Source organism: Acinonyx jubatus, chromosome B3 (genome assembly GCF_027475565.1).
Source record: "Acinonyx jubatus isolate Ajub_Pintada_27869175 chromosome B3, VMU_Ajub_asm_v1.0, whole genome shotgun sequence".
NCBI lineage: Eukaryota > Metazoa > Chordata > Mammalia > Carnivora > Felidae > Acinonyx > Acinonyx jubatus.
The window spans coordinates 77,083,465-77,227,643 of NC_069386.1; the positions used below are offsets into that span (position 1 = coordinate 77,083,465).

Genomic DNA, 144,179 nt, shown 5'->3' on the forward strand with positions numbered 1-144,179 from the left:
CCTTTTGCATTGTGTTATTCATGGTAACTCGTCTAAAAGAAATAGTAAATTCTAGTAATTTAAATAGTAATTCTAGTAAATTGAAGAAAAATGTCCATCAACAGATAACAAAATGTTAAAACAGGCATTTTGACCAAAATGATAAGACACTAGATATCCAACACCAAAATGAGGTGTTCCATCAGGATGCAAACATTCAAAGAAGAAAAGGAGACTCCACAGAGCTGCACAGCCTCTTTCCTGAAATAGTGGAGGAGAGCGAATATATAAGTTAGAATTCTCTCAAGAAACAGAACCACTAGGACATGATATGTATTCATACAGAGAGAAAGAGAAACATTTAATATACAGAATTGGCTGGCACTATTACAAAGACTGAGAGATCCCACCATCTGCCATCTGCAAGCTGAAGGCTCAGGAAAGCCAGTGGTACAGTTTCAGTTCAAGCCTGAAGGCCAAAGAGCCAGGGGAGCCAACAGTTCAAGTTCCCATCCAAGCCCGGAAAAGACCCTCGTCCCAGCTTAGTCAGGCATAGAGACTCAATGTTCCCTCCTCCCACTTTTCTGTTCTACTCAAATGCTCATAGCATTAGATGATGCCCACCCTCACTGGAAGGGGCAATGTGCTTTACTCAGTCTGATTCAAATGCTAATCTTACCAGAAACACCCTCAGATACACCCAGAAATAACATTTAGCCAAATATCTGGACACCTGTGATCTGGTCAAGTGAACACATAAAGTTAACTATCGTGTATATTTCGTAAGTCATTTTTTTTATTTTAGAAAGATATTACAGTATATATATCACGCCCTCAGTGGATATTATATATATCAATATTTCTGCAGTCAAATGTTAAGCATATTCCAAGTGGGATTTTTTTAAAGGTTATAAAGATTATAGCCTCATGCTAATTTAACTCAGGCATTGCTGCCAAATAAATATGCAAGATATACGCACGTGTATAAAGAGATAGAGATATGTTCATGTTTTTCTTTATTAAGAACTTCTTAGACTTCACTATTGTATTATAGATAAGGATTATAGTCCAAAGACACGTATATTGTACTATGTCTTTTATCGTGCATGGTCAAGAAAGACAACTGGAAGAGGACTTCTGTGGAGAGTAACTGGGAGGCTGGTGTCCAGCTCCTGTTTGGGAGATACAAGTGGAGAGAGACAGATCATCTGGACTACGTATGCACAAATAGTTCTCATGGGGCACACGTGGCCATGTGATTGTTCTAGAGCCTAACCAGCGAAATCGCCTAGAGTCATACAACAGCGATCCATTTCTGTGTAATCTCCACAAACTGGGGCTTAAAACCATTTCTTATTTCTTCCCAGTTGTGTGGATTGACAGAGCTGGTTCACTCAGTCGGCCTGCAGCTTAAATGAAGCAGGATTGAGTAAGATGGCCCCACTCCTACTTCAGGCGCCTCCACTCCTGGTGAGTGATGAGAAGAATTGGGATGGTGGAGCTGGCCTCGCTCTCTAACCAACTTGTCGTTTTCATCTCAAGCATCTTCACATGACTGCAGAAGTATTCCAAGGGGATGAGGCCAAACTCAGAAGTCACAATGTCATTTCCATAACATTCTATTTTATCAAAGCTGGCCACCCATCCACAGAATTGGGAGGTGGATTCTGCTTTATGATAGGGAAGCAGCAAAGAATTCAAGGTCATATTTAGTATACCACCAGAGGCAAAGGACTTCAGCTGTCAGAACCTGCGAGCACATCACAAATTACCCATAGGGCAAAAAAAAAAACCATGAACTCTAAGAGCATTCATTCACCCAAATCAAGAAAATGGATGAGCATCCCCACCAATGGCTGAGCATTCCAAGAAGCAATCTAAACACCCAGAGAATCATCAGCTAAACCCAGTGTCCAAAAACATCCCTGCTGCCCTCTTCCAAAACCTTTCCTTCCCCTGCTTCAACAAAGTTAGGAAATGGAGCAAAATGGGAGAGGAAGGATAGAAACAACAGGTTGGGAAAGAAGAAAGGAGCAAGCCTCTGTTTTAAATTTTCTATTTGCAAAAGGTCTCAGATGGGGAAAATTTTAACATTATATCAGATTCAAAGTTTGATTATAACATGGTACTAGACACTTTTTTTTTTTTTTGATGTTTCTTTATTTTTGAGAGAGAGACAGAGTGCAACGGATGGGGGCGGGCGTGCAGAAAGAGGAAAACACAAATCTGAAGCAGGCTCCAGGCTCGAGCTGTCAGCACGGAGTCCAACATGGGGCTCAAACTCACAAACCGCAAGATCCTGACCTCAGCGGAAGTCGGACGCTTAACCAACTGAGCCACCTAGGCACCCCATTCATTATAATAGTTATCCTTGACACTTAAAATGACCACAGTTTTTTTGTTGTTGTTTTTTGTTTTTGTTTTTTTATCTGAAGAGAGAACTGAAAATACATGGACTTGCCTGAATTTTCAATCACGAGTGGGAATTACCATTACTGCATAAGGGGAGATGACAGACAAAAATAATGACACTCTCTGGGTAGCTGCTATTATTACTGATCTTGAAATTGGAGTTTTAACATGTGTATTTGGGAGTGAGAAGTATAATAAATATCCTGTGAGATCTGTTGGTTCAATGTATTAGTTTTTCTCGAAGAAATGGTTAACGAGAGTACTGTATTAAATAAAACAGCAAAATATCCTAAAGATTAGCTTGATACTTGTCCTTTCCAAGAGCTTCATATGTCATGGCAGATCTCCCCTGCCTTACTAAACATGATAGCCCATGTGTCTCTTTTCCTCACTCTCCTGTTCCTGAAATTAGTATCTTCTTTTCTTCCAGCAATGGCTCCTTGCCAAGCACGCACGCGCACATAAACACACACACACACACACACACACACACACACACACACACACACACACCTGATTTATAAATGGAGAGTCTCCAAATGAGAATAAAAATTTCTCCCATATCAAATTTTGAAATACAGTTCCGTAAGTAATGAAAGAAATATAGTGAATATGTTAAGAAGGTTAATCTTACCATGTACAATGGTTTTTAATCTGACCATGTACAATGGTTTTTAAAGGGACCAGCAGAGGGTTGTGTGGGCAGCTCATTAGGTTGAGCATCCAACTTTTGATTTCAGCTCAGGTCATGATCCCAGGATCGTGGGATTGAGTCCCATGTTGGGCTCCAAGCTAAGCATGGAGCCAGCTTGGTATTCTCCCTCTCTCCCTCTACCCCTCTAGTGCACTCTCTCTGTCTCTAAGTTTAAAAAAATAAAAACCAAACAACAACAACAACAAAAATTTAAAGAGAGAATTGAAAGTAACCTAAGCAGAATAGGAGTGATACTCAGTTATATGCAAATGACAGTAACCTTGACAATGAGAACCATGCTTCCTGGATGAGAAAAGGTAAATGACTCATTACAGCTAGAGAGAAAAGGGTCTACTTTTAGAACATTGTAATATTCGTAGGTAAATATAATTTGATGACTTTGAATTTGCATTAACCAAAATATTAGAAATTAAGGCTTTCTCAAATCTCAGTATAGTTTGACAGGTTAGGAAAAGATGATGACACTGTAATCTGAAGATGCCGTTTGAGATCCACATTAACAAACTATTTTAAATAATTATCAAAACACTCCAGATGGGCAAAAACAAGATTCTAATGTACCAAATCATCAATGATCAAGATTTGCCATTTATTGAAAATGTTCCAAAGTTGATCATGGTAACTGAGGCACAAATCTGAATACCTTACAAACCACTGAATTGTGTAATTTTACACGTGTGAATTATATAGTAAGTGGATTGAACCTCAATAAAGCTGTTACCAAAAAAAAAATACTAATAATAATTGCCACTTACACTAAGAATAATTACATTTACATGATACAAGTCAAACACTTTATTTAATTTAGGTTAGGTATCCTACCCATTCAAAATTGCTCCAGTTTATAGAATAATATCATATAAATCATTCAGTACTCATTACCAACTATTAATAGAACATCTAGTATGTAATAGGAGCTCTATTGAGCTCTACAGAAATAGGACTTGCCTTGATACATTGTAATTTAGGATTCTGAAAGATCAATAGAAAATATGAAGTTCTATGACATGTAATACCATAAGGGAAATACCAGATATGGGGTTGGGGGAAGGGTGCACAAGAGAAGAATTTAATTCATATTTGAGGGAACGGTGGCAGTCAGGGAAGTTTCCAGGAGAAAATGGCATTTAAATAAAAACTTTAAGACTCAAAATTAAGCAATAATGATACAAATAAAAAGCAAATCACAATACACATCAGATGGGATGCAGAGGCAAATATCTGAAGACTAAGAAATGTAGTGCATTTGAAGTATTGAGTCAGTGTGAAAAGTACAGGGACATGTGGCAAGAGACAATGCTAGATAAGTGAGAGAGAGAGAGAGAGCTACACGTGAAGTCTGACTCGGTGGCCACTGGGAGGCAGTAAGCAAAGATGAGACAATATTTGATGTGCAGTTTTCAAAGGTGACTCTGGTTTCAATGTTGAGGACAAAATTAAAGGTGAGAGCCTAGAGAGGAAATCGGGGTCCTAAGGGCCTGGGGGATGATTAGAAGTGGGTGGACAGGACTCTTCCCAGATTACTTCTGTTTTTCCTGAGAAGAAGAGGAAGCTTACCTGGGGAGGGGGGAGGGAGCAGGAGGGAGGAGTTTCCAGAGCTGGGTTTGAGGAGAAGCAGTAACTATTTGGTAGTATCACCAAGGAGAGTGTGGTCTATGCCTCACCAAGAAAATACAAAAAGGTTACTGGGTAACAATGATTGCTTGACTGTGTGTTGAGACTAGAATTCAGAGTGGAACCATTAAAGTAACTAATTGTTACCCTATACTCGGCTTTTTTTATCCCCAAAATGTTCCTCTTTCCTTAGTGATCCCTTCTCTTAATGAATGCTGTGAGCACACAGGCAGCTGTCTAGAAACATGGGCTGTTCATCCAGGACTCAGATCCTTACTTTCTCTCTCTCCCCTAGTTCTCAAATTCACCTACTTCCCCACAATTTCATGGTCTCTACCTTGTTGCAGGTCACCTCTAGCCTGACCTGCATTCCTGGAGCAGCTTCCTCCGTGACTTTGCCTTCGGCATCCTTCTCTCTAGTGCCAAGTCCTAATGGGATCCTTTGCTGTCAGCACAGGAAGCTGCTTAAGACTATTATTGCTACTCCGTACGTGACTGTTGTAGTTCAAAGAGGCAAAGAGTGCCTCGTTAGAGAGGCTTTGAGACCCCTTTCTCCCTCTAACACTTCCTATGCCTGATCTCCCTCCCTTAGCCATTAGCTGTCCATTTTGTGGCCTAAGAACAGGAAGAACTGCAATAGAACGAGACAACAAGAGCTGGACATAGAGTCATTACTGAGAGTGAGTGAGGGAGATGCTTCTTCATTTTTGCTATCTTCCTGGAGCCACAGGCAGAATGACTACAAGAGTACTCAATATTGGGTCCACTGGGTAGGCAGTCCCAAAAAAGGGATGCTAGGACACCAGAGAGACCGGAGGACAGCACCTACCATAGTTGTAGGGTTTCAAAGTGGGCAGCTATGCCAAGGTTTGCTGTAACCCAATTCTATTATACCTGCTCAGTATCTGGCAGCTTTTTGATGAGTATTTATCCATCTATCTCCTCAAGTACATTCTATGTACCAAAGTATTTTACCATGCGAATTCTCATATGAGTAAGACCCTGTTCCTGCCCCCACAGTCTTGAGAGAGATATAGCTGCAAACAGACAATACAAGCAGGTCCTGCAAAACTATTTCAATAGACAGTGCAAGCTTCCAAGAGACCAAAGGAAAAGGAACCCAGGAGTGGACTTTACACATATTCTCTAGATAATATAATGTCCAAATTGAAGCCTAAATGACTGGCAAGTATTAGTAGCTTTTTATTGTGTACGCCATGAAAAAGTATGCAATTATAAATTACATATACACACTACTGTCAACAGTTAATAGTTAATGAAGCACAAATGACACATAGAGTGGGGCTTATTGTTAAAGATATTATATGTAATATCCTATGTTTTTTCTGAAGAATTTCAACAATGGGGGTAATACCTACTAATTGTCTTTGTATGTCATGACTGAGAGAAAAACTCACGCAAAAGGCAACGTTCTTTCTTCTTTTCTTGTCATATGCTTGTGCTTGCAATAGTTTTAAGTATTTAAAGTAGTTTTAAGTTTAGAGATACTGATATTAAGTTTAAGTATTAGTTATTCGTGTTAGTTATTACTTACTAATATTTAAGTATTAGTTATTAGTATAAATTATAATTACACCCCATTTACTCCCTGTCTTTAAGAGCTCTTGAATCTTCTCTATACCCTATCCCAGCATTTTCCCCCATTGATGTATTTCCTACTTCTCCAGTGTCCACTGATCAAAAGTGCTTTTTTTACTTCACTTTGCTGCCAAGTAGGGATCTGACAATGGCTAGCGAGTAAGCTTGAAATAAGTAATGGTGAGAAATCAGTCACACCACTTTGGCCACACATTTAAGCCATGTCTTCCAACCCATGTCTGACTTTTGGATACATCTCTCTGTTGGTTCTACAGCACGGAGGGAAAAAGGATGTTATATATTGGTGTGCCAAAATCACACAATGTACACAAAGCGAAATGTCCTAAGAGTCGTTTATGTTTTGAGAAGGTGTCAAAATAGTAATTTAACATTAGAAATATATAAATAATATAATTAGTGCTTTATGAAATGCATTTGTTCAACAACTACCTCCTGAGTCCCCACGACATGTTGGGCACCAAGGATACAAGTAAGAAAAAAAAACAGACACAATCCCTATAGTTACAGAGCTTGGAGTTTAGTGGAAGAAACAGATACTAATCAAGTTATCAAAAATATGAAACTACAGTGGTGATACTCATTAAAAAGTAATGCTGTTACATGATGTTTGGCAAGTACCTTATAAAGCACTCAAGCTAGTCAGAAAGGTCAGGAAGGCTTCCCTAAAGGAAATGGAAACTGGGCTTAGGTGTGAAGAAACATCTTTCCAGTTGAGGGGATTAATATGGATTCAGTACCCACAGGGCAGGTCCCAATTATATCATTTCAAATCTCTGATTTTCCCCTTCTGAATGAGTTTGTTAGAAAGAAAAAACAAAAGCAGATATGTATATATAGGTCACATGAGACTTAAGAAGCTCCTTCCCAATATAGCTAGCAGGACAGAATACCTAATCCTGAAGCTAGCTAAGAAAACCTTGCTCAAAATATCACTACCAATGGGCCAAAAATCCAATGTCAGTATGTGTCATCAGCCTGGAAATGTAGGAGTTAAAGAATGAGTATTAGGAAAGCAGTTAGTATACTGTAGCTAGCGACAGGAGTAAAAAAAACATTGGAAAGATAAACTAATCTCAACCTTTCTGACACGTATGGGTTTTTCAGAATTCCAGTGAGTCCTCGTGGTTGGGCATAGCCTTAAAGAATGTTTTCATTAACTTCTACAGACTTACCTTGGCACCTAAATGCTAAACTATGGTTATTTCCTGGGATGAAACTGTTTCTGCATCTGCACATGCAGCTGTATCCAGCAAATCACTGAACCCTAAAGCAAACTGAAAAAAAGCCATGACCTACGCAAAACAAAACCGGAAACTTTTTCCAACAAATGCATGCTTACAAAAACAATTTCTAAAGTAGGTATTATATATGCCAGAGTGTTACCATGGTTTAATTGTGGTATTTATTTGTTCCTTTAAGGTATTATTAATTTTCCTATTTTTAAAGTCCCTATACAGTTGTAGAATACAAGATTATTTTGATTATGTAATAACTTGTAAATGCAATAAAATGTTATTTTGAAAGCATCATGCCCCCCTGCATGTTACTGCTCCCCAAAGGACCTAAATAATTTTTATCAATAGCATGTCCTCCAATTGCCACTTACCAAGTGAGAAACTTAACCTAAAAAAAGAACTTTAATAAAGTCAAATCTAAAATCACTGTGCTAAAAAAATTAAAATAAAATAAAATCGCTGTGCTTCATTCAATGCAAACATGACATTTAAATTAATAGCATCTATCTCTATCCCTTAGGACATGAAAGTTTTACAACTACAGATGGTATATATTTATTTCTGCCTTTCTTGTTCTGATGTAGACACACTGTTAATGGGAATTTTTAACTAGTGACCTTGCTACTGTTTACTTCATCACCACCATGTTGAATTTAAAAATTAGTATGGGCTTAGTAAAGCCCATTACATCATTAAGGAAGTATCAAGAAAATCAATAGTGATACAGAAGCTTTACTCTGTGAATAATACCCATGATGCCTTTCTTTCCTAAACCAGTTCTAATCATGAAAAGGGAAACGTATGTAAAATGTTTTTCACCTGTGTCAAAAAGTATCTCAGCTTCCGGGATATTTTGTAAGCTTTATAAGCATGAGAAATATCGCATATAAATGATATCACACCCTACATTTTAGCTAGTTATGCCTAAATCCTTTGTTGATTATAGGCCATATAACTTCAGGCAGACAAAAGAAAAATAATCCCTATCATGTTGAATGCCAGTCTGTGGTGTTTATGAGTACCGCCTGCTGTGTTAAATGACTCAAACATCTGTCAGGTGTGCTACATTATAGCCACAGGAAAATCTCAGTACAGGTTGTGTGCCAGGCAAAATGCTTTGTCTAAGACCTTGTCAATCCTGCTGATGGATGAGTTCAGTATTCTAATGAGTAAGAATCTAAATATGTTTCTACTTTGCCAGATCTCCAGATCACATCAGGAGGCACCAATCTCAGACAATTGGAAAGAATAAGATCATTTTTAAAGGACAGTACTTCTCCTGACACGTACAAATGTGTGGGTTTTAAGCTATCCTGGTGAGATGGTCTCTTACCCCTTTGTAATCCCTGTCTTAAAAGCTTCATTTAACAGACTAATTTCCGTTTACTCAAAACAAATTAATTCCAAACAATTTGAAAAGGCTACCATACTTTTGAAGAGCATTAGTTACTGTTAGCTTTACATTTTTCATACTACAATGTCTACGATCGATGAGTTTGAAGACATATTATTTAGTGAATTCTATTTTAAGCTATGCCAAGCCACTAAATTAGAAGAAATTGTTTTGGTAGGATACTATATATATGTTCTATGTGGATAACTTGTAAGTAATAAATCCAACCACTTTTCTCATGGCCTTTCATATTCTGATATAAAAACAGAGCTTTTGTTTTTTATCTGACTTGGTGAAGAGCATTATAGTAAACATATTGCCTATTATATTGCAACTATTTGCTTAAAAATTGTATGATATTCCTGTAATAGTCTACATAAAGATTTGAATCCTGTCCTTAATAATAATGTAAAGGAGGTTCATATTTTGTACAACTGACATTCAAAATTCACTATATTTAAACTCTACATAACATCTAGCATGAATCCTTGTAAATTCTATTCCAGATGAGACAAAAACATATCTATAAGAGATATAGTGAGATGAACAAAGATAATAAAAACAATGAGCCACCAGTTAGCAATTACAAGTCAATCTTTCTCTATTCAAAATGTTATACTACTTAACATAATATATGGAAAAACTCACTAAGAATATTATTTCTTTCCAAGGAGACAACTATAATTTCAAGTAATGCCCTCAAAATAACCTATATATTAGCCTTTAAAATTAGACCAACAGAGTTTTGAGGCCAGTGATTTAGCAGCACATCAAAAATGAAATTTTAATAGCATTTATAGGTAGTAAATATGGAAATTATTAATCACACAAAAGGAGATTTCTCTGGGTCATTTACTGATTCACCCATTCATTGATTTATTCCTATTCTCACTGAAACTACAGAAAGAATACTGAAAGTTCTAAATCTCTGGCTAGATTTTACCATTTTGCCAGTTGGGTCAATTTATAAATTAAAGTTATGTTGTAATCATCAGAAATGCTTATGTCATGGTAAGACTTAATTTTTAGTTTCCCAACCTTTTGATTGATTAAAGTTGTACATATATAGATATTTACTATAGAACATTTGGGAAAAAAAATTTGATAAAGATGGGGGTGTACCTGGGTGGCTCAGCATCCAACTTTTGATTTTGGCTCAGGTCACAACTTCATGGTCCTGAGATCAAGCCCCCATGGGGCTCCACAATGGGCCTGGAGTCTGCTTAAGATTCTGTCTCTCCCTCCACCTCTGCCCCTCCTCTTCTCATGCTTTCACTCTTTCTGAAAAAATAAAAATAAAAAAATAAATGAAAAGTCTACAATTTCCTTTATTTTTTAAGTTTATTTCTTTTGAGAGAGAGAGAGAGAGCGAGCGAGAGAGTGAGAGCACTATAGCCCAAGTCAGGGAGGGGCAGAGAGAGAAGGATAGAGAATGCCAAACAGGCTCCATGCTGTCATCACAAAGCCTGACATGGACTTGAACCCACTAATGTGAGATCATGACCTGAACCAAAACCAAGAGTCTGAGGCTTAACCAACTAAGCCACCCAGTCACGCCCACACATTAATTAAAAAAACATGGGAATTAAAATAAAGTGATCAACAATTTTACCGCCCACATTTAAAAAAAACCACCCCCACTACTACAGTGCAGATTCGTCCATCAGTTGACATATATACATAGTCCATATCTGATCTTTGTGCTCTGCACCAATGAAATATAAACAAAATACCCATTGTAGAAATATGAGTAAAAGACTTGATTAGGCAACTAAAAAAGAGGCTAACCAAACAGCCAACATGAAAAAGGTGGCAAACTTCATTAGTCATGAGGGGAATAAAAATTAAAACAATAGTCTCTAGAGTGGCTACATGAAAAAGGAAAGAAAACTCCAAGTGATAGAAACAATAAGGAGAAACTAAAACTTGCTTACAATACTAGAAGGAATGTGCATTGGTCTAATGACTCTGAAAATTGTTAGACAGGGTCTCCTAAAACTAATTACATGCATAGTTTTTGATTCAACAATTAATCTCATAGATGTACATATACTCAATAGAAGCAAAATATGTATGTTCACCAAACTCATGTACAAGAATATATAGCTCTATTCACATTAGAGCCAAACCAGAAACATCCCAAATATTCAATAGCGGTAGAATTAATAGCAATGTATAGATAAATAATATTCTCTTCAGCAGTAAGAATGAACAAACTATATCCAAAACAACATGGAAGTTTTTCAAACATACTGATGAGTCAAACAAGACAAATACCAAAGTTGAAAACAAGTACGTGGAGAAAAAGAAAAAGCATGATGCACCATCCAGATTCTGCCCCACTGATTACCCTTATAGAATAAAAGTCATAAACTGCTGGGAGAAGGGCAGCAAACCCTTTGCCCTTTAAAGTACTATTAAAAAGGTCTCCTTATGACATTGGTATATCTGAAGGAGGAAACAATAGTCCCTCTACCCATGTGGGAGGAGAAAACTAAATTCTGAGCTGAAGAGTGAAAGATCACTGAAAAAGTCCCCTCATCCCCAAAAGAATCTAGGGGTATAGTGCCAACCTAATATCAATGCCAAAGCAGAAGAAAGGAGAAAGTCTTCCTCTTCCTGCCCCTACCACCAAACTACCAGAACATCAAGTAACAGAAGTACTCTGCTGCTAAGAAAGATTCAAGAAGATCAAGACCCTCTCTGGTACACAAGTTCAAAGACCTAAAGCTGATGAGAAAGCAAATATTGAGAAAAACCCTCTGGCAAACCAGCCCCCACCTTAAACACAAGGTAATGCTAAAGGAGTTTGAAGCAGGCAGTCCACAGAGGTTGACCATAGCAACAAAAGAGACCAACTTCGGTTCAATTTCTGACAAATTGGTCCAACCCTCCACCGAGAGGCCTAGCAAAAGAAGATATGGACCCATATTTCTTTTCACCTACTCATCTTAGTTTCCATTAGTCTACATAAAATACCAGTTGTCAACAAAAAATTAAAAGCATAAAAGGAATAAAAAAAATTTCCTTTCAAGAGATAAGACAATCAACAAGACGTCTTAAATATGAGAATTGTAACACAGAAAATGTAAAGTAACTCGACATGCTTGCATAGAAACATACACGCAGAAGGTCTGACAGGTCTATCAGTAGACTCAACTCAGCACTGGAAACAATTAGTGAACTTGAAAACAGATCAACAGAGATAACTCAAACGGAAACATTAACAGGAAAGAGTAGAAAAGAAAAAAATTAGAGCTCTGAGACAGTATCAACAGACTGATGTGTAGGCTATTGGAATGATAAAAGGAGATAGAAAGGAAACTGAGAAAAGTAACCATTTGAAGAAATAATGGCTGACAATTTTCCAAAACACTTATCCAAGAACTCAATGAACATTAAGCATAAATTAGGATAAATACAACACACACACACACACACACACACACACACACACACACACACACACATCATATTCAAACCCTTCAAAAGCAAAGAGAGTATCTTTTAAAAAGCCCAAGATTAAAGGTACATAACATAGATAAGGCACAAAGGTGAGAATTACAGCAAACATCACCAGAAACAATACAAGCCACGTAAAAATATAGTGACACCTTTCAAGTGCTGAAAGAAAAAAAAAGAAACTTAACTACAAATTCTATACTCTTAAAATATATTCTGAAAATAAAAGTGAAAATAAAAACTTTATCTGAGAAAAAAAAACTTGGAAAATCTATTGCCAGCTGATCTATATTATGACAAGTGTTAAAGGAAATGTTCCAGGCAGAAGAAATGATATCAGAGAAAACCTTAAATCTACATCAAGAAATAAAGAAAACTCACTGGCACAAATGAAAGTAAAGGTAAAACTCATTTGTCTTGTTTCTAATTGTCTTAAAAGATGAATTTCTAACCAAACAAAAACAGGAATTCTTTATTGTACATCCATAGCATAGGTACAAGCTTAAATTTCTAAATTAATAGTGCAAAAGAAGAGAGGAAAAAATTTAGCCTATCCCCCTTTGTGGTCCTTAAACTACATATGGAGTGGTTTAATATTATTTGAAGATAGATGCTGACCAATTAAAGATACATATTGTAAATTCTAACGCAACCCCTGAGGGGGAAAAAAAAAAGTAAGAGATATGAATAAGACAGTAACAGAATAAAGGGGAGTTATAAAAATTACTCAATCCAAAAGAAGCTATAAAAGAGAAAAAAATATAATTATCAGATGACACTAAAACAAAACTGTTAGGAGGATGGCAGATTTTAATCCAACCACATCAGTACACATTGAGGCAAAAATATTGGAAAAGATAGGTCATGTAAAAACTCATTAAAATAAAGATGAAATAGTTATATTTATAAAGTTATACAATTATATTTTATAGTTATATAGTTATATTTATAAAGTCAATATCCAAGAAGAATTCATAATCTTAAATGTGTATAGAACTACAGAGCTTCACAACCCATGAAGCAAAACTTATAGAACAGAAAGGACAAAGAGAAAACCCACGGTTAACAGTTGGAGATTTTGACACTTCTCTCTCGTAACCGAGAGAAAAAGTAGACAGAAGTTCAGTAACTACAGAGAAGATCTGAACAATGCCATTAATCATCTTGACGTATTTGCCATTTAGAGAACATTCCACTAAGTAATAGCAGAATATACATTATTTTCAAAGGTATGTGAAACACTTTCCAAAACACCAAATAAAACCAAACCTCAACAAAATTAAAGAATTGATTTACACAATGATGTTTTCTAACAATCATAGATTAAAATGAGGAATCAGGGAGCCTGGGTGGCTCAATCGGTTAAGCGTCCGACTCTTGATTTCGACTCACATCGTGATCTCAGGGTTTGTGAGATTCAGCCCCACATGCACTGTACCATCAGTGCAGAGCATGTTTGGGATTTTCTCTCACCCTCACTCTGCACCCCTCCCCCCCACCTAGCACATGTGTGTGCTTGGTCTATCTCTGTCTCAAAATAAACAAACATTTAAAAAATAAAATTAGGAACAGCAAAAAAAAAAAATCTGGAAAATCCCTCCAATATTTGAAAATGAACACAATTCTAATGGGTCATGAGGGTCAAAAATAACCTAACAGAGTTAAATATATTTTGCACTGAATGAAAGTAAGAATGTGGTAGGTGATGCTGGAAGCTAAAGCAGTGCTTGGGGAAAATGTATACATCAAATGCTTGCCTTAGATGAGCTAAAAATATCTTAAATCAATATTCCATAGTTTCCACTGTAAGAAACTTAAGAATAAAAGAGAAAATTGTCTCAAGCAAGTAGAAGAAAGAAATTAAGTACAAGCAGAAATCAATGAAAATGGTAACAATAGAAAAAAACACACAAAATACTTGTTCTGTGGTGGGACGGAGTGTTGGGAGGGGGGACGATCAGTAAAACTGATAAGCCTCTAGCCAGGCAAACCAAAAGAGACAGAAAGAGAGAAAGAGAGAGAGAAAGAGAGACATAAAGAGAAAGAAAACATACACATTAAAATGTCAGAAATCCAAGAGACAATATCATGACAGGTTAATAAGAACACTACAAACAACTCGACACCCATAAAATCAACCACTTAGATGAAGTATTAAAGTCATTAAAAAAATCCAAACTCCAAAATCTCACTCAAGAGTTAGATGAATTGATTATTTCTAAATCTATTAAAGAAACTGAAATTATACTTTAAAACTATCCAACAAACCAAGCTGCAGGCAGATGGTTTTGTTAATGAATTTTCATCAACTGATCAATATAGAACCTTGTTTTAGTGTGTTTCTGTTTTATGATACCTCATTTACTTTTTTTTTCCTCTTCTTGATTCACCATCTCTTTATAGGAGTTTTATTTTCTTTTTTATTTAAATTCCAGTTAGTTAACACAGAGTGCAATACTGGTTTCATGAGTAGAATTCAGTGATTCATCACCTACATCCAACACCCAGTGTTCATCATAACAAGTGCCCTCCTTAATACCCATTATCCATCTACCCCATCCCCCATCTACTTCCTTCCACCAACCCTCATTTTGTTCTCTATCTTTAAGAGTCTCTTGTGGTTTCATTCAGCGCAATCCCAATTAAAATAGCACCAGCATTCTTCACAGAGCTTGAACAAACAATACTAAAACAGGTATGGAACCCCGCATAGCCAAAGTAATGTTGTAAAAGAAAACCAAAGCTGAAAGCATCATAATGCCAGATGTTAGCCTGTATTACAAAACTGTAACCATCACGACAGTATGGTATTGGCACAAAAACAGACACACAGACCAATAGAAGAGAGAACCCAGAAATAGACCCACAAAGATATGGCCAACTAATCTTCAATAAAGCAGGAAATAATATTTGAAAAAAAAAAACAATCTCTTAAGCAAATAGTGCTGGGAAAACTGGACAACAACATGCAGAAGAATGAACCTGGACCACTTTCTTGCACCATACGCCAAAATAAATTCAAAATGGATGAAAGACCTCAATGTAAGACAGAAGCTATCAAAATCCTCGAGGAGAAAGCAGGCAACAGCCTCTTTGACCTCGGTCGCAGCAATTTCTTATTCAACACGTCTCCGGAGGCAAGGGAAACAAAAGCAAAAATAAACTATTAGGACCTCATCATGATAAAAAGCTTCTTCACAGCAGAAGGAAACAATCAAAGCTAAAAGACAACTGACAGAATGGGAGAAGATATTTGCAAATGGCCCATCAGTTAAAGGGTTAATATCAAAAGTCTATAAAGAATTTACCAAACTCAACACAACAAAAAACGAATAATCCAGTGAATGGGCAGAAGACATGAATAGACATTTTTCCAAAAAAGACATCCAGATGGCCAACAGACACATGAAAAGATGCTCAATATTGATCATCATCATGGAAATACAATCAAAACCACATTGAGATACCACCTCACACCCACCAGAGTGGCTAAAATAAACGACTCAGGAAACGACAGATGTTGGTGAGGATCCAGAGAAAGAGGGTCTATTTTGCACTGCTGGTGGGAATGCAAACTGGTGCAACCACTCTGGAAAAAAGTATGGAGGTTCCTCAAAAAATTAAAAATAAGACTACCCCATGACCCACCAATTGCACTACTAGGTATTTATCCAAGGGATACAGGTATGCTGTTTCAAAGGGGCACATGCACCCCAACGTTTACAGCAACACTATCAACAATAGCCCAAGTATGGAAAGAACCCAAATGTCCATCAACAGATGAACGGGTAAAGAAGATGTGGTATATACACACAAGGGAATACTACTCAGGGATGAAAAAGAATGAAATCATGCCATTTGCAACAATGTGAACGAAACTGGAGGGTATTATTCTAAGCAAAGTCAGTCAGTCAGAGAAAGAGATCATAGGATTTCCCTCATGTGTGGAATTTGAGAAACTTAACTGAAGATGTGGGGTCTTTCAAACAGGGAAGCAAACCATAAAAGACTTTTAAATAGAACAATCTGAGGGTTGATGGCAGTGGGGGTTAAGGGAGTGGAGAATGTCTGTGATGGGCATTGAGGAGGGCACTCATTGGGATGGGCACTGGGTATTGTATCTAAGTGATGAATCACGGGAATCTACTCCTCAAGCCAAGACTCTGCTGTATGTTAACTTGACCAAAAAAAAAAAGTCTCTTATGGTTTGTTTCCCTCTTTTTTTCTCTTCCTATATGTTCATCTGTTTTGTTTCTTAAATTCCAGAAATGAGTGAAATTGCATGGTATTTGTCTTTCTCTGCTTGACTTGCTTAGTTTAGCTTAATACTCTCTAGCTCTATCCATGTCATTGTAAATGGCAAGATTTCATTCTCTTTGATGGCTAATATTCCATCACATACATACGTGCTTTATCCATTCATCAGTTGATGGACATTCAGACTCTTTCCATAGTTTGTCTATTTTTGATAATGCTTCTATAAACATTAGGGTGCATGTACCCCTTTGGATCTGTATTTTTGCATTCTTTGGTTAAATGCCTAGTAGTACACTTGCTGGATCATAGGGTAGTTCTATTTTTAACTTTTTGGGAAAACTCCATAGTGTTCTCCAGAGTGGCTGCACCAATTTTCATTCCCACCAACAGTGTAAGAGGGTTCCCCTTTTTCTATATCCTCACCAACATCTGTTGTTTCCTGTGTTAATTTTAGCCATTCTGACAGTTGTGGGGTAGTATCTCATCGTGGTTTGATTTGTATTTCCTTGATGATGAGTGATGTTGAGCATCTTTTCATCTTCCTGTTAGCTATCTTTATGTCTTCTTTGGAAAAATGTTATGACACCTTATTTAATATATATTGTTCATCCATTAACACTGGACCCACTGACCAAAAGCAGTATCCTTCTACCCTGAACAAAGCTTGATGTTTCACATCTGTTTCTTCTGTGAGTCCTATGACTCAGGAACACAAGACAGTATTTCAGCAGTATGCTTAAGGGACATTTTAAACAGTAAAATCACCAACAAAAAGTACAAAAATGTGAATAACATGAAAATAAACAGACCATGAAAATGATGCTTGTTTATAATTTGAGAGCCTGAAGAGGAAGGTGAAACATCACCTCATTTGACCTCAGCTGGGACCTTTTACACTGGCTGAGCTAAATTTTTTGCTGTTCTGTGCATGTCTGAAAATGTTGCAAAAGCACCACAAATTTTGATTTGGGGGTTAGAGATAAATTTTAGCAAGTAGGCAAATTCACAAACATGGAATCTACAAATAATGAGGACTGACTATAATTCACCATATCCACAGAACAAGATGAAAAACCCTGTTATTATCTCAATAGATGCAGAAAAAGCTTTTGACAAATTCAACACCCCTTCATGATAAAACCTTCAGTAAACCGGTAATAGAAAGGAACATTCTCAAGTTGACCAAGGGCACCCACCAAAAAAATTACAGCTAAAATGATCCTTAATAGTAAAAGACTAAATGCTTCCTTTCCCTCTGGGAACAACACAGAGATTTCTGCTTTTACCACTCCTAGTAAGCATTGCATTGGCTATCCTACTCAGCACATTAAGTAAGACAAAAAGAGACACACAGATTAAAAAAAATAATAAATACAATTGTCGCTATTCTTAGAAAATGAGACTGTCTACCTAGAAAACTCCAAAGAATCTTAAAAAAAAAGTAACTAGCACTTTTTTAAAAAGCAAGTTTATCAAGGTTGAGCCTTATGAGGACAACATGAACAGAACAATTTTGTTCTATATAGTGGCAGTGAATGATTGGAAATTGAGACAAATTAAAATTTAAAGTGGCACCAAATAGTTTATAACATAGGTATAAATCTTACAGAGTATATGCAAATCCTTATGCTAAAATTATAAAGCGCTAATTTACAGAAATCAAAACCTGAACTGGTAGAGCAATATCATGCTCCTGGATTTAAAGACTCAACAGCAGGGGCACGTGAGTGGCTCAGTCGGTTAAGCATCTGACTTCAGCTCAGGTCATGGTCTCACAATTCGTGGGTTTGAGCCCTGCATCAGGCTCTGTGCTGACAGCTCAGAGCCTGGAGCCTGCTTCAGATTCTGTCTCTCTCTCTCTGCCCCTCCCCACTCATACTCTGTCTCTCGAAAATGAATAAATGTTAAAAAAATTTTTTAAAAGACTCAATAGCGTTAATATGTCCATTCTCCCCAAACTCATGTACAATATAATTTCAATCAAAATTTCAACATTTTTTTTAATTGACAGGCTGTTTCTAAAGTCTTTATATGAAAGCAAAGGAACTAGAGTCGGCAAAAACATTCTGAAAAAGAACAAATTTGGAGTACTTACACAACCTGATTTCCATTCTTACCATAAAATGTGGTGTGTGGTTTGAGGGGCGTGGGGAAGGACATCATTAAAAAGTCCAGTAATAAATCCACCCATATACAGGCAATTTCCAGAAAGATGCAAAGTAAATTCAATACAGAAAAGATTTTCTGTTTAACATGTGGTTCCAGCGTATGCAAAAGATTGAGTTTCCCTTCATACCTCATATTCAACACAAAAAAATTTACCCCAAATGGACCAAAGACCTAAATTAAAAACCCAAAACCATAAAAATTTATGGTACCTGATATAATCAGTTGTTAAATAATCTACATCCTTGCTGATTCTTTGTTGTGAAATGGTGCTCTCAATACCTGAGACCGACGTGTTTCTAAAAATCACAAGGGGGCACCTGGGTAGCTCAGTCAGTTGTGTTGACTTTGGTTCAGGTCATGATCTCATGGGTTCAAGCCCCACCTTGGGCTCTGTGCTTACAGCTCTGAGCCTGGAGCCTGCTTCAGATTCTGTTTCTCTCTCTCTCTCTGCCTCTCCCCCACTTGCTCTCTCTCTGTCTCTCACTCTGGCTCTCACTCTCAAAAATAAACATTTAAAAAATTTAAAAACCACCAATAATTTTGCCTTTGTCTATTTCTCAATTAAGTCTGTCAGTGGTGTTTTGGGCCTAAATTGATTATCATTAGGAAAAAAGCCTTTTTGTCTCTTGTAACCCTTCTTGTCTTTTTTTTTTTTTTTTTTTTTTCTGAGAGAGAGCATGCACACAAGTGAAGGAGGGGCAGAGGGAGAGAGAGAATCCTAAGCAGGCTCCATACCCAGGGCAGAGCCCAACACGGGACTCAGTCTCATGCTGATAAGATCGGACCTAGGCCCAAATCAAGTCAGATGCTTCACTGAGCCACCCAGACTTCCCGAAGTCTTTTTATTTCTTCATTTTAAAATTTTATTTATTTAGAGACAGAGGGAGAGAGAGAGAGAGAGAGAGCACAAACAGGGGAGGGGCAGAGAGAAGGAGAGACAGAATCCCAAGCAGACTCCAAGCCTTTACCACAGAGCCCCATGCAGGGTTCCAACTCACAAACTGGGAGAGCATGACCTGAATGGAGATCAAGAGTCAGTGACTTCAGTGATAGCAATGCCCCCTGTGCCCTTTTTCTTACATTAATATAGCCATTCAAGCTTTCCTAGTCTTAACTATTTGCATAGTACATACTTTGTCTACCTTGTAGATTCACCCTACCTGTGTCTTTGTGCCCAACTGTATCTCTTGCAGAAAGCCTCCAGCTGCTTCTGGTTCTTGTTTTCTTGCACACTCTGAAAAAGTCTTTTCCCCATACCCCATAACCATCAGTTTGTTCTCTGTATTTATAGGCCTGTGTCTGCTTTTTTGTTGTTTTGTTTTTAGGTTCCACATATAAGTAAAATCCTATCGTAGTTGTCTTTCTCTGATTTATTTCACTTAGCACAATACCCTCTAGGTCCATCCATGTTGTCCCAAATGGGGAGATCTGGCTGAGTCATACTCCATCGTAGATGAACAACAGTCTTTTGACTGGAGTGTTTTGCCCATTTTACCTGAAGGAGTTATCAATACAGTTGTTCTTAGGTCTGGCATTTTGTTCTTTTTTAATTTAATATCTATTATTTTTATCTGCTCTTTATTCCTTTTCTGCCATATTTCATGTTACATTATTTTGAGTGTTCCATTTTCTCTCTTGGCCTACTAGCTTTAACTCTTTGCATTTAATTTTAGTGTTTGCCAGGCATAACAACACCCATCTTTAATTTAGCACAAGCTTCTGACAGCTAATGTTTAATTATTTAAGTTAAATACTGGAAACTTGGAATAATATTTCCAAGTTCTCCCCCAATCATTATTATCATATATATCTATATATAAACCCTATATTCAGTTGTAACTTCAACTCTGAGCCACCATATGCCTTTTAAAACACTTGACATAGCAAAAGAAAAATGTAACCTTTGATACTTACCAACATATTATTTCTTGGGTATTTCACTTCTCATAAATCTAAACTTACCATCTGTGTCCCTTCTCTTCAGTCTAAAGCACTTCCTTTAGAAATTTTAAAGCAGGTATGCTAGATTCAATGGATATAAAATTCTTAACAGACAATTTTGGCAATGTGAACATGTCTTTCCAATACAATATGGACTCTTGTTATTGACAGGAAGTCAATCGTGAATCGTACTGTTGTCTTGCATGTAATTTGTTAAACTTTTCTGGCTGCTTTCAATATTTTTCTCCATCATTGACTTTGAGTGATTGGACTAAAATATGAGTAGGTGGGATTTTCTGTTGTCATCTTGAGTTTTATTAATAATTCTTGAATCTTCATGTTTACACTTTCCCCCACCAAACTGGGGAAGATTTTGGCCCTTATAATTTCAAATATTTTTCCTGAGACTCTCTCCCTCCTTCCCTCCTAGGACATAAATTGCACGTATGTTGGACTGTTGGATTTTGTTCCATAGCTCTCTAAAACTCTGCTTATTTTTTTTAAAGTAAACTTCCCTCTGTTACTCACACTAGGTAATTTTTAATTAATATAATTTCAAATTAACTAATATTTTTCCTACCACCTACAAATGTTGAACATATCCATCAACTTTTCTTAATTATTGTGCTTTATACATCTCGAGTATCTTTTTATAATTGTTTCTGTCTCTCTGTTGATAACTTCCCTAACTGCTCAGAGTACCAATTTTTCCTTTATTATTTGAGTATATTTGCCATTAATTTTTTGAGAACATTTATAAAAGCTGTTTTGATATCTTCATTTGCTAAATCCAGTTTCTGGACCCACTCAAAGTCAACTTCTACTGATTGCTTTTTTTTTTACCCCAAAGTGTAGGTCACACTTTCCTGGGTTTCTGGCAGGTCTAGTGATTTTTTGTTAAAAACAACATTTTAGGGGTGGCTGGGTGTCTCAGTCAGTTAAGCGTCTGACGTCAGCTCAGGTCATGATCTCACCATTCGTGTGAGCTCTGCATCGGGCCCTGTGCTGACAGCTCAGAGCCTGGAGCCTGCTTCAGATGCTGGGTCTCCCTCTTTCTCGGCCCCTCACCTGCTCACACTCTGTTTCTCTCTCTCAAAAATAAATAAACATTAAAAAAATTAGAAAACAACATTTTAGATATTGCAATCTGTTGTCTTCTTCTGAGGATTGTTTTCGGCTGTTGCGTCCTTTGTGTTCTGTAGTTTATTGTTGTTCTAATATACAACTATCTATTCCAGATTCAAAGTGTAAACTCTACACTGCATTTTGCAATAAGTGACATCTCTGCTTGATTTTTACAAATTCCCGAAGCTACATTTTTTCAGCCTGGAACCCTGAGAGTGTCCCCTGCATCTGCCAGTTGCGCAGTTAGGCAAGCCAAGTGTCTGAGCAGAGTATAGAAACGGATTTGAGGACCGACAATCTCTAGGACCACATGGGTGAAGTGATTCCCTCAAGTGTCAGCCACTCTTCCAGTTTCAGTTACTGTCCTCTGAGGCTTCAAGCCTCTAATGCTTCAGCTGCCTGCCACCAAACTGTGCATAGTTTGAGAAATCTACTCCGTTAAAATCACAGCAAACACTCATCTCATCCAGGGCAGCTCTGTCTTGCAAGGCTTAGTTTCCTCTCCTATCTCTGCTTGCTTGGGGACTGTCCCTGTAGCTTCCTCCCTGCACATGTGTAGTTTAGTACCAGAGATATAGGCAGTCTTCACTGGATTTCGAGTCACGCATTCTGTAACTTTCATAGGATTCCCCTCTTCAATTCACAGCAATCCTTTCTAGCCCTGAACTGGTTTTTATGTCATTTTGCTTCATTTTGGTTTTTTGTCACCTCAACCTGTAAATATATAGTTTTCTGTTGCCACTGATGTAGTGGTTGAGAAGAACATAAAGAAAAATTAACTGCAAACTCCTGATTTTTTACCCTATAGAGTTACAATTTTTCAACAGTAAAATCTTCTCCAATTTTTATCTAATTTAAAATGTTTTCCAGTGCTTTTACGATTTTTGGTACATATTTTACAACTGCTACCTCCAAAATGCGTTAACAGTTAATTCTATTGCCAATACTCTAAAGAGTATTTAAAGAGTTGTTTTGTTTTATATTTGCAGAAATAGAGCATGTTTATTCTAGTAAATTTAAAAAATGTAGGTATATGAAGAGAAAAAAATAAAAATTACTTGTTATTCAACTATCTACAGGTATCTACTCATGATATTATGTAGTCTATCATTTCTGCGATGAGATTACTGCCTGAGATTACAGATTTTCACCATAAACATTCCTGAAAGGTGTGAATAAGTCATTTGTGAGAATGACTTTTATGTTATAAGATATGAAACTTAGATATACTAAAAGAACAATAGAGACATATTATAAGAAACTTTATGCCCAAAAGAGTGGCAGCCTCAACAAAATGGCCAAATATCTTGAAACAAATAACCAAACTTTGAAAATCGATCGAGAACAGGTAATCAGTTTTAGACATTTAGGCAATTGGCTATCCGTCGTAAAGATAATGAAGCAAATCAGGCCTGCTTTAATAGATTTTGGAGTTATCAGTAGCTCAATAAATTGGATAGAGATCATATTCTATTGGCCCTTACAGAACATGTGAAAGAATTTTGTCTTTATTCTAAAAGCAATAGAAGCCACTGACTGGTTTTCTGCAAGGAGTTGACAGAAGGTTTGCCTTTAGAAAAGTTCAGTAACTGTACTACAAAGAACTTACTGGAGGAGATATAAAGAGTATGCCAGGAAATAAAATTAATGACTATGTCAGTAGGTCAGATGAAAATGATGGACTTATAGTGATTTTGATGAAAGAAGTAGGAAGATTTTTAAGATATTAAGAAGATAAAATCAAAAGGGTTTTTTTTAATGTATATTTTTGAGAGAGAGAGGAGTCCAAGTGTGAGGTGGGGGGGGGGGGGCAGATAGAGAGGGAGACAGAATCTAAAGAAGCCTCAGCTAGGTCAGCACAAAGCCTGACATGGGCTCAAACCCATGAACCATGAGATCTTGACCTGAGCCGAAGTCAGACATTCAACTGATTGAGCCCCCGACGTGTGCCCTCCAAAGGGTTTTTTGATGGGGGCACCTGGGTGTCTCAGTTAGCTGGGCATCCAACTCTTGAGTTCAGCTCAGGTCATGATCACCCCCCCACCCCTCCTTTCTCTCTCTCAAAATAAATACATAGGGGTTCCTGGGTGGCTCAGGCAGTTGAACATCCGACTCTTATCTTTGGCTCAGGTCATGATCCCAGGGTCATGGGAATCAAGCCCCATACACAGTGTGGAAACTGCTTGAGATTCATATTCTCTCTCTCTCTCTCTCTCTCTCCCCCCTACCCCTTCCCCACTCATGCTTTATCTCTAAAAAACAAAAAGAATTCAATATAAGAAATAAAATTAAATAAATAACCTTTTTCTTTTGTTAAAGGATTTGTTGATGGACTTGATGTTTACAATGAAAAGCAGTTTCTTCTCGCTGGTTTAACCACACATGACAGTGCCATTCACTGAACTAAGCAAACTGCATAGCACACATTCATTGTGTATTTGTATCTATTTGGAAAGTATACAAACCTTAATACAAATTTTTCTTATATATATAAAACACTTGATCTCAAAATTAACATAAATATAGAGGGAACATATCTCAACATAATAAAGGCTGTATATAACAAACCCTCAGCTAACATCATACTCAACAATGAAAAGCTAAAAGCTTTTCCTCTAAGATTAGGATCAAGGCAAGATGTCTACTCTCACTGCTTTTTCTTCATGTTTATTTATTTTGATAGAGCAGGGGAGAGGCAGAAAGAGAGGGAGAGAGAGGGAGATAGGGAGAGAGAGGACTGACTGTCAGTCCCAAACAGGCTGACACAGGGCTTGAACCCACGAACTGTGAGATCATGAGCTGAAGAGTCAGATGCTAACTGACTGAGCCATCCGGATGCCCATACTCTCACTACTTTTATTCAACTTCGTGTTGGAAGTCCTAACCACAGCAATCAGCCAAGAAAAAGAAATAAGAAGCACCCAAATTGGTAAAGAACAAGTATAATTGTCACTATTTGCAGAAGACATAATACCATATATAGAAAACCCTAATAACGTAACCAAAAAACTATTAGAAGTAATAGATGAATTCAGTCAAGTTGCAGGATACCAAACCAATATGCAGCAATCGTTTTGTTCCCATATAGTAATAACAGACTAGCAAAAGGAGAAAATAAGCAAATAATCCCATTTACAATTGTGTATTGCAAGAATAAAGTATCTAGGAATAAATGTAACCAAGGAGGTAAAAGACCTGTCCAAAAACTCTAAGATGTTGATGAAAGAAATTGAAGATGGCACAAATAAATGCAAAGATACTCCACGCTCATGGATTGGTAGAACAAATATTATTAATAGGTCTATACTACCCAAAGGAATCCACAGGTTTAATATAATCCCTACCAAAATACCAAGAGCAGTTTTCACACAACTCAAACAAATCCTAAAATTTTCATGGAAATACAAAAGACACCGAATAGCTCCAGTAGTCCTTTTTGATAAAGAGCAAAGCTGGAGGAGGAGGAGGTATTACAATATCTAACTTCAAGATATACCACCAAGTTATAGTAATTAAAACAGATACTGGCACCAAAATAGACACATAGTTCAATAAATACAGTCATTTCATGTACCAAAGAGAAGGCAAGAATATACTCTGGGGGAAAGATTATCTTCAGTAAATTGTGTTAGGAAAATCAAACAGCCAAATGCAAAAGAATGAAACTGGAACACTATTTTATAATATACACAAAATAAACTCAAAATAAATTAATGACCTAAATTTAAGACCTAAAACCCCTGAAAAAAAATAGGCAGTAAACCCTTGGATATGGACCTTAGCAACATATTTGTGAATAGGTCTCCCCAGGCAAGGGAAACCAAAGTAAAAATTAAAATTGAGACTACATCAAACAAAAATGTTTTTGCAAAGTCAAAATAAAATCATCGAACAAATGAAAAGGCAACCTATTAAATGGGAGAAGATACTTGCAAATGATATATCTGATAAGGACTTAATGTCCTAAATACATAAAGAACTCCTATAACTCAACATGAAAAAAAACAAATAATCTACTGTAAAAATGGGCTGAGGACCTGAATATACATTTTTTCAAAGAAGACATACAGATGGCCAACAGGTACATGAAAAGAAATTCAAAATTACTAATATTCAGAGAAATGCAAATCAAAATCGCAGTGAGATACCACCTCACACCTGTCAGAATGGTTGGTATCAAAGATACAAGAAATACTAAGTGTTGGAGAGGATTTGGAGTAAAAATAACCCTTGTATACTGTTGGTGGGAATGTATGTTGGTGCAGCCACTGTGAAAAATAGTATAAAGGAAGATAGGTGAAAATAGATTGTGTGTGTGTGTGTGTGTGTGTGTGTGTGTGTGTGTGTGTCTGCCCCTCCCCCACTTGCGCACACACACTCTTTCTCTCTCAAAAATAAACATTAAAAACATAATAATAAAGGAGAAATGTCTAAATCTGGCTATGCTCCAAATATCTTTTCACTTGAACTTTGTGTTCAGCTCTATCCTCATCAACCTACAGAACAGCACTGCATATAATGATTGAGTCTCTAGGCTTTAGAGAGAAAAGAGTGACAAGAGTGACTATCTGATTGGCCTTCTGAGAGAGGATGGCAGCATGAAATGCACATGTTAAATGTTTATCTCTTCCTTTCATGTATGAAAAGGATCAGGATTGTTCCGTCCCTTCCTTACCCAGCATATGCCAAGAGTTTGACCATGATCTCTATAGTCTATTACCCGGTGGGACACATGCATTGCTTGATTTATTTTTAAGAACTGAATCCTCTGCATAGGAAGCAACATGTCATTGATACACATCATATACAACAGCCTGAAAATTTTTTTTACTTTGTTGTAAACCAAGTTTCTATGAGTGGAAGAGACTAAGGGAAAATCACCATTTGTTGACCATGAAAGGAGAGCAGAAGTTGAGAAACTAATCGCAGAGAGGGGAGCACAGGCTTTTCTACCAAGAGTAGGACATATGACTCATTGGAGACTAGAAGAACCAGAGAGCAGGAGAGAGATGTGCTCTGGGAAGAACTGAAAGGAGAGAGATACCCAAAAAGGCTATTTACTGAAAACAAAATTGAGTTCACTTGAAAGGAACTGCATTTGAAGCCACTAATTGACTTACATGGATAAATTGACTTCTTTCACACACATTCACATATTTTGCCCCACTCCAGAGAGAAAGGAAATAACACATACACTGAGTTGTCAAATCAGACACACTAATCACAGATCATACCCAGTAGCATGCTTTACTAAGTAATTACAAGTGTACATGAAATCAGGATATTCAGGTAAAGCAAACAGAAGTCTGAATAATCAAAGGAAGCTCCCCAGGTCTTTCCTTCCCATCTAGAACAAAATGAAGGAGATTCAGGAAGTTTTTCACACGGCAAAAAGTGTTTAGATTCTAAAACATGTCCATTTTACACTCCAGAGTGGTGAAAAGCCTTTGTGAAGTTCTCCAGGAAGCCAAGCCTTAGCCTCTGGGTTCTACTTACTCTAGCTAATCCTCACCTAGGTGCATTCCCCGAAGGGATTGCAGAGATAAAAATGTATTAGTGTATTTATTCAGAAGTCTATTTGAGAATAGACTGGGTCACCTGATTCTCTTCCCTTCCCCACAAGATCTCCCTCTCCACACCCATGCAGGATTGCAGGTCAGCTGCTCTAACTTTCAGTGCAGTAAGTGGAAATGCTCTACAAGAGTAAATGAAGAGTAAACAATGCTATATTGCTGAACCTATGTGTCACTGATTCCTCTTTCATGTGCTCTATTGAACTAACATGGTTTAATTTTGACCATGATCTGTCTTCTAGTTTAAATGCTACTTTACCATTTCATAAGACAGTAGGCTCCCCTACACTAGTCTTGTTTCCACAAAAATCCTAGCTATTGCCTATCACTTTGAGTTCCTATTTCAGAAATCTCAATAAGGTCCTTCTATTTGCAAGGAATATTTAAACTGACTTCACGATACAAAAAGCATATTTAAGCACTTAAGACTTCAGGAACTTCTCAGGTTAAAAACAATCTCAAATAGGTTCTATTAAGAATAGAAGTCACCCGAAAATGTCTTATGAGAACATTGTCAATGCATTATATAAAGTGGGCAGTTCCTACAGTCTACATACATAGGATGCATTTAAGACTATAAATGTGGTAAAAATGCTCTAAGTTAGAGTCTTGCTAAAATTAGATAATACATGTTTATGAGCAAATAGGTGTATGATCCAAAAGTAGATGCTAAAATAAAGACTAAACACAATTCAAAGTCTCCTTAGTTAATATTTACCAAAGGTAGTGCATTTTTTTCCATCAATAGTTGGAAAAGGTATTTTTTGCCCTCAAAGAGTTTGTTGTTTCTTTGCTTGTGTCCCTTAAACAATTCCACATTGTAATATGATGAAACTTCAGTACTGCCTACTTGATTATTTCCTTCATTTCAAATGAAACTCCTGGTTCTATACTGTTTTTTATTTAACCAATTTTTTTAAATTTTTTTCATTGTTTTTTATGGGTTCAAGTGACTAATAATTAATAAACGCAACTTTTTTTTTTGTTTTAGTTTCAACCCCATTTGGAAATACATTAGAATTCACTGTATTTTACCTGAATGAAGACTTGGACTCAGATAAAGTAGTATGATGTAGATATTTTCTTCAAAATAACATGGAATGATAACATAATCCCAGTAAGATGTGAAATGTGTTCATAACTATTGAAGCTGGTTTATGAATGCTTGAAGCTCATTATATTATTCCTCTACTTGAAAATTTTATGCTTCACTTTTTTTTATATCTTTTATTTTTTTAATTTACATCCAAGTTAGCATATAGTGCAACGATTTCTTATAGGAGTAGATTCCTATAAGAAAAGTATCTTTTATTTATTTTCAGAGAGAGAGAGTGCAAGTGGGGAAAGGGCAGAGAGAGAGAGACAGAATCCCATGCAGTCTCTGCTGTCAGCTTGGAACCCGAAGCGGAACTTGAGCCAAAATCCATGGCCTGAGCCAAAATCAAGAGTTGGATGCTTAACCCACTGAGCCACCCAGACACCCCGTAACAAAGTTTTTAAATATTTAAATGGACTATGAAATTCTTATCAGCTACTCCTTTAGTCACTGGGAGAAATGACTTCATCATTTATTGCTAAGAATTTTCTTTTTTAGCCCTGATTTCACACTGTAACTAGAAAGTATTTGGTGAGCTATTAATCTTGTTATTTGTGATGATTTCAATTTCTCTGCCATCCCTCTGAGTCTCTCAATGCTGTCTTAAAAAGTTAATTCCCAGAAATCATCAGGAGAGAGTTTCAGATATTCCAATTTCGTTATTATTTTAGGAGAAAAGAGGCTTAAATACTTGTTCAAGGTCACAAGAATTTGCTGTAAAAATCAGCCCAGGAAACCAAAGCTACATGGGCCTGGAAATAAGTTCTAATTATTGGAGCTTGCCTGGATTGAGACTACAATTTGAATTGTTGCTTTGATTGAGACTAAATTATAGACAGGCCTGTAGTTTTCCGAGCTAGTGTTCTTTTCTCTGAGAGTCACTGGTAGTTATGCACTAATTCAAATGAATCATCTCCAAATTTAAATAAAAAACGTGTTTGGCAATAACTACAGGCTTTGGGGATCCATGAAGAAACTTTCTGGCAGTGTTCTTCATCAGTCATAGGTTTATAACTCATACAAGTCATCATGAATAACACCTGTCAGTGTCACCATCCTAGACCCTGGCTGAATAATCAGTGTTATTCACCCTAGTGAGGTAAGTTACAGTAGTTAATGAGATTGATGTTGTCATATCCATGAAAATAGTGAAGTTCTTACAATTATTTTTAGAGCAGATAGGGAGAGCAGTTCCTGTTCTGATAGCTATAATCCTTCTCTAATAAACAACCAAATATTTTGAGTCAATACATTAAGGTTTGACTGAAATATACTTGTCAGAATTGGTACCAAGGTTATTTCATTGAAATAGATTTCCCAGGAAACAAAATGCCAATGTACTGCCCTGAAGAAAATGTTGAGATACAAAATGTGTTGATATTTCCTTATTTGTCCTTCATTAGTGAACTATAACGTAGAACATTTTAATTTAGTATTTCATGAAGGCCCATAAATATCATGAAATTATTTCATGCATGGCCTTGAAAAAGGGAAATTAAACGATAATTATTTCCAGGTAAATGATCCGTTAGGAATTAATTGGCACCTAACAAATCATCACAAACTTAGTGATTTAGGACAGCCCCCATTTATTAACTTACAGTTCTGTAGATCAGAAGTCCAGCATATCATGTCTAGGTCCTCTGCTCACAATATCACAACGCTGAATTCAAGGTACAAGCAGAGCTGAGCTGTAGTTTGGAGGACCTGGAAAAAGCCACTTCCATGCTCAGAATAAGTAGAGTCCACCTTCTCGCCAAGGCAGGCCTTGAGCTCTTGTTTCCTTGCTTGCTATCAGCCAGAATGATCACGCTTAGCTTCTGAAGACTGCCACATTTCTTGCGACGCACCTTCTTCATCCTCAACTTGGAAATAACATGTTAAATCTTTCTCAAACTTTGCGTCTCCAACTTCCGTGACCGGCCCGTGACCTGGCTTTTAAAGAGCTCATTAGATTACATGTGTCCCACCTGGATAATCTCCAGATCCCAGGGTCAACTGATTTGGGACCTTAACCGCATCTGTAAACCTCTTAACAGCAGTACCTAGATTACGGTTTGATTAAATAAGTGGGAAAAGATGTGTGTGCACCTAGGGCCAGAATCTTAAGGGGACCACCCTAGACTTCTGCCTATCACAAACAGCATTATATAAAATGAAATTTTACTATATCTTCTGCATCCTAGGATTTATATCAAATGATCCAAATAGCAGTCTTCAAATTCCCTTATGTATCTTGTATCTTAGTCCATTCAGACTGCTATAAAAGAATACAAGAGACTGGACAGCTTATGTATGATACTTATTTCTCACGGTACTAGAGGATGGGATGTCCAAAATCAAGACAGATTTGGTATCTGGAGAGACCCTCCACCTGGCTCATAGACAGCTGTTTTCTTGCTTTATTTGTACATGGTGGAAGGGGCAAGGGAGCTCTAGGAGGTCTTTTTTATGTAGGCATTAATCCCATTCATGAGGGCTCCGCCCTGATGAAGGGTCCCACCTGAAAATACCATCATATTGGGTGTTAGGGTTTAACATATGAATTTTGGGAGACATGATATTCTCTTTACAGCACCTGTTAATACAGATACACCTTACAACTTTTGTACATCAGAATTTTTATTTGTTTTATTCCTATTTATTCTGTTTGATTCTTGTTTACTTCTTTTTATTGAAGTATAGTTAACATGCAACATTAATTTTAGGTATATAACACAGTGATTCAACAATTCTATACATTATGCTGTGCTCATCGTAAGTGTAGTTAAAATCTGTCACCATACAACATTATTACAAGATTATTACAATATTATTGACTATATTTCCTCAGCTGTACTTTTCATCCATGTGACTTATTTATTTTACAACTGGAAGTTTGTACCTCTTAATCATCTTCACTTATTTCACCCATCCCCCCCCAAATGCTTTCCGTGTGGCAACCACCAGTTGGTTCTCTATTTATAATTGTTTCTGAATTTTGTTTGTGCATTTATTTGTTTTGTTTTTTAGATTCCTCATACAAGAGACATTATATAGTATTTGTCTTTCTCTGACTTCTTTCTTTTTTTTAAGCTTTTATTTATTTATTTTGAGAGACAGAGAGCACATTTGCCAGTAGGGGAGGGGCAGAGAGAGAAAGAGAGGGGAAGAGAGTGGGGGGGAGAGAGAGAGAATACCAAGCAGCCTCCGTGCTGTCAGTGCACAGCTCAATGTGGGGCTCCATCCCATGAACTGTGAGATCATGACCTGAACTGAAATCAAGAGTTGGACACTTAACCAACTAAGCCCCCCAAGCAACCCCTGACTTATTTCACTTAGCGTAATACCTGCTAGGGTCATCCATGTTGTCACAAATAGCAAGATCTCATTTTCTTGCTGCTAAGTTCATGTTCCTTGTGTGTGTGTGTGTGTGTGTGTGTGTGTGTGTGCGTACATTTTCTTTATCCATTAATCTATCAATGGACACTTAGGTTGCTTCCATATCTTTGCTATTGCAAATAATACTGCGATAAACATAGGGGTGAATTAGTGTTTTTGTTTCCTTTGGGTAAATACCCAGTAGTGCAATTACTGAATTGTATGGCGAGTCTACTTTTAACTTTTGAGCACACGCCATACTGTTTTCCACAGTGGCTGTACTAATTTACATGTCTACCAACAGTGCACAAAGTTTCCCTTTTCTTCACCTCTTTGCCAACACTTATTTCTTGTCTTTTTGATACTAGCCATTCTGACAAGTGTGAGGTGATATCTTACTGTGGTTTTGTTTTGCATTCCATATTGATTAGTGATGTTGTGCCTCTTTTCATGTGTCTGGTGGCCATCTGTATGTCTTCTTTGGAAAAATGTCTATTTAGGTTCTCTGCCCATTTTTAATCAGATTGTGTTTGGTATTGAGTTATTTGAGTTTTTTAATATATTTTGGACTATACAGTACTTTTGGATTACTGTAAAACCTTGGATTGCGAGTAAGTTGTGAGCGTTCTGTAAAATGAGCAAACATTTCTAATAAATTTTAACTTGATAAATGAGTGATGTCTTGCAATACGAGTAGTACATGATACTGAATGTCACATCATCACAACTGAGTCAATGGTTCTTGAAATTCACTTTGATATACAAATGCTTTGGATGACAAGCATGTTTCCAGAACAAATTATGCTCACAAACCAAGTTTTTACTGTATATAGTTTGCAAATATCTTATCCCATTAGTAAATTGCCCTTTTGTTTTGTTGATGCTTCCCTTCACTGTACAAACCTTTTTATTTTGGTGCAGTACTAAAACTTTATTTTTGTTTTTGTTTCCCTTGCCTGAGGAGACATAGCTAGAAAAGTTGCAAAGGCCTATGTCAAAGAGATTACTGCCTATGTTTTCTTTTAGAAGTTTTATGGTTTCAGGTCTGGTTTTTTTTTAATTATCTGTTTATTTTCAGATGGTCGTATATAGTAATTTCCACATTTGTAATATAGACCCAAACTGAGCAATGCATTATTTTATCCAGGTAGTGTAATACTAGGCTAAAGTATGCACATTTATTTGCCAGCCCATGGCCTTCTAATCAATTTTGCAGATTGTTGGTATAACTGCTTATGACAAACAGTACTGTAGATAGATGCAGAACAGAACAAATCTAATTTGACTACTATACTAGTCTATTAAATACTATCTGTAGATAAAGGCAGTGGTAATGATCCTCCAGATCTCTATCATATTACCACTTTGTTTTTTATAGAAATTTATGGCCTCCTTCTGAAATGGAATAAAAGCCAAGCATCATCTGACCGGTCTATCAGGCAAAGCACTATCAGTCTTCCCACTAATTCTGATAAGAATTCACTTTTTTTTTTTTCTGAAAAAATATCAGGTCATCTCAAGTTTTATCATGATTCAATGATGAGTAATCATTATTATGGCATATTGACTATTGACAAGTATGGTCTTATATGTAGTAATACCAAAGGTGAAATATTATACTGTCATAAAACTCATTGCTTCTAAGAAATAATTTAGTTTCCAGCAACAAGTTTTGTTTTGTTCTGTTTTAACCAGGTCCAGTGGAACTAAGCCTTCTAAAAAAATTATATTGCTATTTCATAACACTGTGCATATTAGCATGTGATCACAAGCAGTGGTAGGCAGAACCCATTGAGGAGCTAGGCCAGAAAAAAGTAAACTGTGTGATGTTCAGACGAGAAATTAAAATCAAATACAGTGTTGACTGATGGAATGAGTTTGGAATTCAGGTCTCTATCCAAGATAGAACAATCAAGATCCCAAAATCATTGACTCAGAATCTGTCCAACAATAAAGTCTGAGCAAATGCCCGGTCAGAAACAAAGTTTGCATACCAGCAAAGCTTTAGAATCAAGGGATCTTGAGGCACTTGGGTGGCTCAGTCAGGTGACCAACCTACCCTTGATTTCGGCTCAGGTTATGATCCCAGGATTGTGGGATCAAGCCCCACACCAGTTTCCATGCTGAGAATGGAACCCGTTTAAGATTTTCTCTCTCTCTCTCTCTCTCCCCCCCCCTCCCCACCTCATGTGCTCTCTCTCTCTCTAAAATAATAATTTAAAGAAGAATCAGGGGATCTTGATTGGATATAAAAAGAGTAGTATTACAAAAACATGAACCAGATTATTCATGTCTTCAGTGTGTCCCCATTGTACTTAGTATTCTAAATCCAAATTTATTACTGTATCTATTAGGCTTTGGTTATAAGAACAGGAATTCAGTCTATGAATTCCTCCTGGGAGGGTTGAATTTAGGAATTAGGGATTTTGTACAACCACTATAAGAGCTTGAGCAACAAGGGTCAAGGGAACTGCCATTGAAGGCTGGGGGGCTGACTCCAAAGGATGGCAAAATAATGTTCTCAAAAATCTCTGTTTATTGCTATGAATATAAAGCACTTCATTTTTAACATTGATCTTGCATCCTGAGACCTTGCTAAACACATGATTTTGTTGTAGTTATTTTTGGGATTTTCCATATATAGCAACATATCTGACAATAAAGACAGTTTCATTTCTTCCTTTCCAACATAAATGCCATTAGCCACCTGCCACCCAATGTTTTTTGTCTTGTGAGTCAGCCAACATTTTCTACAAAGAGGCAGGTAGTAAATATTTTAGGTTTAGCCAGTCACACATTCTCTATCACAACTACTCAACTCTGTTGTACCCAGAAAGCAGCTATCAACAAAAGGGAACAAGTGAGATACACAAAAAACAAAAAAAACAAAAAAAAAACCTTCACTCCCTTTCACTGGAAGTTTGCTGAGAGTTTTTACGTTGATGGTAGCTGGGTTTTGTCAAACACTTTTTCTGTGTCTCATGAGATGACAATATAATTTTTCACCTTTATTCTATTAATAAGTTGAATGAATTATAATCTAAAGTTTGTGTAAAACTGGTGTTTTTTATTTATACATTTGATATTATACACTAGTGAAGCTATCGGGCCTGGGATTTTTATTTGTAGGAACATTTTTAACTACTAAGTCAATTTCTACTTCTTATGTGTCTATTCACATTTTTTATTTCTTCTTGATTTAGTTTTATTAATTTCTATTTTTTATAATGTTTTAGTGAGTCACCAAATTCTGTGACAGATTTTTGGTCAAGTTGTTTCCATCAGTAAGTACTGATTTTAAAACCTTTAAAACTGCCACACACGCATACACACACATGCACACACAGACAACAAATGGCTGACAACACATTTTCCTTTCCTTCTGAAGGTTTTACAATGCCTCCTCTTTGATTCTTGATTTTGTCAGTTCATGTGTTTACCCATTTATTTTCTTGGCCACTCTAGTTAAAGTTTCCTAGTTTTGTTTTTCTTGCATTACCAATTTTGACTTTATTGATTATCTCTATTGTTTTTCAGTGTTCTACTTAATTGTTCTATTACATGTTAGTCCGTACTATTTCATTCCTTCTGCCTGCTTTGGGTTAAATTGATCTTTATCTAGTTTGTTAAGATACAAGTTTAGATTGTTGATTTTAGCATTTTTTTCTTTTTTAATATAGGTGTCTCAAGCTCTAAATTTTCCTCTAAACATTGATTTAAATGCACCCACAAAATTTTATTATGTTGTATTTCACTTTTGTTCAGATAAAAATATTGGCAATTTATCTGGTGATTAAATCGTTGACATCTAAGTTCTTACAAATGTGTGTAATTTTGAAATATTTGGCAATTTCTCCAATTTTTTCTTTTGTTGATTTATAATTTAACTACAATATGCTCATTTGATTTAATGCTTTTTAATTTATTGAAATTTTTTAAGGTCTAATATGGGGCCTATTTTTTAAAATGTCCCATATGTATTTTAAATGAATGTTTATTTTCCTGTCACGATGTGGAATGATTATTTGAATTTGAGTTAGGTAAATTTCATTCAGACTTGGTCAGATCTATGATATCCCTTCCAATTTTCTGCTCAATTGTTCTATTAATTTTTCAGATATAAGAATTAACTTCTCCAATGATTTGGTGAATTGTCTATTTCTCCTTTCAATTTTTTTCTGGTTTTGCTCTACTTATTTTATATCTATGTTAACTGTGTACACATTTATAATTACTATATATATTTATAATGTATTAATCTTCTTATATTAGGTAAAATCCCTCTGTCACATGTAATATTCTTGGCTTAATGTCTATTTTGTCTGACATGAAAATAACTACTCTAGGTCTCTTATGGTTATTTTTATGCAGTATTTTTTTCCATCCTTTTATTTTCTACCTATTTTTGTCGTGAATCTAAACTGTCTCTTATAGAGAGCAGATAGTTGGATCTTGATTTATTTATACAATCTGACAAGCTCTGCCTTTTGATAACAGCCCCTTTAGGAAAATTTTTTTTAACTTCTTTTTAATGTTTATTTATTTTTGAGAGAGACAGAGACAGAATGTGAGTGGGTTAGGGGCAGAGAGAGAGGGAGACACAGAATCTGAAGCAGGCTCCAGGCTCTGAGCTGTCAGCACAGAGCCTGATGCGGGGCTTGAACTCACGAGCTGTGAGATGGTGACCTGATCCAAAATCGGATGCTCAACCGACTGAGCCACCCAGGCGCCCCAGGAAAATTTTTAGCTATTATATTCTTCAAATCCAGAATTTCCATGTGGTTTCTCTTTTTATAGTTTTTAATCTCTTTATCAAGATCTCTATTTACTCAGCAAGTGTCATCATGCTGCTTTTTAATTCTTTAAACTTGTTTCCCTTAATTCTTTGAACATAATTATCATAGCTCCTTAGAAATCTTTATTTTCTACATTACAACATCTCGGCTAACTCACAGACAATCTCTAGTTGCTTCTTTTTCCTGATTAGGGTTACACTTCCTTGTTTCTTTTCCTTTCTTATAAACTTTTATTTAAACTAGCATTTTAGATACTGTTTTATATATTGTAAACGGTCCAGATTCTGATATTTCCTTCCTAGGGGTTGTAGTTGTTGCTGTTCATTTGTTTGTGTCACAAACATGCTATGAAGGCACACACATGAATTGTGTCGCTCCACAATGTCAGCTTTATTCTATCATAAAGTAATGTTAATATAAAATAACTATAAAGCAGTTTCAGGGCTCCAAACGCAATGATATTTCACTACATGTTTAACTTGGCTCCTTACACATGGCACAAAGCACAATAGCACAGTACAAGGTCACACAACAGGATACAAGGGGTAGGAAGTTAATGAACCAAATGCGAAGTCAGTCTGCAAGCCTACAAATGAGATGAGGCCTAGGTGCCCTCAAGGTCAGTTCTCACGCTGCTTATTATGTTCAAGCAGTGAGGAATCTCTGCTATGTCAGAGATCAACTGGGCAGATCCTTTGGTGGCAGTTGACATTCTGATGTGGTCAGACATGAAAGGGTCAGCGTCTGGAAAGGCTAACAGTTTGCCACAAAAATCCTCCCTTTTTAATAGGAATTTAGTCAATCTTGGGACTTGGCGGCTCTTCTCTGGTTCTGTTGGTTATCACTTCGGTTGTCAGGCCTGTGCTGGTTTCAGCAATATCTGGTCTTGGCTGCAATGCCCTGGGCTGCTTGTATCACTGCTTGACATAAGTCACTGCTTGAATTGAGTGACTCCATCTTGCTCTCTACAGTCTGTTTGATTATTTAGCAATCTGCCTGGATCAAATCTGTGGAATATATCTCACTTGCAGGATGTCACTGCTGATGTCTATACTCAGGGAGCTTTTTAAATTCTCATGTTAGTTTTTAAGATTGGCTTCCTAGGGACTGGTTCTATACCTGCATAGATTATGGCCATAGGTTGCACACACCTTCATCCAAGAAAGGTTTCCACCCTCTGCCCAAGGATCTGGGTACAGGTCGGGGAGGACATTAAAAGTTCAGCATTGTTCACGTATGCTCCAGGTTTCACTTTCCATCAGGCTCTCTTATGTACGATCTGTGTATGAACACACTCTCCCAGACCACCTGTGATTTGTGAAAAGTCTGTTGTCAATCTCCCATGAACATTTACATGGACTTCCGGTTACCCAGGGATGTGTAAAAAGCTAATCAAGCCCTCCTCTGGTTACCTCATTTCCTGGACGTCCTTGTTAAATTTTTGTCTAGGTCATTGTCTGCTGCTTGCTGTAGCCAGAATGACAACTTCAGACTAGCTGAGCTATTGGCCTTTCCTGGTGACTTGCCATGGAGATCACTGCTTTTATTGACAACACTGCTGAGCAGGGGTTTTCACCTTCCACTCCAAATCAAGAGAGACTCCTCCAAAAGTAAAGTTTCCGGTGCGTTGTGTCTAGTCTTCCTTCCCCATGTAGAATAAAATGCAGCATCCAAACTATGAGGCCAGGGGAAGAGCCCTAGGCAAGAATGCCACAGACTCCCACTGATCTCAACTGAAGTTCAGTAAATTTTTATGAATTAACACTTCTGACTTTGTTGCATGGCTTTGATAGATTTCCAGAACTCTAAAATGGCTGTTTTTTTTTTTTTAATATGAAATGTATTGTCAAATCAGTTTCCATACAACACCCAGTGCTCATCCAAAAGGTGCCCTCCTCGATACCCCTCGCCCACCCTCCCCTCCCTCCCACCCCCCATGAACCCTCAGTTTGTTCGCAGTTTTTAAGAGTCTCTGACAGTTTGCCTCCTTCCCTCTCTGTAACTTTTTTTCCCCCTTCCCCTCCCCCATGGTCTTCTGTTAAGTTTCTCAGGATCCACGTAAGAGTGAAAACCTATGGTATCGCTCTTTCTCTGTATGACTTATTTCCCTGTTTTTGACAGTATGTCCATTTTATAGTTGCTTTTTTGAGAATTTTCTGACCTCTTTATCTTGCCATACCAAAAGTTTCACCTCAGGCATGACTTTTTGCTCTAAGGTCAAAAGCTCTCTTATCTCCATATTACTTTTAAGCAAAGTACTGCTATGTTTATGGTTTTTCTACATTTAAATGGAGATACTGAGAGGAGCAATTTTCGCTTTCATTACCCAATTGAATGAGAACAACTCAGTGGCAAAAACAAGTACCAATTAGCTAAATGAAAAGTTCAAGCTGTGAATTTATCTTCAGGGCAAACTGCAATGATTTGAAGGGCAGCAGTGGGAGGCAAAATACACAAGCAAGACAAAATAGATACTCTGGAGGTGGGACCTGCCTTTGTTGCTCATTATAAATTACACATAGATTAACTGATTTTATATCCACATTTACAATATACAGTCATATAATTTATTTAGACTATAGTTTGGACTGAATGCAGGTCATTGAATTCATTTGAATAAGCTAATCTAAATGGATACTCATGGAATAGTTATCGAGTTTAATCCTTTTACTTAAGAGTATAACATGTTTAAGAAAAGTTTTTTTTAAATCTATCTGACATCCATTTAACATAATGAAAATGCTGCCTGGTAAAAAGCAAACCGAATTACATGCTTGTCAAGAAAATTAAAGATATACAATAATTCAGTTTTAAAAACTGACAATAATTAAAAGTTGAAGGGAAAGAAATTTTTACAACCTATTACTACCACATATTGTCAAAGGTGTAGAAACTCATGGGAACTCTCCCCATGCTGGTGGGAGAATAAATTACTACAGCCACTTTGGAGAACAATTCCATGTTACCTAATAAAGTCTTTAAAAGCACAATTATACAACCCAGTAATTCCACTTCTTCCAGGGAGATATAAACAAGAAAAGTCAATTAAAATAAATGCACTATATCTAAATGTATCAAAACAGGTTTAAAGTATAACAATTAGAAATAAACAAGTTGTAGAAAGATATTTAATATGATACTCTTATTTTGTTAGTGTATTTGTTTATGTATAGGAAGTTAATTTTAATATGATAAAGCAGACGAACTTATTACAAATTCATAGCGTAGGGTGACTCTGGGGAGGGCATGAGGAGTATATGGTACAGGGAAGGAGGAGAAAAAAGACTTCATAGCTCCCAGTAAAGATTTCTGAGTTTTAAAAAGATACGAAAATTTTGACCCTATTAATCATCACTAATAGTGCATGGTGTAACTAATATTTTTCTCTGTATTTCTAGCTTTTAATATATGTAGCTTTAAAAATATATATATGGTAAGATAATATCAAGAACAAATGGTGCTATCACACATAACTATTTGTTGTACCCATCTAAATTACCAGCTAATAGTAACAACTAATATGTTTCCAAAGCATTGCTTTGAGGAATATAGGTGAGTTATGGAATTTTCAATAAGTTCATCTTTACCAACTCCTCTATAGCACTTATTTAAAAAAATACTTTTTAATGTTTATTTATTGAGAGAAAGAGAGAGACACAGAGACAGAGCACGAGTGGGGGAAGAGCAGAGAGAGAGGGACACACAGAATCCAAAGCAGGTTCCAGGTTCTGAGATGTCAGCACAGAGCCCAATGCAGGGCTAGAACTCACGAACTGCAAGATCATGACCTGAGCTGAAGTCAGACACTTAACTGACTCAGCCACCTAAGCACCCAAGCCACCCAAGCACTTATAGTAATGCATTATTTACATTCAGCACGTAATTATTTGGGGGTACTCAACATGGTACAAAAGCATTTTCAGAGAGAATCCAATCAAAGTAAAAGTTGACATATGATTTCATCTTTAAAAAAATATGTCTTAACAAGAGTCTAGATGAATTATAGATTTCTCTTACTCCTCTAATATTTCAAAATGAAAAGCTGTACCACAGCCAGCATCCTTTTGGCTGACAATACAATTTGCCTTTAGTGCTCACACCTCATGAAATCCTACTGCATTGCCCTATCTAATCCCTGTTTCATAGCAGTACTATAATCCCCAAAACAAAATTTTTTGTGTCCAAAGAATTTAGAAGGCAATTTAAACATTTTGACATATTAAATAATAACTGTTTTGCTCTAAAGCATGATTCTTTTCACCTGGTCTGGAAGTCAGGAGACCTATGTCATAGCTCTGGATTTCTGTTTTGGAAATCTGAACAAATCTGGACCTTATCAACTAGGGAGCAAATAGGGGTGTGAGGCAGACTAGTAACTTTAATTCCCTTCCCAATATACAATATTTGCATCAACTTAGTTGAGCAAATCACTTAACATGGCTGCACTTTCAAGTTCCTTATCTTTAAAATACTAACTAGCCTACCAAGAAGAATTAGGATAAAGTTTAAAAAGATTATATATATAATATTATATATATATTTATATTTATGCAAATATTTAATATATAAATACTTATATATTTATATATAATATACATTATATATATTATATATAGATTTCTATATATACTGTTCCAAGTATACTATATATACATAGTATATGTATGTGTACATGTATATACGTATGTGTACATATATATGTATATGTACATATATATATATGTATACACACACACACACACACACACATATATATATAGTATACTTGAAACAGTGTCTGGTTTGTAACATATGCTGAGGTAAGTGTTTGCCATCATTATCATCATGACTATTTTTATTAGTGTCAGTAATAGTTTTAATAACCCAAAAACCTAGTTTTAATAAAAGTCATGAGAAACATTCACTATCTTTCAACAAATTCATGTAACTACTTTAAGCTGTCTATCTTTTTATGTAGATCAATGATACACAACCGAGGAACAAGATATTTAAGATAGCGATTATAATTACAGCACCTCAATTTCTCTGTGGAAGAAATATGCAAGACAAAAATATACAAATGCATTGAGTATGAAATTATAGTATGTTTCTAACAGAGGAAAGTATCTAAAGTTATAAGTAAATACACAAAGAGATTTATAAAACTGACATTCAACTTAAGTAATTAGTTTTATATTCCTTAACCACTTATTCCACTTCCAATACTAGAACCCTTCTCCTGTTACCTCTTATATAAGAACAAATTCCTTTCCCAAATTCGCAAATAATCTTTCTTCTTTCCTCTCAAATCACAGCCAGATGAAGGGATGACATTCTTATTCTTGTAAGAAAACTCAGTCTGACCAAATGCAGGAGGCAGAATCTTTCAACACAAGTAGCAAAGTACTATAATCCATTCCCATACTTTACAGTGTAGGCTGATTATAATCTGTATCAACAATTGTTTCCTTTAGACTCATTTAGTTATGTGACAGAGGCATTTCCTACACACTGTCTATCCATGTGCTCACCCATATTTCAGAACCCTCCTACAGTCTAGCCTTGTGTCATAGACCTAGTTCTGACCAACAGACTGTGCACAGAAATACTATGTATCCATTCCAGACTGAAGCATGTTTAAGCCAATATATAAACCTTTTGCTCTCCCTTTACCTTCTGTGGCAACAGAGGAATTCATTTATTGAGCTGAGAAAGCCACAAGGTTAAAACAGCCTAGATTTCTAAGTCTACCCTTAGAAGGGAGCATAACTGCAGACTTTATGTGAGAGAGAAATTAACTTGTATATGTTAAGACACAAAAATATCAGCTTGTTTTCTTAGCAGAACATAATCACTTGGAAGTGCTGTAAGTTGCCCATCTCCATGAGCTACTGGCAACTGTCATATAACAAGTTCACAGGTACATGGATGTCACGAACAAGTAGTGTTCTTTAAACAAAATATTTGGTCATGTTAAGATTATAGTAGCACAATGCTAAGGAAAAAGAGAAGGAGAAATTGGCAATTTCAGAAAGAAAATATTTATCCCAAGGTAATGACCACTCACTTCATATAAATCCTGTTTCCCTGCACAAATTTATATAAAATGTAAATATAAAAAAATATCTTGTATTTTTTTAAATGTTTAATTATATTTGAGAGAGAGAGAGGGAGCACAAGCAGGGGAGGGGCAGAGAGAGAGAGAGAGAGAGACACGGAGACAGAATCTGAAGCAGGCTCCAGGCTCTGAGCTGTCAGCACAGAGCCCGATGCGGGGCTCGAACCCACGAGCTGTGAGCTCATGACCTGAGCCAAAGCTGGATGCTTAACCGACTGAGCCACCCAGGTGCCCCCAAAATATCTCGTATTTGTAATGAAGATATCTATTCTTCTAAATATCAGTCTTCTTTCTAAGATCTCCAGATGAAAATTTAAAGATTTCAAAATTTACTTCAAGAAATACACTTTCCCATATACCCCTCTTCCACATTTACACTTGGATTGGGAATCAGTGGTATAAATGTGATTTAGAGGTAAGTGAGGAAAATAAATGGAAGAAAACAAATTAGATTACATAACTATGAGTTTTTCTTACTTATTGTTTTTCCCACCAAACTACAAAAGGATTTGTAGGTGTTTTAATGTTTCCTACAGAGAACTTCAGCACCAGATTAAAAGCAAGTGTGTGTTGGGGTCAGCAATCAATTATTCTATCCTAAAATAGCTTTTTAACAATTATCCTTTATAACAGTTTTCTGTTTTAAGTCCTAGTGATGAATTTTTTCATGATGTATCAAATGTGTAAGAACAAGAAACACTTTCCTTTAGATTTGCCGAAGGATATCTGTTATGATCTTTCTGTTACATATCATTCTTCACTCAGATCAAAATTTTCCAAGTAGAATCACAGTGATATTGTTTTTTTTTAATTTGCAAATTTAATATAGTTTGGAAAGGAAGAAAAAAAAAACAGAGAGGATAAGTTCCCAAACTCCTATCACTGTCATTTACTAAGAGGCTCTATATTATGATAAAAGCAATGTTCTATAAATTTACAAATAAGTTGTATGTAGGTCAATCAAATGACCAAGATGATGTTTTCTACCAACTTTGGCCATTCTACATGGTGACTTTAAGTTTTTAATGTTTATTTTTTATTTTAGAGAGAGAGAGCAGGGGAGGGGCAGAGAAAAGGGGAGACACGGAATCCAAAGCAGGCCCCAGGCTCCAAGCTGTCAGCACAAAACCTACTGCGAGGCTCAAACTCACTAACCATGAGATCATGACCTGAGCCAAAGTCAGATGCTTAACCAACTGAGCCACCCAGGTGCCCCTACAGGATGACTTTTAATGTATTTTATTTAATTTGATGTTATGAACATTTGGGGCATTGAAATTTCAAGTGTTTAGGGAAAAGGCATTTTTTTCATGATTTAAAAAAACAAAAAAAAACTTCTAAAGACTTCATTTCTACTAGTCCATTTTCAAAAGTATATAACATCAAAAGATTTTTGCTTCCAATAGACATCGAGTTTTCTGACAAGATCAATTCTACAATCTGCAAGTGACAATTTTCTCCTTATTTAAAGAAAGCAGTGCAAAATCATAATTTGTCTAATTAACATCCTTCCCTAGTTTGGCTGTCAATGCTGCTGCTATTAACTAGTACTTTGCTACCTCACCAACTCTTACCATCCCAGCAGGCTCTAGTGATGCTGAGCCACTTCCTAATTCTACTGCTCTTTTCAGGACCCTGTTCCAATATGGCTGCCCCCGCGCCCCACCCCCCCCCACCCCGCCCCACCACAGTAGTGCCACAATTGCTCTGATTTCTCAAAGATATTTCTTCTTAAGTAGAAGGGTTATTACAACCTCTTTATTTGGCACCAACAATAATAGCTTATCCTTTCAGAGTCATATGCCCCTTAGATAATGAGGTTTCATCATAGTCATGGTGTACTGGACAAAGAATAATTTGTGAGCCACTATTCTGTCACATGCCATGCTTTTCTCAACAACAATACCCAGAAGCAATCTCCAATCCCACTTTTCCAAAAGCTCTCTTGTTAAATGATGGAAGAACAAACTTGCATCTTGTCTTCATGTTCAAGCAACTAGGTCTAACCCAAATTTCCTTCAAAAAACTCCATGCGGTCAGGTGGCCCGCCATAGTTATAAGCAAGTCTTTACTATGCCTTCATTATGTATTCAATAAAATTTCAAATATAAGATATTTATGAATTATCTCAAATTCGGTCTATTTGCCAATGTTATTATAATTTTCCAAATATGGAAGATATATGTAACTATTTTGGGATTGCTATTGTGTGTCCTGTGAGTTTTGTGAGGATGGCATGAGGTAGTACATATAAAGAAATGTGCATTAAACATATAATAAACACTAAACACTAGTTTTCATTAATTATCAGTAGTTATTATTATCCAAATTCCACATATTATACTTTATATTGAAATAAATATCTAATTCCCCTCATTTACTCAAGTTTGAATAAGCCAAAAATGTATTCTTGTAAATTTCATTTTAGGCTTTATTTTAAATATCAAACCTTAAAAGAGCTAAGAAAGTGATTTATAAAGTATTTCTCAAATGCATGATATTATTATCTAAATTATCCTTAAAATTTCATTAAGTTATAGTATTTCTCCGTTGTACTGGTTGATTGGTAATTTCACAAAAGATAGATCACCTGAAATCTATGAATGTGACCTCATTTGGAAAAAACATCTCCCAGAATTAATTAAATTGAAGGCTTTGAGATTATCTGGATTAGGGTAGGTCCTAAATTCAATGACAAGTGTCCTTAAAAGAAAAGGGAGAGTATATGCAGGTATGAAAACAGAGGTAGAGATTTTAGTCATAAATCTACAAGCTGAGAAACACCAAGGATTGCCAGCAGCCAGACAGAGAGAGACACAGAGGGATTTTCCTTCAGAATGTGAAGAATCAATCCTACCAACATCTTGGCTTTAAACTTCAAGGCTCCAAAATTGTGCAAGAATACAATTATGTTGTTCTAAGCCACCAAGTTTGTAATAATTTGATACAACAGCCCTAGTAAACTAATAAAAAGTTTAGTTATTATAAATATCTTCATTATTATTATTATAGCTACCATTTATATAGAATCAATAGAATAAAGATATTCTATATCATACTTTATTCCACCAATCCCCCAAACTAACATAAAATGTATATAATATTATCCACATTTTACAGAGTGGAGAACAGATTCAGAAGGATAAAATAACTTACCCAAGCTTACCCAATAGTAGGCTACAAAATCAAGTTTCATACACAGGTACATCTGCCCCCCAAATCTCAATCCCACAAGATTTGCTCTTTTATTAAATGGGAGATGTCTTAATAAAGACCATAAGACAAGCCAACAGCTAACATCATGCTCAGTGATGAAGACCTAAAAGCTTTTCCTCTAAGCTCAGGAACACAAAGAAGCCCACTGTTGCCACTTTTATTCAACATAGTATTGGAAGAGCAAGTCAGAAAAAATTAGGCAAGAAAAAGAAATAAAAGGCATCCAAACTGGAAAATAACAAGTAAAATTTTACTATTTGCAGATGAAATGATATTTAGAGTTATTGAGCAAACCATAAAGACTCTACCAAGAAATTATTAAAACTAATAAACAAATTCAGTAAAGTTGCAGGCTACAAAATCAATATACAAATATCTGCTGCATTTCTGTAAACTAATAAGGAACTATCAGAGAAATTAAGAAAACAATCTCATTTAAAATTGCATTAAAACAAAATATCTAGGAATAAATTTAACCAAGGAAGTGAAAGATCTATATATCAAAAACTTTAAGACATTAAGAAAAGAAATTTAAAAAGACACAAACATGGGGCGCCTGGGTGGCTCAGTCAGTTGAGCGTCCGACTTTGGCTCAGGTCATGATCTCACGGTCTGTGAGTTGGAGCCCCGTGTCGGGCTCTGTGCTGACAGCTTGGAGCCTGGAGGCTGGAGCCTGCTTCAGATTCTGTGTCTCCCTCTCTCTCTGACCCTCCCCCATTCATGCTCTCTCTCTGTCTCAAAAATAAATAAACATTAAAAAAAAGACACAAACAAATGGAAAGATATTCTGTCTTCATGGACTGAAAGAATTAATATTGTTAAAAAGTCCATACGACCCAATGCAATCTATAGATTCAATGCAGTCCCTATCAAAATTACAATGCTATTTTTCACAATAATAGAATAAATAACCCTAAAATAAATATAGAACCACAAAAGACCTTAAATAGCCAAAGCAACCCTGAGAAAGAAGAACAAAGCTGGAGGCATCAGGCACCCTGATTTCAAACTACGTTGCAATGTTACTGTAATCAAAACATTATGGTATTGACACAAAAACAGACACATAGACCAACGGAACAGAATAGACATGCATGGTCAATTAATTTACACCAAAGGAACCAATAAACAAGTAGAGAAGGACAGTGGACAGTCTTTCCAATAAAGGGTATTCAGGCAAAAGAATTAAACTGGACCACTATCTTGTAACATATATATAAAATTAAAACAAGATAGATTAAATACTTAAACTTAAGACTTGACACTATAATACTCCTAGAAGAAAATATAGCCAGCATGCTCCCTGATATGTCTGGACAATGATTTTTTTTTTGGATCTGGTACCAAAAACAAAGGCAACAAAAGTAAAAATAAACAGTGGGACTGCATCAAACTGAAAAGATTCTGAACAGCAAAGCAAAAGTATCAACAGAATGAAAAGGCAACCTACCAAATGGGAGGGAAAAAAATGCAAGTTATATCTGACAAGAGGTTAATATCCAAAAATATAAAAGAAACTCATACAACCCATTTCAAAAATAATCTAATTTAAATGGACAGAGGATCTGAATAGGCATTTTACCAAAGGAGACATAAAGATGTCCAACACCCATGAAAAGGTGTTCAGCATCATTACTCATCAAAGAAATGCAAAACAAAACCACAATGAGATATCACCTCACACTTGTCAGAACGCTATTACTAAAAAGACAAGAAATAACAAGAGTTGGCTAGGATGTGGAAAAAGGAGAAAGAACCCTTGTGACTATTGGTGGGAATGTAAATTAGTGCTGCCATTATGACAAACTTTATGGAGGTTTCTCAAAATATTAAAAATAGAAATACCATACCATCCAGCAATTCCAATTATGGGTATGTGCCTGAGTGGTGACTATAGTTAATAATACTGTATTACAAAATTGAGAGTAGCTAAGAGAGCGGATCTTGAAAGTTCTCATCACAAGAAAACAAATTTTTATAATTATATAGGGTGACAGATGTTAATTGGACTATTGTGTTAATTATTTTGTAATCATATATACAAATATCAAATCGTTATATTGATACCTAAAATTAACATAATGCTGTATGTCAATTATATGTCAATAACATAATAATTAAAAACAATATAAATTAATGTTAGGTAATTTACAACTCCAAGATAATGAATGTTCAACCTGCGAATTACTTGTGAATGTAAACAGTAAGTCACACACTGCTTTCCCCCCCATACCCCTACCCAGTTTTTTCAGCTCATTTCATTTTTGTTCCATTCACACAGCAACCTACCTACAAAAGGACACTGATTCACAAATCCCTCTAACATCACTTAATTCCCTGGTAAAGACTTCCCTAGGGGTGCCTGGGTGGCTCAGTCGGTTGAGCATCCGACTTCAGCTCAGGTCACGATCTTGCAGTCCGTAAGTTCAAGCCCCGCGTCAGGCTCTGGGCTGATGGCCCAGAGCCTGGAGCCTGCTTCCGATTCTGTGTCTCCCTCTCTCTCTGCCCCTCCCCCGTTGATGCTCTCTCTCTGTCTCAAAAATAAATAAACGTTAAAAAAAATTAAAAAAAAAAGACTTCCCTAGACTCAGTTAATTTTGCACATGCACACATCTTATTTCCCAATATTTTTCCATTCTTACCAACTAACTTAAAAAATATTCTCCTCATGGCTCTCCCACCTCCATTTTTTTCCTCAATTGCTTATTCTCCATTCTTTAACAGTGATTTGATTAGGACTAAAAGAATTCTACCAATCCAAATTAGCCATAATCATATTACGGCTATACAATGGGTTGAATTGTGTCCCCCCACAACCTCCCAAATTCATACGTTGAAGCCCTAAACCCACTACCTTGGATGTGATTATATTTGTAAGTAGGGACTTTAAAGAGGTTATTGAGTTAAAATGAGGCTCTTTAAAATGAGGTGTCTAGGGAAACCTGGGTGGCTCAGTCAGTTAAGCCATTGACCCTTGGTTTCAGCTCAGGTTATGATCTCACAGTTCGTGAGTTCAAGGTCCGCATCGGGCTCTGCACTGACACTTATGGAGCCTGCTTGGGATTCTGTCTCCGTCTCTCTGTTCCCCTTCCCTGGTCTCTCTCTCTCTCTCTCTCTCTCTCTCTCTCTCTCTCTCTCAAAAATAAATAAATTTTAAAAATAAATAATAAAAAACATGTAAAATCTATAAAAATGCCCAGAAGTTCCTTTCAAAAACTTTACAGATTTCTCCAATTAATCTATAAACAAGTTCATTCTCCTTGAGCACATTTAAAATGCAAAGTAAATAAGAAATGATTATTTACTTAAGCTTAGTTTTCAGTTTTAATTCACACTTCTATAACTGAATTGTTTTCATCTATTTTCTATTTGACAAGATTTAAGCTAGATTATGGACTAAATTATTTTCTGAATTAGGTGGAAGACAAAAGGTCAATTATAACATTGTTGATTTGAAAAATATATTGTAAGTTTCAAATAACCATTTTACATCAAATTTTCAGAATATAACCAAATGTCATTTAGGAACTATCTTTTACCTTAGTGTGCATACATCTTGATACAAACTTACTAAATACCCTAGCATGCCTTAAAAGTATGCCAATTGTGCATAACATTTGACTAAATCTTTTATTACAAGGATCCTAGATGATTTTTTTATTGACATTCCTCTTAAGTCAGTACTGTTAAGAGGTACCTGGGTGGCTCAGTCAGTTAAGGGTCTGACTTCAGCTCAGGTCATGATCTCAAGGTTTGTGGGTTCAAGCCCTGCCTTGGGATTTCCGCTGACTGCTCAGAGCCTGAAGCCCACTTAGGATTCTGTGTCTCCCTCTCTCTGCCCCTCCCCTGCTTGCAATCTCTCTCTCTCTCTCTCTCTCTCCCAAGAATAAACAACATTTAAAACTAAAAAAAAAAAAAAAAATCAGTACTGTTAAGGATACAATTCAGTTAGAAGCTGTTTGGACAAATTGTACTCTGCTGTTAGTTTTTACTATTATCCTTTGTCTTATAGTAACTGAATTGTTCTCTGACCCTTTTTTCCTCACTCTTTTATCATGTACTACAGCCTTTGAAAGCACCATGGGCATTTGTTGGTAAGATATCTACTGACATCATCTAAGCTCCTCAAAATTGAGGGCCGAGTTTACTTCTTCCTATTTAATACCTAGATATATGTTTTCTTTCATGGTTTATCTATGGCATCATTAAATACCTTAATTGTCCTCATAAGGAAGTTGTTATCACTGGCACTAGTTATTGAGTAGTAAATTAACCTAGATGACATGTGAGCATATCACTACAGTTGCTCAAAAGTTTACAAAGTAAAGCTAAGTCAATTTCAAGTAATAGAGGAAAAGCTCTCTATATTTTCTTAAAGCCTGTCCTATTTACTCATTTTGACAAAAGCCTCCTCCTTACTGGTGTTATTAATCCCAAGAAACCAAAGGACAGAACATCAGGCAATCAAAATGTGGAAAGGATATGTTCTTATTCCTCTACCTGTGATTGATATTTTAATAGACACCTACTACTTTTGTGTCTTTCCGAGAATGCACTCAGATGTCACTTCTCAGCTGTCACCATGGTGTTTTGAAAAGCCACATATTGATTTAATTTCCATGCACTATAGTTTTCAGTAGTAGTGGAACTTCATTTTTCCTCCATGTTTTACATGAGTACATTTACATCCTCAGACAATGGAACTGCAGCTATGGTAATGATACCTGTCTCCGCACCATCTCAAAAACAAACTTGTGTAACTAAGAACAGGAGAAAATTTATGTTCAGATTATTGACATGTAAGTATATAGAATGCAAGACTACCATTAGTTACAAGTGGTTTATTACTTTCTTTTCTGAATAAATGTAAAGATGGTTAATTATATACTGAAAATATGGAACAATTTTTTATACCTTTTGAATGCTACTTTTTTCACATAATTACCTTTAAGTAAGACCAGCATCTTTATACTTCATTTGCTATAATAAATGTATACTCTCTGACATATTTTATATACCCTAAATACATTAAGTATTAAAACTTTGTCATTCATTTTCCTATTCTAAGATTTATGCAAGTGTAGAGGTTCAAAAGTGGTAAATTTTCACTATAATTCTTTTTTCAGACTATACCTCAAATCCAACACAGTCATTAAGCGCCCACAATATGCAAGGCACTATTCTAAGTCTCTAAAGGAATTAGAAATAATTAAGATATTGTTCCTATTCTCTGTGGCAGTAAAGCTGACATTACCTCACTGCTACTATGAAATAAATCTTATATGATATGGTATACCAATACTTGAAAATAGATGTTTTTAAGAAAATATTTAAGTGACTAAAATATCAAAAGGAAAATTACATAAAAGTAATTGAAGAATTTGTAAAATATATAGTCCCTAAAATTAACCAGTTTCAGGTAGTTTTACAGGTGAATTGCATGAGTTCATCAAAAAAAGAAATGCATGGGGCGCCTGGGTGGTTCAATCAGTTAAGCATCTGACTTCAGCCTGGGTCATGACCTCACAGTTCGTGGGTTCAAGTCCCGCATCAGGCTCTGTGCTGACAGCTCAGAGCCTGGAGCCTGCTTTGGATTCTGTGTCTCCCTCTCTCTCTGCCTCTCCCCTACTAGCATTTTGTCCCTTTCTCTCTCAAAAATAAATAATAAACGTTAAAAAAAAATTTTAAAGAAATGCATTACATGAAGAGATAAGGGGAGAAAAGCTATACAGTTAGTTATGGACATCGATGCTAAAAATATATTTTATAAACACGAATAGGTAGTCTTAATTTTTAAATGTCTTTAATAAATTAGGATAGAATGAAAATTCCTTAATATTTTTAAGTATATAAAAATAAAGAATAAACATTTGTCTTAATAAAACACACAAGGATTTCTGTCTAAAGTCAGTATCAACGTCAGTATCAATAGCCTCTATCATCAATATACTGAACAGTTTTCTTGAGGACTTAGGTGATGTAAAAATAAAGCAAAATAAAAAATATTTTTATAGTATAGGGAAAAAGTTTCACAATAATCATTATTTGTGGATTTTTTTAGAGTCTCTACCAAAAATTCCAGAATCAAGCTAGAAGTTAAAATAGCCATTTATAAGAGAAGATAAATAACTACCTTTAGTATATGTTATAGTCAGCCACGGTCCAGGAGCCCCTAGAGAACAATGACTTAGATAATCACTCATGGATGAGAGAGCCTCTGTGGAAGTCCAGTTTCCAGAGAAGTTACAGCACTCCAATGGAACAACAAAAACAAAAATTGTGTGTATGTTTATATATATTATATATATTATATATATATATATATTATATATATTATATATATTATATATATATATTATTATATAATATATATATATATGAGTTTGGATACCCTGGGGTGGGTAAGAGGAAGAATTTGACTTTATATTACTCTTGCCCTAAGATGGCATAGCTTAGGGCCAAGAAAGTTTTTCCTGGGCCCATGATTTTTCCCAGGGGAAAAGGGAGAGTGTGTGAGTGAGCACCCAGCTTCCCCAGATGTGTGGGACACTGCCAAAGAGGCTCATTTCACTCTCTAGCCATTAAGAGTAGCAAATCACAACTTATATGAGGTGGGGAAAGTGACAGATAGAACTCTCAGAGAACATCAAAGGGATGTCGATGCTAACTGTATCACTCATTCCATCAAGAAGGGCTTCTATGAGCTGCTGGGAATATCTCAGATCGCCCAAATGGCCCACAGGCACCCATAGTGCTCCACAGTGTGATGGAGCTGTGGCCAGCTCCCTGTGTATGCTTCCAACAGCAGTATGAGTGAGCTTTGTCAAACTAGGGAGCAAGAATAGTAAGTCAGCTGAATCTTCAGGCCAGAAGAAACCACAGACTTGAGCCTTAACCACACCTTTGGGGAAACAAAAAGGGTGGTCAGCACTGAGCCTTGTATATTGCTGTTCCAGAGAAGGCATATAAGCTTAAGAATTCTGCCACAAGATGAAGCAAGAAGCATGAAGCAGGTGTACCCACAGAATTTCCAGATAACCTCAGAATCTCAGCAAGGTTAACAGAATGTATCTCTTTCTCGAGACAGTAAAAACTAGAGAAGGTAACTGCTACTTCAAATGTGAAGAAAACAATGCAAAACCTCAAAGAACACAAAAAATCAAAGAATACTACCAAAGAATCACAATCTTCTGGTCACTGACAAGAGACTTCTGCAATTTACCAAAGATTTCAAAATAGCTATTTTGAGGAAGCTCCATGAGCTACAAAAAGACACAGGCAGACAATCCAATGACATCAAGAAAACAATACAGGAGGAAAAATGGGAAGTTTAACATAGAGATCAAAGAAATCATAAAAAAGAATCACACAAATTTTGGAGCTTAAGAACACAATGAATGAAATGAAAAATGCAGTAGTAAAGCAGTACCATCAATTGTGTTTCCCAAATTCCACACGAATGAAATCATATGATATTTGCCTTTCTCTGACTGATTTATTTTGCTTAGCATAATACAGTCTAGTTCCATCCACATTGTTCTAAATGGCAAGATTTCATTCTTTTTGATCACCGAGTAGTATTTCATTGTATGTGTATGTGTATATATGTATATATGTATATATATGTATATATGTGTATATATATGTATGTATGTATATATATGTATATATGTGTATATATGTGTGTGTGTGTGCATCTTCTTTATCCATTCATCAGTTGATGGACATTTGAGCTCTTTCCACACTTTGGATATTGTTGATGGTGACCATCAGACTTCATTTAGCAGAGGAAACAATCTATGAGATTGAAGACCAGACTTTGAAATTATCCACTCAGAGGGAAACAATGAAAAAAGAATGAAAAGGAGAGAAGAAAGCCTACTTGATCTATGAAACTTATAAGAAGGACAAATTTAGGAATTATTAGAGTCCCAGAAGGAGAAAAGACAAAAAAGGGAAAAAGAAAACTTATTTAAAGAAATAATGGCTGAGAACTTCCCAAATTGGGGGAGAACTTGGATATCCAAGTTCATGAAGCTTGTACACGATCAAACAAAATCAACTAAAAGAGACCTTGTCAAAGACACATTACAATCAAATGTGAACAAAGACAAAGAAAGAATCTTAAAAGCAACAGGAGAAAAAAGTTTATAACTTACAAGGGAACCTCCATAAGGCTATTAGCAGATTTTTCAGTAGAAATCTTACAGGATGGAAAAAAGTATGATATACTCAAAGTACTAAGAGGAAAAAAGAAAGAAAGAAAGAAAAAAAAACCTGCCAACCAAGAATACTTTACCAGGGTGTCTTTAAAAGAGTCCCTCAAGCTATAATGAAAGGATGTTAACAAGTAACATGAAAACATATGAGAACATACAACCCTTTGATAGTGGTAAGTAGATAATCAAATTTATAATACCTCAATACTGTGCTCTGGTATAACATGGTGGCATATTCACCACTTGAGTATAAAGTTTAAATGCTAAAAGTATTGAAAATAACTATAACTACAATAATTTGTTAATGAATAAACAACATAAAAATAGTTAAATTGTGACATTAAGAACATAAAAGGGGGAGTAAAGGGGTAGAGTTATATACGTATTGACGTTAATTTGCTAGCAGCATAAAATGGACTGTTATAAAGTGTCTAATATGAGCCTCATGGTAACTAAACAGGAAAAGCCTACATTAGAGTCACAAAAAATAAAGCAAACAGCATTAAGGCATACCACTACAGAAAATCATTTCACAAAGGATGGCAGCAAGAGGAAGAAAGGAACAAGGGACAGCAAAAAAGCCGTCAAACAATTAATAAAATGGCATTCATTGCAGGATACAAAATCAACATACAGAAATCAGTTGTGTTTCTATATACTAAAGACAAAACATCTGAAAAAAAATTAACTATGCCATTCACAATAATATCAAAACAATAAAATGCTTAGGAATAAACTTAGCTGAAAGTAAAAGATCTGTATAATAAACACTGCAAAATTTTAAGAAAAGAAACTGAAGAAAATGCAAATAAATGAAAAGATATCCCATGATCACAACTGGAACAATTAATGTTGTTAAAATGTCCTTACTACCCAAAGAAATCTACAGATTCAATGAAATCCCTATCACAATACCAATGGCATTTTTCACACAACTAGAACAAATAAGCATAAGCTTCAACCCTGAATAACCAAAGCAATCTTGAAAGAACAAAGCTGGAGATATCGTGCTCCCAGATTTCAAACTACAAAACTGTAGTTCAAAACAGTCTGGTACTGGGACAAAAGCAGGTACATTGAACAAATAGAGTCCAGAAATAACCGCACACATATAGGATACATTAATCTACAGAAAAGGAAGCAAGAATACACAACAGAAAATACAGTCTTTTAAATAGCATTGGGAAAACTGGACAGCCACATGCAAAACAATGAAACTGGACCACTATCTTACACTCTATACAAATTTCAGTCAAAATGGATTAAAGACTTGAATGTAAAATCTAAACTGTAAAATTTCTAGAAGAAAACATAGGTGATAAGCAACTTATTATTGGTCTTAGTGACTTTTATTTTTTGAACCTGACTCCCTCAGCAAGTGTGAAAAAAAGCAAAAATGAACTAAACTATTGGGACTAAAAGGCTTTTGCATAGCAAAGGAAGCCATCAACAAAATGAAAAGGCAACCTACTGAATGGGAGAAAATATTTTCACATGCTATATCTGATAAAGATCTAATATCCAAAATATATAAAGAACTCATACAACTCAATAGCAAAAGGAAAGAAAAACAGTCCAATTAAAAAATAGGCAGGAGATCTGAAAAGATATTTTTCCAAAGAAGACATAGAGATGGCCAAAAGACACATGAAAAGATGCTCTACATCACTAATCCTCAGGGAAATACAAAACAAAATCTCAACGAAACATCACCTCACACCTGTGAGAATAGCTAAAATAAAAAAGATAAAAAGTAAATGTTACCAAGAAATTGCAGAAAAAAGAACACTTATGCACTGTTGGTGGGAATGTAAATTGGTGCAGCCACTATGGAAAACAATATGAAGATTCCTCAAAAATTAAAAATGGAACTACCACATGATCCAGTAATTCCACTCATGGGTATTCATCTCAAGAAAATGAAAACACTAACTCAAAAAATATACACACCCCTATGTTCATTGAAGTATTATTTACAATAGCTAAGATATGGAAGCACCCTAAGTAACCAGCGATAGACGAATGGATAAAGAAGATGTGGTATGTATGTACAATGAAATATTAGCCAGACATAAAAAAAAGAATGAAATCTTACCATTTGCAGTAATATGGATGGATCTTGAGGGTTTTATACTAGGGGAAATAACTCAGAGAAAAACAAATATAATTTCACTCATGTGAAATCTAATAAACAAAATCAACAAAACAAAGCCAGACTCATAGATACAGAGAACAGACTAATGGTTGCCAGAGGAGAAGAGGCTGGGGGGAAGGGGGGAGAAATGAATGAAAAGGTAAAAACTCCCAATTATAAAACAAATAAATCCTGGGGGTGTAGGGTACATCATGGAGAATATAGTCAACAATATTGTGCTAACTTTGTATGGTGACAACCAGTAACTAGATTTATTATGGTAATCATTTCATATTATATATAACCTTCAAATCACTGTGTAGTACACATGAAACTTATGGGATACTCTATTCCAATTATACTTCCTTTAAAAAAGTTATTTATATTGTTCTTGCCATATATTCATACATTTGGAATTGTCACAAAATAAAATGTAACTTCGGCATTTAAAAAGGAGAAAATAGCTAAATATTTCTCAAGTTAATGCTGACAATATTGTACAGATGGCAGTTAAAATATAAGGGGGACATGAACTGAAAAAAAAACCTCCAAAAACAAGTATTTTTCCTGTAAATTATTCATATAAAATAATATTAACAATAGTCTAGCTTTTAAATAGAATGTTACATTCTTGCTATTTTTTACTGTTATGGTTAATAATGTGGTTTTATATTACATAGACTATTTTGTATGTACAAAATATCACACTGAAAAACTCTCTGATATCTCCCCCTAAAGTATACACTGAATGATGTAAATATAAAAATGCGGAATCCCCAACAAAATTGATGAACAGAATCTTCCCAAAAAACACAATTGCTGAGGGAGGGGCCAAGATGGCAGAGCAGCATGGGAATTCTCTGCCTCTCTCACCTTTGAAATACAGCTAGATCAGCACCAAACCATTTTGCACACCTCGAAAATTGATCTGAGGATTAACACAACAATCTGCATAATCTGAGGCACAGAACTCAGCAGGTACACAATGCAGAGAGGTGAACTGGGGAAGAGAGAAGCTGTGGAGGGAAGGGAGCTGTCTTTGCAGAGAGAGGACAGAGAAATGGGGGAGAATACAGGAAAAGCACACCCCCAAAAAATAGCTGGAGAGAAAGAGAAAGAGTGGAAACACCCACAAGTGACTGAACAAGAAAGGGAGAAAGGATAAAGGAGTCCAATACCATTAGGACTCTATAAACAGGAGAGCACAGAGTCAGAAATTCTGGAATTTAATACCTGGCAGTGCTCTAGTGGGAAAGGCAAATTCCCAGGAGCAGACAGTGAGGTCCGAGGGATCTGTGCTCCACAGGAGGAGAAGCAGTTCCCCTGCTAGGAGGCCATTTGGTAGAGGCCTTACGGCCACCCCATAGGCAAAGGTCCCAGCGGACCCCAGAGAACTGCCACGTTTGCTGGTGTTGGAACAAAGACACTAGGGTGCAGTGAAACCTGGTACCAGTTGTGTGTTGTGATTTACTATAATCCTGAACTGCTGCTGCTGTGTGATCGCGCAAACTTTTTCTGGGGCAAGCAGGCACCTGGCTACAATCTCTGAGCCTCAACAGCAGCGCAATTGCCTGAATGTTCCCAGATGCAAGCCAGCACCTGGCCATTGTTCTGCAAGACCCTCCCCCAGAGGTTCAGACTGGATCCAAGCTGCAGAGCCCTCAAAAGTAAGGGGTTTGGAAACACCATCTGAGATAAAATTTGGGAAGGAGGTGCTGCCTGGAAGGCTGACGGCTTGGACACAGACAGTGTAGAAGCAGGGACTGGACAGAAGCCAGAGACAAAGGAGGGGTGCTTGATTGCCAGTCAGTGAGAGCGCAGAACTCTGGTGCTAGAGACTGGGAAGCTAGGTGACGTCATTTTCACCTCTCCCATGCATGCACATGCTTGCACACGTGAACCACACCTATCAGCCCCAGTAAGCTAAGCAGCGCTAACTAGTGGAGCACAGAGCCATTACACCAAGCCCCTTCCAACTGCACCAACCAAGCACTCCCCGCTTGCTTAGTGTACAGACTAGGAAGTGCTTCATAGTTTGACTTCTAGGGGAAACTGGATGTAATTTCATTCACATTTCATTCTGTTCACTGGTCCATCTATTTTCTTTTCTTTTCTTTTCTTTTCTTATTCTTGGATACAGAAGGAGAAAACATTTATTTTTATTTTCTGTTTTTATAAAAATTTTAAAATTTTTATTATTTATTATTTCTTAAATTTTTATTTACTTTAAACAATAAATTAATAATATTTTATTATTATTAATGATATTAATATTATTAATTATTAATTAATAATAATGACTCGTTATTAATTAATTATTGATATTATTGATAATATATTAAAATATTATTGATAATTTATTATGATAATAAATTAATATTTATTATATTATTATATATTATATTATATATTACATATAATGTATATTATATTTATTATATATATTTATCATATATATTATATATTATATATATTTATATATATATTATATATATTTATTATATATATTTATATATTTATTATATATATTATATATTATTATATATATTATTAATATTATATTATATATTCATATATATATTTATTATATATACATTATATATAATTTATACATAATATATTATATTATATTATTACATATATTATATATTATATAATTCAATAATAAATATAAATAATAATAATAAATTAATAAAATTAAATTTTATTACTTATTTTTTAAACTTTTTATTATATTTTACTTTCTTCATTTCATTTTATTCTATTTTCTTATATATATTTTTAACTTTTAAATGTTTTCTTACTTTTTTCTTTTTTTTTCTGTTCTTTCTATTTTTTCTCTATTCCACCAAGCTTATTTCAACAACCAGACCAAAACACGCCTAAGATTGAGCCTCCTTTATTTGATTTTTGTGTTGTTTTAAATTTTTTAACTTTATTTATAATTTTATTATTTTTTTTTCTTCCTCCAAATTTTACTTCCTTAATATATAATAAATATTTTATTATAATAATGAGAAGAAAGCATAGTATCCCTTTCTGCAGAGATAAAAGAAGTAAAATCTAGTCAGGATGAAATTAAAAATGCTGTAATTGAGATGCAATCTCGAATTGATCCCATGGGGGCAAGAATAGATGAAGCAGAGCAGCAAAATAGCGATATAGAAGAAAAATTTATGGAGAACAATACAGCAGAACAAAAGAGGGAAACTAAGGTAAAAGATCACAATATAAGACTTAGAGAACTCAGTGACTCATTAAAAAGGGATGACATCCAAATTATGGAAGTCCCAGAAGATGAAGAGACAGAAAACGGGTAGAAGTTTTAAGTGAGCAAATCATAGTGGAAAACTTCCTAACGTGGGTAAAGACACAGACATCAAAATCCAGGAAGCACAGAGAACTCCCATTAGATTCAACAAAAACAACCATCAACAAGGCATATCATAGCCAAGTTCACAAAATACCCAGACAAGAAAAGAATTATGAAAGCAGCAAGAGAAAAAAAGTCCTTAACCTACAGGAGAATACAGATCAGGTTCACAGCAGACCTATCCACAGAAACTTGGCAGGCCAGAAAGGAGTGGCAGGATATATTCAACGTGCTGAATTGGAAAAATATGCAGCCAAGAATTCTTTATCCAGCAAGGCTGTTATTCAAAATAGAAGGAGAGATAAAGAGTTTCCCAGAAAAACAAAAACTAAAAGAGTTTGTGACCACTAAATCAGCCCTGCAAGAAATTTTAAGGGGGACTCTCTGAGGGCAGAAAAGATGAAACAAAACAAAAAAGACCAAAAGCAAATACTAGAAAGGACCAGAGAGCACCACCAGAAACTCCAACCGTACAGGCAACACAATAGCACTAAACTCAGATCTTTCAGAACTCACTCTAAATGTCAGTGGACTCAATGCTCCAATCAAAATACAGAGGATAACAGAATGGTTAAGAGAACAAGATCCATCTATGTGCTATTTACAAGAAACTCATTTCAGACCTAAAGTCACCTTCAGAATGAAAGTAAGGGGATGGAGAGCCATTTGTCATGCTAAAGGTTGCCAAAGTAAGCCAGAGTAGCCATACTTATATCAGACAATCTAGATTTTAAAATAAATATAACAAGAGATGAAGAAGGGCATGATATTATAATTAAGGGGTCTATCCACCATGATTCAACAATTGTAAACATTTATGCCCCCAACATGTATACATCCAAATATATTAATCTGTTAATCACAAACATAAAGACACTCATTGATAATAATACCATAATAGTAGGGGACTTCAACACCCCACTTAAAGCAATGGACAGATCATTTAAGCGAAAATCAACAAGGAAACAATGGCTTTGAATGACACACTGGACCGGATGGACTTAACAGATCTATTCAGAACATTTCATTCTAAAGCAGCAGAATACACATTCTCCTCAAATGCACATGGAACATTCTCCAGAATAGATCATATACTGGGACACAAATCAGCCCTCAACAAGCACAAAAAGACTGAGATCATACCGTGCATATTTTTAGAACACAATGCTATGAAAATCAAAATCAACCACAAGAAAAAATTTAGAAAGACAACGAATACTTGGAGATTAATGAACATCTTACCAAAGAATGAATTGGTTAACCAAAAGTTAAAGAAGAAATTAAAAAGTACATGGAAGCCAATGGAAATGATAACACCATAGCCCAAAACCTCTGGGATGCAGCAAAGGCGGCCATAAGAGAGAAGTAGATAGCAAACTAGGCCTTCCTAAAGAAGGAAGAAAGGTCTCAGGTATACCAGCTAACATTACACCTTAAAGAGCTAGGAAAAGAACAGCAAATAAAACCAAAACTAGCAGAAGATAGGAAATAATAAAGATTAGTGCAGTAATCAATGCTGTCGAAATGAAAAACAAAACAACACAGTAGAACAGACCAATGAAACCAGGAGCTGGTTCTTTGAAAGAATTAACAAAATTGATAAACCCCTAGCCAATCTGAGCAAAAAGGAAAAGGAAAGGACCCAAATAAATAAAATCACGAATGAGAAAGAATGAAATCTTGCCATTTGCAACAGCATGGATGGAACTGGAGGGTATTATGCTAAGTGAAATAAGTCAGTCAGAGAAAGACAGATAACATATGTTTTCACTCATATGTGGAATTTGAGAAACTTAACAGAAGATCATAGGGAAAGGGAAGGGGAAAAATAGTTTCAAACAGGGAGGCAAACCATAAGAGACTCTTAAATACAGAAAACAAACTAAGTGTTGATGGGGGGTGTGGAGAGGGGAAAATAGGCATCGGGCATTGAGGAGGGCACTTGTTGGGATGAGCACTGGGTATTGTATATAAGTGATGAATGATGGGAAACTACTCAAGAAGCCAAGAGCATACTTTATACACTGTATTTTAGCTAACTTGACAATAAATTATATTAAAAGAAGAAAAGAAAAGAAAAGAAAAGAAAAGAAAAGAAAAGAAAAGAAAAGAAAAGAAAAGAAAAAGGAAAGGATCCAAATAAATAAAATCAAGAATGAAAGAAGAGAGATCACAACCAACACTGCAGGAATACAAACAATAATCAGAGAATATTATGAGCAATTATATGCCAACAAATTGGGCAATCTGGAAGAAATAAATAAATTCCCAGAAATATATAAACTACCAAAATTGAAACAGAATGAAATAGAAAATTTTAACAGACCCATAACCAGTAAAGAAATTGAATTAGTAATCAAAAATCTCCCAAAAAACAAGAGTCCAGGGCCTGATGGCTTTCTGGGGGAATTCTACCAAACATTTAAAGAAGAGTTAACACCTATTCTTTTGAAACTGTTCCAGAGAATAGAAATGGAAGGAAAGCTTCCAAACTCATTCATGAGGCCAGCATTATCTTCATTCCAAAACCAGACAAAGACCCCACTAAAAAGGAGAACTACAGACCAATTTCCCTAACATGGATGCAAAAATCAGCCAAACAGATCCAACAATACATTAAAGGAATTATTCACCACGATCAAGTGGGACTTATTCCTGGGATGCAGGGCTGGTTCAATATTCACAAATCAATCAATGTGATACAACACATTAATAAAAGAAAGAATAGGAACCACATGATCCTCTCAATAGATACAGAGATAGAAATTGACAAAATACAGCATCCATTTTTGATAAAAACCCTCAATAAAATAGGGATAGAAGGATCATACCTCAAGATCATAAAAGCCATCTACAAAGGACCCACCACTAATATCATCCTCAGTGGGGAAAAACTAAGAACTTTCCCCCTAAGGTCAGGAACACGACAAGGATGTCCACTCTCACCACTGTTATTCAACATAATGTTGGAAGTGCTAGCCTCAGCAATCAGACAACACAAAGAAATAAAATGTAACCAAACTGGCAAGGAGGAAGTCAAACTTTGACTCTTTGCAGATGACATGATACTCTACGTGGAAAATCCAAAAGATTCCACCAAAAAACTGATAGAACTGATTCATGAGTTAAGCAAAGTCACAGGATATAAAATCAATGCACAGAAATTTGTTGTATTTCTATACACCAATGATGAAGCAGCAGAAAGAGAATTCAAGGAATCAATGCCATTTACACTTGTACCAAACCCGTAAAATACCTAGGAATAAATCTAACCAAAGAGGTGAAAAACCTATACACTGAAAATTATAGAAAGCTTATGAAAGAAATTGAAGAAGATGCAAAAAAATGGAAAAATGTTCCATGCTCATGGATTGGAGAAACAAATATTGTTAAAATGTCTATACTACCCAAATCTACATATTCAATGCAATCCTTATCAAAATAGCACCAGCATTCTTCACAGAGCTAGAACAAACAATCCTAAAATTTGTATGGAACCACAAAAGACCCCAAATAGCCAAAGCAATCCTGAAAAAGAAAACCAAAGCTGGAGGCATCACAATTCCAGACTCCAAGATGTATTACAAAGCTGTAATCATCAAGACAGTATGGTACTGGCACAAAAACAGACACTTAGATCAATGGAACAGAATAGATCACCCAGAAATAGACCCACAAACGTATGGCGAACTAATATTTGACAAAGCAGCAAAGAATATCCAATGGAACAAAGACAGTCTTTTTCAGCAAATGGTATTGGGAAAATTGGACAGCGACGTGCAGAAGAATGAATCGGACCACTTTCCTCCACCATACACAAAAATAAACTCAAAATGGATGAAAGGCCTAAATGTAAGACAGGAGGCTATCAAAATCCTAGAAGACAAAGCAGGCAAAAACCTCTTTGACCTCAGCTGCAGCAACTTCTTACTCAACATGTCTCTGGAGAGAACTATTAGGACCTTATCAAAACTAAAAGGCAACTGATGGAATGGGAGAAGATATTTTCAAGTGACATATCAGATAAATGGTTCGTATCTAAAATCTATAAAGAACTTATCAAATTTAACACCCAGAAAACAATTAACCCAGTGAAGAAATGGGTGAAAGACGTGAATGGACAATTTTCCAAAGAAGACATTCAGATGGCCAACAGACTCATGAAAAAATGCTCTACATCACTCATCCTCGGGGAACAAATCAAAACGACAATGAGATACCACCTCACACCTGACAGAATGGCTAAAATTAACAACTCAGGCAACAACAGACGTTGGCGAGGATGTGGGGAAAGAGGAACCCTTTTGCACTGCTAGTGGGAATGCACACTGGTGCAGCCACTCTGGAAAACAATATGGAGGTTCCTCAAAAATAACAATAGAACCACCCTACTACCCAGCAATTGTACTAGTAGGTATTTACCCAAGGGTTACAAGAGTGACGTTTTGGGGCGCCTGGGTGGGGCAGTCGGTTAAGCGTCCGACTTCAGCCAGGTCACGATCTTGCGGTCCGTGAGTTCGAGCCCCGCGTCAGGCTCTGGGCTGATGGCTCAGAGCCTGGAGCCTGTTTCCGATTCTGTGTCTCCCTCTCTCTCTGCCCCTCCCCCGTTCATGTTCTGTCTCTCTCTGTCCCAAAAATAAATAAACGTTGAAAAAAAAATTTAAAAAAAAAAAAGAGCGACATTTCAAAAGGGCACATGCACTACTGACAATAGCAGTGCTGCTGACAATAGCCAAAGTATGGAAAGAGCCCAAATGTCCATTGACAGATGAATGGATAAGGACATTACACACACACACACACACACACACACACACACACACACACACTGGAGTATTACTCAGCAATCAAAAAGAATGAAATCTTGCCACTTACAACTATGTGGATGGAACTAGAGGGTATCACACTAAACGAAATTAGTCAGAGAGAGAAAAATATCATATGACTTCACTCATGTGGAATTTAAGATACAAAACAGATGAATATAAGGGAAGGGAAGCAAAAATAATATAAAAACAGGTAGGGTCACAAAACATAAGCGACTCTTAAAAATAGAGAACAAAATGAGGGTTGGTAGAGGAGTTGTGGGTGGGGGCATGGACCACATGGGCAAGGTGCATTAAGGAAAACACTTGGGATGAGTTGAGCAGTGGGTGTTATATGTAGGGGATAAATCACTGAATTCTATTCCTGAAATCATTATTGCACTATATGCTAAGTAACTTGGGTATAAATAGAAAAACAAAACAAAACAAAACAAAACCAAAAACCCACAACTGGTTATTTCGACTTTTAAAATCACTTCAAGTTTCTCTAGTTTTTTATATGGTCATTTTGGATCTTTTATAAAATGCAATTCCATCCAAAGGGAAAGACAAAAAGATTAGATGAAGAGTTTTTAATAACTACTTTAAAAATAACTAATTATCAACGATTTCTGAAAAATGACAAAACAGTCAGCAAATAATGGTATCAGTGTATAATAGGCAATATGAAATTTATTATATGCACAAAAAACACCATTTATAAGGAACTTTATATTTCCCAAAGAATCATAATAGGTTTCATCAAAAAATACAACTATGTTGAATTGCCCCATACTTGTTTTATGATATAGTATTGATTTTAATCACCAGAATACAAACATAATAAGAACAAGTAATATTATTTTACTGTCTGTCTCCAGTACCTAGAACAATACCTGAGCAGATGTTCAAAATCAGTTTTGAATGAATAGATGAATTGTATCTGGAGATGATGCACTATAATCTTTTTAATGTTTGGGATACCTAAATGGTTGTAAGTCAGCTCCAGTTACCAAAATACACCGTGCTATATTTCAAATAACAATAAAAAAGAATTTGAAGTTTCTCCTTTTCATTCACAAAATTAATGGAGTTATGTAGGCGAAAAATAATTCTGTTTTTCATGGCCACTGTTCAATAATATTTCCATCTTTGTTCTTTTTAAAATTAAGTATTAGCCCATATAGAAGCAGAAGCCAGAAAGACATAAATTTGATATGTTCATTCTTGTTATGGATCAGAGCATGAGTGCCTTTGAGGAAAAGAAATTAAGTTACAAGGTGGTGTAGTAGTGGATTGTGGGAAGAGTGGAGAAGGACAAAGAGGCAGATTTTTAATCATAGGCTTTAATTTAAATCAGAAATTTCTGCTGAGAATTCCTTTGATAATTGCTTCTAATTTCTCTATCATTTGTCTTCTATGTTTTTAGCTATGTTCATTATGGGGAAGATTTTAAATTTAAAATAATTGTGCATACTGAATTCTCTATTGCCTCAATTTCCATTTCATTACATTCCTTTAATATTATAATGAACAATGTATTCTCATGCATCCAGTTATTAAGGAACATTTGACTAGTCAAATACAACTTTAGAAACCTTACATTCTATTATTTTGGTATTCTATTTTAATGCATTCTTATAGCTTTTATTGTTTTTATTATACCAGTTTTCAGATCTAATTAATTCTGCCAGCACAATACCTTGTTAAAATGCTTTGAGACAGTAAACAGTGGAGATGTATGCTGTGTGTGTGTGTGTGTGTGTGTGTGTGTGTGTGTGTGTATACTCAAACGGTTTGATTATTTTAAGTGAAGTGATTGGATGTTGATACCTTAAAATGAGTAAATTCATTCAAAACAGTTAAATCTGCTGTGTGCATTAAAAAAACTACAAGATCAAAATAAAAATATCGGGAGCTCCATACAACACTACTTTTTCCTAATAATATTCAAAAACAAGAAGTACATTTTATTTTGTACTCAGGAAGATTGTAATCCAGCTTCTAGTTACAAGGAATCACCCCTTATTTCTAGATAGTATGTTAATATTGGCTATCTATTGTATTAATATGTAAGTTCAGCCTAGATTAAAACTAGCTTACAAGGCAGACGTAAGTATCTAGGCTGATACATTAGATCTTCTCTTTAAAGTGACCAGCTGTCTAGGTTCCTTCTTTCTTGTGTTTACCACCCATCAAATATTATACTTTCCCTTTAAAGTGTAAACTGGAAGTTGCACACATGACTTCCACTCACATCCAAGTCAAAGACCTTTACCAATGACTATATCTAGCTGCAAAGGAGTCTGTTAAGGAGTGTTTATTCTAAGCAACTCTGGCCCATTGAAAACTTGAGAGAAGAAGAAGCAATCTCTGCCATAAGAGGTGAATACAATAAAAGCTCACAAATTCATAAAATTAGTTTACATTTAAAACTTCTGGGGGGGGGTGTGCCTGGGTGGCTCAGTTAGTAAAGTGTACAACTCTTGATATCCACTCAGGTGGTGATCTCATGGTTGTGAGATCAAGCCCCATGTCAGACTCTGAGCTGAGCACAGAGCCTGCTTGGGATTCTCTCTCTCCCTCTGTCACTGTCCTTACCCTGATGGCTCTCTCTCTCTCTCTCTCTCTCTCTCTCTCTCTCATTCTCTAAATAAATAAATAAATAAATAAATATTTTAAAAAAGAATTCTAGGGTCCCTAGGTGGCTCAGTTAAGCATCGGACTCTTGATTTCAGCTCAGGTCATGATTGATCCCTGGGTCATGGGATCAAGACCCACAATGGCTTTATGCTGAGCGTGGAGCCTATTTAAGATTCTCTGTCCCTCTCTCTGCCCCTTCCCCACTTTCACACATGCTTATGTACTAAATAAATAAATAAATAAATATTCCAGTTTGCAGCTGTATAATTCAGAATCTAGAGTCTCCATGTTAAGTGATCATAACTGAATTTCAAGAAGGAAGTAAGAATTAGGAAACGGGAACTTTTTTCAACACGGTTTTAAATCTTGCTCGAAGTAATATTAATTTAGTGGAGTCAGACTTTATTAAAATGTGCTATCCAAAAATATTTATCATTATGTTACATTGCTTTCCTGTGTTGGACACGGATGATCACCCAGCATCCTCTCTTCCTTTCTCCTCTTTCCTCAATTATCCCAGTTTAATTCACGTATTCACAGAGAAATCCTCTCTGTGTGTGTGTCACATACACGCACACATGACAAGAACAAAACACATAGCAGTTACCTCACAATCATAAAGAAAATCAACCTGTGTGTAAAGCTGATGTTGTAGGCAGCAGAGTGGAGAAGCTCAAAGAACTTGGATCCTTGATGAGAAGACTGAGCTGTTGAAGCAATCCACCTCGATGCCATCCCTGACAAAAAATAAATTTTCTTATTTTAAACCAGCTTAAGCCAATTTTTCAATCACTTGCTCCACAAAGCATCCTAACCGATTTATATTCCTAAACAATGCTCTTCACTACTTACAAAAGCAATGAGCAATATGATTTCTAGAATAAACACAATTCAGAAAGACAAAATTTTAACCCAAAATTGTCAAACTTACATGGAACAGTTTCATCTATATTCTGAGTGAATTTGGATAAGACTAAAATGATACAACTTAAGTTTTAGGTGATCAAGTCAAAATATTGCAATTTTGCAAAGCATTTGATTTTAATAAGAATTCACTAGAATCTGTATAATTTCTGATCTAACCATGTATCAATGTGACCCTGTGAAATTCAGTTGAGTACAGAAACACAGCCGTTAAATCAAACACACATACCTATTTGTCCAGCACCAAAAAATTGTTTTCCTGCTAAGATATGTCTACCAATGTATTTTTTTAATGCGTTTTTTGGTTTTGGTTTTTGTTTTTTCATGTGACTTATCTTTCCACAAAAAGAATCCCGGAAGCTTATCTATTTTCACAGGCTGGAAGTGCTGCATTATTTAAACGGAACTACAAATGTTCTCACTTTGCAACAGGAATTGTTCTTAAAGGGTCTTATAATAGTTAGATTCTATTGCAAACAAGCATTTATTTCCCTGACTAAAGGAAGGAACTATTGCACACTATCTGACTGGGATTTTTTCTCAGCCTTCTTTCTTTTCTGTGACTACTATTCGTGACTTATTTACAATTTATGCTTTCTATCACAAGATACATCATTATAATTGTCAGTCCCATTTAAGGTTTTGAAAGAGAGTGAAAGAGATAGATGTTTGAGACCTCTGAATAAGAAGTGAAGTAATATTAACATGGGATTGATTGAATGTCGGCTGCTTGACTAAAACAGATGATCGATGATTTCTAGGGGGAACACACTCTGGGCTGAGATGATGTTAACATAACTAAATAAGGCCTCCTAAAGAATAAAAAGAGACATATATGGGCTACTTACAACTTCACAGAGAACATAGTTCTCAGTTCAGCAATTCATCAGAAATTGGTTCCCTACCTATTAAAAGCAAGAGACAAAAAAAAAAAGCATTGATATATCCTAGCATCCTATATATGCTAGCAAATCATATAACCCAATGATGGTCTCATATTAAAACAAAAGAAAAAGTTGATAGTACAGCTTCTTAGTTTTACAAAGGATAAAAAAACAGAAATTGTAAATGTGGATAAAGGAGAAAACGATGCACTTTTTTGAACACATGGAAAGGTCACATGTGTTCCCTGTAAATAAATAAATGATGTAATGCATTTCACATGATTTAGTAATTCTTTCAGAAATTATCATGACAAAAAACCAATATTACAGTTGGTTAAGAGCATAAAACCAGAATACTGGGGTTTAAATCTTGGCCCTACCACTTATGATTGTGTGCCTTTAGACAAATTAATGAACATCTCTGATCCTCAATTTCCTCACCTGCAAGATGGGGATAATGATAATAATTGTAAAGACCTTATAGGGTTGTTAAAAGGATTAAAGAGCAAATATAGGTAATTATTTAGAGCAGTACATGTATTAAAAATGTAAACTATTATTAGCAATTCATACACATGAAAGTTGTCAATTCATTCTATACATGTAAGACACGTTAACTAAAAGCATACTTTTCTGTTTTTCTATTTCAAATTTTAATGGTCATACAAATACATGACACGTGATTCTATTAGATAGTCTTATTGACAGAAAAATTTAAACCTGCAGTCTGTTTTCTTATGTAAATATTGATTTCGTCCAGTATATATTTTTAAATAATGAATATACTGGTTGTATTCACAAAGTATAAACACCTCAGATATCTTAAACATTTTCTTTTAAATATATTCATTACATTTAACATATTCCAACCACTTATTTGGCACCTTATCAAAGATAAAAATAAATGTTATTTAACATATTTACATTTAACATATTCCAACCACTAGTTGAAAAATATTTTAAACTAGTATACTGAGTATTTTATTTTCCCTTAGTTTACATTATTTTAAAAAAACAACTATTTCTCTTTGACCTAAGTAAACAAAGAATTCATACATTTTAATCGCATTGCTCCCAAACTAATCTGCTCCCAAAATAATATGTATTGAAGACACCATGGTATTTCCATATAGCATGTGTTTCTCCACATACATAAGTCAAACATAATGACTTATGTATATTATGATGTTCATAAACATCAAATATTTATTACATACTAGCCAGATTGAGGGCATCACTTGGACTCCAGGTAATTTGCCAAAGAACTTTAGAACTGAAAGGACCTCAGAATATGTTGGACAGCACCCTCTTTTCACTGATGAAGAAACTGATTCCCATAAAATGACTCAAGAACAGAGAGAAGCCAAAGGCCACTGGCTTTGGGCAGGCAGAAATTTCAGATTCCTGTTCACTACATTCCACTGTTTAATATTTGCAGGGTCCCTGTCCTCAGGTTATGGCCAAGTTACTAAAAAACTTGCTTTTCTGTAGAACAGCAAGTGGATTTGATTCGAAAGGCATTGTTATTGAGACCTACAGAAGGTCCTGTCTTCAATTCTACTAAAGATACAATGCTATTAATAGACCAGAAAAAAAAAATTGGTGATATCCATAGTTCTATCTAAAGTTTGTGATAGAATCATTATGTTATCCTGATTAAAGAAATTGCTCTCCTTTGGTCAATCTGCCCCAGCTATTATCTGAGAACATGTAATCAAAAAGTGCTGGATAACATGTTCTAACAAGAAAAGATGTAGTTGTGCGTTATTAGAAGATGGTGGCTGAAAAAAAACAGTCAGAAAAAAATAAACTGCAATAAGATATTCTTGAATCCTCACGTATTTCTTGGAAGACTCACAATTTTAATCTTTTGGTCAATCAGAATATTTGTATTATCTATCTTCATTTTACTTCACATACAGTGACAATTAGAGAACAATCTTTTCTGAAGAGTAAAGAAAAGGGTTCAGCATCTACCTAATCAATCTTTTCTGTATAAAGACCAAACTGTAGAATTCGGTAGGAAATTTCACTTATTTTTCAACTGCTATTTTTAAGCTGAGCATTCTGATTAATTGCCTTAATATCCAATTATCTTTGTTAATATAAATTCAACCACAGAAAGGCCAATAATTAAAGAACACTTAAAATGGGGAGAATTTCCATACTTCCTTGACTCCAACTTGACAAAATGGTTTTTTGCTATTTTTAAGACCCATTTATATCTCTGTAATTATTCAAAGTAATATGCACACTTATATACAAATTTGGCAGAATATGAATGTTTCAATAATTTTAATATGCACAACTCTTTTGTTACTCTCCTCCTTCTTTGCCATACTAGACATACTGCCCCTTTCTTCATGGAATGTTTTAAACATTATGCCTTTGGTTCAAGGAAAAATAGGTGATATAGTTGTTGGTAATGATTCAGATTCTAGTTTTAATGGTAATCAATGTCAAATATGAAAAAATATAGGGAAAGTAGAGCTTACGCGAGGAAGTGGATTGGAGATTCCTCTAAATGTGAAATAGGAGAAGTCTGGGGATCCAGAGCAGGGAGGAGACTCACCTGTTAACCCTGGAAAAAATCTTGAGAGGGAGAGTAAGAGACCCAAGAGAGGAATGGCTATGTGGTCCATCTAAGAAGTTTGTACCAAAGGCACAAATCAGTCAACTGAACTGATGCTAGATTGACCAATGTTCTGTGACCTAAGCAAAATATAGAAGTAGCAAATAGCTGATAGACCAGCTATTTGCCAGACTATCCATTCTTAATGGTAATCAGTACTAATGGATGAATAATAATTGTAATTCCCTTCCTACCTCCAAACCATAGCACAATCCTTATTGAAGCTTGAGATGGAAAACCTTTGTTTCACCATCCACTGGGTGGTCAGGCTGTGCTTGATAGAGTATAACACGAGTGCAGCCAAGCTTAAAAGGCAAATAAATGACACCCAGGGAAGACACTAGTGCAATATTAAAGGTTGCTGAGAACAGATAATACACACACCAGTCCAAGTGGTACCGTATTTATTTGTAGCAAGAAAAGGAAGAAAGTGCACACAAATTCCAATCCTTTGCAATGCACTAGCTCCCCTCGGCCAACAAATCTATTCCATAGCTATCACAGGCAGCGTGACTGCACGCATCCCAATTTTTGCTGCAGTATAAGGACCCCAATCTTTCCCCTAGAGGATATGAAATACAGAAAATTCGAGGTGTGCCTGAGGGTCATTGAAGCGTGTCTTTCAGCAGAACAAAGGAGTGCATTGAGTTTGACACAGGGAAAGATATTCCCACACAAAGTCCAGCAAGGTAGTGTGGGTTCCCTATCTCTTGGTAAGGGATGTACTCCAGGCCAGAGGCCCATTCTTCTGGGCCAAGCTGGGACTGAAAGACTGCATGCAAGAGACTGTCTTTCTTAACAAGTTTCAACAAGTATAGCTAGATCATGACATCATCAATTTAAGTGCTTTTTAAATAAATACACATGACGTCTCCTGCTGAAAATAAACCTTCTGAACACACATTCAGAGACAGCTAACAACACCAACAACAAAATGGTTCCCTCCTCCGTCTTCTGTATTTGCTCTTACTCCTTTTTCTCTATCACCACGGTTTCCCCAGTTACAATTTAAAAAGCCATCCTAGTCTCCTACGCTTCATCAATCTTCTATCCAGTGTTTGTTCAACGTACATGGCTAAACTCTATTACAATGTGATGACCACTGAGCTCAAGCCCTTCACTGGGTGAGCTTGAGCCCCCACTTCAGGTAGGCCCCGCTCTCTCTCTCTTTCCCTCTCTCTCTCTCTCTGCCCCTCATGGGATTCTCTCTCTCTCCCTCTCTCTCTGCCCCTCGCTCACTTGAACTCCCTATCTCTCAAAATAAGTAATAATGATAAAAAATAAATAAAACACTGATTAGCTTTAAACAAATAAATATAAATATACTGTGATGACCATCTACCTGTATCTTACTTTTCTCATCATCCTTAACATCCTCACTTCTTCTCATTACTTCTACTTCTCACTACTTCTAGTCACTTCCTCTCACTAAATTCTCATTACTTCTTGACATCTTACAGTCTGCTTCAGTGGATAAGTGGATACTGAAAAACAATAACTAAAAATTACAAGTTAAAAAAAACAAAAAAACAAAAAAAAATTACAAGTTTCCCCCACTCTCTGAAAGTAGAGTGCTCCTATGAAACCTGTCATAAGCTGAAATGGCATAAAACGAAGAAGCAGTCACCATTGCATAAAAGTGAAAATTCTCTCTGGCTTTCTTTTGGGTTAGTGAAAGCAGATATTAATGTAGGTCTTTCACAGACGCGAACTCTAGGAAAGCAAGGGAAACCTGTACTTGTGTTTGTGCAAAAATTCCATTGATTATGTATGTCCCCATATTCTAATAATGTTTTACTTAATATCAGTGACTCTTTTGGATCGTCTCTTTTTCTTATTCTTTCTTCTTCATCCTGTTCTAATTTTCTAACTTTCCAAACGTACCCACACACACAGAGCTGTGTACCTACCCAAACATACGTGCACACAAACACATACATACACAAACACACAGAACTGGTTCATCCACTCTGACTTAGTGATTTACAACGACTATTTTTATGCACAAAAAAATAAGACTATTATAAATAATAATAGTGTCTTTAAATACATGATATAGGTTCACCATTTTACATAATTATATAGCCAGACAGGACAGATTGCTTAGTTGACTAAATTCAGAAAATAAATGGTTAAAATGCTGGTAGTTTAAAAATAGTTGTTTGCTATTTTATTGTGGGCTATTATAATTATTTGGAGAAACTACTCAAGCTGGTGGCAGTTACTAGTTATCAATAATTAATCCCCTCTGGGCTCTAAGGGATTAACCACTTCTTAACTTCCTCTTAACGGTTTATCTTGAGCTCTTTCGTTCTACATTTCCTTCACACACATGAGTCCTCTTTCTATCAAAGAGCAATATTAATCATACAAGAATAGAAAATATTCTCATTAAAGCCCTGAAGCTCATTAGGGAAGTTTAAGTTATTCTAACACTTCCCTGATATTGTTGGATCCATGTAGTGAAGAGTGCGGACTCTCCTGCCAGTTAATTGTCTTACATGAGCTGACCTAAAGACTGAAATGCATTTTCTGTGCTGAGTAGAAGATGGAGAGTTGTAGCTATTTTTACTAAAACAACTAATTAAAATTTTCTCTGCCAAAACACTATTTTTCCTTTAGTGCTATTACATTAGCACATGCTTGTAAGCATATTATAGATATGCTTCATTTTATACAACTGATGCATTTCTGAAAAGTCAAGGATATTTGGTACCTGTCTGAGGTGCAGAGAAGATTTCAGGCTAAAGGAAGCCTATGCAAAATAATTTGTTAAATAAAATATTCTGAGCTATACAGCTATCCTCAATGGATAAATTTTCTTCTAAAGTCATTGTGGGACACAAAAATAATATTCTGTAGAGCCTTGGCAAGACAAAGACTGCATTGTAAAAAAAAGGTAAGGAAAAAGGCAAAGAGTCAAAAGAAATACGACAGATTTGGCAATGTATGAATGCGGGCAGTGAAAGGAGAAAGTCTCACCTTCAGAATCAACTCACCTAACACTGATTGTCAAGGAATTTCAGAAGTCATCTGAAGTAATAGTGAACAATTAGGGAAGCTGTTTAAGAAAGAGAAAAAAGACGCTTATGTAGTCTACCCAAGTGGAAAGTATACCCATAAAAGATTCCCTCTCTCACTGAGTCAATGCAGTAGAAAAGGCATTCATGAAATTAACTAAAGTGAATATCAATTTTAAAGTTCTAAGTCTTTCAAACTAAAGAATAAATAGCATGATAAATGTGAACTTTTTTTAAGTTGCAGGGCAACCACTGGATTAAACACGCTAAACAAGTATAAATTTCCTCAAGCCTTTACTCCTCAGAATATAAGTATTTTAGAATATATAGTAAATCTTCAACAGAAAGGGTTTTTTCCAAATTTAAGTCACAGAAATTTCTGCTGAAAGGTTTTCTGGGATTAAAGATTAGAGCACCATAAATTACCATAAAGTTGTACTAAGATACAAATAAAAATTATATTAAAAATGACATTAGCAAAGTTCTGGTTGGTGTGCCAACCAAAAAGAAAAAAGAACAATTAGCTTTACTAATGCTAAAGCATTAAAAATTTAAAGCATTAAAAAATGTATGGATAGTGTCTTCTTCCTGACTGGCCTTGGTGCATTCTGTGTCAGCTGCTGATGACAAGATATCTTCAGGAAAGGCCAAAATTGGGCATCCTGCCTCCAACTTCAAAGCCATGGCTGTTATGCCAGATGGCCAGTTTAAAGACATCAGGGAAGGGGCGCCTGGGTGGCGCAGTCGGTTAAGCGTCCGACTTCAGCCAGGTCACGATCTCGCGGTCCGTGAGTTCGAGCCCCGCGTCGGGCTCTGGGCTGATGGCTCAGAGCCTGGAGCCTGGTTCCGATTCTGTGTCTCCCTCTCTCTCTGCCCCTCCCCCGTTCATGCTCTGTCTCTCTCTGTCCCAAAAATAAATAAACGTTGAAAAAAATTTAAAAAAAAACTTTAAAGACATCAGGGGAGGCACCTCAGTGGCTCAGTGGGTTAAGCATCCGGTTCCTGATTTCGGCTCAGGTCATGATCTCACCGTTCCAGGTTCTAGAGATCGAGTACCGCTGACAGCACAGAGGCTGCTTGGGATTTTCTCTCTGTCTCTCTCCCAGCTCCTTCCCTACTCACACTCTTTCTCTATCAAAATAAATAAACTTAGAAAAAGACATCAGCCTATCTGACTACAAAGGAAAATACGTTGTGTTCTTTTACACTCTTGGCTTCACCTTTGTGTGTCCTGCAGAGATCATTGCTTTCAGTTACAGGGCAGGAGAATTTAAGAAACTCAGCTGCTAAATGATTGGTGCATCTGTGGCTCTCATTTCTATTGCTTGGCGTGGATCATCACACCCAAGAAACAAAGAGAACTGGGACCCAAGAACATTCCCTTGGTATCAGAAGCCAAGCATGCCAGTGTCCAGGACAATGGAATCTTTTTTTTTTTTTTTTTTTTTTTTTTTGCTTTTCTTTTCATGTTTTTATTTAGATTCTAGTTTGTTAGCATACACGGTAAGATTGGTTTAAGGTGAAGAATCTAGTTTAATTTAGTAAAATTGGTTTCAGGTGAAGAATTTACTGGATCATTACTTACATACAACACCCAGTGCTCATCACAAGTGCCTTCCATTTAGCCCATCCCCTGCCAGTACTTGTTCTCTATAGTTAAGAGTCTCTATGGTTTGCTTCCCTCTCTTTTTTTTTTTCCCTTCCCTTATGTTCATCTGTTTTGTTTGTTAAATTCCACATATGAGTGAAATCATATGGTATTTGTCTTTCTCTGACTCTTATTTCACTTAGCATAATACATTCTAGCTCCATCCACATCGTTGCGAATTCCAAAGTTTCATTTTTTTAATGACCGAGTAATATTCCATTGTGTGTATGTGTATATATACATATATACATATACATATATATACATGTACATATACATATATATACATATATATCCCCTCTTATTTATCCATTCATTGGTCAATGGACATTTGGGATCTTTCTGTAGTTTGGCTATTCTTGATAATGCCGCTATAAACCCTGGGGTGCATGTGCCCTTTCAAATCTGTAATTGTATCCCTTAGGTAAATACCTAGTAATGCAATTGCTGATTTGTAGGGAGGCTCTATTTTTAATGTTTTGAGGCACCTCCATACTGTTTCTCAGAATGGCTGCACAGTTTTGCATTCCCACCAAATCATAAGACGGTTCCTCTTTTCCCACATCCTTGTCGACATCTCATTTTGTGTGTTGTTAATTTTAGCCATTCTGACAGGTGTGAGGTGGAATCTCATTGCAGTTTTGATTTGTTTTTCCCTGATGATGAGTAATATTGAGCATCTTTTCCTGTGTCTGTTGGCCATCTGAATGTCTTCTTTGGAAAAACATCTATTCGTGTCTTCTGCCCATTTCTTAACTGGATTGTTTGGCTGGTGCCTGTTGGGTTTGATAACTCCTTTATAGATTTGAATACTAACCCTTTTTCAGATATGTCATTTGCAAATACCTTCTCCATTCTGTAGGCTGCTTTTTGGTTTTGTTGTTTCCTTAGCTGTGCTACATTTTCTTTATCCATTTATCCATCAGTGGATATTTAGGTTGATTCTATGTCTTGGCACTCATAAATAATGCTGCAAAGAACAGAGGGGTGCATATATCTTTTTGAATTAGTGTTTCATTTTCTTTGGACACACACCAGAAGGGGAATTGCTGGATGGTATGGAATTTCTATTTTCAATTTTTCGAGAAACTTCCATACTGTTGTCATAGTAGCTACATGAATTTACATGCCTACCAACAGTGCACAAGGGTTCTCTTTTTTTCCACATCCTTGCCAAAACCTGCCATTATCTTCTTAGTAATAGCCATTCTGACAAGTATGAGGTGATATCTCATTGTGCTTTTGTTTTGCATTTCTCTGATATTCATCAGATATCAGATGATGCTTAGTTCCTTTGCATCTGTCTGTTGGCCATTTGTATGTCTTCTTTGGAAAAATGTCTGTTCATGTCTTCTGTCCATTTCTTCTGTGCAGAAGCTTTTTATCTTGATGAAGTCCCAACAGTTCATTTTGCTTCTGTTTCCCTTGCCTCCGGAAATGTGTCTAGTAAGAAGTTACTGCAGTTAAGGTCAAAGAGGTTGCTTCCTGTGTTCTTTCCTAGGATTTTGATGGTTTCCTGTCTCATAATTAGGTCTCTCATTCATTTTGAATTTATTTTTGTGTATGGTGTAAGAAAGTGGTTGAGTTTCATTCTTCTGTATGTTGTCACCCAGTTTTCCCAACACCATTTGTTGAAGAGACTATCTTTTTTTTCTACTGGATATTCTTTCCTGCTTTGTTGAAGATTAGTTGACCATATAGTTGTGAGTCCATTTCTGGATTTTCTATTCTGTTCCATTGATCTATGTGTCTATTTTTGTGCCAGTACCATACTGTCTCGATGACTATAACTTTGTAATATAATTGAAGTCCAGAATCATGATGCCTCCAGCTTTGCTTTGCTTTTTCAGGATTGCTTTGGCTATTCAGGGTCATTTGTGGCTCCATACAAATTTTAGGATGTGTAGCTCTGTCAAAACTGCTGGTGGTATTTTTATAGGGAATGCATTAAATGTGTAGGCTGCTTTGGGTAGTATAGACATTTTAACAATATTTTTCCATCCAATCCATGAGCATGGAATGTTTTTCCATTTCTTTATGTTCTCTTCAGTTTCTTTCATAAGTGTTCTATAGTTTTCAGAGTACACATCTTTTACCTCTTTGGTAAGGTTTATTTTTAGGTATCTTATTATTTGTGATCCAATTGTAAATGGGATTGATTCCTTGACTTCTTTTTCTGTTGCTTCATTATTGGTGTATAGAAATGCAACAGATTTCTTTACATTGATTTTATATCCTGTGACTTTGCCGAATTCATGTATTAGTTCTAGCAATTTTGTGGTAGAGACTTTTGAGTTTTCAACCTACCATATCATGTCATCTGCAAATAGTGAAAGTTTGACTTCTTCCTTGCTGACTTGGATGTCTTTTATTTCTTTTTTGTTGTCTGATTGCTGAGGCTAGGACTTCCAGTACTATGTTATATAACAATGTGAGAATGGACATTCCTATCTTGTTCCTGACCCTAGAGGCAAAGTTCTGTTTTTCCCCACTGAGGGTGATACTGGCTGTGGGTCTTTTGTATATGGCCTTTAGGACTATGGAATGTTAAAGCTGATGAATGTAACTTGTTCAGGGCCTCTCTATCATTGATGATAAAGGCATCCCTTGGCAAATCACTGTGAATGACTTCCTTCTGGAACACTCTATGGATAAGATTCTGAGACTAATTCAGGCCTTCAAGTTTACTGACACGCATGGGGAATTGTGCCCAAGGTTGCAAGACTGGCAGTGATATCATCAAGCCTGATGTCCAGAAGAGCAAAGAATATTTCTCCAAGCAGAAGTGAGTGCTGGGCCATTTTAGAGCCAGGCTGCAGTGGGTAACCATGAAGACAAGATTTCATTTGTACAATTGTCATGCTTAAAACATAAGACTTTAGGTTCAGTGCGGATGTGGTGTGGAACAGAACAGGCCTTTCCTGCAGGGGTTGGGAAGGCCGCCCTTTCTTCCTCTAGAGAGAGTGGCCTGAGCTGTGCTATGGGGCAGGACAACTGATGTGTATAGTAGTGGGGCATCACTTTAGATTATTTGTTGTTTCTATTAAACTCGAACTGAGGGGAAAAAAGAAATATATAGACAAATGAATTCTATATGGCTATTTGACATCCTTCAGATTAAAATTTGGATGAATGTATATAGTCACAAGCTTCTGTAGGATTGAGCATGAAAAAGAAACAATAGAAAAGGTCTACATCCCAAGTATCTTTGTAGCTTCCTTAGCATATTCAAAATATCAGATACTTTGGACAGTGTTCTTTACTATTTATATACATTGCTGCTTCATACAACATAGAAATTCCTATATCATAGTACGTGAACTACATTATAAAAGCTTCAAACTTTGCAATTACCACCTACAGACAGGATCCTATTTTAATAAACATATATAACCAATATGAATTGTGGTCTTAGGCCAGATTTTTTCCTTAAAACTCAGATTTTGATGTAAACACCTGAGTGGGTGATGAACAATGGAAATTTGAGGAGAAAGGATGAGGAGCTGATGAGTTCAGTTTTACCACATGGTACATTTAGGTGAAGATTTTCAGTAAGCAACTGAACTTGCATGTCTGACGTTCAAAAATAAGTTGAACTAAAGGTAAAGATTTGGGATTAACAAATGATAGAAACTGAAGCCAACAAAGTAGTGAAGATCATTCAGATGGACAATATGTAGTAATATGAGAAAACATCTAAGGGGAAAAAAACACCTTAAAGAAAAAAAACTCACGGGGTGCCTGAATGGCTTAGTTGGTTGAGTGTCCGACTTCAGCTCAGGTCATGATCTCATGGCTTGTGAGTTCCAGCCCTGTGGCAGGCTCTGTACTGAGCTGGGAGCCTGGAACCTGCTTTGGATTCAGAGTCTCCCTCTCTCTCTCTCTCTTGTGCTCTCTACTTGTGCTCTCTCTTTCTTTCTCTCTCTCTCAAAAATAAATAAACTTTAAAATAATTTTTTTAGAAATTCATTATTTAATGCTTAGCCAGACAAAAACAAGAATTCCTTATAGAATGACAATTTAACAAAGACTATTTTATATGAAAGTGCATCACATTATTGCCTTTCATCTTGAGTTTATTTTCTCAGTACTTGCAAATCACACACACACACACACACACACACACACAAATGCAGATTTCATAATTGTGGTTATGGTGCTATAATACCATAATAGAAAAAAATGTTTATGAAATATTTACTCTGTGCCAGACACTGTGCTAAGTGTTTTATATACATTAAATCACTTAATCTTCATAATAGTCTGTTCTAGTTATTTGTTGCCATTAATAAACTAAACCTAAACTTGGTGTTTTAAAAGAGCCATTTATTATATTTCATGATGAATGAAATCCGTTTAAAAAATCATATACGGTTAGAATTGGTGATACTGTTACTCCACAATGAGTCAGCTGATGTCACTATATGCTATTCAGCTGGTGGATGGGTTGTTCAGAAGAGTCCCAGAGGTTTAACACACATGTCAGGTGCCTTGGCTGGAATGGCTGGAAAGCTGAGTTCAGCTAGTATTGGTAACCCAAGCACCTACATGTGGTGTCTCCAGCAGGGTAGTCAAAATTTTTATATGATTGGCTAAGGACTCTGAGAGACAGTTTTTCAAGAGCAAGAATTCAAAAAGGGATGAGCAAACACTGCAGAGCTTCAGATCTCACTCCAAAAGTCCCAGAATCCCACTCCCATTGCAATCGATTCATTAAGGGCATCACAAAGGCCAACTTAGACTCAAAGAGATGAAAATTGAACATCACCCTCAAAGAGAAGGGTAGCAAAGTATTTATAGACATCTTTAATCTATCACAGAGCTCTATACGATAAATATGATTATCATTCCCTTTCATAGATGACAAAACTGAGTCCTCTGTGGTTGATAAATTGCCAGGATCCCATTGTTGGTAAGTAGTTAAACCAGTAATTAAAACATGGCAGTCCTAACTCCAGTGCCTTAGCCCTTAGCTGCTGTTCTAGAAATGGTTGATTATGTATCACATTTGAGGAGCTATTTTGGCTGTCAATCAGTAGATCTAACATAAATAGTAACACTGTAAAATCTTTGGTAATTTGAAAGGTGCTAAGTAAATTTTTAAAATATGTTTACATAGAGAGCGTTCATAGATGTAGCAGAGGATACAAAATGTACCAACCTATAACCCATAAAAAGTTTACGTTTTAGTGGAGAGAATGAGGATAACAACCTTGGTACAAAGTTGTTACTACATATTGTGAAGTGATCCCTGTAGAATAGTTCAGAAGTACAGGCTATCCCTGTAGCCATTCAGAAGTAGCAAATAGGCTGATTTGCACTGATTCTTTATATAGAATATGCTCTCTGCCATGACTGTCCTTCCAATCCACTGTGCAGGTGCATGACCACCTTTAAGTTCAAACTTTAATGTCACATCCTCCTGAAGACAATCCTCAATCTTCAAACTCTGTGCAAACTCTCTGCCCTTTGAACCTCTATTATACATTGTTTACATTTATCTCAGGATACTCAGCTCACCCTACTTTATATTAGTTATGTTTGCACTTGTATAGGCTCTCCTCTGTTAACCAGACCATTTGTTCTACTCATCTTTGTCCCTTCTTTAGTACACTGAATTTTAAAAATGAATCAATAATTATTTGTGAATTATGTTAAATGTAAATCTAGTAAGGATGTATTGAATAGCCATTTAATATTTACAGATGTTTAGTATATGCCAGAAACTAGGTACAGAAAGGTTAATAAAACATGGCCAATGCCAAGGATGTAGAGAAAGGGAAACTCTTTTGCACTATTGGTGGGAATGCAAACTGGTACGGTCACTCTGGAAAACAGTATGGAGGTTCTTCAAAAAGTTAAAAATAGAATTACCCAATTACCCAACAATTGCACTACTGGGCATTTACTGAAGGATACAAACATACAGATTGAAAGGGGTACATGCAACCCAATATTTATGGCAGCATTATCAATAATAGCCTAATTGTGGAAAGAGTCCAAATGTCCATCAACTGATGAATGGATAAATAAGTGGTACACACACACACACACACACATAACGGAATATTACTCAACCATCAAAAAATTAAATCCATATTTGCAGTCACATGGATGGAGCTAGAGTGTATTATGCTAAGCAAAATAAGTCAGTCCAAGAAAGACAAATACCATGTGATTTCACTCATATGTGGAATTAAGCAAAACAGATGAACATAGGAGAGGGGTAAAAAAAAGAGAGAGAGAGAGAAAGAGAGGGGGGAGGCAAACCCTAAGAGACTCCTAACTATAGAAAACAAACTGAGGGTTGATAGAGGGAGGTGGGTGGGGCATGGGGTAAATGGGTTATGAGCATTAAGGAGGGCACTTGTTGTGATGAGCACTGGGTGTTATATGTAAGTGATGAATCACTAAATTCTTCACCTGACACCAATTTTACCATATATGCTAACTAGAATTTAAATACAAACTTGAAATAAAAAAAAAAGAATTGTAAAAACAAACAAAGAACAAAACAGGGTCGATGCACTTACAAGAGTTGACTATGTAGTTATCTGTTAAATCTAAATCTAAAACTTAGAGTTCAAGGATTCACACAAGTACAGTTATTGAAAACCACAACAATGTCTTGAATTCAATTTAAACTGAGAGATTTACCTAACACAAATTTTAAACTTTTATTTTTTTACAATTTACAAAGGCCTAAACATTAAGATAATATTAAAACGGACAGTACATATTTTTTGTTCAATTAGGGGAAAAGCTCTTCCTCATCACCAAGCCATGTTATCTGCAATTTTTTTTAAAGCTCGGGGCTGAAAATAAATGCTAACATTGTACTAATATCTTTATAATATCAGCAATAGATCAATACCTTTATTAACAAAAGTATGTTACTTAAATCCTATTTCACCAATCCTTTGGATTTATCACCAATATATTTTATCATTAAGGTACTATATAAATTTAAAAATCTCTCCATCAAAACTTTTAGCATGATTAGTGAAAATGAAATCTTGGTGTTTTCAATTAACTATGATTTTGCAAATGAGGCTGTTTTTTTATTCTTTTTTCATTAAATCACCAATGGTAATTTTCTAACTTAAAAATGAATACCAAAAATTCAGGGAATGTTGCATACCTTTTGCACATAAAAAAATTCTTTCAGTGGACACGATCAACTCTAATTTATCCTCTTTAAATCAGTTAGAATTGAAAGTGACCCTCCATGAAGAACAGTTCCACAAATCAACCTCATCTTTCAAGCAAAAAAATATTTTTGTGTCCATTTCCCTCATCAGTGGACCTGCTCACCACTACTTCAAGCAACTTGCTTGCTCCTATCAAAATGAAACCTCAAGAAACTCAAGAACAAATTCAGCCAAATAGAATATAATGATTATAAAGTTTAAAGAGTCAGTTTCCAAGAGGTAGTTGAGTTTCAGAAAGGCAAACCCTTACACCAAAACAAATAATCTGTAATTGAGAAATTGAGGCATATGCTAGTAAGTAGGGATGATAATATGTGATAAGGAACTTCTTGGGTCTTGTTACACACACAGAAATCATGTTACATCAACAATATATTTGGTCAGAATATAAAACTAGAGAATAATTACTACCCTACACAAATGGACACCATTCTCTTTTCTTTCTAACTGTAAGGTATCTAATATTCAATCCCAGTTGAAGAATGAGTTATTAACCATAAAGAAAGCCTTTACAGTAAACCTCCCCTTAAAGGTTACCTGTACTCTAGATCATCTTAAAAGAGGACACATTAGAAAATATCTACTAAGCAATGCTGAAATTAAGCACTGATTCAGGAAGAAAGGAGATTAAAACGTTTTGATCTGCTAAGAACTATGTTTTTCATTGCAGCATTGGTAGTAGAAGCTGGTTTTTTCCCCTCTCAATAAAAGGAACTAGGAACAAATTCACAAGACATAGGCAAATCACAATTTTTAATATTGCTTCCTATCCTTCTGAGATCAAATCAGTTTTTTAAAAAGAGTAGGGAGGATCTTATTCAAAGAAAGATTATAATTTCTCACCATTATAGTCACAGTGTAATACTGCACACAGTCTGCAGAAAAATAAAAGTCATTATTATTTCTCCAGTTTAAGGGTCCATACAGAAATTATACCAATTCTTACCCTTTTCAGAAAAAAAAAACTGTATATAATCAGGAAGCCTTACCATGATCAATAGAAATAGCACACACCATAAGGCAGTCTGTTAGTTTGTCTACCAAATGTATTTTCCCTTTATTCCTAGACACAAAACTAAATGGAATTTTCTAGCCTCCTTTTTATAATGAAGTCATGTGGCTGTTTTTCTCCATAGAAGATAATGTGATATATGCCTGTTATGGACCTGAGTCTTGGGACCATGACTATACACCCACCATGTTGTCCTTCTCCTTATTATCAGCTGGGATTTACAGAGACTTGGTCTCTGCCATGCAGAGGATGACAGCTCTAGGGGATGACAGGGCAACCAGTGGGGAAAGAACCTGTATCTCTGAATAACCTCATAGAGCAGAGTTGAACCACTCAGTTTGAACTTTTATGTAAAGGAGAAATCATCTCATCTCATTTAACTTACTGAAACATTGTTCTCTTTAGTATAGCATCCTACTCTAACCCTAACTAATAGAGACCAATATTTCCTATCCACAGAAGCTATTCAAGAATTACTAGCATGAGTACTTTTCCTCGTTATTTTTTTAAAGTAATCTCAACACCCAAATTGGGGCTCAAACTCATGACCTCAAGATCTTCTTCTTTTTTCTTTTAAATATTTATTTCTTTTTGAGAGAGAGAGAGAGAGAGAGAGAGAGAGAGAGAGCACAAGATGGGGAGGGGCAGAGACAGAGAGAGAAGGAGACACAGAATCCAAGCAAGTTCCAAGGCTCTGAGCTGTCAGCACAGAGCCCGACACGGGGCTCGAATTCACAAACTATGAGATCATGACCTAAGCCAAAGTCAGACATTTAACCAACTGAGCCACCCACGTGCCCTCCAATTATTCTTGATCAATATAAGCCTGACTAATTGAGAGTGGCAAGGCATTCATATATCTAAGTACAAGCAAAAAGGCAACCCCACCAATATAATCCAAATATAGTAATAATACCTAAATTCAGCTGTATATAACCATGTTTCATGATTTGACTTTATATAAAAACTTGGAACTTCTGCATTACTTTAGGGCACAGTCTGGAGACCAATAAAGAAAAGACATATTACAAAGTGATGTTTGATTTTTTTTTATCATTTAAATAATTTTCAACAACTGCTTGAAAAGTTAATAACCAGTTTAGGCTTCTGTTTTGTTTTAGGGTTTATTTGATATACAGGTAAATTATTTCCAACTTAATTTATTATATTTCAGGAAATCCGGAAAATATCACTTCCCAACTTCCCAAAGTATGCCTTCCTTACTCAAAAATGCCCGGATTTCCTTTAATAGAGTGAAATGTCTAATAAAGGGAAGATAAGATTTGAGATAATCTTCTGAGGAGAAGGTAAAACAAATTGAATTTACATCCAGGTATAAATGATTGACTTCAGACATTCTTCTAAAAATAGTTTTTATTGAGGTGTCTGGCTGGCTTGTTTGGTAAAATGAATGACTCTTGATCTCAGGCTTGTAAGCTCAAGCCCCATCTTGGGTGTAGAGATTACTTCAAAATAAAATCTTAAAAAAAATTAAAAAGAAAAATAAAAAAAAGAAAAATAGTTTTTACTGAAAGATAGGGTACATGAAAAGTAGAAAGGAAAGAGGTAAGTCTTCAGGTAAAAAGGTATAACTCATCTATTTTCAGTTCCATCTAGAATTGATTGACTCTACTGCAAATAAAGTGATAGTAAAAAGAAAAGAAATCAACAGACAGACCAAATAATCATCCATAGATGGCAGGGACACAGCATTGTTAACAGGAGATATGCTATATCCACAGGTATGAATCAGTTTTATGTGTCAGCAGTTAACCACCTATTGTGTTTTTTTCTATGATTCATATAAGGAAATCAGTCTCCTCCCTGAAATTCACCCCACTTTCTCACTGATAAAAGAAATCATTTTGTTAAATTGACAGTGATCTAGGATCCTTCACATCTCTAAGCCAGCTTCCTCATCTGTAAAATAACAAAATAATACTATGTTATAGACTCATTTTAAGGTTAAAGAAAATTATATCTGTGGAGTGCCAACACAATTCGTACCATTCAGCGGGAATTCAATAATTTTTTGTTTTCTGTTTTCACTCTTTCATTATTATATAAAATGTGAAGTTCCTCAGGTACTTCCTTTGCCTAAGCCAAATACCAGAATCCGGCAAAAAATATTACACAATTACTATGAATGTACTAACCTTACTTTGCCAACTTTTCATTATAATAACAGTTAACATGTGAAGAATGCTTATGATTTTATGCCACAATCTTCAAAAGGTTTTATAGGTGCGGAAACTAAAATTCAAATGGGTTAGGAAACTTCTGAAGGTTACACAGCTAATAATTTGAAAAGATGGCATTTTCACTTGGAAAATTGAGTTCTCAAGCCCATACCTTTAATCACTATGTTGTACTGCCTCTCACTTTTGTTTTCATAATACCTGCCTGGACATAACATCGCATAGTCTTATTTTCATATTTACTGTCTAACCGTTCTTGAAAATACCCACTGTGACCTGTCTCTTTATAAACACTCTATTGTACATGGCCTTCTTATAATTTTCATTTCATTTATATTATTGACCTTAATATGTTTTACAAATATTGCCATAGTTAATCTGAATCAAGTTTCTTTTAAGTATAATGAAAAAGAGATTTAGAAATTATTAAACATTAGAGCCCAAGGGAAATTTTATTTTTTTTAAGTTTTTTTAAATTTATTTATTTTGAGAGAGAGACAGAGAGAACGGGTGGGGGAGGGGCAGAGAGAGGGAGAGGGAGAATCCCTTCATGGAAAGCAGGCTCCATGCTTTCAGCACAGAGCCCAATGTAGGGTTTAAACCCACAAACCATGAGATCATGACCTGAGCCAAAACCAAGAGTCAGATGCTTAACCAACTGAGCCACCCAGGTGCCCCTGAAGGGAATTTTTAAAAAGCTAAGTCTTGCTTCTAGATTGTGTAGGACTTGTAACCATTCAGAACATATTAAATGGTGAGTGTTTAAATCTCTTAGTGGTTCTACCTAGCCCATTATCTTCCAAAATTAATTATTTAAATTACACTTTTTTATGGTCATCTCCAAATCTCCTGAATTTAAGTCAGTGTTTTTTTTCCAGAAAAATATTGTCTTAATGAACAGTGGCATTCCTTATCACATAGCAAATCAAACAAAAGTAGAAATAGACTAGACTTTAATTATAACCTATGACTCATCCTATTTTATTTTAGCATTTTAAAGATTATCACTCCATTATCCTCTGGCGTCCACTGTATTTTTTTAGAAAAAAAATAGCTAATACCCTTATCTTGCCTTTATTAGCTCCTTGCAAAGTAATACATCTTTTTTTTTTTTTTCTAGCTGCTTTTTCTTTTTATCTGTAGTGTTCAGAAGTTTTATCCTCATTTGCCAGTTTTGTTTGGTTTTGCATTTATCCTATTTGGACTCAGCATTTCTTGCTTTGATATTTTAATCAATGTTGGAAATTTCTGCTGCACCATCTCTTTATTACTTCCTTCCCATCTTCGCTCTGATCATTTGCCTTTAGATCAGATCTTCATTATCAATATGGACTCTTTCAACGGCTTTCTAAATTTGCTCCCTGCCTCTAGTCTTTAAATATACCTCCCTCACATAATCATACTACTTTCACAATTAAAACACTCAGTTCCCGTAAGATAATGTCTAAAGTCCTCAGTAAATGTATCTGTAAGGTCCTCATGATATGATGCCTAGCAATATTTCAGTCATGTGTCCTGCTGTTTAACACTTCAACCTTAAACAACCTGTGACTGTTTGTAGTTTCCTATAAACTCATACTAGGTCTCAGTGATACATCTCTATTTTTCAACTCCCCTGAGACTCTTCTAAAATAAAAACAAAAATCCATAAAAATAGAATTAATATGTAACCAAGAAGAAGGTAAGAGAAATATAAGCAAATGAGAGAGAGCAACAAATTGCTAGAGGCTGGAAAGTGCAGAATAGAAATTTAACTAAGTGCAATTGAAAGGTAAGGCCTAGAAAACAAAGTCTTTAAAACAGAAAAGTCAATTGCTAACTGAAAGCATAGGAGGCTTGCCTTTTTTTTAAACAAGAAAGAAAAGTCAATTTCTAACCAAAATTACAGTAGAGCAGAGGGAAGTAAAGTTGTGTAAAAAGTCATGATTCCAATGTGGAAAATATACATCTTTGGCATGATTTTAAGTAAGTGATAGTTAAGAAAAGAGAATCCATTTCATCAGAGCACAGTACATGACCCAGCATAGTCATAAAAACATAAATGTACACAGTCAATTAATGCAGAAAAAGTGAAAAACTTGTTTACTGTTTCCTATCAAGTCACAATGATAACAATCTTAACAAAATAAAAATAATAGGGTAGCTGATAAGTGGTGGAGAATGACAAAGGTAAAAAGATGGAGGAAACAGCAGAAGTGATAATATCATCTCTTAACAATGTGTTGGGTCATTATTTATGAACACAAAAGTAACCTGTAGAAGTAATAAAATGATAAGTAACTCTAAAAGACACCAAGGAGGTCTAATCATATAATTTAGTGATATGGAGAAATCACCAAAAGAAATGCAAGCAAAAATATTTAAAACAGCTTACCCCTAGGAAACCAATTAGCCACTGAATAGAAATGGTTCTGTTTCTTTGATTACAAGATCTTCTAAATCATTTTATTATTGTTACATGTTCTTGTGTTCCATTTATAATTTTTTTCTAAATGTTTTGAAGAGAGAGCTTAGGTGGCATTAGGCTTTCCAGAAAGCCTTCCCTCAATCTGAAGATCCAAGTGGCTTTCCTGTGTGTTTCCATAGTACCCAACACATACCTCCAATGTGGCACTAATTTTAACATACACCTATGACTATGTGTCCATCTTTTCCATTAGAATCTGAGTTCTTTTGGAGTAGGAATTAAATTTTATTCATCACTCTACCCTCATCACCTCATACATTATCTGGTACAGGGTAAGTCATAATTATATGTTCACTTAGTGAATAAACTATCAACTGTGTTGGGTAATCAATTTTTTTAAGGAGGCTCTATACCCAACATGGGACCTGAACACACAAACCCAAGTTCAAGACTCCCATGCTCTACTGACTGAGCCAGCTAGGTGCCCCATATTGGGTAATCTATATTAAAGTCAATATTTCAATTCATTTATGGGAATTAATATAGATACTCATGAGATATGTAATCCTTTCCTTACCTCACTGCATATTTTAACTTTGTAATGACAATGAATGTAATAGAGATGTAAAGCCACATGTTTCCAAACCATCAGTATTTATCAGACACTGCAAGAAAACTTTAATCACAATATAATATTCAAAATTCTCACACCTACAATTTAAAATAAATCAAAAGTTGATTCTAAGTCTAACTGGTTTTAAATCAACTTACCAAGTTCAAAAATGTTAATATCTCTCACTAACTCACAGCATGCTACTATCAGCCTTAATTTTGTATTATTTCATAGAAATGTTGCAATTACAATTTAGTCCACGTTGATCAGCAAAAGTTAAAGGGCAAAATTAATTAACGGAAATAGTAAAGGGCAAAAGATTAATATGACGACACATCTAAAATGCTTACAGTAAGAGAGGCACTGTTATTTTGAGATTATCCACATTGACCTGCAAAAGAACAGAAGGAGAAATCTGTGAATAAAGCTGAATTTCAACAAACTAAATTGTATGTTAGCATTTTAAAAATAATTACTAAAAATGACAACCGCATTATAGATTTGAAACTTCTGACTAATAGACCCAACAATGACTAATGTATTACAAATAAGCTATGAAGAAAACTCCAAGTTGATGTGTGGATTTATATCAGAACGTCATATAAAACATATGACTAATTTTTTACTACAATGCATGAAAAGTTTTAGACACCATATAAAGCATGTAATCTATTTTAAGTTGTCAGGATTTTCTGGTGATATTTATTTTGAAAACTTAAGGAACAGTATAATATCCAAACAATTAATTCAGCATACTTGTAGAATATATGAGGACTTTAGATCAATCAGAGGTAAGTAGTTGATAACAATGAATATTCTTATCTTTTGGGGGATTTGTGTGACTTAACATAAATCAAATCCAGAAATAAAATCAGAGCACTGCCTTTGCTATTCATATACTTTCATCACTTACATCTCCCTTGCTCTGGGGAATAAATTTCTGAGTTAGACCCAGCAGGTGTTTTGAACTCCATTTCAGATAAAAGGAACATGAAAGAGATTAGAATGAGAAGCCCCACCTCACACAATTATTAAGTAACAGAATGGAGGCTAGGATTTGAATCTTCTGGTATTCAATGGTCTTTCCACTAAATGCTGGTTTCCAGTCCTTGTTCGCTACTAAAACATACGTATCCTATCAGGACTCAATTAAGAGCCATTTTGGAAAATACTGAAACCTGTGATGAGCCATTTTCAACCTAAGTCATTTATTTATTTATTTGTGTGTGTGTGTGTGTGTGTGTGTGTGTGTGTGTGCAAAAATGTGATTTTATTAAAGCACAGGGATAGGACCAGTGGGCAGAAAGAGCTGCCCTAAGTAATTTTTAAAGCCTCTCCCACTCCCCTATCCCAAGAAATGGCTGTGAGTAAATGGGAGAAATGATAGAAGCCTCATATAACACCTACGGCAATAATCTACACCTGCCCAATAAAGCAGTTAGGAGGGATGGTGAGTTCTAATAGGTTATGAAAGGAGTTTAAGAAACACATTTTTATAAGCTTTATTTAGAAGGCTACCTACAAAATCTTTATGTTTAAAATGATCTTTTCGATCAATTTGAAGAAGCACAAATGGAACTCTGTGTGTTATTTTAAAATTTAGCAAGTGTGTGTATGTGTGTGTATCTTTTGTTTGTATTTACTTGACTTGGTTACAGTTATATCTCCTTGAAATAATATATTTTACTTTTACCTAGAACGTTTTTTCTAACTACATTCTAGGAATATTAGAAAACAAAATTAGTATTTTGAACTAACTGTAAGCTATCTAGTATCTTTGATTCAAGCCATTTAGGTACCTTAAGATCCACATAACCCATGCCATCAAGCAGGCAAACATCTACACTATGTTTTCTCACCACTGTGGACTTTAATATTAATACCTCAGATCCATCAAGGCATTCCAAAATCATAAACACGTAACCCTCATATGGTGAACAGTAAAACCAGACGCTCTTCTGCATTCGGAGAATGGTTGATAATAGAAAAATAGGAACCAGTACAGGGAAAGAGTGTTCTTGTTTCCCAGAGTAAAGCAATTTGATTTAAAAAAAAAAGACTTCTGACCCCAAACAATGAAATTTCCTATTGGAAATAAATAGCCCCTTCATTCATGTCAGAAGACAGTTTCAAAAGAACAAGCTATGTAATAATTAAAAAGCAGACAACATGACCCCCTCAGTAGTCAGTACAGACACTACAGTGTCAGTGACAGCGTGAGTTCCACGGTGGAAGAGAAGCAACTATGGAAAGTCAAGGTTTAGAGGTTTAGAGGAGGAAGGTTTAGAGGAGGAAGCAGAGCAGGAGAGCAAATGTGATAGAAAGGCAGCCGGCACACAAAGAAAATCAACACAAAGAAAATAAAAAAACTACATTGTAAATATGGAGTTCACAGAGAAGTGGGGGGAATAGAGTGAGCATCAAGATTTAATAGTAATCAAATCTTATCCGAGTCCTACAGTACAGAGACCTGGATTTAACACCTATCTCCACCACCCATGCATGCTCTCAAATTAGTTACACAGCCTCAGTTTTCTCACCTGTAGTCTAAGGTGAAAAATAATCAAAGAAATAATAAAAACATTTACTTTATGGGTGCCATAAGTTTAAAAAGAGATAACAGCACAAAGGCAGCTATTAGCATTATTAATATAGCCAGAAATCATTGAGTCCCTTGTAGCATAATGAGAAATATGATAAAAGAAACCCAAAGCGGACAAAACATTGACTTAGCCACCCCTAAGTAGTGGTCGTAGCCATATGGTAGTGGTTGAGAGCATGGACTTAGGAACCAAACTGCCTGACGCTCTTACTTACCAAGGAACCTATGGCAAATTCCTTAATCTCTGTGCCCGTTTCCTCATCTGTAGACTAAGAACTATAAAACAACAACAACAACAACAACAACAACAAAACGGAATTATCATAGGGGTAGAGTAAATCGGTCTTTTAGAATAGTGACTGGCATTTATTGTCTTGAACAAATAAGTAAAGCATATCAATGCCTTCAAGAAGAGAAATTGGTGATCAAAATTAATGAATATGTTCTTAGTTGTTATCATTATTTAGCATACTCCATGAATTTATTTTTAAAGATTCGACACAGTGTGATTGATTTATTTTTAGTATCTTTGCCATTATTTTTGGTAGAACTAAGACCATAATCTATTTCTCCTAAGTATACCAGTATATTTCACTAGCATATAACATAAAATCTTTTTTTTAATTAAATAAGTAAGTAATTTAAGCAATCTCTACACTCAGCATGGGACCTGAACTCACAACCCTGAGATCAAGAATTGCATGTTCTTCCAGTGGACCCAGCCAGACACCCCGACCTCTTTTTTATTTTTTATTTTTTGAATTACTACAAATAATTTAAGACAAACCAATAGGTCTTTCGTTTTCAAACTGTGCTCTGCTGGAACCTGCCTTAAATCTCCTCCATGATTAAAACTGGCCTGCATTATAAGTATCAAAATTCCTCTTACTGTCAAACTGCAGTCTGTCAACCCATTGGTGGTTGGTACATCACTTAGAGGGTCCCAACCAGTAAGTTTTTAAATTGAATACAATAACAGAAAGCATCAGAGCGCATCACAAGTAGTAGGGGCATGAGTTCATAAATCTTTTCAGCTGCATAGGGGTGTTTATGTAGATACATGTATTTGTGATCTGGTTCATGATGTAAACTGTGTTTTTTACTATACTGGCCTCATAAAATGAATTTGGAAGTTTTCCTTCCTCTTCTATTTTTTTTGAAAAAGTTTGAGAATAGGAATTAATCTTTCCTTAAGTATTTGGTATGATTCATCTGTGAAGCCATCTAGTCCTGGACTTTTCTTTATTGGGGAGTTTTTTGATCACTGATTCTATTTCATTGCTGGTAATCAGTCCATTTAAATCTTCTATGTCTTCCAAAACTGATAAGTTATATGTTTCCAGGAATTTATACATTTTTTCCAGGTTGTAGTATATATGTAGTTCTTACTATGGAAATAGCATTCTTTCTAGGAGAGAGAATAATATTGAAAACTTAACCAAACTGGAATTAGTTAACCAAAGTGGTTAATGTATGACTCAGTAGGAATGAACCCTTCACGTGCAGTTTTTAACAAAGGAAACCTGAGAGAAGAGGAAATTATGAAGCATGGGTGTTCCGCATGAAATTGGGAGGGAGACTGATTGGGCAACATGGAACAACCATATGGCAGCATGGGGTGCTGAGCTGAATTGAGGAAGCCAATGGTCCCAAAGAGAAATACTGACTGGAGTGAATAATAAATTCCAACTTTGTTTTACAACTTTGTCCAGGGATCCTTTCTCCATGCCTACCTGTATACATCTAGATATAAAGCAAAGATATTAATTCTTGCCCTTTCCTCCCTCATTGGTGTGCCAGTAGATACAGCAACTACGGATATACTCTGAAATCAAAATAAATCACTGTGATGAGTTACCTTCGGCCCACCAGGAGCCAGAGATTATGACCACTTGACTTCCCCCTAACACTTTATATGATACAACATTGAGATCATCACCAAGCCGGTTTTAAAGAAAGACTAGTAATCTACTAATCTATTCTAAGAATTTACCACAGTACATAGCAGGTCATCAATGTGTGCTTTTCACTTTTCTCTCCTCCATCATATACTCCTTTCCCTTCTTACCAGCTTAAATTCCATGACCCATCATTACAATCACTTTTTCTTTATTCTATATACACTTCTCTGGAACCTCTGCAACTAACATGACTGGAAAAAAGCACACAGAATATAAACTAGTCTTATTATATTAAGTCATGAACATGAATCTCAAGTAGGTTTATAGTGCTGCCTAACAATCACGTTACATGTGCCTAGTCAGTTTGCTCTCCGGCTCACCTGCAGAAGGATTTCATACCTTATCCTTCCTCCTCACACTTCATGCACTTCCATTATCATCCTCAGTCTTAGCTGACCTTGCTTCTTAGTTCATTGAGAGAACCGAAGCAATCAAAGGAGAACATCCACAACTTTCTGTACCCATGCGACCCCTCCCATCTTGGGCTCTTGGTCCCATCTCATTTCCCCATTCAAAATCATGCCTTGAGCAAAGCCTTTCCTTTTTCTCCTGTATCATCAAATTCTCTCTCTCTAATGGACCACTTCTATAAACAATTAAACATATTTTTTCTCCCTTTGGAAAAACAAACAAACCAAAAACTCTCTCTTGGATCCATGTTCTCCTAACTAATGCCTCTTCTGTTTCTCTTTTAGCAAAACTGCTCAATAGATTGTCTACAGTCTCTCGAATTCTTCTCTATCCATTCATATTTTTAATGTTTATTTATTTTTGAGAGAGAGAGAGCAAGAAGGGGAATGACAGCGAGAGAGAGAGAGAGAGAGAGAGAGAGAGAAGACAGAAAATCCCAAGCAGGCCCCACAATGTCAGTGCAGAGCCCGATGCAGGTTTCAAAGTCATGAACCACAAGATCATGATGACCTGAGCCAAAATCAAGAGTCAGAGGTTTAACCAACTGAAACACCCAGGCATCCCTTCATTCATTTTTAATCATCACTCAAGAGACTTTCATCTCTACCATTGTAATGAATCTGTTCCCCTCATGGCCACCAATGACCTCCATTTTGCTAAGTCAAACTAATTTTCTGTCTTTATCTTACTGGGCCCACCAGCAGTGTTAATACAGTTGACCACACACACTCCTTTCCTTGGCTTTCAAGTCACTATGTACTCTTGATTTTTGTCTAACCTCAGCTACTGCTTTTTCTCACTCTCTTGTTCATTCCTTTTCTTCTTCCCAACCTGCTGAATTAGAGTCTGCTGAACTCAGTCCTTGGTCTTCTCTATATACTACTTTTTTTATATTAAATATAATTTATTGTCGAATTGGTTTCCATAAAACACCCAGTGCTCATCCCAACAGGTCCCCTCCTCAATGCCCATCACCCACTTTCCCCTCTCCCACACCCCCCATCAACCCTCAGCTTGTTCTCAGTATTTAAGAGTCTCTTATGGTTTGCTTCCCTCCCTCTCCGTAACTTTATTTCCCCCTTCCCCTAACCCATGGTCTTCTGTTAAGTTTCTCAGGATCCACATAAGAGTGAAAACATACGGTATCTGTCTTTCTCTGTATGACCTCTTTCACTTAGCATAATACCCTCCAGTTCCATCCATGTTGCTACAAATGGCCAGATTTCATTCTTTCTCATTGCCAAGTAGTATTCCATTGTATATATAAACCACATCTTCTTTATCCATTTGTCAGTTGATAGACATTTAGGCTCTTTCCATAATTTGGCTATTGTTGAAAGTGCTGCTATAAACATTGGGGTACAGGTTCCCCTATGCATCAGCACTCCTGCATCCTTTGGGTAAATTCATAGCAGTGCTATTGCTGGGTCATAGGGTAGATCTATTTTTAATTTTTTGAGGAGCCTCCACACTGTTTTCCAGAGTGGCTGCACCAGTTTGCATTCCCACCAACAGTGCAAGAGGGTTCCCATTTCTCCACATCCTTTCCAGCATCTAGTTTCCTGATTTGTTCATTTTAGCCAATCTGACCGGCATGAGGTGATATCTCAGTGTGGTTTTGATTTGTATTTCCCTGATGAGGAGTGACATTAAGCATCTTTTCATGTGTCTGTTGGCCATCTGAATGTCTTCTTTAGAAAAGTGTCTCTCATCCAGGCTTACTGGCTTTAAATATCTCCTATTCATGCTAAAAACTCACAATTTGTATCTCCATTCCAGACCTAATTCTGAACACTAATTCTGAAGACTCACATATTCAACTTTCATTTGACATTTCCATTTGGATGTCAACTACACATCTTAAACTTAACATAACCAAAAGCAATAATCTGGCCTTACTGGCTTTAAATATCTCCTATTCATGCTAAAAACTCACAATTTGTATTTCCATTCCAGACCTAATTCTGAACCTAATTCTGAAGACTCACATATTCAACCTTCATTTGACATTTCCATTTGGATGTCAACTACACATCTTAAACTTAACATAACCAAAAGCAATAATCTGATGTCATGTCCAAACCTGACGTCCCCAAAGCTTCCCCATTCTTAGTAAACAGAAACTCTAGCTTTCCCATTGTTCAAGCCAAATTTTTCTAATCAATGTTGGTGCCTATCTTTCTTTCACATCTCACGTTTATCCCATCAGGCAAATCTATAGGCTCTACCTGCAAAATATCTACAAAATTCAATCTTTTTTTTTTATCACCTTCACTGCTACTGACTTAGTCCAAGAACCCCATGACTCTCACCTGAATTTTTTCAATATCTTCTAACTTGTCTACTGTTTCCCACACTGACCCTCCATAGTTTATTCTCAGTAGGGTAGCAGGAGGAATTATTTTAAAGTGTTAGACTATATTATTCATCTGCTGAAAACCCTCCACCATGGTCTATCCATGCATCAATTTTACTCATATTAAAGTTGAAGTCCTTACAATAACCTACAACAGTCTACATAATACCCTGACTTCCGTTGTCTCCAATCCATTCAGTGTTTCTTTTCAGCTACACAGACCCTCCCTCCAATCTTCCTGTTATTTAAATATACCACATGCTTTAATTTCATGGTCTTGCATGAAAGGGGTATTCTTTCTGCCTAGAATATACTTTTCCCAGTTACCCACATAGCTCACTCTCTAAATCCCTTGATGTTTGTCCAAACATCACTTTTTATATGATAGGCAAGATTCTAAGAAGTCCCCAAGACTTCTGCCCCCTGGAATATACACACTATATAACTCACTTCCCTTGAGTGTGGGTGGATTTGTGAATATAAAGGAATATCACTCATGATTAAGTTTTTAAGCAGTTGACTGTCAGTTAATCAAGAGTTGTTATTCAGATTATGATATGTGGGCCTGTCCTAACCAGCCTTTTAAAGAAATTGAAGTGTCAAATAGACACTCTAGCTGGCCTCAAGGAAGACACAAACCACTGTGTTGTGAATAATTGCCCATCAGGGTCACATGCCTATAAAATGCAGGTGGCTTCAAGGAGTTGAGAGTGAATTCAGTCACAAGCTAGCAAGAAAACAGGAACTTCAGTCCTACAACCACCAGGAACTGAATTCTCCCAACAACCTGAATAACTTCGGAAGAAGACCCTGAGTTGTAGATGAGGACCATGAGAATGAGAACACAGTCAAAACATTGATATCAACCTTGTGAGGCTATGAGCCAAGGACCCAGGTAGCTTGTGCCTGAACTCTTGACCTGACCCACAGAAAATACAAAGTAATAAACTTGTGAAGTTTTAAGCCACTAAGTTTGTGGTAATTTTTGACAGCAATAGAAATCTAATACAATCAGTGGTTTCTCCTGGCTAATCTACTGAAAATTCTAACCACTCTCTTTTACATTCCTTATGCCCTCTATTCTCCATTACATTTTTCATGACACCGATTTATTTTGTTTATTGCCTCTCCAAATGGAATGTAAGCTCCACAAAAGCAAAGTTGTTTAACTGTCTTATTTACCATTTGTTCAACTACAGTTCCTGGCACATAGTAGAAGATATGTGTTGAAAGAATGAATAAAATTGTTAGATACATGAACAAAAAGACATAATAGTATTTCCCCCAGAATAATCAAATTAATCATTCATTTAATTTATGAGACTATGTATCCCAAACTTTAGCTAAATTTGAAGTTTAGTTAATACAACATGTTAGTATTCAACTTACCTCTGGATGTGTATGTTATTTTTTATTATTAAGAACAATGAAAAACTCCTTAAATTCATAAAGTTAACTACTAAAAGCAATAATGCAAATGGCAAATGTTTATTTTGGGCTTACTATTTCCCTATTACTTGTATAAGTATCTTCTCTATGAATTTAAAATATTTTATCCTCATAAAGACATCATGAGATAGTTACCATTATTGTTCTCATTTTACACTTAGTGAAACTAAAGCATGGAAAGGTTTAATCATTCATTCAAGGTCACATACCTAGAAAGTGATGGAATCAGACTCAAAGTATGGCAGTGTAACTTTAGAGCTTGAGTTTTTCAGCCACCATGCATTTAAACTTTGAGGTTTAAACCTCATTACGTTTTGAGCATCTGAATATACATAACATTTATATTTTTCTGTGGCCAAAAGCATAAATAAATTGAAAAGACCAATTAAAAATTGCGAAACATATTTGAGCCAGATGACAAAGGGTTAATAGACTTTCATAGAAAAGCCTTGTAAGTTAATAACAAAGGCACTATATTGCAATAAAAAAGACAAAACAGCATAAAAACAGACAAAAGACATAAAGATAACCCATAGAAGAAGCAAAAAAAAACATGTGAATAATACTTGAAAAAATTTATTCAACCTTGATGGGAGATTTAAAAAAACACATTAAAACAAGTTTTAAATATTATTCTTTTTCCTCTTAAACTGGCAAAAGTTCACATTTAAAAATGGTTCAATAAGATAGATACTTTCATAGATTGCCAGTGTGAGATACATTAGTGGATATATAATGAAGTATAATTGAATAATATGTGGCACTGTCTTTTAAAAACTCATACTGTGAGGGTTGATGGAGGGTGAGGGAGAGGGGAAAGTGGATGATGGGCATTGAGGAGGGCACTTGTTGGGATGAGCACTGGGTGTTGTATGGAAACCATACAATAAATGTGACAATAAATTATATTAAAAAAAAACTCATACTGTGAGATCCAAAAAATTTATCCCCTAAAAAAACTCTATTAAAAGGAAATAATCAGAGTTGTAGAGACATCTCAAGTCACTTTAATGATGAAAAATTAGAAACAACCTAAATGTGAATCAATGGTTATACTATTCATTGTCAATCCATAAATTATACAAACATGTTAGTCTATAAGTTAATAGTGGTTTTCAAAAACAAAATAGTGATGAGGAAATGCCCATGGCAAAACACTAAATGAAAAAAGTCAGAACACAAAGCATCCTCACAGGATGTTCCAAATTATTTAAATTGTACCATATAGTATTGGACCTTTATACACAGGAGAAGTCCTGGTTTTTAAAAATTATGTAAAATGATAACTGAAGTCACCACTGGGTTTGTTTCAATAGGTAATTTATACTGATTTTCTTCTTTATAATACACTGGGAAATTTTGTATAGCGAGTCTGTATTAAGCTAAAATCAGAAGGAAGCAAAACTTGTAAATTTTATAAAATAATTTATTTAAAAATATACATTTCTAACTCACATACAAAGACAGAAGAGACTTTAGATTCTTATAAGCTGCCCGAGTCCACAAGTTGCAGATAATGGCATGTCTGCCTAGTAGAAGACCATACCATAAGACTACACCATAATAACAAGACTGGAAAGTTCAACTCAGAAAAATCCTCCAAGGGAAGGATAAAACTTCTTGCACAACAACCCAGAATCAGTTTTATATTATGAAGCTTTTTTCCAAAACATGGACTATTTTTTTTTCTTTTCATACAAACATATTACTTAGAAACCCTGAGATTTCTCACAATTCCTATTAAGAATTAAAGATTTGGGGGGCACCTGGGTGGCTCAGTGGGTTAAGCTCCCGACTCCTGATTTCGACTCAGGTCATGATCTTACAGCTTGTGGGATCGGCCCCCGTCAAGCTCCGTGCTCACAGCTTGGGATTCTCTCTCCCTCTCTCTCTACCCCTCACCCAGCTCATGCTCACTCTTTCCCTCTCTCAAAATAAATAAGTTTTTAAAAAAGAAGAATTCAAGATTTTCCAGCAATGATTTTTTAGATGTCTGAGAACAGGCTGAAATCTATAATCGTCATATTACAAAGATTTTTTGATATCATAGTTGTTGGTTCTTTACAATGCTGCAGTCAATATGCATTTTTACTAGATGTATCTTCCCAAGAAGCTATATCGTCACTATACCTGAATCCATCTCAAAGCAGATAAAGAAGTACCACACTGCATGCAATTATGAGATGTAAACATTTTAATATCAATGAAGTATGGATGCATCTCACAATTTATGGCATGTCACAGATAATTTGCAGCACTTGTTTTTCTGTCTTTATGATCTATGAAACAATGGTGCACATTACAATGGACAATGTATTCAATTCAATTAAACAAACTAACCCTTCACTTCTCCCATTCAATCACTTCAAATTAATAATGTAAAGCCCTGATTATCTAAACACCAAACTGCCAAACTGTCTAAAATTTAAGACCATCTTCTAAGTTCAGAGCTCTTCTCACAAAGATAATAAACTACTTAACTTAACCAAAAATAATCGGTTTCTAGTGCAAAGAACAAGAAGGACACATATCAGTTTCATAGAGTCTGGGCAAGGAAAGTACCTATGCAGCTATATAGACATGTTACGTGACCTTTACAAGTTGGCCATGGATGATATAGAAAGGCTATTGATGCCTACGGCCAAAATATTTTGCACGTGCAGGGCCAGCTCTGGCTTAGACTGCAACTGAACAGCTAAGCTCCATAAGAAATATAAGAGTATGAAACCAACTAAACTTCCTATGTTCAATTAAGAGAGCTACAAGCTGCTTTCCTGACGAGTTTATACATCTCTGGCAGACGGCTCAGACCTGGCAGACCTGGGTGAGGGCTATGGCATTATTCCTGAGGAAGGACAGGCAACTTGTCGCAACCCTGGGTTCCTGAAAACGCACTCAGAAGCACTCTTCAACCAACACAACTTTCTTAAAAATTATATTTGTAATTAGGGGTGCCTGGGTGGCTCAGTTGGTTCAGTGTCCAACTTTGGCTCAGGTCATGACCTCGCAGTTCGCAAGTTCAAGCCCTGCCTCAGGATCTCTGCTGTCAGAATGGAGCCCACTTCAGATCCTCTGTCCCTTGTCTCTCTGCCCCTCCCCTACTTGTGCTCTCTCTCTGTCTCAAAGATAAATATTTTAAAAATTCTATGTGTAATTAATGCCAATCCTACTTTTTTATTTTGTTTTTGTTTTGTTTTGGTTCCAAACAAACTGTGTTTCACCTGGGACAAACACTTACTTCAAACAGACCGGTAGAGAAGAGAAGTCCAGGGGATTATACTTGCTTCATTGTGATTGATAGTTCTGCCCTATAGGAAAGGACAAACGTATTCCATTTGGCCAGTTGTATCTTTTAGAGATAATCTGTGGGAAAAAAGTAAAAGACATAGAAAGAAAACGTAATAAAAACAAAGGGAAAAAGAAAGACTGTAACAGAGCCCATCATCAAGGCCAGCAATAGCAGGGACTTCCGAGACAGCTATTACAGGGGGTGACAAGGTGGCAATCACCAGGCATTTTAACAGGAGAGAAGACTGTAATGGAATCAAAAGATGAAACATCTTTGCAGCTGAGAGATCCAGTCATCTGCATCAATTATTTTTATAGGCCCATACTATACTCATAGTAAATTTATGAATAAGTGAAAGAAAAACACTGAATATTTGTAGCCTACACAGACCCTATCTAACCTCTGATTATGCCTCTCTTAATCTTAATGCCAGCATTCTTAAATACATGAGATCATTACAGTGTGTTTATGGTAGGAAAGAGATATGGTAATACTATATTTCTTTAAAGAGCATTTTGCTTATTAATTTGTTTTAATGTTTAACTTTCCCAACTAAGAAGTGAGCTCAAGAAAGGCAGAGCATTGTTTTGTGATTTTCAGAGGTTTTTTTTGTCTCCTTTTTTCAATGCTGTATTCTCAGTACCAACAATAGTGCCTGGCATATATCATAATATACATAGTGGCTGATAGATGTTTGTGGAATGAATGAAAAGGGTACATATTATTTAGGAGCTTCATAAAATTAATCGTATCTTGATAACATTAAAAATAAAATATTTCATTTGCCGTAAGACTGAGTAATACAGCAAGTTCAGAAATTTACGGCCTAGTCTTCTGTCAGCTGAAGGGTATTTCAGCTTGATAATTAAAGAGAAGGTTTATACTTTCAAGAAGGCCTTCCAAATACGCCAGCACAAATACTTAAATAAAGTCAGATATACTCCTTCACAGCCCATCAGCAAATTCGTAGGATGTGAGGGCATGGACTATAAGTAGACACGGAGGGACTTGGGTTCTATTTCTCAGGGCTACAAAGGCCGTCTATAGGGTGGTTAATAAAGTTCCCATACCTCCTTTGAAGCCAGGGATGGGATGCACTGAGTTAGCACCGACGCAGAAGGCTAGCTAGCTCTTGTGGCTGAGTGCCAGTGGAGGGCAGCAGAGAGCTACTTGAGTGAAAATACCTTCAAGAGGAAGATTTAACAGCTCCCAGCTGAGAATAAGGTCCTTGGCCAGATCTACACCGCACTATTGACGAGGCAGCCCGCTTGGAAAACCTGACCACAGGGTAGCCAGCAAAAATGGAGTTCCCAAATACGTTAACATATGAAGCCAAGAAGCAAAGGAGATGGGCAGGAAACAACGCCAGGATACTGAGGATAATCTGGACTCCAGCTAAGCACAACTCATTGGAGCCATTGATTCAGATAGCGATCTCTCTCCAGAGCTGCTGAAACAGATGATGTCTCGCATTCATTCCAACTCCAAAATCTTACATCCCCAAGATCGTTAACGAGCATGTTTTAAGCACAATATTTTTGCAAAGAAGACCTCTCCTGTAGGAAATAGAAATAATATATTAAGAATATAACATTGTTATCATTAAGAGGATAAAATCATACGTGAAGGAAGATTAGCAAGCACAGAGTCTCTCTTGTTACAAGCGGTCCCTAGAATCCTCCAAAAGTTGAAACTTCTCACATATGTGTGGCGGAAACTTTGTGAGGCCTAACAAACAGTATCAGGTTCAATCAGTTACCCGGGTCTCACCGTGAGGGCCCCCACCCTAAGGACAACCAGGAGTAACATGCACCTCCTCCAAGGCCAGGATCCATGCTCCTTTTCTGTGTCTTCCTAGTGATGTGAGTTTAGGTCAGCTAGGTGACCTCTCTAGGTCAGTTTCCTCACTTCTATTTTATTTGTTTTTTAGTTTGAGAGAGAGAGAACATGTGAACGGGGGGGAGGGGGGAAGAGAGGCAAAAGAAGAGAGAGAGAGAGAGAGAGAGAAAAAATCTAAAACAGGCTCCATGCTTAGCAGGAGCCTGACACGGAACTCGATCCTCGACCCTGGGATCATGACCTGAGCTGAAACCAAGAGTTGGGCGCTCAACCGACTGAGCCACCCAGGAGCCCCAGTTTCCTCACCTCTAAAATAAAAAAGAATATCTATCTCTATTGGGTCTAAAGGAATTCACGGAAGAAAGCAAGCCTTGTTAATTTTATACAAATATGCAGTATTTTTATCGTCAGTCTGAGTGGTAGGAAAAGCAGGAAGATAACCTAGAGAACAACAGAAAAGCATCTAAAAACTAACCCTTTGGCAGATTCAGAATTTTCTTTGTAATGAACCTTGTTCTTTCTATTAATCCAGGTCAGGAGAGTTCCTCCTCACTGGAACTCATGTTAAATGATGAGTGTATTTGCATTATGGAGTAATATTTTCCTCCTGTTCACAGTCTTCTCCTTGCTAAATGTGTATAATGATGTTCCAAGCCAGATACAAGTGGGAGATATTTTACTGCCGCCTCCTGAAGGAATTTATTCATAGGGTCACAGAAGCCGGGAGGAAATGTGGGCTGTTTGCCGCCAGAATACTTTGGCTCTGGTCCCCCTTCCCCCCAAAATTAATAGCAATAATAATCATTACTCTAAGGATATGGGGACGTGTTAGAGAAACTCAAATACAGCTGCCTCAGCTTTGTGTTAGTTTAGTCCCATTCCTATGCTGTGATTTTTCTGGATGGACAGCAAGAGAGAGCTGAGTGCATACCAACGCCTGAATGAACATTAACTGGAAAATCTATGAGTTTTGTCGTTTATTTTCTTTTTTTTAAGTTTATTTATTTGGAAAGAGAGAGAGAGAGAGCAGGGGAGGAACACAGAGAGGGAGAGAGAGAATCCCAAGCAGGATCCGTGCCGTCAGCACAGAGCCTGCTGAGAGGCTCTAACTCACGAACCATGGGATCATGCCCTGAGCTGAAGCCAAGAGTCGGACGCTTAACTGACCGAGCCATCCAGGTGCCCCAATTTGTGTCATACTTTTAAATCAAACAAAGGAGAAGATGGGAGGGACATGACGAAGAAGATTTCGTCAGTTCTTTTAATTCTTACTTCTGGTGAGATGCCTAACTGGAAAATTCAGAACTGACACTGAAGGGTCACAAATGACAACAGGGGCAAAAACAGAGAGTCTTCCCGAATGAGGGTTCCTGGTTTATTGACTTATAGCTCTTTCCAGCTATAAGGGACAACGGAGAGTTCAACCTTCTCATTTCTATAGGAGGAAACTAAGGCCAAGAGAAGTTGGGTGACCAGTTCAGACTCTCCAAAGTATTAACTACAAGTCCAGTTATCTTATTAGTTTAAAATACTACATAGCTAAATAGCTAGCATGCCACTCGATGACCAAACCCCACAGTAAAGGCACAGAAATTGTTCAAAACTAAAATGGAATTAAAAAATTGGCCCTGTTAAAGTTACAAAACATGGATCTCTATATTCCAGTAGTCATCAGCTGCTTTGCTAATACGAAATTAAACATACTTATGCTTCAGTGAGTACGTGCACAAACTACACCCACACACATGGCCAATTTATAAAGTCAGAGGGAATGAGATGAATTCTTCTGTTACCTCTGTTTAAATTGTTAAATGCCAAGCAAATGCTAAAATTGTTATTCTGAAAAGTCCTGGGCCATTGCTAAGTCTCTGCCATTGTTAAGACCTCACCAGTGCCCAGATATTCCATTTAAGGAGATGGCGCCCATCTGGGAATGGGAATCCCATTTTTTCGAACTTCAAAACATCTTGAGCAAATATGATATAGGCAGAGAATATATGTGGTAACTTAAAGGAGGGGTTATCTTTAATATGTTTCCTGATATTGACTAAACAGCAATCTCGAATCAACTAAATGGTTGGTCCAGACCAAAGGAAATCTCAGGAATTTCTTCCTTTTCCAATTTTACTAAGTATTTATGTATTAATACATTTGATTATCATTTGGAAAATTGGTTCAATAAAGTACACTGCCCAAAAGTATTTTTTAGAACGTCTCCTGACATGGAATTTAAAACATTTTGAAGAATCTTCTTGCAATTGCTCTGCATGCAGACACCCGAGGTAAACGTCTTTTCCTCTCTCTCTATATTACTACCATAATATAAACTCAGTAAAACATCCTTTGATATCAAGAGAGTACTGTTTTCCAGACAATCAAGATTAATTAGAAAAACCACAGGTCTCTCTCCTGTGAAAATCCATTCCTCAGTAAACTATCCCACACCTTCATCACTACTATTGAGCGTTATGGTCACTAGATGTCGCTGCTGTCGTTTGAATCAGATTTTCTTCCAGCTTTCCAGAAAAAAAAAAAAAAATCTTATGGTTTTGGGAATTGTTTTTATTGTTGTTGCTATTTTGGTAAGTGGATGCTATTTTATATATTAATGAATGCAGATCACTTATGTCTTAGATGAAGAGAGAAAGAACCGGAAAGCTGAAGTAACTTGCCTAAGGATCCATAGGAAGAGACTGGTAGAACCAGAGGTGTAAAACTCTGCTCTCATGTCTATATAGGTTTTTAAAAACCAAAAATGTTCCTGATGGGAGCCATGAAGACAATAATCTTTTTAAACCAAAACCCAATGAGTAATACTTACTACATATAAAGTTAGTTTTGTTTTATTTTCTCCCCGATGGCCTTCTCCTTGGAAACTTGATACATGTGAATCATGAGAACACATGATTTTCCCAGGCCAGACTTTAAAAGAGTAAGAGAATATGACAAAAGCCATCACCTAGGTTCAGGCGATTCCTTCCTTCAGACAGTCTCCTCCATAAAGTTATTAAAACTAGACAAACGTCCACGATACGTAAACAATCCTATACAGAGAGCATCTCCAACCCAGCTTTCCAGCCATCAGAAAAGAAAACCAGTAGAGTTTTCTTCAGAAGGCTAGGGCTAAGAAGGATACAGAGGCAGCTGTGAATGCAGTCCTGAGCTGCTTTCACAGACTGAAGTGAGGAGGCCGAAAGGAAAGATGAAGGCAAGTTAACTGACGGAGGCAACCCAGTGCCGTGGCTGAAGCATCCATTTATTCCTCCTCCTGAGGGAAAACCAAAAATGTACAACCCCTTGGGTGGGTTGACAGGCAGGAGATAGAGGAGAGGGCTCTCACACTCTCGCTGAAACTTGTTGGACCCCCTTGTTGAGCCCCCAGAGGGGGAGGGAGGAATGGACGTGCCCTGAAAAGAAAAGAAAAAGGAGCCAGCATCGCGACCAGCCTTGGGAAAATCTCCACAGATGAGCATTTTTGTGCGTTAAGTGGCCCGCATTAGCAGCCTAAACACGTAGGGGAAGGCTAACATCGCCTGTTAATATGATGCGGGAGAGCAACGCTAGACCTGGCATTTGAGAGTGGAAGCGCCACTTTTCACCAAAAACCAAATGAAACATTTCTGAGGGTTTCAGTTCTTGGGGATTGGGTGGAGTGAGTTTTAGGGCGAGCCTCGTTCCCTGGGGCCAGGCATGTACTGGGTGATCAGTTTTAGAGGCTGGTTGTTTCATATAGTGTACACACTTATTTCAACTATCTTTAAAAAATAATAATAATGATGATAAAACGTCTTAGTCCGAGATTCTGAGGTCGCCTCTGGGAGAGGGGAAAGGAAGAGTCATCCCTGGGATGTCTCCTTCAAGCTCCAGCGTTGGGACTGAGAACAGACGAGGCGGTTCTGGAACTCTGCATGAAAATGGTCACCTCCACCCCTTTCGAGCCGCCTCTTTTCTCTGACACCCAGAGAGACCGGGATAGGGATAGGGGGAAGGGATGGGGTGGGGGGCGGGGAGAAGGCGGAAGGCAAAGGTGAGAGAAATCGAGGAAGAAAAAAAAAAGGAGAAGAAAAGGAGGGAAGGGGAAACTGATGAAATTAAACCCAATTGAACTCCAATTATTTACGAGTTTTCTTTCTCCCCCCAAACGAATTAACCTTGCTTGTTCCTTCCCTGCCTTTCTAGCAAACTTTCAGCTTGAACAGTGTTCTGGATACCTTAAAACAAAGCAAAACAAAACTTTGGACGGGTTGGGGGTTAGAAATGCCTGCAAGCCGGCGCTCCGATATCCACAGTTTGCTTGCTCGGGGATCAACCAGCCGTGGAGCGCACGGATCACCCTCGTTACTTTTCTTTCCCTAACCCCTTCGCCCTCCCTTAGCATCTCCTTTCTCCAAGACAGGAGTCGGAAGCAGCCAGGCAAGGACCGGGAGTGAGGTTGGCTTTTTCTGCGCAAGAAGCCGATAGGATCCACCGAAACTAAAATGCGGAAAGGCCCCTAGTCCCTGCGGGCCCAGCCTCAAATTTCCCCGCACACTGTGGAAGTTTCTCGAAACTCCGGGACTCGGTGTCAAGGCCTGGGGTTTCTCCCGGGGTGCTCCCCCCAGGCCACAGGGGTCACCCATCCAAACCTAGTCTCCCCTCTAATGCCTTTACCTCAGCACCTCAAGCAACCCGTTTGGAAAATCAAAGGACCCGTTGGGCTCGAAGAACTGATTAGAGAGAACCAGGATCTCAGATCTTCGTGTTTGGGGGTGCAGGGGAGCGTGGACTGAGGAAAAGTCGGGAAAAATCCCGCGGTAAGCAACTGGCCGAGAGAGGAATCCGGGCTGGTCTCTCCGAGAAAGCCCTAAAAAAGCATTGGCATGTGGTGGTGCCGGCATCAGGCGTTGCTTTAGGAGCCCCGAATTCAGGCTGCTCTAGACGAATTTTGGATAAAAAATGGATTATCGCTCCAGACCCAAATATTCCCTGACCTGTTTCCCAACGCGCTCTGGCGCTTTGCTGGGAGAGCACCGCGCCGCCGGAGACTTGGCGCTTCTGTCAATTGCACGGAGCAATTACTAAGAAAATATTGTGACGATGTTGTAGGGCGGAAAGGGATGTGAGGGGGTGTGGGAGGGGGAGGTAGTTTGGAGAGCGATTTGCAAAGGAATATTAAGTTTGATTCCCGAGGTCACCACGGGAAAACGGGTTGGCGTTGGGTGAGCTGCAGACCTCTTCCTCTAGGTGGCGAATGTTGGTACGCAACCACAGGCGGGTGCTGACTCCAAACACAGGATTAAGCTTCTTGCTGGCTTTAAAAAATAATAATAGTAATAATATAGAGGTGTGGGGCTGTTTTTCCCCCTTTTGGGTATTTATTTATTGTAGGGAAAAGTCATTGATTTTCCTAGGCAAACTGTGTTTCTCCTTCACTTGGTGGAAAATAAAAACTGTTTGAATAAATAAGTTATTTCTGAACATTTTGTTGTCAAAGTGTTAAATGTTCCCGTCATTTTTATTCAAACACTAACATGATTACAGCCAATTATATATTCACCAGTGTTCTTTATTTTAGAGTAATTGTACTTGTCACTAATAAAACAGAGGCATAATGGATCGCTACTGTTCTGGATTTTCAAGCAATTTTGTGTAATTTGATTGAATTATACATCTTATCTGCTACTTTTTTATTTTTATATTTGGGGATCCTATTTTCTTGAAAATTGCAGCTCTATGCTTGTTTTGTTGTTTCTCCAGTAACGTACACTTCGGTAACACTGATAAATAGAAAGAGTCCCTTTGAAATGTCAAAAATCAGCTGTTTCTTTCCCCACCCCTATCCCCACCCCCTCCCTGCACTTCAGCGCGGGGAAGACCTGAACTCTGGCTGCCAGGCAGTCTGAGCCAGTGGGTTCGCTTACCCGCAAAGTCCAACGCCAAGGCAAATTCCCCATTCACCCCAAAGGCAGCCGTCTCCCTGCCTGGAGTCTTTGGGGTTTTGTCTCTTTCCTGTAATGATACTGTTGGGTGTCTGGAGCTTTAAACATGCCAAGACAAGCCGACCATGGGTTCAGTTTATGTGGAATATGTATCAAGGGAAAGAGGAGGCACAGCACAGCCAAAAGATAAACTGTATACATTACTCCAATTACACAACCCCCAAATGTCCAATCTACCCAACCGCCACCACCCGGCAACCCCGACCCAGCCGTAATTGCAATTATCTGTCTACTGGCCTACGTTCTCCTTCGTTTCAGATACACCTAGAGAACTGGGATCGATAGTTTCTTCCTCCTTTTTTTAAAGACAATTTCAATTAAAAAAATACATTTAAAAGACACAAGCATCCACCCAGTGTTGACATATCTGAACAAACCAAGAAACAAACGTGACAGCAGGCAGACAGGACATAGGATTTTAAGAGACCATCTCTGCAAGTGAAGGAGCAGAGAATGTGCAGTTACTCTCCCAATAAATCCCTCCAGTTCCTAGGACACGACTCAAACGCCCCGCTAGGAGCTGCAGCTGCGAGAATGAGCCAAAGGCTCTGACAAGTGCCTTGTGTATGACCCAATATTTATCAATAACAACAACAACAACAAAATCAAGTGAAACCAAGGCTGGGGATTTTGAACTGCTTCTAAAGCCCTGGCGTGGATACGCACGTGGGCGAAAAACATCGCGGGAGATGAGTTGGCTCCATTTGTCCGCCCTGGGGAGCAATCTTGGGGCAAAATCCAGTGCTAATTGATCCCAACCAGCCACACTATCAGCTGAAAATGTTCAAGGAGACAAAGAATGGAGAGTGTGTGCTAAAGATACCTAAGCATTCTTCGAGTAAATCGCGGTGTGTGATCAATTGCGTGCGCGTGCATATAAACAGGCAAAGGGAACTACTTCTAATTAATGAGAAAAATAACGTTTCGTGTGTGACTCCGGACTTGTTTAAAATCTAGTGTCTCCCATCCTTTGCTTTGTGGTCGGGCTTGCAACTTCCTCCGGGAAAACCCGCGGGCCCAGTTTAGTGTTCCGAGCTGGAGAGCAGACGCTCAGCCCAATTAGGGGCCGTTTCTCTCATCTCCTGGGCTGTTTACTCCAAGGCCAAAGGGTAGGCCGCTTGGGCAGCGATCCCAGCGCAGCGTTGGGTGTCGCCGGCGGCCGCCGCGGCAGGAGTTGGGACAGCTTCGGAGCGAGTGCGGCGTCGCTCCGCTCCTAGACAGCGCGCAGCCGCCGCCTGCCAGCTTCACAGGCTGCTCTCCAAAGGAGCTGGGGCTTTTGCAGCGTTTCCGCTGCTTCGTGGCCTCCTCTGTCTTATCGAACAAGTTCGTGCCCCAAGGAGAAAAGAAAAGAGTGAGAGGAAAAAAAAAAGAAAGAAAGAAAAAGGAAAAGAAAGAAAGAAACCTCTTCGCCGTGGCGATTCGTAGTTCACACGCTCACGAGGCAAACTTGCCGGCTGGGCTTTTTTCATGAACAGTACTTGATCTCCTTCGTGCCTTAGGACAAACCCAGGAGGAAGATACTGAAATTGGTAAACAAGAATCTAGGATTGTTTTTAAAAGAAAAGTGACCCCCCCCCCACACTACCTTTGTTGTAGATTCTGAAACGGGGGGTCTGGTGGGTTTGTTCCCCCTGCTAACGGGAACTTGCTCCTGACGCCATTCTGCGTCTAGCTTACCCTGGCCGCTCCTTTCCTCCCTGCGCGCGGCTTCTTCCAAAGGGCAGGAGACAAATAGGGGTACAACTGCCCTCCCCGACTGGGTTCAACATCCCGTACACGTAACTGAATATGCGAATTAACTTCGCCTACACGAACCCTAGTCTTTTAAGTCGGATCTGTGCTTTATACAAATAATAGGCTTAAAACCATCAACTGGTCTCTCGCTCTCTTTTTTTTTCCGCGTTCACCGTAGCAGATGACCTCTTAGCCCAAAAAATACTGATCTGTGTGTGTGCTTCCGGTATGATGTGCAAACACGAGACATCTCGTCTGGAAAGGTAACTGTAAGGGGGGAAAATCCGGAAATGAAACCTAAAAGCAGGTCCTCTAAGCTTGACTGCGCTCGGCAGGCTCCAGCGACAAAGGAGCGCGGGGCAGGCGCGCGGGTGTGCGCTGGGAGGAGCGGTGCGCGGGCCCGGGAGCCGGGACTCGGCTACCGTCCTCTCCGGGAACTGCCAGGGTAGTACAGCCTCTAGGGGCGTGAGCGGGGGAGGGGGAAGATCCGGACCTTTGGGGAAACGCGGCTCCAATAGATTCTCCACCGCTGATAGGAGGGGGGAGGAGGAAGATCTTCGGGAACCGCAGTTCGAGAGCGAGAAGGCAGGTGGGTATGAGGTAGGCAGGAAGTCAAAACGGGCTCATTGGTTTGTCCATTTGGGGTTTTAGAAAGGGAGGTGATGTATTGGATTAGCAAATAGTTTGCTTTCTCCCATTTGACTTTCCCCAGGAGAAGAGGGACTGTGTGATGGGAGGGCTCTCTGCGTGCCTCCTGGCCTGCCCACCCCAGCGCTTGCAGTTTTTTTCTCTTCCCCCATTCCTTCACAGACTGTTAGCAGGTACGAGTGTGTTTTCTCAAACACACTCATCACTCTCCAATACGGACTTTGGGCTGTTCAGTGCTCCTCGTGTACCTTTGTGAGTTGACCACCTAAAACCCGAGACTGAGTAACAAACACCCATCCGTCTTCCCTCACAACGACTGGAGTTTGGAGGGCCCTTAGAAGGGTGCTTCAAAATAGAGCAGAGTGGATGCACCACATTCTCGGAAGACTCTAGAACACTTCCCAAAGTAGATTATTCAGGCTTCTACGGGAAATCAAACTGAAGCTCCAACTAATTAAGGAGAACAGTGACAGGATAGTTAGGAACTCAGCATTTTGAGGCCTGGAAGTTCTTCTTTCAGCCTGATATATATTTATGAAATCTTTCTTTTTCTCCCTCTTTTGGTGTCCCACTGATGGAAAATCCATTATCTTGTGTGCTGACTTTTGCCCAATCTCAATTCCTCCCTTTTCAGATAGACTCCAGAGTGAAAGCTAAAGACCTCCATCATACTCGTGTGCCATCCCCCCTCCAACTCTTTGTCTTTCTCTTTAGCGTTTCCTGACCCCTTTGAAGGATGAGCTGTGCCATTTCCTAGGGCAACTAGAGGAGAAAAGGGACCTCTCAGCGGGTTTGCCCAAAAAGGGGTGGGATCATTTCTCGCAGTTGGATCAGGTCAAGAAATGGAACATGCTTGCCCTCACCTCACACTACCAGGGACTCAACTCCTGAAAAGTGTCTACCCTCGAAGGTCTTGACCAGGCTGGCAAATAATGGGAAACAAGTAAGGGGTAGTGGGCATTTCATATTTATGAAAAACGTGTAGAATATTTGAAAGGTTCCGAGAGACTTTCTAAAAGTCCTTCGACCCTAGGGTGACACTATTGCATTGTTGATCTCTGTGTCTCGCTCTCCACAGGGTAATATTAGGAAGAAGCTACTCCCGAAGTGTATTATCTCCTGCAGTTCCTTTGGATGAATATGCACTTGCCTTCAGAGAGCCTGAAACCTCTGACGGGGCAAAAAAACAAAAACAAAAACAAAACCTGCCTGGGGAGTCCCAGGGGTCTCTGTTCAGGCCTTCTTCTTCTTCCTTTACCTTGGACTTTCTCACTTCCAAAGCTTCGGTAGCTTATGCCAGTTTAACATTTCGACTCTCAAATATGAGGCTCTCCCATAGTTTTTTTTTTTTTTTTTTCTCGAGGTTCTCAAGCAAAATTGCCTGTGCCACAATGTTATGATGGAAGGATGCTGAAATGACAGGCCTAGTAGACGCTTGTCTTAATCATCGGCTTCTTAATTTAGTTTTAGTGCAGTGTGTGCGCGCGCGCGCGCGTACGCGCACACACACAGGCTCGCACACATGTGCGCGCCCCCGGAGGTATTGGGGGTGCGCGCGTGCGTGCTGACAGCAGCCGCTTGACAACCTGCAGCTCCCTAATGAGTGACGAGGCAGGGCTGCTGCAGAAAAGTAACACTTCCCTGGTGTGAAGACCTCTTACTGAGAAGTTTAGTTCACTACTGTTCTCGCAAACCTAATCGTGTAACCTGTAACCAAAACCCACAGAACAAGGATACAAGACGCTAAAGAGTAACTTATAATCACTAAATGTTAGCACCATTACCTGCTGTTAGGAAGCGATTGCAGACCTCGCTCGTCAGTCTCTGGAAATACCTGGATGCCTCTGCACGAGTTCACTTGTTCCCAAACGTCACGGGGTCAGGGACTCCCTATGCATCTGCAGGAAGAGAGCTTTAGCCAGAGCTTGGTGCCACTCCAAGGACATTCTGTCCAGGGAGCCAAAAGCAAAGTGGATTTTAGGTAAAAATGGCCCTCCCTCCTTTAGCCAGCAGATACTAAGGGGAAAAAAAAAAGAAGTGAAAAAAACGACAGAAAGCGGGGGGAAAGCCCTTAAAGAAGACTTAATGTAACACCGCCAAATGGAAAAACTAAATGTGCTGCTTCCTACTCAGATGCAATAGGCTGTGGTGCCTTGGTTATTAATTAAAAGTAGACATGAAATCATCTAGTTCATATCCCAAGCAAGTCTTCTGTTGGGACTGCTCACTCTTTATGAGGCCTGTCCTCTTTTCGGGGGACGTGGTGGGGTAGGGACTGCAGACAGAGAAAGAAAGATATTTACCCTTTATACACCAGAAAATTACATTTGCTCTGACTTCTCTTTGATTCACCAACAGTGCACATTTATAGATGTTTGTGTGTGAGAGATCAAGATTAAGCTAATGATGAGAAACTAGTAGAATGATACAGAATTTGTTTTAGATCTCAGACCACTGGATGCCCTCTGTCTTCTGAAAGTAATCACAGAGACTGAGGTGGAAATACAGAATTGGGGCTTCATGTGTTTAGGACCGAGGTCCCGAGGTGGACTTGGGCAGCCCTTCAAATCCAATTTGCACCCAAATTGACCAGTAGGATTTACAAAGCTCCATCCAGGGACTTTCAACTTGCACAATGCTCTGCCCAAGAATCCCCTCCCCCTCCATTTCATCTAGTAGCAGTTCTAAAAAGAAGCCATTGCTGAGACAAATGTGGGCTGCTGAGTAAATACTGCATGTTTTGTTGAACAAGCCTACCCCCACACCTATATATTATACAGTACTCTATCTCACCATAAAGTCCAATTAAAATTATTAAAAGAATCATAAAAATCACTTCCCCCCAAATTGCAAATGACCTCTGTCATTAGGGAGACTAGATCTTTAGAGTGATTATATTAAACTGTAATCTATTCCTACACAAATATCCTATTTTGAAACTTGCATCCATGCAACCCTTAAAATAATATAACACATTCTTAATTTGCATGCACAATATTTTCCCAGTCAATATCAGCTCATGGCACATAAGACCAGATTACTACAGCCCTCATTAGCAGACCCGTTTTTGCTTTTTGAAAGTAAACAAAAGAAAAACTTATTTTCACCTGCTAAATTTTTATGCAAGATTACAAAACAATGCACACTCAGCTTTGACCTAAGAAACACCTTAAAACATTAAAAATTCATCAGTCAGTGCTGGTGTTGTATTCAAGGAATGCCCCTCCAGTTTGCTGCTGAGCTCAGATTTGAATAAAATGTCCAATGTTAACAAACAATACCCACGTTTGGCACTTTGTGTATTAAATTGATCAAACAGATTTTAGGAGGCACAATGCACAATTTGTACAGACCTGATTGAGTTAATATAATATCAGCAAATTTTACATCGAAATGATTCTGTTTCTTTTCTTTGTGTTTAAAACCAGCACAGATTACAAATTTTAATGATCTGAAAATGTTTGGTATACAAAATCATGCTTATTTCAGTATTAGCAAAAACACAAGAAATTTTTCAACACAAACACCCAGCTGTGTCTATTTTAAAAGCAGTTCAATGACAGCTTGCACTTATGAGCATGCAATCAGCTAATTTCGCTTTTTTTTCTTCTGTGTTAATCAACACTTTCCTTCCTGCATATCAGAGTACAAATAGTATAGTTACTCCACATCAGTAAATGTTTACGTAACCTGTCCTTTCCCAAGAATCCGGTTACACCGAATCATTTCACGCTAGACCGACTACGAAAACGTACCGGGCCGTCCACCTCAGAGGGAGCCCTTGTGTGCCATTATAAGTGGTGATGCGAAGGGGGGTTGTGGGGGGAGAAACGGGGAGGAGTAGGTGGAGGAATGGAGTGAGGGAGAGGAATAGATGGAGGAGGGGGGGTGCGAGCAGCAGGAGGGAGGAAGAGGGGAGGAGGGAGGAAAGTGCGTTGAGGAAAAGTAGGAATAACAGGCCTGAGGAGGGGAGTGAAAGGAGGAAAGCGGGCAGAAGGAGGAAGGCTCACAGAGCTCTCCAAACGGTCCACAAAGCCCATTAGCTCACCCGGCTCTAAGAAATTGGAGCTTAGAAGTCAATGTTTGGGGCCATGCCACTACCAACGTTGATAGCTGGGACCCTTGAACTTTCCCACATGTAAATAGAGCTTAAGGAAGGAAATCTGTAGAAATAGGGGTGGGATACATATAGTAGAAGGGTAGATGAGGTTAATCCAATGTTCCAGGTTTCTTTTTGGTATTCGTAATAGATATTTTAAAAATCACTAGCTATTTGTAATGGTCTGTTCTTCTCTTCAGAGTTTATTCTCTCTCTCTTCCTCGGGATTTCAAGGTAGGGAGTGGGGTGGGGAGAGTGGAATAACTCCACATTAACCTGAGCATTCTTGTTTTCATCAATTGCATCCTTCGTTTTAGAACTGAACTTTAACAACACACGTAGGCATCGTTTTTTCTTCCTTCCTTTTCTTAAATACTAAACCTGCCAGTTTGAGAGTGTATCAAAGTGAGTAAATGTTTATATTTTACGATTATTTATTTTACAGAGGAGGGGGAAAAGTGCGTCTCACTTATGCTTCTCCTCCACCTCCCTCTTCTGTAGGGCTACATCCTCCGTAAAATGTGGTATGTTTCGTACCCATGTGGGATGAAACAGCCTTTGATCAGTGTGCTCCGCACCAAATTCCAATCCCTGGGAAATGCTGGGCCTTAGCCCTGCCCCTGGCCACGGGATCCTTTTAAAGCCCCCGAATCACAATCTCCCCACTCACTTCAGCCCTCAACCGAACCTTCCCAGTTCTAAAGCCCAAGAAGCTGGGAGTGTGGGACCCACGCACCCAAGGCTTCTAGTTGCCTTCCATCTGCATTCAGGGTGGGAAAGGGCTGGCTTCAGCACGCGGTTATTTCAGCATTGAGGCCCGCACAAATCAAAAGCATTTGAGAAACGGAAAGAAAAAAAGAAAAGAGGGGAGTGAAAACAGGAAGGCTTAAAAAAAAAAAAAAAAAAAACAACGGAAAGAAATAGCCGCCCACCCTTATTTTCCCTCCAATGTCAACAAGCAAAATGAAACATTTCCAGGGTGATCGCTCGCGGCTACTCGCTTCCAATTCGGATTAGAAGCTGAGGAGACGCTGGAGCGGCGGCAAGGAGAAAACGACACCGAGTCACCCAGCGTGTGAGCGACGATCTGGAGCAGGAGAGAAGGGGAAGGAAGAGGCACATAGACATAGCATGTGTTACCTGGTTTATTTCGAGATTGTTTGGTATTGTTTTCTCTCTGAGCACCCCTCATTTCGGAAGGCTATCATAGGCGCCCACCACTGAGCCGCCCCCGCCCGCCGCCGCCGCAGCGCCAGGAGCCCCAGGCCCGGCTTCCCCGCGGCGCCCGAGCTCCGAGCTCGCCGCCGCCCGGCCGCAGGAACCGAGTAAGTAACCCCTGTTTGGCCCCGCGCTCGCCAGCGCACTTCCTCCTCCTCAGCCCTCCGTTCCCAAACCTCCTCCAGACCCTCCTCCCCCAAGGTGTAGGGCACCCCCCCTCCCCACGCCAGGGGTGGGCCTTCCCTCCCCAGCCATCCCAAGCCTCGCTGCAGTGTTACCTACAAGGGGCACAGTTTTCCTACGGACTCAGAAATGCCGGAGCCGGGCCTGCTGGGCCGACTCCGGAAAGTGGCGCCTCGCCGCCTCCTCCTCCTCCATTTCCTGCCCTCTCCTTGCATCCTCGCCCTGCACTCCCACTCTTCCCTCCACCACCGCTGCCGCCGCCGCCCCCCGCTTTTAAAAATAACATTGAATACAAACTTTAATCAATAACGACCCATATTGACGCTCAAACGAAAACAACCCAATACAGTGAGAAGGCAGCCGGAAACGGGAGCTATTTGCCCTAAGACGGGGGGGATTTCGGCTGAGCCGACCCGCGGGGTGGAGCGGGTGGAGGGGGCGCAGCGAAGGGCCGCGGCGCAGCGTGCTCCCGGCGGCGTATCCCTACGCGGCTTCGCGCGGCCGCGAGGCCCAGGCCCGCGGCAAGGGGGAGGCGAGCGCCGAGGGGGCGGGAGCCTGCGGGCGGGGCGGGGGTGGGTGGGCCCGCGTCCGCCGATTGGTCGACGGCAGGAGAGACGCTCCCGCACGCCGCCGGCTCTGATTGGCCCAGCGGTAGGAAAGGTTAAACCAAAAATTTTTTTACAGCCCTAGTGTGCGCCTGTAGCTCGGAAAATTAATTGTGGCTATAGCCGCCTCGATCGCTGTCTCCCCAGCCTCGCCGCGGCCGCTCCGGGACGCGCCCGCCCGCCGCCCGGCTCTCCCCCCCTTTGGGCTGCTGCTGCTGCTGCTGTGACTGCTGCTGCGAGAGGAGGAGGAGGAGGAAGCAGCAGAAGGGGGGGGGAGCGGGGGGTGGGGGGGAGACCAAGAAGTAGAGTTGGGAGCGAGGGAGCTTCACCCCCGGGGCGGTGGTTGTTTCTTTTTTTTTTTTTTTTCTCTTTCTTTCTTTTTTTCTTTTCCTTTTTTTTTTTTTTTTTTCTTCTAATTCCTGAGGGGTGGTTGCTGCTTTTGCTACATGACTTGCCAGCGCCGGAGCCTGCGGTCCAACTGCGCTACTGCCGGAGCGCTCAGTGCCACCGCCGCCGCCCGCGCCGCCCGCGCCCCGCTCGGCACCCACCGGTCGCAGCCGCCCGCCGCGCCGCTGTCCCGCTCCCGCGCCGCTGCCGCCGCCGCCGTTTCCCCCCCGACGACTGGGTGATGCTGGACATGGGAGATAGGAAAGAGGTGAAAATGATCCCCAAGTCCTCGTTCAGCATCAACAGCCTGGTGCCAGAGGCGGTCCAGAACGACAACCACCACGCGAGCCACGGCCACCACAACAGCCACCACCCCCAGCACCACCACCATCACCACCATCACCACCACCACCCGCCGCCGCCCGCCCCGCAACCGCCGCCGCCGCAGCAGCAGCAGCCGCCGCCGCCGCCGCCGCCCCAGGCACCGCAGCCCCCCCAGGCGCGGGGCGCCCCGGCAGCCGACGACGACAAGGGCCCCCAGCAGCTGCTGCTCCCGCCGCCGCCGCCGCCGCCGCCGGCCGCCGCCCTGGACGGGGCCAAAGCGGACGGGCTGGGCGGCAAGGGCGAGCCGGGCGGCGGGCCCGGGGAGCTGGCGCCCGTCGGGCCGGACGAGAAGGAGAAGGGCGCCGGCGCCGGGGGGGAGGAGAAGAAGGGGGCGGGCGAGGGCGGCAAGGACGGGGAGGGGGGCAAGGAGGGCGAGAAGAAGAACGGCAAGTACGAGAAGCCGCCGTTCAGCTACAACGCGCTCATCATGATGGCCATCCGGCAGAGCCCGGAGAAGCGGCTCACGCTCAACGGCATCTACGAGTTCATCATGAAGAACTTCCCCTACTACCGCGAGAACAAGCAGGGCTGGCAGAACTCCATCCGCCACAACCTGTCCCTCAACAAGTGCTTCGTGAAGGTGCCCCGCCACTACGACGACCCGGGCAAGGGCAACTACTGGATGCTGGACCCGTCGAGCGACGACGTGTTCATCGGCGGCACCACGGGCAAGCTGCGGCGCCGCTCCACCACGTCGCGGGCCAAGCTGGCCTTCAAGCGCGGGGCGCGCCTCACCTCCACCGGCCTCACCTTCATGGACCGCGCCGGCTCCCTCTACTGGCCCATGTCGCCCTTCCTGTCCCTGCACCACCCCCGCGCCAGCAGCACTTTGAGTTACAATGGCACCACGTCGGCCTACCCCAGCCACCCCATGCCCTACAGCTCCGTGTTGACTCAGAACTCGCTGGGCAACAACCACTCGTTCTCCACGGCCAACGGCCTGAGCGTGGACCGGCTGGTCAACGGGGAGATCCCGTACGCCACGCACCACCTCACGGCCGCCGCCCTCGCTGCCTCGGTGCCCTGCGGCCTGTCGGTGCCCTGCTCCGGGACCTACTCCCTCAACCCTTGCTCCGTCAACCTGCTCGCGGGCCAGACCAGTTACTTTTTCCCCCACGTCCCGCACCCGTCAATGACTTCGCAGAGCAGCACGTCCATGAGCGCCCGGGCCGCGTCGTCCTCCACATCTCCGCAGGCCCCCTCGACCCTGCCCTGTGAGTCTTTAAGACCCTCTTTGCCAAGTTTCACGACGGGACTGTCCGGGGGACTGTCTGATTATTTCACACATCAAAATCAGGGGTCTTCTTCCAACCCTTTAATACATTAACATCCCTGGGACCAGACTGTAAGTGAACGTTTTACACACATTTGCATTGTAAATGATAATTAAAAAATAAGTCCAGGTATTTTTTATTAAGCCCCCACCCCCCCCCCCCATTTCTGTACGTTTGTTCAGTCTTTAGGATTGTTTATTATTCTAACAAGGTGTGGAGTGTCAGCGAGGTGCAATGTGGGGAGAATACATTGTAGAATATAAGGTTTGGAAGTCAAAATTATAGTAGAATGTGTATCTAAATAGTGACTGCTTTGCCATTTCATTCAAACCTGACAAGTCTATCTCTAAGAGCCGCCAGATTTCCATGTGTGCAGTATTATAAGTTATCATGGATCTTTATGGTGGACGCAGACCTTGAGAACAACCTAAATTATGGGGAGAGTTTTAAAATGTTAAACTGTAATTTGTATTTAAGAAGCATTCGTAGTAAAGGTGCCCAAGAAATTATTTTGGCCATTTATTGTTTTGTCCTTTTCTTTAAAAAACTGTTTTTTTTTCTTTTGTTTACTTTTAGACCAAAGATTGGGTTCTAAAATGCACTTGGTATGCTAAGTATTAAAAAACAAAGCAAAAAAAAAAAAAACAAAAAAACAAAAAAAAAGGAAAGTTGTTTCAGTTGGCAGCACTGCCCATTCAAATGAATCGGAAGGGGACAAAATTAATGATTGCCTTCAGTTTGTGTTGTGTATATTTTGATGTATGTGGTCACTAACAGGTCACTTTTATTTTTTCTAAATGTAGTGAAATGTTAATACCTATTGTACTTATAGGTAAAACCTTGCAAATATGTAACCTGTGTTGCGCAAATGCCGCATCAATTTGAGTGATTGTTAATGTTGTCTTAAAATTTCTTGATTGTGATACTGTGGTCATATGCCCGTGTTTGTCACTTACAAAAATGTTTACTATGAACACACAGAAATAAAAAATAGGCTAAATTCATATATATCTTGATACTTTTGTCTCTTTTATTAAGTAGAGCTAATTTTTAAAAGACCATTAAAGTTCTAGGGAATTCAAAAGGCTTTTTCAGCCAACTAAAATTTAACTGCTCCTTTCATTTGAACCGAGACTTTAAAAATGAAAATAGTATTTTTTTCCATTGTGGAATCAAATTTTACAAGGAGCAGGCCTATTTAATAAACACTAGCTTTAAAGAAACTATAGGCTTTGCAGCTGATAATCTTCAAGTTTCTGTAGATATACAGCAAAAAAAAAAAAAAAACAACCAATAATTTACTTTTATGTGCATAGCTATTTACATTGTGTTTATTTTCAAATCAGTTGATAGAATGCTTTTTATATATTTTGTTTCAGGTATCTTGTTTATAGCATTTGGCAAATTATAAATAAATATATGTATATGGCTAGATAGAAGTAAATATAATGCACACATATGTAATATATATATAGACACACAGAGCCCTTCAGTTCAGGTACAATTTGCGCTATGAATGCTGCAAATATTTTTGTTTAAATATTTGTATTTATACTTTCTAAGTCAGCATTTATTTTTGTGGCTGTTTACCCACAATGAAAGAGTTCTAATAAAGATGTGCTGAAGTTGCAATATAGATTTGCTGAAGTGATCACCTGTTGTAATGACTTGCAGATCAATGTTTATATTTTATTTTTAATTATAACAACTTAAAATTCTAGATGTTCAGAAGACGTAAAATGCCTCTCTCTCCTTTTCTTTCATTTTTACAACATAGAGGTATTTAGTTGATTCCCTTTTAAATATGTCTGTATAATTTAATCTAGAGATTTGTTCCTTTTGCTTACAGTCATAATTTTGTTTTAACTTACAATATACATATGCATGCATATATGCATATATATCAATCTGAAACAAAAATGATAACATTTTTTGAATTGTTTCAGTATCCCAATTGCTATGACTCCAGAAAATAATTAGAAAACCTAAGTAAAAGATTTAGTAACTAATTGGATCCTGTGGAGAGTCTGTGGAGGACAAGTTGTTCATTTGTTACAATTGTATAGTCTGAAATGTGTTCTGCAGTAATGCAATAAGCTGGCTACTTCTTACAATGGGCCCAATGAAAAATAATCTGTCCCCAAGATGTTATCGGCAAACACTTAGAGAGTTGCTCAGGGAAAAAGAAGAAGAAGGAAAAAAAAAAAAAAAGCCTAGGAGAGAAGCAAGCTGACTCAAATAGATTGAAATAGGAATGCAGAATAGTTAATATTAGGGCATAGGGATGGGTGGGTTGTGGAAGGGAGAGACAGAGGGAGAGAAAGAAGAAAGGGAAAGAGGATCTTTAGTGGGGGCGGGAGCATCTCCCACTACCAAAAAGAAAGGAGAAAGAGAGAAATGCTATTTAAGAAAGAAAGTTAAAGTCCAGGAAAATTAAAAGATCTGGAACCAAATATACACAAATGGGAAATCGACTAAAATAGACCAAGACAGCTAGTTTAATTATCTCCTTAAAGCAGACTGGACATGATTTTATTTTCTTAGTTATGAGAGCAGTTTCACCAGAGGTCCAACTTTCTTGAAATGTAACATTTCTTCAGAATGAAGCATGAAAGAAAATTCCACAAATAAATTGTTTTAGAAACCAAATTTGTGGCTGATATTAAAAATAGTAGTAGAGTCCAAGTGAATGAGGTTAGGCAAGGGAAATCCCCCTTACATATTTGTGAACCAAAACAGCTCAAAGAAAAGCATGTGTTTAGACTGAAAAAGGTGATGATGTATTGTTTGCTTTTACCATGGATTTTATTTGTGGAAGTGAGAATGTACTGGCACAGAAGAAATAGTCTTTGGCCTATCAAAAGTTAAAAAGAAAGTTGAATTCTTCTATTGAGGCAAAGGGACATAGACATAGAAAAGTTCCTCCACGAGTTTTTTTTTTTTTTTCCTTCTGGCCATATTAAATAAGTATACTTATTTGTGATAAATGTTCATTTGCATGATTGAGAAATAGAATTTCAATGGCAAACTTTTCATTTTGAGGTCAAGCATAAAATTGACTTCTTTGAACTCACAGGAGCTAAGGACTGGAGTGGAAGTTCTATTCGGATACATCTCCAAGTTACATATATAATGGATGTGACTAGAAGAATAGCTTGTTGAATACGCTTACAAAATAGGGAGGGGGATATACAGAGAGAGAAATTTGTGAAGGCCTCCTGAAGCCCAGTATGAACATTTCATTTATCTCCGTCTGTCCTATCATCTCTCAATTTATCTTTTTCAAAAGCATACAGTATTCTAGCATGTCATTTAATAGTTTTTTTTTGCAAAAAGTTGGTTGTAATATTGTGTTGATATTTGTTGTCACCAACCTTTGCCAGTTAAAATTGGCTTATGCCAGAAAAACACTTCAAAACTTTTTGAAGCTTTTCTTCTTTAGACTTATAATTATTTTTAATGAGATGAAGGTTGCTCCTTTTGAGATTTTGGAACTGAAAATGATCATAACTTAAAACTCGAAACCCCAAATTGCAGTTTATCTCCAAGTTTCAGATATTTTGCTTGAATTTGTCTGGTATAAAGTTAATACAAATCATTAATATATAAAGCATTGAGAAAAGGATTTAAACTAGAGCAGGGAGAGAATTCTTCCAAATATGTTTCTTCAGCTTGTTACAAAATTGGGAATCAAGTGAACATGAAGTCCAGAACTAGCAAGATTGAGCACAAGTATCTTTATGGCCATGGAAGATTTCGTGTGGTTTATATGACTTGCATAAAATCAAGTGTAGAGAGACAAAAAGAAAATGAGTCATGTAGCATATTGGTATAGTTGTATATATTTAAGTTGGTGGATATTTCACCCAAATAGGTGGATAAATCAAATATATTTAGAGCTCTAAATATATAAATGTGGTTTTTAAAAACTGTGTTTCCTCCAACATTGTTGAGGAATTTGTGTTGAAATAATTTTGCTTTTGAGAAACTAATTTTATAAATAGCTGAAGTGGCTAGTTGTGTTTGGAAGTAAATGCCTGTTGGAGAAATAGGCTAACAAAGGGTGAAGGTGAAGATCATTAGAGGTTTTAGAGCTGGCTGAGACGGGTTGCTGGGGTTGTATAACTGTGCCTGGAGGGCGGGGTTCCTGTACATTCCTACTTCACCAGATAACCTGCCCCCAACACCACTGCAGCTTCTGCCAGACAGATGGAACTCTCCAGCGTGAAAATCTGCGCAGCCATTCCACCAAGCAGGGTAGGTGAAACTTGAATTAAGATTTTCCCCTCTTTTTTTTTTTTTTTTTCCCCTACTTGAAGCCAATTGAGGCCAGATCCTGGAGATATGGAAAGAATAGGGGTCATCTAGATTTTCCTTTCGCGCGTACACACGTCTGCACTCTTCCTAAGAACTACCTACCTGTAAGAGTTCAAAGGCGCTTTCATTCTAGATTTTCTGTTCCGTGTTTTTCTTTTGCGTGTTCTCATTCCAATCATCCCCCTTTCCCTTCCCTCCCTCTAGGGCCTCCCCTCCCCCCAACCACCAGCAGTTGAAATAATCCACCTCTTAGTTTTTGGCCCCCAAACCGACCTTTTCCCCACTCCAGCGGTCAGTTCGCCCAGACCTTGTCCTGAGGATGTAGGCCAAGGTGGTTCCGGGGAATATATGATGTATTGCTATGTTTGAGTCTCTTTTCTCCCTTCCGATTTCTATTTTTTTTTCCCCCCTTAACCTAAGACTGCCTGGTGTTGGCCGAAGGATGCTGAAGAAAAAGATTTAAGGACTGGGACGCTCTTACCCCAAGATTGGTAAGTGCAAGTGCTTTTCGGAGGGAGGAGAGCTATGCCAGACTGCTTTTGACTAACGCTTAAACCGCGACTTTGAGGTCGGGGGCTAAAAGTGCTCCTCCTCTTTTCTTGGAAAAAATTTCCTTAGCGGGCGCGCTATCAACAGAAGTAGCTGAGAGAATGCATGGTTTTTCCACGTCGGCAGAAAGTCACCAAGGATCCCTAAGTAAAGAGGATGAAGACGTGGCAAAGAGGGATGAAGAGAAAACGAGACGAATTTATAGGGAGGGGAGGGGTAGTGGGAGCCTGAAATCGGTCCCAAAGTGCAGAGTAGTTCAAATCGTGGAGACAGGATTTCTGAGTCTTGCCGCAGCTTCGAGAATACCCTAACGGACCTTTCTTAACGTTCAAACTCCTAGGTTATTTGTTCTCCCTATTTGAGACAAAGCTCTTTGCTCCAAAGCCAAGGACTTGCCTAATTCTAAAGTTCTTTTTTCTTTTCTTCTTCTTCTTCTTCTCCACCCCCTTCCCCTTGTTTTTTTTGGTAGATCGCCCCTCCTCCCCCTATTTCCACACTAACTTTGCCAAGCTCTCCCAGATCTGGCCCTCCGCCCCCAGCTCCTTGGCCTGGGTCAGGCGAGGGTCCCCGCGGGATTTAGCGGAGCTGCTTCAGGTACTGAGCGGCGGGCCGGGGGTGGGAGGCTTCCCCTCCGCCCGTTCGAAGGACGAAGGAAAAGAGCACCGTTCTGGGCTTGACTTGGTCCCTGCTGGGAATATCCCAGTTCCTGGCTTTGGGAATCTCAGGCAAATAATTGATTCTTAATGCACACTTAGGAGACGGCCGCGTAAGCTCGAGAGCCCGGCTGTCCCGAGAGTGTCTGCGAGCGCGCCAGACACAGGTTGGCTTCCTTCGCCGCGAATCCGGGGCCCTGGCCGCGGCTTCCTACTTGCCTTCCCCGTGCCTCCGGGACCCCCGGCTGAAGTCGGAGAAGGGCGCGGTGGCGGGAGTAGAAGCAGTCGCGGCAGGGACCCAGCGGCGTGGTCGTCTCGGGCTTTGGAATGGAGAAGCAAAGCGCTCCAGGCTGCTGAGTCCGGGCGGCGCTGGCGGCCGGTAGCCGGGGAGGAGAGGCGCTTCGGGGAGTGGCGGCGGCCGCGATTCCGGCGGAGGGGAAGCCCGACGCTGAGCGGGGAGCAACAAGGTGAGGGCGCTCTTGCCCAGGACAAGGAGAGCTGGGAGTCTGGTAGCTCACACAGGCTGGTGCCAGGGAAATCGACTCCACAGCCTTGGCTGGCGCGCTTCCCCACCTTTTCTCTCTTTATTCTTGTCCCTCCCTCCCCACCCCCTTTCCCCCTCAAAGTTGTTTCTTTTTGTTTACCTGGTGCGGTTTCAGATCTCAGCACGTATCTGCTAGTTGATAAAACTGTTTTCTTTGTAATAGACATCTTTTCTCTTCTCCACTCCCTACTCCTCTTCTATTTCGCTTTCTACCCCATTTTCCCTTCTGTCCAAGCCTGCGGTCCAAGGTGAAGGGTTCTTAAAGGAAAAGAGCTAGCCTGGGGATAGGAGTTTCCGTAACACTAAGGGTGGTCCTGGGTGGGAGACAGGGAGGCAGGGGTTTGGGTGGACAGAGGGCATCCCAAGTGTGCGGAAGATTCTCTGGCGGTGATCTTCAGCCTTGGAAAGAGGACGGGAAGAAAAGGACAGGCAGAATAGAGCTCGTCCACTTCCGACTGCCCCCCAAACCCCATAAGACTCAATTTCGGTGCTTTAACGCCATCCTCACCTGGCCCTCTGTCAAAACTTGAGGTAGGCAGAAATCTCGAAACTGTTGTGATCAGAAAAGGCATTTAAAATAATATCAAATAACTCAAAATTATGGCTGCGGGGGTGGGAGGGGAGCTAAAACGTCCCACGACCTTTGGGGGGTCTGTTGCTTAACACCTACAGTCCCCTCCCCGGTCTTTGGCCTCGCAGAAAAGCGCACGGGAGGAAAGCACTTTGCACATTGCGAGATTTGGAGATTTGTATCCGAATGAAAGAAAGTGTTCCGTTGTCAGACGTGTTTGGGTACTCATTTTCGCCTTAGGTTGAATTTTCCTACACGGCTAGCACTCCCTGAATTGGGGTTGTCTTCTTCAGTTTTATTTCCGCCCCCCCCCCGCCCCCCGTTCTGCTCCCCTTAGTGTCTCATTCTTTGAATCAGAATAGGTTTAAGGTGCAAACCTATCTTACTCCACGTCCAGTCAGTCCGTCAGTCCTTATGGCAAGACGTTGTTGATTTCATTGATTGGGCAGAAGGACCAAAAACTGTAGTGGAGTTAGAGAGAGTTGTTTCTCAGCCCTTTCATTTTCTCACTGCTCTGAAATTTAATGACCTGATCATTGTTGTTTGAAGTTAAATTATCTGTTAAATTAGCCCTAAACAATAACTGATGATATTTTCCATTTGGGTCTGGTTGCCCCTGGATGGGAAGGAGAGGAGTCAGAGAATCCTTGATCACATAGTAATATAATCAACACCCATATTTTGGTGCTATTATGTAAGAAAAATCACTTTCAAAGAAGCTGAATTTCATAACTAAGAAATTCTTTTAAAGGCCTGTGCTCTAGAAGGGCAACACTAATTCAAGAATGAATGTAAATAAGCATCTTTGTTGATTAAGAGAAAAATATGAACGCTGTATTTTCATTACTCTATAGAACCTAAATACTCAAAATCATCATACACTGGTTCTTGCTAATCTAAATGAATTCTGCCCTCCAAGGATAAATAGTCTCAAAAAGGAAATTTAGCGTTAAGCAAAATCTGAGCCATTCTAGATGTGAATTTCTAGAAATCCAAGGCATATTTATTTCTTTGAGTCAGACAGTGTTTTGCAATCATTGTATGAAACAATTTTGGAATAACGCAGATGCTTTTTCCCCTTTCTTGTTTCAGATTGCTTATATATACAGTCATAGGTGTGAGAGCCTCAGAGTATATTGAGGAAATTAAATTTTTATTATTTGTTTTAACAAAAGGCCCAAAGAATCTTTAAACCCAAAAGTATCACAGTAGTTGGAAAAATAAGCACTTGTAAAATAATAAGCACTACTGTGTTTTGTCTATTAAAATGTGCTGAATGAATAACAAGAGGCTATTATAAAGGTTGAAAAATGCACAGCAAGAACAAGGAAGTAATTTTATTATTCGATACTTTTATCATTAATAATGTCGTTTTAAAGTGTGACCGAGCCTTCTTAGAAAAAGTGGAGTACTTCTTCCACACCTTCAGAAATACTCGTCCTCTAGATGGAATAAAGTAGAATCTGATAGAACTGGCAGCAGGACTTGTTTATTTATTTATTTTTTTTCCAGGAGTAGTAATAGTAGTAGCAATAGTAAGAGTAGTAGAGTTGAGAATTTTACTTTTAATTATACGTTGCAAGCTCTGATTGCAGGTTGGAAGGCTAAAATCGATCACTCCTACATCGATAGTGTTGTCTATGACTGCATTGATTTGTGTTTATTTATGCAGAGATTTTCAGTTATTTACCTACATATTTCAGCATCTGCCTCTTGATTATTTTTGCAGGTTGGTTTTAATGAAACAGCTTACCTAGGAAACACATTTGACAGATCGATTTTAAGCCAACTTCATAGTGAATTATGGCAACCCAAAGAGTTTACAAAATTTCTTATGCGTACTTGCTTTTTAGCGATGAGAAACCTGTTTCTGATTAAAACCTCACGCTACCAGAACACGTCCATTCTCCTCCCCTCTTCACATATTGTATTGATATCTTTCAGTAAAATGGAAAAACAGATGATTTTATGATGTCAGATATGATAGAGTGAAACCGATGAATGAGCCTCGTCTTTCTTCTGTTGGCACGACTCGGTTTTTCTCATAACAATAAGGTGGCTGCTGGGTTTACTAAGGATGTAGATGAAAAATCAAGGAGCAGCAGGATTTGAATAAAGAAATGGTATTGTTTAAAAATATCTATTAACTTTAAGTTATTGGAGGGGCTTACTCATGATATTCCAGAGTTCTTCGGTATATATTAAATGCATATATACACTCATATATTCTATCATTTAGTGTATATGTGTGATTATACCTTAGGAATATAGGCATTTCTCTTGAACTAATAGCTCACATATGATTGTTATATATCACGTCTCATTTGAGCAAATACAACAACTAAAGATCACGGGTGGGGTGTGTCATTTGTAGGTACAAGACAATTGTGGGAGATTGAGATGCATTCGTGTTTGTTCTTATTCTCATCAACACAAAATGTTGAAAGATGACTTGGAAATTGGGGGGGGGGGGAGTAGCCTTATTTATCCAGGGCTATTTACTCCTCATTTTATAGGATTTTGCTTGCAATTTGGACAACCAATCTTCTTTTCCTAGTAATTTGGAATACACCTACCAAATATGGTTAACAGTCCTATTATTCGTTTCTTGCACCCCCCACTCCTGCCACCCCCTCCAGTATTTGAGAGGAATATAGAGAGTAAAAGTAACCGAGTTCTTTCTTGAGAACGAAAGGGCCTTGGGAGATGGAAAGGGACTTAATCTCTTCACCCTGGCGAATTTTCCTGAAACTACTTATCTGTAGCTTCCGCGATGTGAGAGGTGGAGCCTGGCAGTCCAGCGGCTGCAGGCGGAAGGTGGGCGAGCCTGGGGACCTCAAGCTTTGCAGAAGGTTGAAAGGAGGAGTGGAAAGAGAGATTTGAGTTTGTTTATTTGGTTTATTTTATGTTTCTGTCCTGTGCCAAGCCCTTGAAGTTAACACGGCGACATAGCCTTTTTAAGACCAAGCACTCTTGGCATTCTTTCGAGATTGAGATTCCAGAGCATCGGATGAACAGGACTTATAGCTAAGGCGTGCTCACCCACCCCTCCCTCCGTCTTTTTACGCACGCACCAGCTCGTCCTCACGTGCACGGGGTAGTGGACAGTGTTGACTTGAATTGCTCTCGCTTGCTCCAAGCCTTTCCTGTGAATGAACCCGAAAACACTCGACAGGTCGTGAATAATCGTTTTAATGAGTGTGCAAAGCGTGCGACGGAGTGCACCGAGCTGTCGGGTTAAACAAACAACTTGTACCCTGACCAAATCCGATTGTTAAAGTGCAAAGTGATGTCAGTACCATTTCCACTGCCCTTCGGAAAACCACAGATCTGACACGCGGGAGTCCAATTTTCCCCATTAAAGAAAAATAACAATATTTTCCAACCGTGTATGTGATCTTCTTTAATATTAATCTGAGCCAAAGGAAACCTCATTTGAGAGTCAGAGAAGCAGTCCTGTCATTGCTTCAAAAACAAACCAAAAGGGGAAAGGAAGAAATCAGAACAAATATAAAAAGTCTGAGGGTGGATTTCTTTTTGATAGCTCACGTGTCATTGCTGATCAATACTGTAAAAAACGTTACATATATAAAAAACTTTATAGCTCACTACAAGCATATTTCAAATTAACTGTTAGCTAACCAAGTGGGATTGGTAATTTGGTTCTGTACTAAGACTGAATCTCTGAACCTGTGAAAACTTTTTCTATTGAATATTTAACTAAAATATTTGCTGTTTATATATTGGCCTGTGAGAGAATGAAGGGATAAGTAGTTTCCACATTTATGCTCTCAAGGAAAACAGTTTGGAGGAAAGTAATGGGAAAGGAACCCTGATGGGCCACCATCTAAAACAATAACAAAAAGCACAAGTGAGGTCTTGAGGGATCACACACTCTTCCCTTTCTTTGCACCACTGCACTGGGGAAATATTTTTGTTTCTTTCCCATCCAGTTAAAAGAACTACTTGGAATCAGCCACACGTTCTCCTTTCCTTGTTCATTCTTTTATCTTCTTTCACCATTCCAAACCCCCAATACTACGTGAAGAGTACAAAAGCTAAATCTCAAAAGATGTGAAAGAAATCCCTTTTACATATCCTCTCTAAAAATTTTGTGAAGAGAAATGTGTAAAATGCTTCCCCTGACAGCCCCTGGTATACATCCAGGAGTCAAACAAAATGGCCAAGATGCTTGGAAATCAGTGTATTAGTTCCAAATAACCAGCTTCTTTAACTCGGTAACAATATAGGAAGATTAAGGTTTGTATTTTCATTGGATTAAGTATTATAGCGTATGTATTCTTCCTTATTAAAGACTGCAAATATATCATGTCCTACAGTCTGAAAAGTTATGTGTCCTCAGAATTGTAATCGGCTTGTAGAAATGAAATGTTAGGGATATGGTACGCTTGAGGATGGAAATTCAGCAGCACCCGCTCACTTAACTCCCGCTAGTCATGTTGTCATCTACATACCTTCCTTTCTGACCACCTACTTCACATGTGAATATGTTAATATACAACTGATGGCAATTAAATGGAAGAATCCGCCTAAAACATGTACCTGGGGTGTTGGATGGAGTAAGCAATTTCTATAGAAGTTATTGTAGTTTTGTCCATTATAGTTGCTAGTTTTTATATACCTGTGTTAATTTCACACCAGTTGGATAAAATAGAAGGTATTTCCATCATCAAAACTTGGAAAAGACAACCAGTAGTTTAGGACAGTGTTTTTGTTGATTTTGACTGTTATCTAGTGAATGTCTGTTTCTGAAAATCAATTCAGAATATCCTTTATTTTCTAGGAAATTTGACAAAAAATGACTATCAAAAACTAGGGGCTTGCATTTTTTATTGTTTTAAATATTTCTGGGCACACAACAGACTGTGCAGTTATTACCTAAACAGATTTCTTCTCTGTGGGCTGACTGAGTTGAGGAATTTTAGGAGTCACTGAAAGAGCCACATCCATTTCTGTTTTAAATGCACAAACAGTGAAGCTAGAGGGTGCGTCTGTTTTTGTGTGTATATATGTAGTTAAAGAACTACACTATCAAAACATTAATTATATTTGAAAGAGAGCAGAGAGCTTGTTGTGGAGAGAATTGCATTATTGAATTTATATTCCATGGAATCTGTCTGTGGAGAGGGCTGAAATTGTATACCTGTCTTATATGATGCACCCTCTTCAGTGAGGTGCATAACAAGAGCAAAGAGAGGCAAACTTGGAGGGGAGTGAGCTTAGGCATTTGGATGGTCCTCAGCAAGGAAATCCACGTGCAAATGCAAATCACATGAAGAATAAGCATGGGGTCTTTGTTCTCTGTCAACAAAAGCAAATATAGTATTTTTCCTCTATCAAGCAAATCACAGAATGATCGGAGCTGGATTTGGAGGAGGGGGGAGAGGTTGAGTGACTAAGAATATTTCAATTATCATATTTCTGATCCCCAAGTCCTGTTTATTTCACAGCTGCCAAATTTTATATCCAAAATTTAGCTTCTCTTCCTCCCAAATCCTACATTGCTATGAATCATCCCTGATCATTTTTAGTTTTTTGGCTTAATTACCAGTTTTCAGCTTTAAATTACCAATAAACTAATTAATCTGACTAATCTTTCTAAACTTCTGTTGAATAGTATAATAGCTGCAACAACAACAAAAATAAAATAACATACACGCAGCAATAATGACAGAAATAAAATGTTAATAATAATAAGGCAAACAATAATAGCAGAACCAATTTTAAAATAATCTCTCTGGTCGACAGGATGAAGATGGAATCCATTTCAGTCTGAAATGTGTTTCATGGCTGCAGTCGGGCATTCCTCTGATTTCTTGTTTCACTGGTTAGATGGACGATCCATTCCGGCCCAACTCAAGTATTCTAATAAAGACTCCCTTGGTCTAATATGGTAGGTCTTTTTAATAGCTCTAAGTACTTTCGTACCCATTCCTCCTCGTTCCTATAGGCAGGTCTCCCTTGGACACCATTCCCAAGTAAATCAGTCGGGGATGGAGACTGGGAACAGAGGCAGACATGTGAAGGGATTCTTGGGTAGAAAGACCTGGTGCCTCCAGGCTGGAGTTAAGCTGATAAATGGGCAAGTTGTCATATTGGGGAATCATGTTTACAGAGCTGAGGAGTTTGAGAAGGACAAAGTAACTGAGTCTAAGGAGAACACTGGCCCTGAGGAACTCAGCCCAAAGGGCAAGACACAAAAATTAGGAATTAGGTCCCCCCTGATGAACTCTTTTGACTCCTTGGGGCTGAAGGGACAGAAAGGGGACAATAAAGTGAGGGGAGTAAAAGTGAAAGGAGACCAGGTTGAAGATGTTAGTAACCAGTGGTTATCGGGCTAGTAAACTAAGCCTGTCTCCCACGGAGGAGGTAGGTACAGGTGCTTTTGCCAACTGTAAACCTGCCAAGGTTCACCGTTCAACGGGCAAGAACAGCTACCACCAGGTCCTGAGTCTAGGCTGTAAAGAATCTGCCAGTGAGTTTGTACCTGCAGGAATCTAACTCTCCTCTCAGCCAATTGTTCTCCCTGTCTCCTAAGTCCCAGTTGCTCCCCCAGCCTCAAGAAAAAGGAAATGAAAGGAAAAAAAAATCGGTGTGGAGGGAATGAGACTTAGTGTTTGTCAGGTAGATGTTGGGGTTAAAGCAGGTTGTTTGATAATTGCCTTCATTCGTGGAGGGGAAAGAAAGCTGGTTAGGAGATGAAGGGTGGGTTATAGGACAGGAAAGCAGAGACTGAGAGAGAAATTCCATAGCAGCCCAGCAGCTAAGGCCAAATGGAAACAGATCTCAGTTACAGAAGAACAGTTTGGGAGCAAGGAAGGGTGGTGGTTCAATGTTTTTGCTTTGTTCTGTTTCCCTGCAAATTAACGTAGCCCTGAAAATGTATGAGAGAACAAGATCTGCATGCCTTGTTAAAAAAAAAAAAAAAAAACGTTACAAAAGAAAAGCATAACTGTCAATCGCCAGTTTTGTCCTCTAGAAAACTTTTTTTCTTCAGTTACTGTCTTCAACCTCACGTATATGCACAGTTCATAACTAAACCAAACGGTAGTTGAAGAAAGGGAGGGGACAGCAAAGAAGGGCCGGCTTCCCTGCTGGTAGTACCGTGTGCATCTATCTCCTCACCCTTCACAGCAGGGAGGCTGAACAATCCTTTTCCGTGTCTGTCTGGTCTTGTCATTTTAAAAAGTATGAAAATATTCCGGGTCACGAGAATACTGTGTCACTAAAAATCGGCAATGAAGGAGGGGCTTTCATTTCTAGGGATAAATTCACTGGGGAGATTCTTACTCTGCAACGGGAGTAAGGCGACTTTGGCTGTGTATCGCTCTGCTCTTCAGTGGTACCCCAGGCTTTCTCCGTGCACTAATCAGAACCAATAACTACTAAGTTCACTCCAACTCTTCCAGAAGTACAGCTCTGCAACTTGAAATCAAACTGGAGTTTTCCATAGAAAATCCAATTCTAATTCAAGTCATATTTTAAGGAAAATAGTCTCAGTTACTGGGATTTTTATTTAAACTTTTCCTGTGATTCAGAGACAAGTGTTATTTGCTTCAGTAAGAAAATTAAAAGAAATCAATATTTCAGTGAAAAGGCCCTCAATCCTGTTGTATACATCCCCAAAGTATGGCTTTTAAGAATTTATTTTCAAACACTTTGGTTTTCCCTGTATATAACTGAGAGCCTCTGAGTCATTGGAGACATGCCTAACTAAAAGAAACTAAGTTAATACTTTTATAATGGGAATATCTGAAAGTAAAAATACAATAAAAGCAGTTATTTTACAGAGTGGTAAAAGTCATGCAGACATTTGCATGCACTCACTTTATGCACTTATTTAACAAAATTAATAGGCTTCCACATTCCGATATCTTGAAAACTCTTTAACCAACATAAACCAGATATTTAAATGCATATACATTTATATATATACGTTATATATACCATGTTGCGTGTAGTTCAAATATGTATGTTCATTTTTTATAAAAACTAAGAACTAAACAACTATTAGCATTTATAACTTCTTGACCACCAATAGTTGGGTTTTATTTATGATCTGTAAACAATGAAGGAAAGCCAGAACCACTGCATTCTGCTTAGACTGTATTAAGAAGCAAATAAAGGTTTCTTTCTGTTTAGGAGTGTACAAGAATAAGGAATTTAGGGATGAATGGAATTACGATCTATATAGGTTTTCAATAAACCAAGATGTAGTCATTTCCTCCTTTAAACATTAACATCCTACTATTAAAAGAAATATATACAGTTTCGAAGATAGGAGAGGTAAGCCCAAGTCAACTGATGATATTTTGAAAGGAATGGTTTCAAATGATGCTAACGGTTTTTTTTTTCCCCAACAAAGAACTTTTCAAGGCAGATACAGCCAGATCTGTTGCACCAGTGGCAAAGCAAATATTTTAGAAATGGGCTGTGGGGGGATTTAATGGACTGACACACTTTGAATATTTATGAAGAGTAATATTCCTTTGAAGAGGGTTGTGATTGTCTATCATGCTCCTTATCAATGGAGAGAAACAAGAGAGGGAGGTTTGGGGGAGGACATGTTCAAGCATCCTGACTATTGCTAATGGTGGAAGGATATGACCTGTGTAGAACAGGAAAGGATTCCATGCCCTGAGAGAAGCTGCAAAAGTCTATTGGTCCTGTCACGTTTAGTCTCTTTCAGGTACACACTTCAAAAACATATCCTTTCCACTAGGTTCTCATCTGCAGTTATGGCTCACAGACAGCAGCCAGTTTGTATTAAAGTGTAGTCCAATGCATCAATCCAGTTTCGAAAAGAAAACAACAGACAGGAAAAATAAAGGTACAGTCTTATCAATGAAATTCTCGTTGACAGTTGGAGAACAGGGAAGAGGGAGGATTCAAAACGGGGTGGTGGGAGGAGAGCAGTACTCTTTAGGTGAGTTTTGGGAAGATGCTAAGTAAAATGCTGTTCAGAAATTGGGATTAATCGAGCAGTTTAAATACAAATCTGCCGGAAATCATGCTCTGTGCGAATGAAAATGAAGGAATTTATGCATATTCTAATTTTCCCTCTTTGGCTGCTATTTTGGAGGAAGAGACTTCTTTTGCTGATGGTGGGACTTTTTTGTTCCGCACAGGAAATGTGTAAATGAACACAAATGTTATTTTTTTTCCTCCTTTCCATTTCTCTCCTCCATCCCTCCTCCCCCTTTCAACAACCATAACCTGTTAAGGTCCTCTCGGTTCTGTAGCCACAGATCCCAGAGTTTCTCCCCATTCCAGGATGTTAGGGTGCAAGAAGTGCAGGGGAGGGGGGGGGGGTTAGGGCTTCCCTGGGCCCCTAGACCTTTGGAAATTAACTTAGGAGCTTCCATTCCGCCTTTGGACATTCAAAGACAGTAGAGAGTGAGGAGTCGTGCGTTTAATGTGATGAAAATTCATCTCAAAAGCTATTTCCTCTCACGACTGAATTCTCAGTGAAACTGGGTTGAGGAGAGCTTAAAAGCGATCTTATAAATCAAGTTGTGAAGATCGGTTGACCTTCAGCGACAAGTCGAAACATTTTCCCTCTCCGGCCTTTGGGAACAAACAGTGCTGGTGCATTCCAATTATATTAAGACCAGCAAGAAACTCCCTGGCCAGCCTATTCTGATGTTAGTCGCCTAATGCTGAGATGAAGTCAAGTGGAACGCTGCGGTCGTTGTGTGGAATGTATAAGGGACTCCTGAGATGGTTCAACGAACCGCGTGGGGTGCAGGTAGGGGCGGGGGCGATTCGGTCCAAGGGGAGAGAAAGAGAGAGCGGGAGAGGGAGAGCTTGAGAGAGAGAGGAAACGACAGGTGCGGTCTTTCCTCCGGTTCCCGCAGTGGCAGGCCACGCTGAGAGCTTCAGAATCCATTCGGGGACCGGGTGGGTGGGTGGGTGGGGGGTGACATACTGAGACTCAGAGTTTCCACCTTCTTTTCTACCCTCTGAATAAAACTCCTGGAGCCAACGTCATTCTTAACACTTTAATTTGAAAAGAGCCCCGTGGGGCACTCACTCCCCACTCCCCCCCGCCCCAGGCTCCCTCAGCCGCCCGCACGGCGCCGCCCGAGCCCGGACGTCCGCGGAGCCGGAGCGCTTCGGGCCGGGTCACCTCCAGCCCCGCCGCTCCCGGCCCGGGCCTCGGAGAAGGAGGGCGGCGAGAACGAAGCCCCTCCCCTTCCCCCGTCCCCGCATCTTCAGGGCCCCCGTCGGAGCCCCGGTGCCCCAGAGTGACCGCTTTTCAACCGCCCGTCCGCCGGGACCGCGTCCCGCCTCCCACTCCAGGCTTCCGCTCTCAGGAAGGGGGCGCCGCTCGGCAAGCGCCAGGCAGGTCAGCATCCCCCCACGCCGCTCGCGTGACTCGAGGCTGAGTGCCCGTTCCCCTCCCCGTACGGGGGGTGCGGGGCGCCGATTCGGCCAGAAAAACGCGGGGAGGGGAGCGCGGCCCCTTCCCTGCGCAACTCACGCCAAGGTTACAGCCACGTTTTAGGAACCTCTTCGGAAAATCTCGAAAAAAAAAAAAAAATCCCCATTTTGCAGAAAGGCTGCTATGATGGGATGTCACCTTGTGGTCAGAGAAACCCCGGAGCGTTCTCGAACGCCCTCGGTTCTACGGTCAAACCCTGCTCAAGGCAGTTTCCCCCGCGCACACCGGAGCCTGCACTTCCGGTCCCCCTGTGGGGCCCTGAACCTCCGCAACCCGGGCACTTCCGCCCAGTCACGTGGCTGAGGGATCTTTGGAGGGCTGTCCTGTCTATGTTTCCGTAGCTACTGGGGTCCTCGCTTGCTCCCTTCGTTTCTCTAAATTCCGCACTTCCTTTCATTGCATTGCTTCCTTAAACCTAGCAGGAGGTGGGGAGTGCAGTGGAGGAGGGCTAGAGGTGGAGAGAAAAGGCCCATTGAAGGTAACCATTTTTTTTTTTTTTTTTTTTGCCTTTTCAGATCACCTACCCCTGAGTTCCCTGGACAAATTCACATCAGCAACTAAGACTTAGGCATCTTTTTTTTTTTCCACGCCGGGGCCTACGGCAGTATTTGTACTTAGTAGGCCTGCCATAAATGTTGAATTCCTGAATAAATACACTGTTTCTTTGGGCACACGGTGCTTAGAGTTAGTGGGTAGCCTCAGAAATCAGCTGACCTCTGACTTGTGATGTTTTGTTGAAGTCAGTTGAGAGCTTGATAGATAAATGGTTTTTACAGACATTTTGGAAGGAAGGAAATCAATGGAGACTTGTTGAAAATGTTTTCTTGGACCAAGTCATATGTACAAAGTTAAAATGCTGTGATTTTTAGAATTTGGGGGATTTTCAACCCTTCTGCAGCTCTTCCTTTCCATTCTGCTTTCTTTTTAAAGTTTTACTTTCTGTGGTGAGAGGTCAAGGTCTTATACAGTCAATCTCTTTATTTTCTAAGTTGATTTATTTATTTTGGAGAGAGACAGAGCAAGAGAGGGAGCATGAGCAGGGGAGGGGCAGAGAAATAGGGGGAGAGAGAGAATCCCAAGCAGGCTCCGTGCTGGCAGCACGGAGCCTGATGAGGGATCCGAACTCATGAACCAGGAGATCCTAACCTGAGCCCGAAACCAAGAGTGGGTCGCTTCACGAACTGAGCCTCCCAGGTGGCCCTGAAGTTAATCTCTTCTACCCAATTTGAGGCAGTAGCTAAGTAATTTATCTTTTGCTTTCCTGCTGTGTCATAGTTTAACCCTTGATTCACTCCTGCATTGTGTCTCCTGCATCATTGAACTGCAGTTGTTCTTTACAGTAACATTTGTTTTTAAATGCCATAAGAGCTTTAGAAACAGGAGAGAAATGTTATAGTTGTGAAGTTGTGAGACTGCAGTCAGTCAGCATATATTAAATGCATGTTCTAGTGAGCACCAGTTGTGTAACCCATAGACTAGTCCCTAGAGTAATGTCCCACTTTCATTGACTATAAAGTAGTGAAAATATATAATCAATAAGTTAATAACCATGAAAGTAATTTGAAAGGTTATAACTGCTAATCAAATTTAAAGCATATTTATTAGCATCATTATTAAGAGGCCTCAGAGGGATACAAATAAGACCTGTTCTTATCCTCTGGGAACTTACAATCTAGTTGAGCATAAGTAATGTGAGCATAAATTGGTAGAAATAGCTACTATGCAATATTCAGTGTCTGGCATATTGAAGACATTCAGTAAACAGTTGCCTCACATATTAACTTGCAGTCATGTCATTCTTCTAACAGGGATAATGATACTGATAAGAAATTAAGGAAGGATTAATTAGGAAAACAGTCATGGCGGAAATGAATTTGTCCTTTTTGTGTCACATAGGGAGATGGGTGTATGCAAGCCGTTTGCGTTTGTGGCGGTAAAGGTGGCATAAATGGAGAAGAAGAAAGATATTTGGTGAGATGGAGTTTGGTGGTAATTTGTAGGAAACCTTAAAGACCATGCAGAGGAGTTTGTATTTGGTAACAGAAGTGATACAGACCTATTGTGGCCCTATGAGCAGAGAGTGGCATTATTAAAGTTGAGAGTTATATTTAGGATGATTCTAGCCAGCAACCCAGTATAGGGAAAATTGAGGGAGAACGAGTAGGAAAAAAGAGTTTAATGCAGTTCTGGAATGGGATATTACTAGAGAGACAGAGTTATGGCTAGGCCCTTCCTCCCCAATTTTTATACAATGGAAATTACAGTGAAATGATAAAGTCAGTAATGAGCCTTGAATGGAACAAGAGCCACAGTACCCCTGAAATCATTCTTACCCCTTTATTCTTCATTGTTGGTGGCACTAGGAGATATTAGGTGTTGACTGATGGCAACTAATATCACGGTGCCTTCATCACCAATTAAGCTCAAGATATCTTTCTTACAGCATATTTACTCCTTATTCAGCTGTGGTGGTTCTCGACTGTCTCAGTTGGGTGTGATTTTGACACCCCCCACCCCACCCCCGGCACATTTGGCAATGTCTGAAGACATTTTTAGTTTTAACAACTAGGGGGCCACTACTGGCATGGGTAACTAGAAACCAGGGATAGATACTGCTAAACTCCTTACGAAGCATGGGAGAGCCCTCCCCCCACCCCCCCCAGCAATGAATTATCTGGTCCAAAGTGTCAATAGGGCTGATGTTGAGAAACCGTCCGTTATGGGAATGAAGCATGAGCTCTAACTCTGGAAAGCTACACAATGAGTCCCAGAACCTAACTTCTATTACATAACAATTTCAGATGACAAAATATGTTATTTGTTTAGTGAGTCAAATGTGCCTCTGAAAATGGCAGTGCTTCTGTCTAGCCCCGAAGCCTTAGAAATAGGAAAATCAGAAGGGTACCTGCTTGGATTTTTTACTTTTTATAAAACGGAGTTAGAAATCTTCCTCAAGGATTTGTCATCTAAATGTTATTTATTAAATTGATAAAATGTGCCTTTGGAGTTGCTTAGCAACTTATGGAAAGCTTGCTTTTTAGAAGTTCATTTGTTTGTTTAAAACTAGGGTAGGTTGCATATTATTAGCTACATTACATAAATCAACAAAGAAATGTACACTGAAAATGGAATAAGATGTTTCAACACATTTTCTGCTCTCCGTGTCTGGCAATTAAAACACTCTAATTGTCTGGTAGAATTGCGTGAAGTATTTGACAAACATTATTTATGTATGAAACTTCAACATAATATTGAGTATGTAAGGGAACCAAAGGGGAAAAATTAAGCAGGTTTGTCATAAAGTATGTGTTTATCGTAACCTTTCTTCTTCAAAAATCTTATCTACTAAGTACTTTTATCAGACACTAATTATACTCTTTCAGAAAAGAATTTCTCCAACACCCTTCAGTGCCTGCACCCTTTAATCATATCTCATTACATCTACCTAATCCATATCTTTTTCACATTGCCAGGGCTCATTAACAGTTTTAAAAGCCAATCTTGGACATTATTATTCCTTGTAATCGAGATGAAAATAATGCCAATAATATTTTATTTCTAAAATATAATGGATCATTTAAAATTTGTTCTGAAGCCATTTCTTCTTTAAATATTAATGAGAAATTAACTTTCAAACATGCATTAAGCTAGCAGGAATGGTGAGATGTGTCTGAAAACCCTGAAGCACCTTTTCGAAGGAGAAGTTATTTTTATAAGCTGTTTTAACAGTGGATCATCAGTCACTTTGAAGGGAAGTGATCCTTGATTAACAGTTGGCTGATATTGTGCTTCCACAGATGTGTAACAGCAATACAGGTGCCACCTATGAAACAGGACAGGTAATTCACTAGATCTGAGCACCTTCTTTTGCTGATTGAAAATATAAAAGTTTGAATGGGCTTTCATTTTTGTGTATTGCCCCATTTAATTGTAGACAAGACAAACCAAATGCCCCAATCAAATTGTGAACTATACGTGGGTACCATGTTTCCCATACATTTAAAGAAAAGATTGTATGGCTGGTTCTTTATTCTTTTTGATATCCCCTTTTTAGAAAAGGGAACCTGAGAGACAACTGGGTGGTTCAGTTGGTTAAGTGTCTGACTCTTGATCTTGGCCCAGGTCATGATCTCACAGTTCATGCTTGGAGTCTGCTTAGGATCCTCTCTCTTCCCCTCTCTGCCCCTCCCCACTTGTAAGCACATGCATTCTCTGTCTTTCATTCAAAATACATAAATACACTTAAAAAAAGAAAAGGAAACCATGGATCAGATTTGCAGTTACTTGATTAAAGTAGAGCCTCTTGATAATGACTTTTTAGTCAAATCCCGCCCCTTGGAGTATAGCTACATAGGACTAACACATTATTCTAAAAAATGAAAGTTTCCTCCATGGTTATAATTGAGTTTGAGATTCTTTCTTGAAGATAATTGTTGAGAGTCTTAGGAAAAGCTTCATGGTCCATTGTTTATTATGCATATACTATTAAGTCATAGTATTTGAAAAAGAAACACAAACCTAAAGTCATTGTTCCCCCAAACCCAGCTTTTGTACAAGCACCTCAAGCTGCTATTCAGTAGTAATGGAGATGTAATAGAGCTTTCATTTTTTTTTTTTTTCATTCATTAGTTCTGCCAGACTGTAATTAGCTCTTATTTTGGGTGTTTTATTAGATTTTTATTTTCTTCAGCTTTTTCTTTGGAGTGTATATATATATTTTTTTTCTTTTAGAGTTTTATGTTCTGATTTCTGTCCACTGATATGGTTCAGTTTGTTGTTGACTATAGGAAACTGTTAAGAAGAATCAAGTAAAACCATGATAGTTGGTGAGTTTTTTATGCTGTGTCTTATCTTTTACAGTTGCTAAAAGTAGAGTAAGATAATTGGAATTTTAGGATCTGCCACATTTTTTTGAAAAATTATTCTTGGCATTTTTTTCTTTCAAATTCTTTAAATTTCTTTGTTCATAATTTTTGGGGAGGGTAATTTTGCATATGCTCAATTATACACAACAATTTTTCATATGTTCTTTTTTTTTTTGTTTTTACTTTACCAAAATAGTTTAGAGTATTCAGATCTTACCAAACTTTTACAATGACACCACAGACGACGCTTACTTTAATGGAATTCCCCTCATTTTATTATCAATTCTAGTAAAAATAAAATTTGGTAAATGTAACAACATTCGATACCGCCACAACACTTATACAAATTAGAAGTCTGGTATTAATATCGTTTAAAGTTGTTTTTGCTTTTGTAACTTCATTTTTATATTTGTCTATTTATCTCTTATTATGAAGAAGTTTTGCCTTTTCTGTATTGATCACTTATTTTCTTGTCCTCTTCATGTTGTTTTTTTCAGAGGTTTCTCATTGGTCAGTACCATGGAGGTTGACAGTCTGATAGCCCCCTACACATCAAAGCATATCTACTCATCCGTGTGCTGTTGTCAATCCGAGGTTTCCAAATATGTGTTCTCCAACTCAAAGAAAAGTAGCCGGATCCAGGCATCTCCAGAGAAAGCTGCTTCAGCATTTTTCTTGGTTTTTGTTTTTGGAATACCTCTTTCTACAGGAGTCTCCAGACTCTAAAGTAATAGAATAGTTCCTAAGTCCATCCAGCTCTTTCCCATGTCTGAATTCTTGACCCTCTTTCCCACCCCCTGGCTCACAGATAAAAAAGAAACAACAGTAAAGGAATAAAAATTGTTCGTTTCTGTGTGACTGAATCATTCTAGTCTTGCAGCACCCTGGTGGGTTAATCAACTTTGTTATTGCCTTTACTATCTCCCACATACTTGTTTGTGGGAAAGTGCTCTTCTTGGCATTTGCCTCTTTGGAAAAAAGAACTCCAGGACGGTGGCACTAGACCTTGCTCTTGAAGTGCATGGCGTGGTGGCAGCATGAAGCCTGAACAAGCTTAGTTTTTCACTGATGGGGAGCAACTGGCATAGCACCACCTTTCCCTGCCATTGTATGGCAGCTTTGATGAATTCTGGGCCATACTTCCTTCCAGAATAACAGTTCTAGCTTAGCATGGGGTTTGGTAACTTCATAAAGAGAAACACGGTGCCTCCTGTAGGAGGTGTTTGGAGAGCTTTACCCCAGCAATCAAGATGTGTGTTAAGATGATTAACTGAATCCTGTGGATACACTGCTTGTACACCAAGTGAAAAAAAAAAAAAAAAAAAAAAAAAGAACAGCTGCTATTACTTATCCTCATAATTTCTCATCAATAGGAAGGAGTTTTCAGTGTGCATTATCTCATCCTGGAATGAATTCTTTCAATTCTTGTCATTTAAAAAAAATTATAGACAATTATGGGAGAGGTATTGGCAAAAAAAAAATTGAAATAAAGGACGCAAGATGAGGTTGCCTTTGGATGGTTGCATTTCAAGATCAACACAAAATAGATCAGTTCAAGGATGTGCAAAATTCTCTTAAAAGTACACATAAATTCTTGTGCAGCAGGGTTTGACATAAACTAATTGAAGGTATTGACATATCCACAGGAAGAATTTTAGCCATGAAATCAGATAACAGAGAAGTCAGAAGCAATATGGGCAAAGCCTACCCAAATATGGTTCAGAGATGAGGGACTGGCGCTTAATTCCATTGAGCCTCAGTCCCAAAGACCAGGCCATTCATACTATGAATGAATATCAGGCTATTTATACTTGATGCTATTAAATATTCTATCCACAAAAGTATTTTTATTCTTGAATCCATGTTTTTCAAGCAATATTACGATTATTATTTAGCTTCCAAAGTATCTCTGCTCCAAGGATATATATTAATCACATTAATTTCATATATATCATTTATAATGGCAGTTTAAGTTTAGGTGAGTAATTACTATATCCCAGGCCTTCAGTGAAGTT

At 38.1% G+C, this 144,179-nt stretch overlaps 1 protein-coding gene and 1 long non-coding RNA gene across 3 annotated transcripts; one reads left to right on the plus strand and one right to left on the minus strand.

The window, feature by feature from the left end:
* Positions 1-2,965: 2,965 nt before the first annotated feature.
* Positions 2,966-103,500, minus strand: LOC113601272 (uncharacterized). The gene is made up of 6 exons (XR_008299328.1): positions 102,922-103,500; positions 101,801-101,925; positions 90,134-90,174; positions 74,674-74,735; positions 67,842-67,971; positions 2,966-10,249 (listed from the first exon to the last, which is right to left on the minus strand). It is a non-coding gene; the product is annotated as an uncharacterized LOC113601272 (long non-coding RNA).
* Positions 103,501-118,131: 14,631 nt separating this feature from the next.
* FOXG1 (forkhead box G1) lies at positions 118,132-143,007 on the plus strand. 2 transcript variants are annotated; one of them, XM_053224334.1, is made up of 4 exons: positions 118,132-124,457; positions 124,938-125,008; positions 132,604-132,748; positions 142,662-143,007. In XM_053224334.1, exon 1 carries the CDS (start codon positions 118,784-118,786, stop codon positions 120,251-120,253), a length of 1,470 nt encoding a protein of 489 aa, XP_053080309.1. In that variant the 5' UTR covers positions 118,132-118,783; the 3' UTR covers positions 120,254-124,457; positions 124,938-125,008; positions 132,604-132,748; positions 142,662-143,007. The 2 variants fall into 2 exon arrangements, with proteins under 2 accessions (XP_053080309.1, XP_053080310.1); XM_053224335.1 differs by lacking the exon at positions 132,604-132,748.
* Positions 143,008-144,179: the final 1,172 nt, after the last annotated feature.

Bases quoted from the DNA above. Each gene is read 5' to 3' on its own strand.
- FOXG1 (XM_053224334.1), top strand. From the start codon at position 118,784: ATGCTGGACATGGGAGATAGGAAAGAGGTGAAAATGATCCCCAAGTCC.